The sequence below is a fragment of the Typopeltis vanoorti genome, chromosome 25, assembly GCF_054136105.1.
Source record: "Typopeltis vanoorti isolate ZY-2024b chromosome 25, IOZ_Tvanoo_1.0, whole genome shotgun sequence".
In the NCBI taxonomy this organism is placed as follows: domain Eukaryota; kingdom Metazoa; phylum Arthropoda; class Arachnida; order Uropygi; family Thelyphonidae; genus Typopeltis; species Typopeltis vanoorti.
The window spans coordinates 62,939,716-63,041,794 of NC_143573.1; the positions used below are offsets into that span (position 1 = coordinate 62,939,716).

Genomic DNA, 102,079 nt, shown 5'->3' on the forward strand with positions numbered 1-102,079 from the left:
AAAGCCACACGAAACTTCTACATACTACAATAGCCTGAAAAGAGCTCTAAGGACATACTATGAACAAGAAACACGCACCCAAAATACTATGTGTGTGTGTGTGTGTGTGTGTGTGTGTGTGTGTGTGTGTGTGTGTGTGTGTGTGTGTGTGTGTGTGTGTGTGTGTGTGTGCGCGCGCGTGTGTGCGTGCGTGCGTGCGTGCGTGCGTGTGTGTGTGTGTGTGTGTGTGTGTGTGTGTGTGTGTGTGTGTGTGTGTGTGTGTGTGTGTGTGTGTGTGTGTGTGTGTGTGTGTGTGTGTGTGTGTGTGTGTGTGTGTGTGTGTGTGTGTGTGTGTGTGTGTGTGTGTGTGTGCGCGCGCGTGCGTGCGTGCGTGAGCGTGCGTGCGTGCGTGCGTGCGTGCGTGTGTGTGTATGCGTGCGTGTGTGTGCGCGTGTGTGTGTGTGTGCGCGCGCGCGTGTGTGTGTGTGTGTGTGTGCGTGCCTGTGTGCGCGCGAATTTCTCAATCATAGATTTCGTAGCTTCCCAACACAGCAAAAAAAAACCAATAAATAATAACCAACTGGTGTCATCCTCAGATAAGCTTACATATAAGCTTCGAGGACGAAAGCAGAGAAATTACTTCTCATCCAAGATGTATCATATGTAACCAAATGCATGTAATGTATGTATTATATGTAAACAAATGTACGTGATGTAAGTATGATATGTAATAAAATGTATGTAATAACTGTAACAAATGTATGAAATGTAATAATAAAAATAATAACAAGAAGAAATGTAAATCATGAATTTACACTGTATGTTTGTAAGAATTAGAAAATATAATATTTTGTTGCATATGTGTAAATACTGTTGTATAATTACACCTTTTCAAACTTGAAAAAAAAAATAGTAAACTACAACATGTAATATTATACAACTTATGTAACTCTGAACAATATAATTATTATTATTATTACTGTGATTGTTATTAAAAAATAATAATAATATACCGAATAGATGATCGTTGTACATATGTAAATACTTGAAAGAAAAAAAATATTAAAAACATTTTCAAAATAAATGAATAAATAAAAACTCGATCAATGCAGTACTTGTTACATTGGACTTTTATATGTCATGGAGAGACATTCGTACAGCAGTAGACTGAAAAACAGGGGAGAATGCTGGTCTTGAAATTCACGCTTGCCCTTGATATCATTCAGGGAGTGAGAGGTGTGATTGAAGTCTGATTAGCGGAATAATGAATTACTAACCATTTAAAACTATATATTTAGAAATTTATGTATATTTAATCATACAAATACAACATTTATTTTACAAATGATATGCTATCTTTTTCAATTTAGCTACTTGAATACAAATTCTACCCTACGGTTCTTCTTTATGAACTGGTCAATAACATCGTCATAAAAAGTTGGTTGTAACTTAATTTTCCCAAGCAACACGCACACTTGTAAAGGCTGGCTGAATTTCACTGGCTAGAATTACTTTGACTGCATATGGCCTGTGTTTAAGCAACAGAGTGAAACAGCGTGAAATGGCTATGCGCGCGCATGAAATCACAGTGCTGCTGCGAAGACATGAAAGTTCCTACAACCGAGCCAGCCAAGGTAGCTTTGACTAGACGAGCAAGCATCGGCGTTCGATATACAACGCAAAGTTCATTTATTGCCGCGCAAGCTTAAGACGTCTTCTGTCTACAAAAATAAAAGCCTAAATGGAATGCTTACAAATGCGTGAATTTATTAACAAATAAATATTACTTCTTTCTCAATTAATGAGCTTGCACAGTAAGCATGGAGAATTCGCCCCTGCTGAAAAAGCTGTTGTTAATGATGATAAGAGTAAGCATAAATTATCTTTATTCTGCTCGTTTAAGTGTTGACTGAGACGAGACAGAAGTCGATTATCGAAAATCGAATAAACCACTACTGTACTTTAAAAGGACAGAGGACAGCGGTTTAAAACTTTCGTATTATGCAGCACAGCAAACTACTTCTACATTGTATTTTAACAGTAGCAATCTACCATATTATTTCAACTTTCTGTAAAAGAAAAAAAAAGATCGGATTTTTAGAATTTATATGTTAATTTCTGAAAATAAATGTTGTTATTCTTCTAGAGCTCATTAAATTGAAACTTAATTACCTTCAATTTTTCTGAAATGTTCATTTTATATCACCTTTAGTAATCACTATCAGGAAAGCTCTGGTTTATGCTCGAATACAAATTGAATTCAATGGCGATAAAAGGTAATTTCTACATATATAAATTAATATATGTACAAGAATATCTCTACCGTGTATGAATTATTGTAATCATCACATCGGATTGTTATTTATTCAATGCTCTTTCATCAAGGACTGTAGTTGAAATTTTTAATTCTTATGGAGATTTTGTAAGCTGTAAAGCGTTACGCAAGTGAGACGTTTGTGCGTGATCGATACAAAGTGTTGTATATTAGCATTTACCGCTACCGTATTCTCCATTTCAAACGGCACCTCAGTTGCGCAGTAGAATGAACGATGCATCATGTGGCCTGGATCCGAATCCTGTCTGGAATACCAGCAACCTTAATAAAAGCATTTCAAGTGAATATATGAGTTATCATATTCACTTGAAAGTTAGATGTCGTCAAGCGACTGTAGTAGGATTTTATCTCGTGAAACAGATACATATATGTAAACCAGCTGAAAAACACAAAATTAACAGACAATGATATCACTTACATAAACCTGTTAAATTCTCAGATTGTTCATCCGTCTGTTTGCATGTGTACCGTTTTAACACTTGGTAGAGGTTGATAAATTTGTATTTCGGATCTGTACTAACATTCGTCAGATTATCAACTTTAGTTTCAATCTAACTGTGTAGCTCAGCGGGAGTGACGCTTTATTATTTATATATATATTTTTTAATTTATTTATTTTAATTTAATTTTTTTTTTATTAGATTTGATATCTTGTTGTCATTATTCCTCTCATTGTGGCGAATGGGCCTACGTTAACAGCACCTTTGTCTGGGATTATGCTTTTTGTTCAGATAGTGGGTTATCATTTTTGTTTACCACTAACTACGGGGGTTCCATTATCGGTATAAGTTTTATTTTTCCTTCTTCAATTAGGCCGAGTTTCCTCCATTGCTGTGTTGTTATGCTTTTGGTTTGTGTAGTGTTTATGATAATTTCCTTTAAATAATTGTTAATCTTTGCTAGTATGTCTGGTCTGGTGTCTCTTCCGTGTATTTTGTCACATCTGTGGGACCATATTACATACATTGTTATTATTATGATTATTATTAGAGAACATTAGAGAACATGAAATTGCCGGCAAAGGTTGGTCGATTGGTAGAGCCTCTGCTACTAATGGCTCAGTTAAGTAAGTTTGAGCGCGGTTAGTAGTCGGAAGGAGACAATCGTTCGATGCTGTTGGCACACTCTCCCTCGATGAGTCTTTGGACTCCCTGGAGGTGTCAAATAATAATAATAATAATTAGTTCTGTTTTTTTTTTTTTCATTTTTTGGTCTTCCAACCAAAATAATGTGTTTTCAGAGAATGGTTATGTAGGAATTTCTGTATGGTGTTCCATACTGTGGACGTTTTTCTACAGAACATCATAATATGATATATTGTTTCTGGGTCGGGACAGAAATGACACTTCGCTGGGCCTTGTAATGGGATTTTTTTTTGCTACACACCACATTTTTGTGGGGAGACAGGCATGATGTACTTTATAGAAGAATGTTTTGTATTTTGGTGACGCTTGCGTCCTTTGCGCTTGGTCGTATTGGAGTCAGACTTAAGTTCAAGTCTAGTCGCCGACTGGAGGAACTTTTTCTAAGCCTTTCTTCGACCGATTCCCGAGTTAGTCGATCTCTGGCATAAGTAAGCGGGTTTTTCCTCCTGGAAACTTGTTTTTTTTTTTATCCCGTAAATTCAAGAAAATCGACTGTAGCATCCACATTATTTCAGACAGTAACATATCTTCTTAGGGTTAGGTACCAAGAGATGGCAGCACTTGTTTGCCAGCCTCTTCATCGGTGGCTGCTATAATTATTGATAGACATGGGCCAGCTATCTCTAATTGGCTACTGGTGGAGATTGAACTACCCACTCAGTCTCCAAAAGCTAGATAGGTTATAAAGGTCTCGCCTACTCCCTATAAGGGAATAAAAGGCGTTACTGATTTATTTAAAATAAAATAAAAAATAAAAAAGCTTATTTTTTTATTGTATCTAACAATTTATAGAGAGGGAAATGAGCAAAACAATTTGAAAAAAAAAAGGAACTGCGGAAATAAAATGCGTTCGCGGATTTATTTATTTTTTATAGTTGTTATGAAAATATCGAATCACTTCCATACGTATTTATAATACCAATTAAAGTGTAAAGTATTATAAGCGAAATACTCAAGTATATTATATTAATAAAATGAGTGGAGCCAAAATTTTAATAAGTGTTTCTTAGTCACTTTTTCTTTAGAAGAAGCCTAGTTGGTAATGGGTTCATTTTTTTTTACGCCAACCATCTTAATTCTCCACTCTGTTTACATAATTTAAATCACAGTTAATATGTAGCGCTGCCTTAAAGAGAAACAACATTGTATGAAATGTTTTCTTGGTACACACTAGATCCCCTGATACTAGTTGAACACCGCCTGAATGCAACAGCCTATCTTAACATTGTCGCTGGTCACGTTCACCCATTCATGGTTACAGTTTACCTCATTCACAAACGGTAATTCCAGCAAGACAATGTACCATGCCACAAAGCGCATAGAGGCAAACGTTTTAGACCATTGACCCATTAATGGAATCCTTGATCCTTCATCGACCTCCCACCATGTTAAATAAATGAATAAATGTTATCGATAATAAATTTCTCAATTAAAAATGCTAATTCCTTTAATAGGCATAATAATAATAAAATGATAAAAATAATAATTCACATAATAGGCACACAGGCATTATTTCATGGTAAATGATGGTATAAATCAAAATGTTAAATACTCTTGTGAATACTATATATACAGGGTAGTTCAAAATTCCACCTACAAACTTTGAGGGGAGGTAGAGAACATCAAAATCAACCATATTCACATAGGAAAGCATGACCGGAAGGTACTAACAGGGACACAAAGATACAGAAATAACACAAGGCAGATAGTAGTGTAAAAAACTTTATTATGTGTAACTGAACAGTTCAGTAGTAGTTGGATACATAATATGGTAAACGAGGTGCATGTCTGCCATCTCAGTGTTCGTAAAACGACGCATGTTCTTCGTACGACGTCGAAAGCTTGAATGAGGATGCCCCAATTGTTCACCTGGAGGGCTGGCGAACAGCGATACCTTTCGTGTGGCGTTTCCGGTTATGCTTTCCTATGTGAATACATAATATGGATATGGTTGATTTTGATGTTCTCTACGGTTTGTATGTGGAATTTTGAACCACCCTATATATATATATATATATATATATATATATATATATATATATATATATATATATATATATATATATATCCTGTTCCCTCAGCCATACGGCTGGTGGGGGTAGCTATATGCTACCATACTAGGGAGATGATTATGAGCAAGGTGGTTTCCCATTGCCTTTCTTGCCGTACTATATCCTATGACTGTAGCCTGTGTGTTCACGGTCCGGTTTGCCTGTTTGTGGATTCAAAAACCCGAGTCACCGGTTGCAAAAGCCCACCACCTCCGTATGGGACCGGTTAACTCACCTTTAGTCGAAAAAGACCAGATAAAGGTTCCTCATGTCACTGACGAGAATCAACCCAGGTCTTATATATATATATATATATATATATATATATATATATATATATATATATATATATATATATATATATATATATATATATATATATATATATATATATATATATATATATATATCACCGATTTACCACTCTACAGCGCTGATATATATATATATATATTTTTTAGAGTAAATTTTAAATGACTTTAAACCCAGATAAAATATTAAATCTAATGATAATGATACAACTAGTTTCAGCTTTTACAGCCTTCATCAGGTATCCACTAAAGGTAGAACAATAATAAAAATTGAAGATACAAAAAACTGAGAATTACAGGCAAAAAATGCAACACATAATTGAAACAAAAACGTTGTATTAAGATAAAAAGCCAAACGGCTATTTTTTTCTGGCCAAGTTAATTAAATTAAAGGGATAAAAATCCCTTATTATTTTACAGCCAGTATGCGAAACCCTGAGATCGAAAACTACGATCTAAGCCGAAGAACTATCTGCGAATCCAAGCGTAAGTGTACTACCAGGTGTTCAACGCTTGGATTCGCCGATAGTTATTCCGCATGAAACTCTTAGATCGTAGTTTTCGATCTCAGAGTTTCGCATACTGGCTGTAAAATAATAAGGGATTTTTATCCCCTTAATTTAAAAACGTTGTATTTTTCAAGTCGTTCTATCTAACGTGCTATTGTTTGTTGCAGGTTCTCGTGAAACGCCAGTATTGAACAACTGCAGTATGACTATAAGGAATGTTATAACTCATATTGCTGTTCAAATGCTCAGAATTAAGGAGGATTTCCCTGGACTCCACGATTTTCCTTTCAAACTCCTCACTGCAGCGAAAAATGTTTTCAGCAATTTGAGCTATAACATCCCTGATAGTCATACTGCAGTTGTTCAATACTGGCGTTCACGAGAACCTGCAAGCACGCATGCAACAAACAATAGCACGTTAGATAGAACAACTTGAAAAGTACAACGTTTTTGTTTCAATTATGTGTTGCATTTTTTGCCTGTGATTCTCAGTCTTTTGTATCTTTAATTTTTATTACTGTGGTCTACCTTTAGCGGATACCTGAAGAAGGCTGTAAAAGGCTGATATATATATATCAGCAAACCATTTGCTATCAGCAAAACTACCAAACTTTTCCATTTTTTAATACCAGAACGCTGAACGAAAAGCTCAAAGGTAAATTATTTTCAAAGAATGATTCACATCATGTGTACACAGTCACATGCACGATGTAGTACAAACGCCTTTTTGTTATTATGCTGATAAAGAGATAATGCTATCCTTAAAATTCTTACGAAAGACGGCCAAAAGGGAATGCTTAGATGCTAATAGACGTTTTATCTATTGATTAAAAAAAAAGGAGTGAGAATAATGTTCGCAATGAGAAATCGAGTACGCCCTCCACTCGAATTCAGAGTTGAAAAATAATATTATCAGTTATTTGAAGATACTGTCAAGATAAGAAATTTTCTACGAATGAGATAAGATTATTCACGCATATATAACTTGCGTTTTTAAAAAGGAAAGATCTGATTGTGAATCGTCAAGAATATATATTTAGCAAAATATCATCTCCATATGACAATTCAAATTGGTCATCTTATATTTCGGTTATCGCACTTCACAGAGTTAAAGATAGAGTGAAAAAAAGTTTTCCGATTTCCCTCATAGCATAAATGGGAAATTTAAAAGGAAGTTTTAACTACAAGGAACCTGTAGCAAACGAAGGGTTCCCCTTCCCGAACTCGAGTGTTTTCTCGAAAAGCATTATTAAAAATTGGAGAGAGATAAACCAGATATAAAACACACAGTTTAGATAAATAATAGACTAGCCTCATTATTTGCTTCGGCAAAATCTAAATAACATTCAAATTTGAATGCGAGCTCGAGAAGTATATGCTTCAATAATCATCAGAAAGGAAAAATATCAGCCACAGTACTTCTCAATATCTGACCTATTTTAGTTATTTTGTCTCTATACTACCTTGTGTGCTTTATCATTAAATTCAGATCCAGTAATATTTTTTGTAAAATAAGTAGCTTTTTCGTGAATACATTTACGGTACATTTCTACAACTTGGGTATTTGTTGGTTACCCATCATCATCATCTTCATCACGTACCATAGGCTCACTGCCCGTTGGTGTCCGATGCCTCCACTATTTTCTTCCACCTTTCTTTGTCCAGTGTAGTGTCGCAGTTTCTGTACTCCCATTCCACACCAGTCCTTTATATCATCTATCCATTCTCTGTATGGCCTACCTCTTCTATTTAAACCATCCAAAATACCAAACATAAATGCCTTTATCTTCCGGTCCTCACTCATTCTGCAGATGTGTCCAAATAATTGCAGCTTCCGTTTTATAATCTTCTGCATTAGATTCTCTTTTGGTTGTACCTTCGATAGAGCTCTTCATTTGTGATTTTCTGTACCCATCCTATTCTTAGAATCTTTCTGTAGCAATTTCAAATTCTTTCAAATGCCAAAATTCTTTTTCTTGATTCCTTATTTATTATCCACGTTTCAGATCCATACAGTACACCGCTGAAGATGCATGTTTCCAGTACTCTTAGTTTTGTTTGCAGGCTGATCACTTTACTTTTCCAGATGTTATCCATGGCCTTTAGATTTGTTCTTCCTTTTGCAATCCTGATCTTTATTTCTTTTTTACAGTTCAAATCATACGTCGTTTTACTTCCCAAATATGTATATTGTTCTACATTTTCTATATCAGTTCCATCCACTTGTATCTTTTGTTTCATGTTCTTCTCACCAAATACCAGTCTTTGTTTTTTCCAAGTTCATAACAAGTCCAAATTTCTTCCCTTCTTCATTTAACAGTTTCAGTGTTTTTTGTAGTTCTCTTTTGTCTTCTTCAATAATAACAATGTCAGATTGTTATTATTGAAATCTCAGATTGTTAATTCTCATTCCATGTACAGATATTCCTTTTGCATCTTCCTTCAGTTTGTCCAGTGCTCTTTGTAAATGTGCGATGAAAATGCTTGGTGATATTGGGTCCCCCTGTCTAGTACCTCTGCTTGTTCTAAACCATTTTCACAAATCACCACCTATTCTAACTGCTGCAACTGCATTCTGATAAAATCTTTCAATATAGCTGTTAGTTTTTTATCAATTCCATAGTATTCCAGAACTGCTAATGTCACTTTCTGGTCAGTACTGTCAAATGCTTTCTGAAAATCAACAAAGCAAGTATATATGTTTTTGTTTTTTCTCCTAGCTTTCTCTGCTATTAACCACATTGTCAAAATCTGTGGAATTGTAGTTCTATTCTTCCTAAATCCTGCTTGCTCGTCTGCTTCCAATTGTTATTATTATTATTATTCGTGACACCTCCAAGGAGTCCGAAGAAGACTCATCGTGGGAGAGCAACCACTCATCGTGGGTGTTCCTCCCGCGATGTCTCCACCTGTACTACCAATCAACTACATTGGCGCCATCTATCGTCCACCACCACCACAATAAGTATTTTTGTCTGTAAATTGCGTGCGTTCTGAAGGGCTGATTTGTCTGTATGCGGGATGAAAAACCTAAGTTTCCGGGAGAAAAAAATCCCTGCTACCTATGTAGGAGATGGACTAACTCACCTTCAATTGAAAGAGTCCATATAAAGATTCCTCCTGTCACAACGTGAATCGAACTTAGGCCTTTTCCAATCGAAGGGCGCAATGTATCGTCGTTCTTCTAACTTATATTTTACCAAGTTATATTTCACCAAAGCATCTAAGTACATTCAAAATAAATATATGTACAGCTATTTACAATATATATACACATGTACATAGAATGCTTATTCTATTGGGAATTTTGATTTACATTTTTTTCATATCTTAGGAATATATGTATATTTTTACCATTTATTCTTTCGTGTTTTTTTAACATCATAATCTGCTCAGTGTCTGCTTCTTCCTAAAGTCCTTTTAACATGAGCTGAGCAGTGATTTTTTTTCTTTTAATATAACATATCTTTTGTGTTCATTCAATTCTATATTATGAATTTAGGTTAAACGGTCACATATCTATTTTCATAAATCATATTTCCTTCTATTATATGATATTCATATATGTTTGTTGTATATTTCCACTTACATGTGGGATTCAATCTACGTTATTATCTCTTGTTAGGAGACTCTTTTCCTTAAGCCTATGTAAGGATTGTTTTAACATATACAGGTTCGGATTTTACATTGTGAATTAATCTGACAACTGAAATTCTATTTCCATATACCATATTTATATTTATATATGTATATACATATAAACACATATACATACATATATTCTTCCAATTGCGCTACGGTTGTTCTCAATCTTTCTGTCAATATCATCGTCATCACTTTACCAAGGTGACTTGTCAAGGCAATTGTTCTATAATTTTTACATTTTAGTTACCCAACAGATTGTTTATCCTTCTTGGAGATTACTGAAGCCTATTCTCAGTTCTTATAATCAAAAACTAGCATTATTGACAGGTAACTTTTTTTATCAAGTGCTGCCATCTCCTGGTCTCTAACTTTAACACAATATTTTTAATGTCTGAAGTAGTATGGGTTCTACGATCGATTTTCTTGAATTTATCGGGCGAAAAACCCGCGTTCCCGGAAGACCGTCAGTGGCCAGATCGGCTTGAAAGCCAGTTCTCGTCTGATCAGTGAAGTTAATCAAACCTTTAAAGAGCAATAGTACTTCTTGGACTCCCCGGAGGTGTCACGTAATAATAATAATTCCAATTTAGCACAATACTAATTCCCAATACACGCAATTTACAGACAAAAAATACAGTTGGCTGTTGTGATGTGCGGTGCATGGCGTTGATAGTAGTTGTGTATAGTAGGAGGGACGGTTGGATGTGTGTAGCAAAGTGACCTCCCGCAAAGTCCTTGGACTCGTCACTAATAATAATAATATTAATAACATTATACAGTACTAATGTACCATAATCAACCAACATCTCCTGTATGGGCCCAAACATAAGAAAAATAAAAATAAACACCTTAAAAATTATATAGGGATAGGCATACTGGATTTCTGTTAGAAAAGATATGCAGCACTTTATTCTTGAAGTACAGCATGTTTTTTTTTTTTTTTATTCCTTTAAAAAAAAAATAAGTTAATGTACAAATTCAAACTTCTGTGTAAAATCAATAATAGAAAAAAGAAGAGGGTACTGTCCATAAACACATATAACATTTGATTTGGGGAAAAATTCGCTAAGTAAATACTTTTATTTGACATCTAAGGACAAATATGAACTAGCATTCTAAGATTAAACTGTACACTCAGTCTCAAAAAAAATTATATATGGCTACAATGGTCTTGCCTCCTGCAAGGGAATAAAAGACGTTAGCAGATTTAAAGGGTTCTAAGAGCCAGGGACGTTGTAATGGAACTAATACATTGCCTAGGAACAGCAAGTTTGAAGGGGGTGACAAAAACTAGCAAAACTATCTCAAAAATGAAAACACATCATTTTTTTTTTTTTTTTTTTGGTTTTTAAGCTTATTGAATTGTACATATCTTCATGAATTTAGAGGCATCAAAATATTGCTCCCCTATGGAAGGAATATACCTCAACAATGGTCTTGCTAAGAGCTATTACATGCATGCATGAAAATACTGAAATACAGAAAATAACCTCCATAGCTAAATGAAGTGTTTTCCTCTCCCAGAAACAACTGGGAGAGGAAATTCTGCATGCTTGCTTGTTTTGCAACCTGCAAAACAAGCAAGCATGCAGAATTTGCTAACAATAAACAATGCAGATAAGATTAGCCATTCATTGTAAGTGGTAATCTGGTTTTTAAGATACTAAGTTACTTGGCTGTGACATGACATCGAGTCTAACATGAAAGGAAGTCAGGTGGGACATTGAATGTTTGTTTGTAAATGCATTTCACTTGTTGATTTTGCTATGAGACTTAATGCAGCAAAGCTTTTCTTCTAGCATTCTACTTAAGTTGATCTTTTCTGTGTGTTATTAGGACAGCCAGACTCTTTTCACGTAGTTTTAATTCCAGTGCTATGTAAGAGATTTTCTCCCTTTCGTAAGTGATCAACCAACTCAAATTTTTTTTTTCATGCTAACATTTTTGCTAATTTGTTCTTTTCCTCCATTACTAATAATTTAGTACCACCATATTTGAAGTCTGTAAATAACCTTTTTAATGTCTTTTTTATTCCCCAAAGGGGGTTCTGACCAACTTTCAAAAATCAGCACACAGCAGGTGTCTCCTCTCATGGCCAATTCTTTGTATTTCCCTTAAAACCAACTGCATTTGTTTCACATATTTTTTATTCCCCAAAGGGGGTTCTGACCAACTTTCAAAAATCAGCACACAGCAGGTGTCTCCTCTCATGGCCAATTCTTTGTATTTCCCTTAAAACCAACTGCATTTGTTTCACATACATATAGAACTAATTATCTCAGCGGTCCTAGCATACACTTAAGCACCCACAACCTTTTCAAGTATTCATGGACTTCACAACCGTAACTTGAGGATAAGGTACCTCCTATGCTTCCCTATGTAGATTCGTGTGTTAACGGGTCCAGTTTGCCTGTTCTGGGAGAGTTTCCAGGTGAAAAAAACCTCCTACTTCTATATGAGACCACTAACTCACCTTTTGTCGAAAGAGACCAGATAAAGGTTCTTCACATCACTGACTGGAATCGAACCTAGGTCTTTCCGACCAAAGAGCATCTATACTGATCAAGCTATGGTGGCTCGTAGAACTAATTATACAAAACAAAATAAAAATCTCGTCTTTTCAGTACTCAAAGGGAGTAAATACCTCCTGCAGTCCCAGTTAGCAACAGTTTCAACCCTATAATATTGATAGAGTCCTCCATTTCTATTTTGAATATATACTGTATACAGTATATGAAAAGAAGCTTGCTCCATACATCACATGCATAATTGATCACTTAGTTATTTATAGCAGCGCTTCCCAAACTGTGGGCCGTGGCCCCCTTGGGGGCAGTAAGTTTTGTTGAGGGGGGGGGATGTGAAATAATGAAAACAAATTTAAAATGTTTTAAGACTAAGTAGATTTTTTCGAAATCTTAAAAGAAACGTATTTCATTTTTATTATTTCTTTTTTGTTATTTTTTATATTTTAATGGAAAAAATCACACATTGATGTTGATTCACAAATTTTGCTTCCTGCATATTTCGGCACTTAATGAATATTAGTAAATATATTCATATAAGTTTCATTTCAAAGGTATTGATAAGAAGCACAAGAAAGCTTACAAATGCAAAATCCTGAATATAAAATTGTATTGAATATAAATACAATAAATATAATAATATGTGTATGTCTGTATTACGATTTTTTTGTCGATGGGGCCATGAAATATTTTAATTTTTCCAAAGGGGGTCTTTACATCCATAAGTTTGGGAAGCACTGATTTATAGTACATGATATACCTCTGATACTGTCATTACTCTGATCTGAAACATGATTTAGTATAATGCAATAATAAGATCCTTGTCTTATTCCAAATTTAGTTTGGAATAGTTGTGCTACTATAAACATGATTTAGTATAATGCATAACAAGGAAGATAACAAGCATCCTTGTCTTATTCCAGATTTAGTTTGGAATACTTGTGCTACCATATATCTGGTACTACTTGGATTTCTTATCTTATATAATAATAATAATAATAATTTTAGCATTTAAAATGGCAAGTTGTGTGATATCCAGCATTACCAAAATGTTATTTAACATCCAAAAGTATTTATTGGCAGTTTTATGGATTATTTGAGCATTTTATCCTTGTCTAACAGCAAGAAGACCCCAAAATCAGTTTGCATTTGCAGTTTTATTGATTTGAACACTAAACCCATTATACGACCATGAATGAGTTCAAGGCAAGGTATGATAGATACTGTGTGAATGTTGAATAATTGTTCCTGACATGATGTTAGGGCCTCCGTCGATGAGTCTGTCGACTCCTTGGAGTTTCCCGGAACAATAATAATATATTTATGTTACCATAACATTATTTGATTATTTGTAATGGTTAAAAGAAAAAAAAAATTGAATCAGTTTAAAAGAAAATTTTACATTTGACTGAGCAAACAAAAACAAGAAGAGATTTTTCTCATGGAAACCCACACTTTTAATGCCCGCAATGCAAAAAAAAATCAACACAGAACACTATTTCAAACAATATTATACCAGTTAAGGTTTAGGAACACAAGATGGTTGTAGTTATTAGCAATACACTTTGCTTACATCAAAATCATTGATCAGTATGAAATAGCTATCAGTTATGACTAAGAGGTGGAGGTGGGATGCCTACTGATTTCTAATAATTACCTATGACTCCAAAGAGCTCTGCCATTCATTTCTTTGCCTTTTGAATGCAGTTTTGTCACAATGTTTTAGTTATTATGACACTACACTGGCAAAAGAAGGAGCATAAATTTGATTTGGATTGTCAACTCCACAAAATATTTTTGGACTTTTTGTCAGCTAGTATTGGAGTGATTCAATATTTTCACCTTATCTAAGATTTTTAATTTCCCTTCATAGGATAAAGAGCTTATAGTTTGAATGCTTGTTAATGGTTTCTAGGTCACTGTGCAAGCTCTAACATTGCCCATGCTATGACAGAGAAACAGCAGTGAAATCTTTAGTGAAGTTCATATTTATTAAATGATTTCCATCCATTTCACTAAAATATCTCTTCTCTTGGAACTACTCTTTTTTTTTTTTTTTATAGGAATTACAAAATTTCTCTTATCAGAATTATTTTTTGTTTAGAATCATTATTTTTTAAACATATGCAAGATCTATTTGGCCTCACTCAAACCACACTAGTTTTATTTGTATGCACCTTCAGTTAAAAGATTCAATTCTTGAAATAATAATTTTGCAAAAAATGTACTGAGATATATATAAAAGGACCAATACCACTCCAATTTTCCAATCTGCTTTTTTGATAGTTTTACTATTTTCCTTGTTTCCAGTCACTAGAGACTCTTTGAACACTAAATAGAGCATAATCATAATATGTGATGTCAGTTTTCAAAATATGAAGTGATGCCATAACTTTTGCCCTCAGACTATTATTTTCAATTCACTCGCTGCTTTTTTCCTATTTGTATTCTATCACTATGCCTCCACGATTCTACTTGATTTTCAGTTGATACCAGAATTTTAGCATTTCTTCTTATAATACTGGATAACAAGTTACTATACTGTTTGACTTCAACAGAAAGTCTCTTCAAACTACTGCCAATAAAAGTCAATTGTGTGTATAGCTTCTGGCAATGCTTTTATTTCTTTCATTTCACTTTCTTCTTGAGAGGGATTGCTTGTATTTTAATTTCTGTCTTTTCTCCATTTATAAATCATTTCCAAATGAATTGATCATATATATATTTCCCCTCCAAACATATCCTAAAACATGTTCTATAGCATTATTAAGGACCTTTTTTTTTTCTTTTTTCCATCAAGCTTTATGTCATCATTTCTCATATTCTCTTATTTATCCAAATTATCATTTGTCATTCATGAGCAGCCAGAATAGATATTGTGTTAGGTTCTATTCTAGTTGACAACTAGAACTTTTTCTCAGATGATTCTGAGTAAGTTGTCCTTTTGGGTACTCATCCCCTTGGCTTCCCCTTCCTCCGAAAACTCTGGTTTTTAACTACTGAAATTCAGAAAACTAGACAAAAGAACTGACACTACTTCAGAACAATACATTAGGATTAGGAATACAGCATAGTGGCAGTTGCCTGCCATACTATCATCACTCATAACTTGGTAATGATGAACTTAAATTACTGGTGACAACTAAGGGTAGTGATTAGCTCCTGACTGCTTTTCAAAAGAACCTGAACCTTCTTCTCATATCCCCTTGGATGATAAAATGTTATTGCTTAAACTGCCCATGGACTTTTCTGTTTTTTAATTTATTAAATATGAAATTTCTCTCTTAACTGTTGTACTGTCTTAATTTTTTGAATACAAAAATGCCATTATTAGACAGAAATCTGGTGCAATGTCAGCACTTTTATTTTAGACATTTTCATTTCAGAAAAAAACACGTTTTAGGATATGAATTTTAACATTTTCCTGCAGTTTCTTCTAATGACAACATGATCTGATTTCATTATCTGGTTACTTTATGTATTCTTTCATGGATGTTAGTACTACTTATTATCACATAATTCTTACATTTTTTATTCAGTAATACACAATTACTGGTGGTTGGCACCCTATCAATCAGTCAATGTAGTCTGCATAAAGAATATACTTAAAAAATCCCATGCTTGTAGATGAACAGTGAGCAGTGTCAATTTTTCCAAGTTACAGGGTTAATACTCAAAGTTTATATGAGGAGAACCCTACTTAGCTACTTGAATGTTCAGAAACTCAATAACTAAGTTGGTCGATTGCAAGTTGATTTAAAAATTAGCACTTACAGTATTTGCATACATTAAAAATATTAAGAAATTTAAAATGAATATTATTTTAAATTTTTTTTAAATTTAAAATAAATTTTTAAATTTATTTATTTTATTTCATTCCATACATGAGAGGTTGAGCAACCTACAGTTCATTAGTGGATGGATGGATTTGGATGTTCTCAAGAGTAAGACTGCAGCAATTTATTTATTTTTGATGGGATATAAGACAGAATGGTTTTAAAACTAACCAGCTTGTTTGTCAGACCCCATTGAATAATTTACAGATCAGGATTTAGAGTAGTAGAGGTTGGTGTTCTGGAAGTTGTGGTGATTTGTGAAGCAGCAGCAGTCTTAATGGAAATAAAAACTTACTGATGCGAGTTATATAAAAATAAAACGTACAGCAAATACAACCAAACACAATGAATACGGAGTATATCGTATTCATTGCACCTGTATAGATTTGCCCTATATAGATGAAACAGGACAAATGATTCCTATCCGAAAAAAGGAACATAAACGGCACATTAAATTCAATAACTATGGTAAATCTGGCCTTTCTGATCATACCCTGAATACTCCACATAGAATTGACTGGAAAGACACCTGTTGTTTACATCACACCAAAATGTGGTAATAAATTTAAAGAGACATGTGAAATTCTTATCAACCACCCTAATCTTAACAATAATGATAGCCTAGAAATCACAAGATTTTTTATATTTTATGAAAAAACCATACTTGTTATATTTTGCACAAAACATTTGATTTTACACTGTCATGAACATGTTGCCTGTAAACAAGTATTACTGCTTTTCTAAATTGTGATGTGCTTAACAATTTTACTACTAACAAAATGCACTCATATCACTAAAAATTAGACTTAGGAAATCATTTTCAATCCACTACCAAATTATTATTATATTACGTGACACCACCAAGGAGTCCAAAGCTTCATCAAGGGAGGGCACCTACTCTACAACTCTCCATTTCTAACACTTAATCCACCAACTACAGCAAACTGCCACTACCATCATCCCCTTACACCAACGGCACTACTGTCGACCACCACAACTAGTATTTTTTGTCTGCAAATTGCGTGTGTTCTCAAGGCAGATTTGTCTGTCTTCAGGATGAAAAACCCAAGTTTCTGGGAAGGAAAAACCCTGCTCTTTCATATGAGATCGGCAAACTCACTTTCAAGTTAAAAAAAAATTGATATAAAGATTACTCTCATCATGATGAGAATCGAACTTAGGCCTTTTCCAATCGAAGGGTGCAACGTACTCTAATTCTTCCAACTGTGCTATGGAGGAGGACTAAACATAAAAGGCAGACCAACATAAAACAACTGAATGATTTATCAGCAACTGCAATGACTTGCAAATTCTAAAATCAGATTTTAGAGCGATCATATATAAAACAATGGTCTATTAGATGTAAACATTCTCTTAACATTTGTCTACTGTCATGTAGAATATCAAGTATGTGATTCAAATGCAGCATTAATTTAGAACTTTAAGCAAAGTTCCCTCCCTAACCTGATGCAATATTTTCCCACTCAATTTATTGAGTGGGAAAATATTGCATATTATGAAAATATTGCATAATCACTCAATAAATTGCTCAATTTATTTTTTTTAAATCATGATACTTACAACTTAGTGTCACAACAAAATTTTTGTAGCTCACGTAAATGGATTGCTTATTGGGAAGATTCCTACCATGATTACAAACTGTTTTTATTGCAAAGTTAGATTTTTCTAACTCCATAAAACACACTGAGCAAGTTTGGTAACAGTAAAACTTACCATAATTTGCTTAACTGCCAGAGCATTTCACTGTGGAAGTATGCCTAAAAAAAGCTTTTACACTGCCACTGTCAAAACTGGCATAACCACTTGAATCCCCCTCTCTCTCTCTCCCCAAGATACCTTACAGCACACTATACTTGATTAAAATAGCAAGTTTATACATACATTCTATACATGAACAGTGAGTCATTTACAGTATCATAACTTATAAGCTGATGAACTGCAGCCAAGGAGAATTGAAGTTGAACTGCAAGATAGTGAAGAGAGCACATTTGAGGCTATTTGGTGTGAGATTGAGAAAAGCAGAACAAAATACACAGTTGGGTGCTGCTATAGACCAGATGATGGAATAGATGGTGGAGATAGTATGAATAGACAAATAGATGCAATGAGCGGAAAGCGGTTAATTATTATGGGGGATTTCACCTATGGTAACATTGATTGGAAGGAGGAAAGGACACATGGGAGGAAGGAATTGGATTTTATACAGTTATTAAGGGATAACTATCTGCAACAGCATGTAATGGAAAATACTAGGAGTTCGAGAGTGCTAGACCTAATAATTGCATCTGAGAAATTGACTGTAATGAATATGACCACTTTACCACCAATTGGTAAGAGTGACCATAAGGTTTTGACCTGGGAGGTGGCTAAATGTGTGGAATTTTCAATTAAGAAAGGGTACATGTGGAAGTACCGGGCTGGTGAGTATGAAAAGCTCAGGAGATTGCTTGGTTCAGTGCCATGGCATGTAAAACTGCAAGGGCTGGAGGTTGATAGTGCATGGGAAGTGGTAAAGGAGTGTTTGAAGGAGATAATGGCTGACTATAAACCTAGATTCCGGATAGTAAATCAAGTAAGGGTTAAATGGATGAATAACAGCATTAAGCTTGAGCTGCAAAAAAAGAAACAACTGTGGATGGAATTTAAGGAGAAAGGCAACCTGCAGGCACATGAGCAGCATAAAGCACAGGCCAGAAGGGTAACGAGTGTGGTAAGGAAAGTAAAAGCTGATTATGAAAGGAAATTAGCCATGCAAGCTAAAGAGAATCCCAAACAGTTTTTTCGATATGATGCAAGTAAAAGAAAAATGTATACGGTAGAATGATTTTAAGGAATCCCAATGGTAGGAAGGTAACTGAATTGGTTGATATAGTGCTGAGTACTGAGCGAGTACTTTGCAAGAGTATATCATTCAGGTGGTGATATTGCAGGAATGATAGATCCAACATGTTATATGGGAATTGAGGCGAATAGTATATTACAAAATCTTAATGTAAATATATCTGTGGGTTTGGATGGTATACCAGCTCGGGTCTTACGTGAAGCGGCAAAAGAATTGTCATTGCCCTTGACTATTTTGTTTAATTTGAGTCTCGGGTCTGGGTCAGTCCTGAGGGGATGGAAAGAGGTGAAAATAGTACCACTGCATAAGGGAGGTTCCAAGACTGCTGTTGCAAATCATCAACTGATCAGCATATCAGAAGTCATTGTCAAGGTTTTGGAGAAAGTAGTCAAAAGAAGAATACAGGAATGGATAGATGATAACGGGATACTGTATGGAGGACAGCATGGTTTTGTGAAGGGTAGATCATGCCTCACTAACTTGCTCACGTTTTATAACACAGTGATGGCTGAGCTGGATAAGGGTAATGGGTTTACAGTCATACTGCTGGATCTTGCTAAGGCCTTTGACAGAATACCACATGGAATTCTAATCAGCAAACTGCAGCATATGGGGATGGATATAGGGTTGGTAAGATGGATAGGAGGGTGGTTGACAGAGAGATATCAGATAGTTTATTCAGGAGTAGAGTCCAAAAGACAGCCTGTGACTAGTGGTGTGCTGCAGGGTTCTGTTCTTGGACTATTTAATTTGTTCATTAATGATATCGGAAAGGATCTGAGAGGAACTATTCATTTGTTTGCTGATGATGCAAAGTTGGGTAGAGCAATAGCGAATGCACATGATGTCAAATTGCAAGATAATTTGGATAGATTGGGGGGACTGGGCTAAAGAGAATGGATATCAATTTAATGGGGCAAAGTGTAAGGTTATGCATTTTGAGGTGAAAAGATTAGCAGCAGTATACCACATTGGTGGAACTGTACTCCAGGAGATTGACGAAGCCAAGGATTTGGAGGGTGTTGGTGGATAGGGAGTTGAAGTTTAGGGGGGGGGGGCACATTCCAAAAGTGGCTAAATCAGCTCATCAAATCACTAGGTTACTGAAGAATACTTTGACGAGCAGAGACAAGCAAGTTATTATTCCTCTGTATCGAGCCTTGATAAGACCCCATCTTGACTACTGTGCCCAGATCTGGGCACCAGGGTCTCTTCTTGATGGGGAGGAGATGGAGAGGATCCAGCAGCGAGTGACCAAGATGATAGCAGGTCTATGGAATGAACCTTATGAGAATAGGTTGAAGATTTGTGGGTTGCAGACATTGGTTGAAAGGCGGAAGAGGGGTGATATGATTGAGACATTCAAATTACTGAAGGGTTTCTATAAGATTAATTCAGAGGATTTTTAAGAACGGGTCTGGTGGTGGGAGTCATCTCTAGGAAACTGGGCAAGAGTGTGGTTAGCAAAGGTGTTAGAACTAGGTTTTTTGCATGGAGAGTGGTGAATGAGTGGAATAAGTTGCCAGAGTCTGTTGTGAGTGCCATGACTGTGAGTGGGTTCAAGGCAAGGTATGACAGATACTGTGAGGAAGCTGAATAGTTGTTGACATGATGTTTAGGGCCTCCCTCGATGAGTCTAAGGACTCCTTGGAGTTGCCTGTAGTAATAATAATAATAAACTAAACAAATTTTGTTATCAGAAAGGAAGTATCAAAAGAATTATAAATCTATAAGGCTCTTAAAGGTTAACATTTTATTTACAGTATTCTATCTACACTTTGTACAGAATATTTAACATACATAAATATGAACTACAGTGTGTCCTCAGCAAAGAAAACAATTCCACTGCCTTTATTGCATTAGTAAAGGTCAGGTTGACAAATGCGGGATTCCTTCTCTTCATTTTTTGCATGTTTCTTCAGTAAATCCATTATTTCATTTTGAAACTCTGGTGGCGTTTCTTTAATCCCTAATAAATAGATATTAAATGTAAAATAAAATTAATATAATTTTTATGGTATTTTTAATATCCATAAAATCAAACACAGTGAACCACAATTTATACACTGAAATCTTGGATTATTTTTGATAGATCTGGTACTTATTTTGTATGGTCACAAAAAAATTTTCAAAAAATAAATAAATAATTCTCTTTATAAAAAAATTCTTTAATTTAGCATTTCGCAACTTAATCTTTGTGTTTCAGCAGATAAATACCCCTGTGACAATGTTTCTAAGTCTCCTGGTGTTATTTACCAGAAAAATGAATCTATCCAGAAACCTACATTGCTTCAAAAGAAGTCAACAGACAGGAACAAATAGCCATGTTGCCCACCTTAATAAGATTTAAGAGGACCTCCTTTTGCTGTGATGACGGTAGGAATTTTGGACTATTCTTCCTGTAGGCATGTAATGCGGTCCTATTGAATATCCCACAGATATTCAATAGGGTTGAAATCAGGGCTCTGTGGAGGCCAGTCTAGTGTGGTGACGTTCATATCCACAAACCATACAGTTACAGCAGCAGCCTTATAACATGGTACATTATCTTGCTGAAAAAACAATGGTTAGTTCCATAGAAACGCCACAAAATAGAAAGCATTGCATTGTTTGGAATGTTCAGATACCTCTCAGAGTTCAATGTTCGTGGAACTACAAACCGAGGTCCAAGGCCAAACCAAGAAAATCAGGACCGTACCATCACACTGCCACCTCCGAATTTTGTAGTTGGGGTTATGCGCTCTGGTAAGAGACATTCACTGGGGATCTGCCACACTACACTTGTCGTGAGGTGTTAGAGAATGTGGCATGATTTGTCACTTCATAACAGCTTTTCAAGCTTCAAAATCCCACTGTGCATGCTCTTTGCACCACTGAAGAAAATGTTGCATGTTGATTCAGATAATGTGGGACTTGCATATTGTGGTTCTAGCATGGAATCCCATGTTGTGAGCCTTGGTTCTGAATGTTTGAAAATCATTCATGATGCCCAGAACTCCGCATTCAACGTCGACTGACGAATAGTGGTTTTTATATATTATCCTTTGTAGCACTCTATGGTGATGTTTGGTGAGTGTGGATTCGTCCACTGCAGGTAGCACTTGCAGTTGACTCCCTGATCTCAGTATGGTATCACTGACTGTTGACCTGGGATGGACTAATTTGTCAACAATTTGCCAAACAGATGGATTTGCAATATGGCATCCTATCACTAATACCTCTTTCAAACTCTGTCAATTTCCTTCTCTCAGCCATTTCACCTGGCATCCTAATCTGATGTTAACAAGTCAGGTGCACTGACTTGAGAGCATCATGTTTTTCCAATTTATATTGGTTACATACATGTGACTTGTTATATGGCACAATGCACCTTTGCCATGGGGGCATCCGTTGACTGCTTTCCAAGCAGTGTATATACTGGGTATAAGACTATTAACTTGCTTGCTGAAGACCTGAAATGTTATGAAAACAACCATGATTTGTCTCTAGAGAAGGTGTGCTAGAATCTATTAGCCTACTTGCACAATATACACATATAAATTTCCAATCCCTCTTTTTTTGGTGGGAAGGGGGATTGTCAGCAAAAAATAATACTGCATTTAATGAAAACAATTTTGGTCTTAATGTGTTTTTTTTTGTGACATTAATTACTAACGAAATTCCCCTAGTTTATGTCTAAGTTTACTGGCTCGCTTTAACAACATAAAATTATTAAATTATTAATATGACATTATCCACTTAAATATGCTATAAGCCTTTACAAATTTTTAGACAAATTAAACAATGGGCCGTAACAAATTTGGTATGAAATCAGCTATAAAAAAACTAAAAATATGACAAGAAAGAAATACTATCAATATTCTCAGTGAATGCATACTGCTAACAATTTTTAGTAACAAAAATAAATTAAATATGGAAACAGACAACACAACAAGTAAGGCTGATATAGTAAGAAGCCAGGTTTTTTTTTTGTGACTCCCATCAGCAAAAGATTGTAAAGCTATGATACATTAGTATAGTGGCAAAGGATTTTTTATTTTTATTAATTTCTATTTCTTATTAATTTTTATAATTATTTTGCAATTTTTTATTCATTTTTAACCTGATCCTGAAACCCTGCTATGACTAAAGATAAAACATGGAGCTTTTTTTACAAGTCACTTCAGGCCTCCAATAAGTGGGATCACACTGGATGATGAAATTCATCTACCATCTAAAGACAACATCCATGCCCATGTTCAGATTGAGACACTTGTAGCTTGCTAGCAAGAAAGCAAATTTGCTAACCCTTTGGTCAACTAATCTGCCAAGACAATATTCAAACCATAATGTTTAGAGAACTGGCCTAGAAATAAAACAGTTAATTTGAAGACTACAACTATGTGAACTTTCAGAAAAAATTAAATGACTGAATAGATGGCATCAACAGTAAATTCATTAAAAATGAAAATATTAGAAAACATTTTAACATTATTAATATTCCAGAATGTGTAAGGCAAAACTAATCTTAGGCTAACCAATACCTAAGATTGTATGGCCAAGTAAATAAACAGAATGTGAAGATCTAATTAGACTAGCAAAAATAGAGATTGTTGTTCACATTTGTTTGGAGGTATCTTTTCAGCATTAAGCTTATAAACTATTTTTGCTTTGCTATTGAGATAGATTTACACTAATTTATTGAAAGTTTATTTTTCACTTGGTTATAGTATAATAAATTTAGTTTAATCCTTTATCCAAGTGTGAGCAAACAAAGTTTGCGCCTGAAAGTATCTTCAGGACTGGAGTAAGGTGGTACAACACCGGGCAACTCGTTGCAAAGGTGGAGCAAGCTTACGTCACTCCTATCTCAGTATCTCCCATAACGCAAAACACATCTCCTTGTGGATATGTATATAATGTTATGCATTAAGGGAAGGGCCACTACCCAGACTAGTTTCGACCTTTATTGAGGTCTCTTCAGTGGGAGCCAGGCTTGCTCACACTTGGATAAAGGATTAAACTAAATTTATTATAGTCTAACTAAGTGAAAAATAAACTTTCAACATCTTTCTCTAAATCCAGAGTAATTTAATAAAAAAAAAGGTGGCACACCTTTTGGCAACTCCTATAGGTAGAAATGACCTTGCTATTGCTTCTGCCTGGTATCTCCACATCTGGGCCTGGCTCCCACTGAAGAGACCTCAATAAAGGTCAAAACTAGTCTGGGTAGTGGCCCTTCCCTTAATGCATAACATTATATACATATCCGCAAGGAGATGTGTTTTGCATTATGGGAGATACTGAGATAGGAGTGATGTGAGCTTGCTCCACCTTTGCAATGAGTTGTCCAGTGTTGTACCACCTTACCCCAGTCCTGAAGATACTTTCAGGTGCAAACTTTGTTTGCTCACACTTGGATAAAGGATTAAACTAAACTTATTATGCTAATTTTAATTTCTAAAGCACTGTCCAAGGATATAGGTGGACTCTTGTAGATACAGCAGTTCACCTATATATCCTCAGAAAGAATTTTCCCTAACCTGTTTTTTACCTCAAATTCTTAGCAACACCATACTCCTGCATTATCATATTCACTTACATAAATTACAGATACCAAGAAATTATATACTTGGTTTAATCCTTTATCCAAGTGTAAGCAAAAAAGAGTTACAACTTCACATCACTTGCCTTAATATCCCATAATGCAAAAGCATGTATTCTTATGGGTATGTATAATGCCATGCATTATGAGAAGGATCACTATCCAAACCGGTTTCGACCTTTATTGAGGTCTCATCAATGGGAGCCAGACCCAGAGGTGATACCAAGGTTGAAGTAATGCAGAAGTGCGACACCTTTTGGCAACTCGTATATGAAAATATGACTTCTGCATTACTTCCCTTGGCATCATCTCGGGGTCCGGCTTCCAATGATGAGACCTCAATAAAGGTCGAAACCAGTCTGGGTAGTGATGTGAAGTCATAAGCCTCTATATACGAGTTGCCCTAGTTCAGAAAATAGTTCAGGTTCAAACTTGTTTGCTTACACTTGGATAAAGGATTAAACCAAGTATATAATTTCTTCGTATCTTTAATTTATAGTATAACCAAGTTGGAAAACTTCCAACATATTCACTTACATTTTTTTTTTATAATAGCAATTTCACACAAGAAAGGTTATCAAAAATATTATATTTGATGTTTAGAGTACATGAAGACTGAACGAATTTGGAGCTAATGAATTAATCCACGTACTCTGCTCTGAACATCAAATATGATATTTTATCAAGTCACTTCAAGCCTGTAAAGCCTGTAATAAGCATGATAGTTGTATCACTTTGGGATGGAAATCATCTCTCATTCAGCTAGCTGGCAAAAATTGTAACTGTGGGATAAAAACAAGCTGAGTAGCTGTTATTGAAATCGATGAGGGAAAAAAAAAATGAAAAAAAAAATCTGTGTAAAGAGATAAGAATTTTTGTCTTGTAAGAACAGATTAAATTGAAAAGTTGGTAAGAGAAAACATCCCCAAACAGATATTTATTTATTTATTTACAAATATACTTTTACTTCAAAATTGATCTCATTTTTTTCACCTCAGAGTCCCTTACTCAAGAAATGTTACTGAAAACCTAATATATATCATGGGCTGGATAAGCCAGGAACTCAATCCTGATGACTATGCCATATTGGACATCATAACCAGGTGATAAAAATTCAAGATGTGCATCTATGTAAAATTTATTATGATTTGTCATAATAAATTTTAATATGATTTGCTGCATACACACAAGCACTTCAGGTTTGTGCTATAATATCTGCTTGGTGACTAAGTCTTTTAATTTGTAACTTATAGTTATTAGTTTCAATTTTACTGTAGTATGAATGTCTAAAGACAAAACTGTTTTTTTTTTTTTAATATACATTGGTATAAGCCACAAAAAGGCAGTAAACTTGTCATACATTAGTACTGGGAGATGGCAAAGGGTCATATAATTCAGAAATCATGTCCTAAAACAATGAAATTCTTCATCATTGAATCCTCACACACACACACACACACACACACACACACACACACACACACACACACACACACACACACACACACACACACAGTTGACCCTTGAACAACGTGGGTCCACTTATACACAGATTTTTTTCAATAAATATACTGGAAAAATTTTTGGAGATTTGTGACAATTTGAAAAACTCACAGACAAACTGCATAGCCTAGAAATATCGCTATGAATTCATGATATATATGTAGATACTAGTCTATTTTAACATTTACTATCATAAAACATACACAGATCTGTTATAAAAAGTTGAGATTTATTAAAACTTATGCACACAAACACTTACAGACTGTACATGGCACCATTCGCAGTCAAGAAAAATGTAAACAAATGTAAAAATGCAGTATTAAATCACCACTACATAAAATTAACTGTTATTATTTAATTTAAGGTATATTACATCCCATACTGTTTCATAGACAAATAAGAAAACTCAAAGAGTTTCATGCCGAATATAGAAACTATATAAAATTCAGCGAGTCCAAGCATAAGCAAATACCTGGATAGTCCATATGGTAGTGCAACATGGGACAACTCATAGTAAGGGTGGAGCAAGCTCCGATCACTGTTCTTGGTATTTACTCATAATGTGAAACCCAGCTCCTAGGAGCTGTATTACTGTTCTACAGTATGAGAGAAGGTCATCACTCAGACCGGTTTCAACCTTTATTGAGGTCTCATCAGTGAGTAGGTAGACCTAGATAATACCAAGTTGTAGCGAACAGAACTTGCATACCATACTATAAGAATTGCCAAGAAGGTGTCCTAATAAATTACTAATTATATGAAGAGCCAAAGGCTTCAATTCGGCGATGTGAAATTATCTAAGATTAAATAATTTCACATCGCCGAATTGAAGCCTTTGGCTCTTCATATAATTAGTAATTAACTGTTATTAATTAATTAGTTAAATTTATTTAATTAATAGAGCCAGAGATTTGGGTGTGTTAGTTGATAGGAAGTTGAAGTTTAGGGGGGGGGGCACATAGCAAAAGTGGCTAAACCAGCTCACCAGATCACTTGATTACTGAAGAATACTTTGATGAGCAGAGATAAGCAAGTTATTATTCCTCTTTATCGAGACTTAATAAGACCCCATCTTGACTACTGTGCCCAGATCTGGGCCCCTGGATTTCTTCTTGATGGGGAGGAGATAGAGGATACAGAGGCAGGTGACCAAGATGATAGCTGGTCTATGGAATGAACCTTACGAGAACAGGTTGAAGATCTGTGGGTTACAGAAATTGGTTGATAGGCAGAAAAGGGATGATATGATTGAGACATTCAAATTACTGAAGTTTTTATAAGATTAATTCAGAGGAAATTTTTCAGAACAGGTCTGGTGATGGGAGAACTAGGGGCCATCCATGGAAACTGAGCAAGAGCATAGTTAGCAAGGGTGTTAGAACTAGGTTTTTTACTTGGAGAGTGGTGAATGAGTGGAATAAGCTGCCAGAGTTTGTTGTGGGTGCCATGACTGTGAATGAGTTGAAAGCAAAGTATGATAGATACTATGCAAATGCCGAATAGTTGTTCTTGATATGATGTTTAGGGCCTCCCTCAATGAGTCTGATTCCTTGGAGTTGCCCATAATAATAATAATAATAATAATAAAAGTTTATAAGACACATGAAAAAGAAATGTTTTAATACATACAGAGCAGGAAAAAACAGAACAAGGGATAACCTCTGAAAACTGAGTAAGAATATGGTTATTAAGGTGTAAGGACTAGATTTTATGTTTAAGTAGTGAATGCATTGTCAGTGAATGAATTGAAAGAAAAATATTATAATAGCCAGTATGTGTGAGTTAGCCATGAAGTACCTGAATGCTAATTAAACTGCATATGCAAGTTATTTTGCAAACAGGCTAACTGAAAATTAAGGAAATTTTTGAGAAGTCACAGTGCTAGTCATACGTACCCTTTGCAATCCAAGGAACGAATTTTTACATGCTGCACTTTTTTATATTGAAGGTGTATTTTTTTTCTCCTCTTGTATCCGTGAAATTCTTTTGAATTCAAGTTCAAAAAGATCTCAAGGAATGTTTCATGGAAAACTTTAGTACTTTCACAAATGCTTACAGACACTAGCAAGTTTCAGCTATTTTTAGTATCAGTATTATTATTATTATTATTATTAAGGGCCTCCATGCAGTCACAAATACGCAGTCTATTATACCACTCCTTAAACTCATTCATCATTTGTGCTCTCAACTACCCTATCAGGCAATGCATTCCATGGTTCAACCACCCTTCATGCAAAAAGGCAACTCTCACCACTTGCTAACCACTTCCATTCGCAACTTCCAGAGATGGTCGCTTGTTCTTGCTCCTTCCTCTTGTTCCACCATATGAAGGATCTCCTGAGTGTCAACCCTCTCAACCGTTTAAATGTCTCAATCATATTGCCTCTTTGTCTTCCATTCACCAAACTGTGCAGTCTGCATACTTTCAAGTCTATCCTCATAACTAACAATCTACAGTCCTGATATTATTTTTATTATCTTCTTTTGTAGCCTCTCCAAGTTTAATTTATTCCTTTCGAATCCTGGTGACCAGATCCAATCTAGTCAGATCATAGCTACATACAATGGGATAACACTCTGTTATCTCTGCTCATCAGTGTCATTCTCCATACTGCAGCATTCCTCTGGTCACCTTCACCACCTTTGCAATATGTCCGTAAACTTCAAATTTCTATCAATCATCACCTACAGATTTCTTGCCTCCTCCTCTAGTACAGATAACATGACAAATCACATTATTCTTGTCTGCCCAATATGGTATATTGTCTCTCATTAATTTCTTCAAAATCTTAACGACAGAAGAAATACTAACTGGTCTATAGGTTGACAATTCCATTCTACCACTCACTACCTGTATGCAATGGCACTATCTTACCCTACTTCCACTCCTTGGGCACCTTTCCCATAGTCATGCCCTCAATGAAAATTCATGTCAATGGAGCTGTCAGTTCCTTAGCACATTTCTCATAAACACATTGTGAGAGCCCATAGTCCCAAGGTCTTATTCACATCCAGAGTACTTACTATTCGAAACGTGTTCTCTTCATGCAGTTCTAAACCTTGAACCCTCCCCTCTATAAAAATATAAAAAATCTACTTTTCCAGAATGAAATATCCAATAAAGTGATCATCAAATAACTTCCCTGCATCAGTCCCTTTACTGCCATTTTTGTCTAAGAATGTCATTCTTCCACAACCACATTTCTCCTCTTACTGACCACGTAAAGCAAAAATTCCTTAGGATTTTCCCATGTTTGCAGGGTTAATCCTACCTTGCATTCCAGTTTTGTCTTCCTTACTATACTAGTAGCTTTCCTGTGAGTTATAATCTTCAGGCAAATGCTCTCTGCCCATTTCCTTATACTTTATCCCATAATCTTTTTTTTCATCTGCAGTTCCCTTGTTTGATTTCATTAGGCATCCACTTTACACTAAATAGGGTTCTTTTTTTCACTTGAAGTATATAACTTGCCATTGCCGCTAACAAATATCTTTCATTAGTTCCCATGCACTGTACCTGTCCCTTCCAATTCTTCCATCCATGGAACTGCCCCAAGTCAATTTCTAAGATTATTATCATCACTTACCTTATAATTTCACATAAAATGCCTTTCACCTTGATACTTCTGCATGTCTATTCATCCTCCAAGTCATGACCACATGGTCACTCTCTCTCTCCAACTATGGGCAGGTACAACATCTCAGTTACAATCAGATCCTCTGATACTAGGACCAAATCCAAAATTCTTGAACCTTGGGAACAACATACTGTACTCTTGAACACATCGTAGAACAATATTCTATGATACGTTGCCTAAGAAATCTGTTCCTTAAGAATTCCAGAAATTCCACTCCATTCCATTTCACTGCCATGCTCTTTCCTCTTCCCAATTTTACTGTTGTAGTTATAATCTCCTATAATGATCATTCATTTTGCACTTGCCAAACTAACTGCCTAAACCACTCCTGCTCTTCATCCTCTTTGTTTCTGATACCCTGGCTCATAGCAAATCCCATTAAATATCTTGTCCTTAAATAGTGACATTTCTCTTTAATTTCTTACTCTGAAAGGACTCAAGTCATCATTTATCATAAGTAATACTCCATCATCACATTTGTCCTACCTATCCTGCCAAAATACTATAGCCTTCTACTCTTATTCATGTTAGGACATCATCTTCTGTTAACCATGTTTAACTAATCCCAATAATCTTTGGACAGGCTGAAGCTATCAATGCCATCAATTCAATTCATTTATTCCTGATAAGCCTGTCATTTGTATAAAGAAACATCAATGTGCTGTCAGTATTTCTATACCTATCATTATTCCCTCCAGACTCCATTTCATTTTGCAATATACCAAGCATTCTCTCATCTTCCATGCAACTATTCTCACAAGAAGTCATCCTTGCCACCATCCTCCCTAGCAACTCCAGTTTTTTGTACTAACATTCACTTTCCAAGAGAACAACAGTCTCTCCAAATGCCTACATCCTTCCTTGTTCAAATGTAATCCATCTCTTGCATACAGTTCTCTTCTATCTTCAAATGCACTCCAAGCACCCACATATTCCAAGATTCTCTTTCACAAATTACTACTATCATGTCATTCAATACTGCTGCTCTCCTCAACTCTGAATTATCATACCTCAGTGACATACTATCTTCTCTCTCATGTTTTTCTGCTGTACAATCTCAAATATTAACCTCGGATCTCTTGCTACCTGATTTATGCTACACTTCCAGTCATACGTGTCTGCCATCACTACCATCTCATCCACATTTTCACTTCACTGATCATAGTCACACTCTCTAGTTCCTCCAGGCAAGCACTCCTCTAGTATTCTATGAATCAATGAATCTCCATACATAACACCTCTCAATATATCCTTATTCTTTGTTCCCTGCATTCCTCTCTCTTTCCTCTGACAATCTTCCTCCTTGCTGTCTTGTATATACCTGCCTTTTTCTTATATCCATCTCTGTCCCCCCCCCCACTATCTTGCCTTCTCTCATTTCCCACCTTTCTCTAGTCCTCTCATTCTTTCTCCTTTGATCATTCTCATAACTTTCTCACTCCTAATCTTCTTCATCTTACATTAACTGATGTATGGTTAGCCTTCCATTCTCCTAATTTCTTCTTTTATACTTCTCAACTCAGAAGGTATGAAAATGCTATTTTCATACCTTCCACTTCTTTCATTGCTCTCTCTCTCTCGCTATGCATTCTACTCTTGCTCAAAATTCAGCTGCACAATCAACACCATCCTACAAATCTGCTACGCTTCTTAATGTTATATCAATCTCCACCTCAAGCTCATCTTTCTCACCCTCGATCATGCTACGCAATCTGTCAGTCATCTTTCACTCGTTTCTGACACATTACAACCATCACTGCTGAAATCAGTTACACTAATATCTGTATCACTGAGTGCTTCCCATTTCCCACATTTCATGCAACCATACCGTATTTACTCAAATATAACTCGCCCTTGCATATATCTCACACCCTTATTTCTACTTTACGAAAAAAAGGAATTAAAAAGTTTTGCATCTACCTCACACACGAAAATAGTTTAAAACTTTAAGAAATAGATAGTGAATGTTGTTATGGCAGTTTCAGATATTTTGGAATTCAGTTGAAGAGAATCAGCATTTTAACTCAACAATCATCGGAAGTAGCGATAGTAATAGCAAAAGAAAGTAGCAATACTGAATAGTAGATTCTTGGTAAGTCATACCCATTTTCAGTTGTTGTTGTTGTTGTTTTTTTAAGTCATGGTGATCTTATGATTCGGAAATGATAATAGAACAAGCAATAATGAAACTGTTTGTTCGACTGTAATTATGCATTGTCGCTAAAGATTCAAATGTATCACGTGATGAAGGTAAGATCGCATAAATGACTTTCGTAATTAAAATTTAAATGCATTCATTTTATAAATAATGTGAGCAATTACAAAGTATAATGAATACTAAGAATTTAATTATAAATGTCAATTATGTTTTTTTCTGAAACACAATTTTTTTTAATTTTTATTATATTTTTACATTTATTGTGTTTTTCATCAATTTACTTATTTTTACTTGATCTGGAACTCCTCCTCCTCTAGAGATCAAATGTAACTTTTTTCAATTCACTTCAGGCCTACAATAAGTAATGAAATTTATCTACCAGCTAAAGACAACTGCATACATCCATGTCCATGGTGAAATTGAAACTTACATCCTGTTGGTTGGAGACTGGATACGCTAACCACTTGGCCAGTCAGGCCAGGGACAGATAACTGTAACAGATACCTTTGACATCAAACTGTTTTGCCTAATTTGGAGACTAAAAATAGTTAAATTTAAACTAAAACTGAAATGCCAGCAAAATATTAGTTGAGATCCCAGATACAAAATTTATCTAGCCGGTCTGGATTTGGTAGATATATAAAAATAGAACATTGTACAAAAAAAAAAAAAAAAAAATAATAATAATAAATAACAATAAAGTACTTATGCACAAATGCAAACTGCAATTGAAAAAGAATTCTGCAAATACATTTTTTTTATTCTTAATTTTTTTATGACAATCCACCATAAAACTTAAAGCACAGAGTACTATGAGTAATGTCAGAAATGGAGACCAAACATGATTCAAGTCATGTCAGTCTTTCAGATATGCTTTGAGGCCAGTATATTACATTTACTAATTATGTTTGTGCCACTGGGATTCAAACCCACCTCTAGTTTGGAATATGGGGACCCTATCCACTCAGCCATGCTCCAATCAGCAGATGAGACTAACTGTTATTGATACAAAAAATATCTTTTTACCTCTGGCTTAAACAGATTAATCCTGAATATCTTTCTGGCTGAATGGTTTTGCCATGCATCATATTCCTAGCAAAGGGGAATGCTTTGAATAATACCATCTGTGCTGTTTCGCCTCCTCTCCATTTAAAGCTTGACTAATTTTCCTTATTTTACCAAATGCATTCTGCTTTTCTTCCATCAGCTTCTAACTTTTTTACTTCTTTGTTGTTGTTTACTTCACAAGTTATATCCAATCTCGTATTATTAATGATGAGTGACTTTTTTAAAAATAATGATGCTATATATATATATATATTTTTTTTAACCTCTGGCTTAAACAGATTAATCCTGAATATCTTTCTGGCTGAATGGTTTTGTCATGCATATTCCTAGCAAAGAACTCATCAAATTCTGCTTGTCAGCAGAGGCACTTCATTAATCCTTTTTCAGAGTAAATGAGCAAGTCAAGTTGGTATACTTGAGATGAAAGTTGCAAGATTGCTTTTCTCTTATCCATATGAATGGTTACTTTCAGGTAACAAGAAAACTAGTATCTTGTATATGTATATGTATCAAAATATATGTATTTTGATAGAAAGCACATACAGTAGGCCTACTTAATTATGTTAAGACACGATTCAACATCAACAAACACTTAACACCTTGAATAGGTTTACTCAAAAAATCAACAGAAAGTGCCATGTGGAATAAACTGGTGTGAAACCTTCATTCAAAATTTACAGACTACAGCTGCTGTTGATAAATATAAATTTTTATATGGATGTCTGACTTTTATCTTTTGAATTTTAAGATGTGCATATACCTTCTTTCATAAGATCAAGAGAGCATGTTAAAGTAGAAAATTTTCAGAAATTACAACCAAATAAACATTTATTTTCAGAACTCTTGTAATTGGACTATACTAGTACAACTAACTGTCTACATCAACAGTGAAGAATATAGTGACTCAATAAAACAGCATGCATAAATAATGACAAATGGCAAAATTAAACAGTAATTAAACATATGGCCAAATGGTAGTGTTCGCAGTGAATATGTTAAAAACTCTACACCTGTTTACTGTAACTTATCGATTAAGTTCTTAATCTATAATAAATTTAGTTTAATCCTTTATCCAAGTGTGATAAAGTGTGATTGCGCCTGAAAGTATCTTCAGGACTGGGGTAAGGTGGTACAACACCAGGGCAACTGGTTGCAAAGGTGGAGCAAGCTACCAACACTCCTATCTCAGTATCTCCTATAATGCAAAACATATCTCCTTGCAGATATGTCTAATGTTATGCATTAAGGGAAGGGCCACTACCCAGACTAGTTTCGACCTTTATTGAGGTCTCTTCAGTGGGAGCCAGGCCCAAGTGGAGATACGAGGCAGAAGCATTAGCAGGTCATCTCTACCTATAGGAGTTGCCAATTGGTGTGCCACCCTTTTTTAATAAATTACTCTGGATTTAGAGAAAGATGTTGAAAGTTTATTTTTCACTTGGTTAGAGTATAATAAATTTAGTTTAATCCTTTATCCAAGTGTGAGCAAACAAAGTTTGCACCTGAAAGTATCTTCAGGACTGGGGTAAGGTGGTACAACACCAACTAAATTTATTATACTCTAACCAAGTGAAAAATAAACTTTCAACATCTTTCTCTAAATCCAGAGTAATTTATTAAAAAAGGGTGGCACACCAATTGGCAACTCCTATAGGTAGAGATGACCTGCTAATGCTTCTGCCTTGTATCTCCACTTGGGCCTGGCTCCCACTGAAGAGACCTCAATAAAGGTCAAAACTAGTCTGGGTAGTGGCCCTTCCCTTAATGCATAACATTAGACATATCTGCAAGGAGATGTGTTTTGCATTATAGGAGATACTGAGATAGGAGTGTTGGTATCTTGCTCCACCTTTGCAACAAGTTGTCCTGGTGTTGTACCACCTTACCCCAGTCCAGAAGATACTTTCAGGCGCAAACTTTGTTTGCTCACACTTGGATAAAGGATTAAACTAAATTTATTATACTCTAACCAAGTGAAAAATAAACTTTCAATAAGTTCTTAATCCACTGAAAGTTATTAATTTTGGTCATTCACATAAAACACTTATATAATTTATGCTTCACCTAAGTTAAGGATATGTTTCGGTGCAACTGCCAAAATATGTAGTGGTAGGAATGGTGGTGTTCAGTAAATTTTGGATGTTTCATAGATGGAAACAACCCTTAGTTGCTTTAAAATTTTCAATGTTAGTTAACAATTCTGTATCCTTCGAAACAAAAAGGGAGAAATTATATCCAAAAAGGATGACAAAATACAAGAATGGGTGAAATATATACAGGGTGTTCGGGATAAATTTGACAGTTTCGTAAGGAAAAAGAAAATCTTCTTTGTATCTATTAAATTTAATGAATTGACAAAAAAACATTACAGGCAGGGTTAATTACAATACTATCAACAAGATTTACTCAAAATAACCACCATTAGCATCGATCACAGCTTCAATTCTGCTTCGGAACCTCGAACAAGCTGATGCTACAGTCTCCCTGGGAAGGGCCACAAAAACTGTTTTAATTTTATCCATTAACTGGGCTTTTGTATTACTGGAAGTGCGATTGGTGTCTTTTTCAACTGCGCCCCATACAAAATAATCCATGGGGTTAAGGTCTGGGGAGTTTGGAGGCCAAACGTTTGGACTGGTGAAGTCGTAGAAATTTTCAGACAACCATTTTTGACTTTTCCCAGAGGTGTAGCAAGGGGCCGAATCCTGCTGCCATACATACGGCCTACCATTGGCTACCCTTGTTATCCAGGGCTTGACTACAGTTAGCAACTCCACGAACAAAGCCCGAATTCCAATGCCAGGGTTCTTCAACACCTGTTCCTGCAGATTTGCGAGGAATTCTGCTGTACGAACGCAATCAGATCGTCTGCTAGGGATCTTTCTTCTTGCTACATCCTCGTAGTCACCATTGCAAGTCTCTAGTTCACGCCTGATTGTTTTTACTGTATTCAGGGAGCATTGGGCAGCAGTCGTAATATCCTTATTTTGATGGCGGGCACGAATCATCATGATACAAGTTATTCTCTTCCATGATTCAGGTGGGTTCCAGCTATCCATCCTTTCTGACATCTTGTATATGAATGAAGAAGGGTCCAAACTTTTAAATGAAGAGAAGTGTGTGGTTAATACATGTAACTTACGGAAAAATATAATTAATTATAAATATGTCAAATTTATCCCGAACACCCTGTAGAAGAACTCTTTACTGATAACAGACAGAACCCAGAAAATACTTATGAACATATGGAAGGTCCATGCATTCTAAGATCAGAGGTAATATGCGCACTAAACTCAGCTAAAAATGGTAAAGCCCTAGGACCAGATAGAATACCAGCAGAAATAGTAAAGTTATTAGAAGGTGACAACATTAACATATTAGTAAAGCTATTTCATAAGATCTACGATACAGGCATAATCCCTGAAGACTGGTTACAGTCGACCTTCATCATGCTACCTAAAAAAGTAAATGTGAAAACTTGTAATGACTATAGAATGATCAGCCTAATGAGTCACGTTCTCAAAATGTTTCTGAAAATAATTCAAAAAAGAATATACAGAAAATGTGAAGACACCATCAGTGATACCCAATTCGGCTTTAGAAACGGCTTGGGAACAAGAGAGGCCCTTTTCTGTTCTCAGATCTTATTTCAAAAATGTAGTGACCAAAACAAGGTAATATTCATTTGCTTCATCGACTTCGAGAAAGCATTTGACAAAGTCCAACATGCTAAAATGATTGTACTATTAAAAAGAATTGGATTAGATAGTAAAGACATCAGGATCATTGAAAACTTATACTGGAACCAAAAGGCATCTGTTCAAGTTGATGACATTATTACAGACTCCATTAACATCAAACGAGGAGTAAGGCAAGGATGTGTGCTGTCACCTCTTCTTTTTAACATCTACTCAGAAGCCATATTTCAAAAAGTCTTGGAAGGAAGAAAGGAAGGGATTAGTGTAAATGGTGAAATCATCAGTAACATCTGATATGCCGATGATACTCTTCTGGCTGACAATATTCAGGATCTTCAAAATCTTTTGGAACTAATAAATGAAGAGAGTGAAAAAATGGGATTAAAAATAAATATCACCAAAACTAAATTCATGGTCATAAGTAAGAAACCAATTCTTAATTTAGCACTTTCTTTAAATAGGGAACAAATAGAAAGAGTGGCAAAGTTTAAATATCTCGGATGCTGGTTAAATGAAGATTGCAATCCAGAAATGGAAATAAAAGTTAGAATTGAAATGGCAAGAAAAAAATTTTCTCTTGATGAAATCAACACTGTGTAATGTGTAACCGCAGTTTAAACTTAGAGCACGCATGGTTAAATGCTATGTATGGTCTGTACTGCTGTACGGTGCAGAAACTTGGACCTTAAAAACAACATCAATAAAAAGACTTGAAGCCTTTGAGATGTGGTTATACAGACGAATGTTAAAAATCCCATGGACAGCAAAAACGTCCAATCAGGAAGTACTGGAACAAATGGGGAAATCACGTGAACTTTTAGATACCATAAAAAGAAGGAAAACTGCATATCTTGGTCACCTACTTCGTAATGAAAAATATAAGATACTTCAACTGATTATAAAAGGGAAGATAAATGGAAGAAGAGGACAAGGAAGACGAAGAAAATCTTGGCTGGCAGATATCAGACAGTGGACTGGTATGAACTCTGAGAGACTGCTCAGAGTAGCTGAGAATCGCTCAAAATTTGCCAAGGTGGTCGCCGACCTCCGATAGGAGATGGCACTCAAAGAAGAAGTTAACAATTAATTATATCAGAGTAATAATCAAAATTTAAGATAGCAATGTAAGTAACAAGCTTCAAGTTATAAGCATCAAATATTACTCATACCTGTAGCCCAGTAATAAATATCCCAGTCATTGGAAGGTAGATTTATTAGTCTGTCATAGAGATTCAGCTGATTTTCATTAAAAGTTTGCAAATATTTATTTGCAAAAGTGCTGGAAAAAAAAGATTTATCATGGTTTTGATTAAACAACAAACAGTATAAAATTAGATATTCAAAGTTATAATAATCTAAACTGAGACACCCTTATATTTAATATAAGGGATTCTCAGTTTAATTTAATAGTTTTAAAAAAAAGTATAGAAAGAACTTTTTTTAAGGGGGGGAAAGCAAAAATTTACTTTATGACACATTAGCCTCATGTTTAAAATGTACTTATGAATAAAAAAAAAAAAATTATTTTTCATTTCTCTGATCAGTGGAAATCGCTTTTTTTTAAATATCCAATTTTTAATTTTATGTCTGTATAAGTAACAAAATTTATAAACTGTTGTGCAATTAGATCAGCAGGAGTGTATGAGTTTATTTTTGTTTCCCTCCCTTCTCCTGTGATATCATTAAAAACTCTAAATTACAGTTAAGCATAACTATCATTTCATCATAACAATTCAGAGCATGTAGATGATATTCAACCAGAAATGTTCAAGTATGGAAGTATAAAAGACTTACAGTGGCTGCACTGCATAGTTCAGGAGGCCTGGACAGAGGGACGAATTCCAGATGATTGGAGTAGAGCTCTCACAGTACCCATATATAAAAAAGGGAAATAAAACTGAATGCGAGAATTACAGAGGTATTTCCCTACTGAGTGTTCCAGGTAAGATTTATACAAGTATACCTGAGAAACATCTGAGAAGGATTGTGGAAGGAAAGCTTGGTGAAGAACAAACTGGATTCAAGCCAAACAGAGACTGGTATCAGATTTTCACTTTCCGACAAACAGTTGAGAAATCGTAGGAATATAACAAAGATCTGTATTTAAGTTTTGTAGATCTGGAAAAGGCATATGACAAGGTGCCAAGAGAAAAGCTATTCAAAATGCTACAATTCATTTACATCATACAGTTGTATTGCCAATGAAGCATTATATCAAGCAATACTTAGTCTTTATTTGAGTTGTAAGTCAGCAGTTAGAATGGAAGGAAGTACAGGAAGATGGTTTTATGTTAAATGTGGTGTCAGACAAGGATGCACATTATCCTCTCTGTTACTTATTATCTATATTAATCACATTATGAAGGAAAGTGGTATTAAACCTGATATAAAAATTGGAGATGTTAATCTCAGCTCTTTACTTTATACAGATGATGTTATACTTCTAAATAAATCCAATACAAGTCTGCAAGATTCCCTGATTATATTGAACAACTGTCGTAATAGATTTGGTATGAAGGTCAGCAATAACAAGACAAAGCTATAATGAAAATAGGCAGAAGCATTGAAAATGTCAACTGCATTGTGAATGGGGAACCTGTGGAACAAGTAAAACATTTCAGCTACTTGGGCAAGTAGCTGAAATTTTTAGTGAAGATGGTAAATTAAATATGGAATAGACAACAGAATCAATAAAGCTGGTATGGTAGGAAGTCAAGCGAATAAATTTATATGGAATAAGAGAGAAATTAGTCAAAACACTAAATTAGCTGTATATACAAGACAGTGTTCAAACCAATTTTAACTTATGGATCTGAGAGCTGGGTTAGAAATAAAAGATTAGAAAACACAGATATGAGAGTCCAGAGAAAGATTAAGGGCATGAACAGATGGTATCAATAGCAATATTAGGAAAGAATTTGACATTGTTAGCATCCAGGAATGTGTCAGCAGAGCTACTCTCAGGTGGTATGGTCACTTAAACAGAATGAGAGAAAGAGAGAGAGGAAAGATTAGCAAAACAAGTGTTCTCTGCCAGGTTGGCAGGAAAAAGATCCAGAGAAAGACCAAGATATAGGTAGATTAATAGAGTAAAAAGTGCCTTAGAAGATAGAAATATAAGATCTGATAATGTTGGAGTCTTGACAGGTAATAGATTGATTTGGATGAAAATTGCTGATAGGAAGTTAGTAATGAAGTAAGTTTTTCGCGTAGTACCATCATATTCTGTAAATCCCTTGAGGGTACATATCAGGAATTTGATGATATGTACCCTCAAGGGATTTAAATTCAGAGCAATCGGTTTCTAAAAATGCATATAGTGTCTGTTCAGCTCTCCTATGAGTCATTATGCCAATGCTTATTTTAAAAAAATATCACCTGAAGAACTATATTTCTGTATGGTTTTTTTTTTTTTTATTATTTTTTTTTAAGAGTTTCCGTGATCTAATATTTGCTTTGGAATTTTTTTAAGGCTTTGTGAAATCTCAAATCCCATCACTAATTCATACCGAAAGTTATACAATTCAATATATATTCACTATTAACTTTTTTTAAAAAATTTATTTCTGATGAGAGTCACATAACCTATAGCAAATCAATTCCATGTGTAGACAGGTACTAAGAGAGAATTTTTTTTGAAGAGCTTGATACTGTCTTTGGGAATTACTTCATGGGGATAGCTGTTCTAGAAAACAGAAGTAGATAGAATGAAAGACAAATTGGAGTATAGTAGGCTTAAGGGAAGTAGCAGTAGAACTGAAGAATATGGATATTGAGTGGCTGCTACTCGCATTACTGAATGTTTTAGCAAAAATTGGGTCAGGAGAATGACAGATGTCAGTTCTATTGCCCAGCAACCATAGATATGTCTGTAGAAAAGACAATCCAGAAACAGACTGTGTGCAAGAGAATGTGTAAGGGAGTGATGGTCAACTGTCTCTTTTGTCAGCATCATGCATTTTAAGAGGGGGGGGGGGAGAATTGGTGCACCATCCCTCTAATATATTCAATGTAAATATTTCTACTAGTTGCTTTCAAAACAATGAGCAAAGATAATCTATAAAGAGGATGCCAAGTTTTTTGGCTGATGATACCACAGAAGCAGCACAGGTGATGATTAGGTTGTTATCACCTGCTATACTTCTAATTTTTTAGGAAATTACAATGTAAACTATATTATTAATTATAAAAACTTTAATTAATAACTACCTGTATTTCAGCAATGTTACATTGCCATCTTCACAGATCACAAAATAATGATATGTGCATGCAGGCACTAACACTAAGCAAATGAGGTTAAGCAAGGCAACTAAAGTCAGTCCTAGAGTCCTAAAGGTGTCCCCTAGCAGGCTAAATTGGGTTGTTTTGGCCGTTGGGCTGATGATCTTAGAATGTAAGCCTCCCAAATTTGGGGCAATCTGATGCATCCAAATCTGTTGAGATTTCAGAAGTTTTTCAGAGCTGAGGCTGATTCAAGGAATAATCTTTCATTTCGGCAATAAAAACATTATTTAAATTAAGGGGATATTAAATCCCACATAGTTTTAATATCGAATAAGAAACTCAAAGATTGGAATCAGAGAGTTTCTTGCCGAATATAGTAAACTATAAAGTATCGGCGACCACTGGCGTGAGCAAATGCAAGTGACCCTAGCATGTAGTGCAATACCGGAAGACTCGCAGCAAAGTCGGTAAATTCTGATCGCTATTCTTAGGTATTTTCCATAATGTAAAAACACATTTCCTAGGATGTGTATGCTGTTATTACATTATGGTAGGAGGTCACTACCCAGACCGGTTTCAGCCTTTTTTGAGGCTTCATCAGTGAGTAGCTAGACCTAATACCAAAGTGTATAGCGAAAAGAACTCATATACTCTGCGATACGAGTTTCCAAACAGGTGCAACCATCAAGTTACTTAAGTATAAAGAAATTTTGGAAACTCGTATCGCAGAGTATATAAGTTCTTTTCGCTATACACTTTGGTATTAGGTCTAGCTACTCACTGATGAAGCCTCAAAAAAGGCTGAAACCGGTCTGGGTAGTGACCTCCTACCATAATGTAATAACAGCATACATTTCCTAGGAAATGTGTTTTTACATTATGGAAAATACCTAAGAATAGCGATCAGAATTTATCGACTTTGCTGCGAGTCTTCCGGTATTGCACTACGTGCTAGGGTCACTTGCATTTGCTCACGCCAGTGGTCGCCGATACTTTATAGTTTACTATATTCGGCAAGAAACTCTCTGATTCCAATCTTTGAGTTTCTTATTCGGTTTTAAAACTATGTGGGATTTAATATCCCCTTAATTTAAATAATCTTTCATATTTGTATTTGCTGCAATGTAATAAAGTGGCCTTCTTCCAGTGTATTCTGTGGTGAGTGTCCAATGCATGGTTAGCAAGTCCTGAGTCGCTGTATTGGTGGAACTGGATGTAGTCCTTGTGTTCGGATATCCTGATATTGGCCTTCCTGCCTGCTTGGTCATAGTAGGACAGTTTGCAACTGCAAGGGTATACTCTAGGGGAAGTGGCTGGTCTTTGGTGAAGTGGATAAGAGATGCCAATTTCTTGTGTGGTTTATAACTAGTTGTGATATGTTTGCATTTCTAGTGAATATTTTCTATTATCATTTTCTTACAGTTTGTCTTGTTTAACAGTCTTTGAGAGTAATTATTCGAGACCTCTAGAAGATCCTTATCATCTTTGATTCCTTTTATAGCACTCTCCCCTCCCTTTCTAAACTTTTTCAATAGCCTCCAGAACATTTTGCCACCTTCCTGATATTTATATTTTGTATTCTTACTGAAGTCATCTCATGCCTTGTGTTTAGCTACTTTTACACACGGTTTAGTGCTCTTACATTTTTCTGTGTATTCTTTAAGGGTATCTACTGACTTTTCTAGGAATTTTTGGTGTGCTTTTTTCTTTTCTAGTGCTGCTGCTTTAACTTCTCGTGTCCACCATGATGATTTTTTTTTTTTTACTTTTCCATCTTTGCAGAAACTTTTCCCTATACCTGCCTAGCGGATTCAATGAATGATTTTTTCTGAATTTGCCAGTGAGAATTCAAGGTCTGGTTCTTATTATTGAATTGTTTCATTTTTTCTTGAATAATGTTGTCTAGTATAGGTAAGTCTACAATCTAAAATTTACCTGCAAAGCTGCTCAATTTTAATTCTTTTAAAAACTTTCTTAAAAATTATTCTTTTCAATATGATATTCATTTTTATCCTACTTAAAACTAAGTGCTGAGACCTTCCAATTTCAATTTCGTTATCCTCTGTGTACTCTTGTATTCTGAATCAGCATGAAGATATCATTATCAACAATAATATGGTCAACGAGGGTTTTTTTTTCCTTCTCCACATGAACTTGTACACATCTTTATGGTAGAACATGTTCTTACTAATGTAGTAAAGTATCCCATATTCTGAAAAATTCCAGAAGATACTTACCATTGTTATTTGCCTTGACCTTTTTTCCATATTTTACCAAAATGTTTCTATATGCCTGGTGGGATTTATTTCCTACTCTACTGTTTAGATCTCCAGCAAGGACCACCTTTTTCATTTTCTTTGTCAGTTCTAATGACTCAAAAAATTCCTCCACTTCTTCCTTAGGAGAACCTTCTGTGGGAACAAGCTCATTGTCCATTTCACCATTTTGAAGTTTGCCCACATAACTTTACTTGAAATTGCCTTCTAATCAAGAGGGTTATCTTCATGTTTAGTGTTGAATGTTATTTAGACTCCTTCCCAGTGGTTAAATTCAGCTGGGACCCTCTGGGGCCTGGCTTCGGAACTTTTTTTATGCACTGGGCATGGATCCGGAACATTTTTCTGTTTTGTGACTTTCTCCCATTATGGTAATTAAGCCTAATGCAAAACAGACAGCAATGGCAGGTTATTAAGACGTGCATATGATTGGTGTGGTATTAACAAAAGATCGTGTGATGGAAAGATAAAAGCAAGCCGACAATTGAGTTGAAATGCTAACTCTCTTCAACCGAATTCCAATAACATGTGAAACTGCCATAACAATATTCACTATATATATATATATATATATATATATATTTCTTTCTTTATATATATATTTATTTGCTGCTTTGCTGCGAGCGAACTCACACACATTTAATTAATAACAACAGTTTTTAGTTAGATACTGTGTTTGCCAGTGCAACATATGGTTTTGTTTGAGTCTATATGCATACTTTCTGTATGAGGGGACATGTGATTCATTCATTAGTGTCATTTTTATCCCAGTTGTCTCTAATTTCACTATTTGTTGAGAAATATATTACACAGAGTGCTTGTACTTTATTCACTGACATAATAAAAGTACTTGTTTTTCTTGCCTCTGCAGTATAGTGGCTATTGGGTAGGGCGTGTTGTTTACCATGGGAGCAAGTTACTAACGCCCCGATGTGAACATGTTTAAGCATTTTTTCATGTGCAAGGTATATGCAAAACCTTTTAATTTCTTTTTTCGAAAAATAAAATTAGGGGTGCGAGTTATATGTGAGGGCGAGTTATATTCGAGTAAAAGTTATATTTCAACTAGGGATAAGTAGATTGGTACCTTCCTTAAACAGAAAAATAGCTTGGATGACAGTGATAATACAAAACGAGTTTGTAATGACAATCTGTAATGTGTAGTTTCTGAAGAAAAGAGGTCTGTAACAAATCCACAGAAACACAGAATTCCCATCAGTTGCAATGTGATAATATTAATACGCTGAACAAAAGGAAAGATTTGCTGACTTGCTGGACACTCAACCAGTGGATCACATTCAAAGGTAAATACAATTGGTTATTATGTAGGAACATTTTTCTGTTTTGTGACTTTTCTTCCTTTACGGTAATTATGCCTACATTATTGTGTTATTATTCAACAAATGTTTACAGTTTTGAATGTGTATATAAAGTCAATATCAACAGTCATCTGATTACATATGCATGATGAAAGGGACGGGGAGGTTTGGAGCTTCCCCAGATAGCATCCAAAGGTAAATACAACTGGTTATTTTGTATAGGGCCACGGAACTTATTCATTTAGAATTTAACCACTGCTCTTTCCCTCCCTTGATCATTATTGCCTGAACATAACATCCTACATGTATTTGGTATGACCTCACCTGTTTTAGTTCTCTTTGTCTCAGTAACATAAATAATGTCCACATGGTACTTTTCCAGTTCTTCTGCAAGTTCAATTTCCTTTTCACTGACAGTGGTTTTGTTCATGTTTTAGATATTGAGTTAGAGTTTATTCCAGCAGCTTACTTTTCACTGTTTGTCTGGATTTCCTGATGAAAAAAGTGGGAGCCTTGTTTATCAGGGCAATGTCCTAGATGGCATGAAATCTTATGTTTATTTCTGGTTTAAACCAACAGAGAGTACAATTTGATCACTAAGTCCCAAATTTCCAACCCATTCTCATTTATTCAGTACCAAGTGAATATCTACTAGCAAAATGCACCACATGAAGGAGAGAATTTGATATTAGGTCAGAAGAACAAGTTGGTTCTCTGCATTCCTTCAAGGTGATATAGAAATCTCCTCCCAGTTATGTGACTTGATCTTGCTTAATCCCCCCCCCCCAATGAATCTTTGAAAACTGTTGATATGCCTGTATAATAAATCAGCAATAGCCTGGGAGCTGATAGCCTTATAAACTAACATTTACACATTTTTTTTGGTGGTTTAACAAAATCATGCTTAAGGTGGCACGCATGCTTTAAAGCAGATGATGACTCTAAAACAGAATCTTTTGTCCTGATTTATTATTGTGACACCTCCAAGGAGTCCAAAAACTCATTGAGGGAGGGCACCTGCTCTACAGTTCTCTGTCTCCACAACGCAAAACGAACTGCAACTACCATCATCATCTACACATGCCATCTACTGCCCACCACCACTAGCATTTTCACAGACAATCACAAGCATCCATGCCCACAGCAGGATTCGAACCTGCAGCCTTTTGGCTGGAGAACAGATACACTCTAACTACTCGGCCAACCAAGTCGGCTATCTTGTTATCTGCTACTGTGTAGGATGGTATTCCTCATCTGGTCTGCTTGACAGGACGTGAATTACAGCTTGTGAGATTTTTGTTTATTTGTTCAGAAAAATGCTAAAAAGTCTTTCAAAATGGTTCAAAAACAGAATATGAATGAAGGGATTTTTTTTGTTCAGAAAAATGTTAACAAGTCTCTCAAAGTGGCCCATAAACAGAATAACCTGCATACAGATAAAGCTTATGTGAATCCTACCCATGAAGGATTGTTAACCTGTCATACAATGAGTACCGTTGGTGGGCTTAAAGTTCTAACCCTTATCTATAATCTGGAAACTCTGCTTTAGACACCAATTTTCAACCCATTTCCAGCCTACAGTAAGCGAGGTGGTGGTGTTACTCATGGTGGTCTTACTCATGCAAGATTCTTTTGAATTCCATGTAAAATAACTAAGGCTATAAGGCTCAGTGTATTATTTCTTTTAGCTGCATGTGTTATGATCAGTTTACTTGTTCTGCAGATAAACCCAAGCTTCTTGGAAGAAAAACCCTGCCATCTCTGTATGAAACCAGCTAATTTGCTTTCATTTGAATTTCATTAAAAAAAATCTTTATAAAGATTTTCTTAGAAATCTACCCACAAAGGTGGCACAGGAATGCTGCATCTCAATAGATAAATATTTTATTTCTACTCAACATAATACAAAGAACTCTATTCCTAAATGAAAGAGGTAACAGATATATTCCTTAATGTTCTCAAAGATAAGTGTAAACAAAAAAAAAAGGAAATCATTGCTGGATAGCAAATACAAAAATGAAAAGAAAAACATAAAAATGTGAACAAGCAACAACTAAAACAAAAAATAACTAATATTAAAGAAATGTACCCCTAATACTTACCTAAGGATGAGATCATTCTCCAGCATACCTCTCTTTCTACTTTGATATAACAGTCTTGCTCTCTTAGTCACAACTGTTTCTTTTGGTTTTAAAGGATAGAAAGGAATAGGAGGTTCACTGCTATAGCTGCTAATAACAATTTTAGAAACCCACAAATTCCTACTTACAGCTGACAGAAAAACCTAATTAAAAGCAAATTAAATAAATTATATATTTAAATATTCAGATACAGAGAGAATATCATGAACTAAAACACTTTTATTGAAGATAGATAAGAAAATTGGCAAATGGAATATCAGTTGTTGATTTTTGTTGGACTTATGTGTAAAAGTGCTCCAATTATATTACTTAAAGGTTAGCAGTGACTAATGTCTCAGAGACCCAAGCTTCTTCTTATCAAGTATTAGGCATCTGTCTGTTCCAGCTTCACTGGCATTTCCATCTTTCAACTAGTCTCTCTCTTTTCCCCTTTGGTCTATATTTATTCACTTCTTTTGGTAGCTGATATCTTCCATTCTATATAAATGTCCCTTCCATTTTTGTCTATATTCCTTGATCTCTTCATTTAAATTATAGATACCTGGCTCTCTTTCAATAATATTCATTCTTTATGTGATCTAATTTCAGGCAACCTTTAATTCTTCTTAAAAATCTCATTTCTGTTCAATTTTACTTTCTTTTTAAAGTCCATATTTCTGAATCAAAGAACCAAGCTTCGGTTCCTCTTTCCAGTAATGCACTAAGTAGAAAGAAGACTCAAATGGACAGAGAAAATATCCATTAGGAATGGTTAACGTCGTCTTCTTATCAAAATCAGATATTTGCATACTCCAGCTTCACTGGTCTCCTTGAGCCAGTCTTCCTCTCTCCTTTTAGTCTATATTGATCCACTTCTTCCAGTAGCTAACATCTTTTGAACTTAATAAATGCTCTTTCCATTTTTCTCTATTCCTTGATCTTTTGATTTAAGTTGTAACTAACTTTTTCTAATATTTTCATTTTTATATGGTCTAATTTTGTGCATCCCTTAATTGTTCTTAAAAATCTCATTTCTGCTGTTTGTATTTTAGTTTGGTCCATACAGTCCATATTTTTGAACTGTAGAGAGTGGCCATTACTTTATAAAATTTAAGTTGAGTTTATTATTGTTTTTTTTAATTCAGTGTCCTTAAATTTTTTAATTTAATACATTTATTTCATAGATTTTCTGAAATTTATTATTTTTTCATCTTTATCTTTGTCTTTTAAATATGTTATTATATAACCCAAATAATTAAACTGTGTCACCTATTCTATTATTTTATCTGCTATGACTACTTTGAATATTTAAGTTGTATTATTGAGTTATTTAATTCATAAACTGATTTTTGAAGGCCATCTTTACTGCCTTGTAATATAATCTGATCGTCACCATACAGCATTATATTGATAATGATTCCTCTGATTAATTGGATACCTTGTTAGAAATTGAATAGAGCAGAAGACAACCTACATCCCTGTCTTAGACCTTGATGAATTTCAATCTCTTCTGTTAATTTATTACCTCATTCATTATTTTTGTGTCTTTATTTAAACTTTAAATAGCATGTACTAAATATAATGGATATTATATTTGTGATTGTCTGTGGAAACAGTGATGGTGTAATTGCGGTTAGTTGTAGTTGGTGGATTGAGTGGTGGAGACAGAGCTGTAGAATAGATGCCCTCCCTCGATGAGTCTTTCAACTCCCTGGAGTTGAAATCATTATTATTATGTCACATGATAATAATAATAATATTCTTCTTGTTTCATTACCATGCAGTCGCAAATATAGCGTTTAACATTCTACCCTCTGCTTATTCAGAATACAGATTGTTCTTAAGTCTTATTTCTCACTGTAACTTACAAAAAGGAAATCTATAGCGGATAAACTTGGGAGTCTTGTCAAAAAAATGCAGAAGTCACATTCTTCAATGCTAGAGTCCAATACAGTAATTTATCTATGGGAGACGTGTATCACTCTATCATTCTAGAACCAGCAATATCACTTGTCTGTCAAGAACAAAATTAAGCGACTAAATATGCCTCAACATTTATTTTCTGAGTGAAAAAAAATACACAATATTTATCTGTTAACATATATGTCACAGATATCAGAGATACCTTGGATGTAATTCGAATCTTTAGGGATACCTGTGCCATAATAATTATTAATGGAACATGTATAGACCACAGTAATAACAGTAAAAAAAAGACAGTTAAAGTTAACTGTTTGTTCTACACTGAGAATGTACTGTTACTTTCAGTCTGAAATATTTGTACCTTTATTTATTTAATTAAAGTTATTATTGGATGTAATTGCTTTTCAAAGATTTCACAGGGATTGTTTATGCAGAGATACCATGATTCTGGCTGTTACATAGCTACAGCTATCCCAGAGGAATGAGGGGAAGAAAAAAAATTACCTAGAATATTAAGCTAACTGATTATTATTCAATGACTCATCTAGGAGGTCCCATTGCAATGCACACAGCTCATCATTCACAACTCTGCATGCCGAAATCCTACTTCTCACTCCCTTGGTCATACCCTCTGTATATAGCTTCCAGGCATGACCTCTTGTTCTCCCCTGATCTCCCACCATTTTATGAATAACCTGTTCAACCTGGGTCCTATAACAACCCCTTACCAAGTTGTACATCTCTATCATATCACTCCCCTTCCTCCTATCCACTAGATGCAGTGTACGGATAAACTGCATCTTCTCAACCCCTTTCCTCATATTCAACATTTTGGAGGTCAGAAACTATCTTAGTCAATTGCCTCTGGATCCTTTCCAACATCTCTTCATCCTTCTAAAAACCAGGTGACCAAATCTGTGCACAGTAGTCCATATGTGGCCTAATCAAGGCCTTAAACAATGGAACAAGAATCTTACTTCTACAAGTCAGTGTCCTCTGCATCATTCCCAGAATTCGTTGTGTTATCCTCACAATTTTGGCAATGTGTCCTCTAATTTTAGATCGTTATCCACCATCACCCCCAAGATCTCTTATTGAAATCTGATATATTGATTGATATGCTAATATTGAAATATTAATATCTGATGAAACTATTAAACCAGTTATAGCAGTCTACTCCTACTGCTGAGAGACATCAAGTAGTTTATAACAATACTCTGCAATGAGCATGGCTTGAAAAATGTGCTCATATGTCTATGACAAACAAGAATTTTCAACTTTTTTTCAAATTTCTTGATTTGTCACTGATTCTAATTAATGCTAGAGTGGCATTATTTGTACATTTCAAAATGTCACAGAACGACCTATTCAGCATTAATACCATACTTTTCTTTTATATTTTCATCTTAACTAATGTGCCTACTGGGAATGTTGGTCATTACAAATGGCTGTTATGTCAATTATCACTGATTTTGTTATAATGGAACATGACCAATAAGAGGAAAAGATAGATGTGTATGCAAAGTAACCATCAAATCACAACATAGTAATAATTACCAAAAACAGATGCATAACAGACAGCAGTAATTGGTTTATTTTATGACTAATTTTATATGCCCATTGATGAAATGTGCAAAATTTGAACTATTAATAGTGGATATGAAAACACAGAAAGTTGAAAAGAAAACAGAGTTGAAGTTTAGACAGCACATTGCTAAAGTAGCCAGGGTACCTCACAGGATTACTTGGTTATTGAAGAAAACACTAGCAGAGATAAGGGAGTTATCATTCCTCTTTATAAAGCCTTAATGCGACCACATCTGAATGGGGGTTGTTTGAAAAGTTTGGTAAATTTTTAATAGACGGCAACACAATTCATTCATTCATACCATGCTATGTGCCATGTCGGCACGTATCATCTTTTCCATGACCCCTAGCAAAATTTTAGCCACGTGCGACACATAGTTCTTGTTTGACAAACATTTAAAATGACCGTGTTTGCATTTTTCATAAAAATGGAGAAAAACAAGTATCGTGCAATGATAAAACACTTTTATTTGAAGAAGTAGACAGCTGTGCAGATCAAAGCCGAGTTAGATGGGGACTCTGCACCAGCATTAAAGACTATTTATTTTTGGATAAATGAGCTTAAACATGGTCGTAAGTCCATGGAAGATGAAGCATTCTCTGGACGCCTGACTGAGGTCACTACAAAGGAAATGATTGACAAAATCCATGGTATCGTTATGGAAGACCACCGAGTGAAAGTGCGTGAGATTGTAGGCATCTCAACTGAATAGGTGTATAACATCCTGCTCAAAAAATTGCACATGAAAAAGCTGTGTGCGTGATGGTGCTGCGATTATTGACTGTCGATCAAAAACGCATACAAAAAGATATTTCAATGCAGTGTTCGGTGATCTTTAATTGCAATTTTCAGGATTTTTTGCATCGATTTGTGACTATAAATGAAACTTGGATCCACTACACACCTGAGTCCAAGCAGCAGTCAAAACAGTGGACAATGCTCGGTGAACGAGCACCAAAAAAAAGCGAAGCCCATTTTGTCAGCTGGGAAGGTGATGGCCACTGTTTTTTTGGATTCCCAAGGAATTATCATGATAGACTATTTGGAAAAGGGTAAGACTATAACAGGAGTCTATTATGCGTCATTGTTGGACCATTTAAAAGAAGAACTGAAGAAAAAACGGCCAAGATTGGCACACAAAAAGCATAAAATTTGAACTATTAATAGCAGATATGAAAACCCAGATAGTTGAAAAGAAAACAGTACTAGACAGAGAGTTCAAATTTAGAGGGAATATTGCTAAAGTACCAAGGGTAGCTCACAGGATTACTTGGTTATTGAAGAAAACAGTGGCTTAGATGCTGTTAATTATTCATAATAATGCACCATCCCACATGTTGGTTGTTGCAATGGCAAAATTGCATGAACTGAGGTTCGAATTGGCTCCACATCCACCATATTCTCCAGACTTGGCCTCATGTGACTTCTTCTTGTTCTCAAACTTTGTTTCTGTCTCCTGCACTATTTAAAGTAGCATTTCAATGATTCAATATAAAACATGATCCATGTGATTTATATGAAATCTAAATTTTAAAACAAATTATCACATCTCTAAAATTACACATTCACTAAGAGGTTATGAATACCAATGAACACAATCTTTACACTATCTTTCATAAAACTATTTTAATAAGCATTACATGAAACTGGTGAAAAAGGAAAACCTTTGGCTATATGTATAGAAAGGTTTAGGTGCTGTTAATTATTCATAATAATGCTTTATGGTATAAAGAACACTTAAGAGAGGTAATGATGATATAAAGGAGTTCAGACCTTTTTTTTCCTCTCTCTCTCTCTAACTACTATCTTTTCTTTCTCCTAATACTATTAAGTTCCCTTATACCCTTATAATACTCTAGATCTATGATAAACAGCTTTTTCACCTCAATAAAGGTCAAAACTAGATATTATTATTATTAAGAGAGACCTCTAGGGAATCAGGAACTCATCAAGGGAGTCCATACTATTCTCACCAGCTGTCATACCTGTTCTTGAATTCATTCACACTACTTGCACACACAACACCAAATGCAATCCATTCCAATCATGCACCACTCTATGAGAGAAAAATCCAGCCCTTCTTGAAAGCATTCATTCTCAGATTCCAAGAATGTCCTTGCATCATTTCCCCACCCTCCATTAAATGAAAAATTCCATCTACTAAAATTCTGTATAACTCTTTCAGAAGTTTGTAAGTCTCAATCATATCACCACCTCTTTCTCCTGTTTGCTAGTGTCTGCAGTATACAAATTCTGTCTTCATAATCAGAATTCAACAATCCTGATATTATTTTTGACAATCTCTCTCTCTCTCCTCTGTATCAGAATCAGGAGACCAGATCTGCATGCAATAGTCCAAGTGAGGTCTTATCAAGGTGGTGTAAAGAGGCAAAATGACTTCCTTATCATTACATGTCAAAATTCATTTCAACATTGCAATTATTCTCTGAACTGTATTTACAATCTTTGCAATATGACCAGTGAACTTCAAATTCCTATCTACTAAAACGCCAAAATCCCTGGTCTGATCAGTTTCTTTTAGCATAATCCCACCAATATAATATGACACTGGATATCTAATCACACCAAAGTGCATGACCCCACATTTATTAACACTGAACTGACAGCCATTTTCACATGACCACAATTCCAGCCTATTCAAATCATTCGGTAAGTACTGCTTATCAGCAGTACTTCTAATTACCCTTATCTTTGCATCATCAACAAATAGCTGTATGTTGCATCTCAAATCCTTCCCAATGTTATTAATGTATAGACTGAATAACACTGAATCAAGGGCTGATCTTTGAGATACACCACTGGTTACCCATAATCTTGCAGATTCACCCCCCCCCATATACGACTTTTTGATATCTGTCAGCCAGCCATCCTCTTATCCATGCCAATAGTTTATAATCCAATCCCATGTTATCCAATTTATGCAACAGTCATCCCTACTGTATTCTGTCAAAAGCCTCAGCAAAATCCAAAAGTATCATGGTGTATCATGGTTTATTGTCTTGTCTAACTTAGTGTTATCACTAAGTTAGACAAGACAATAAAGGCCAATTATTGAATGTGAGCAAGTTGTTAAAACATGACCTTCCCTTAGTAAACCCATTTCTGGATATTGGCCTTTCCCATATTTTTGCATTATGCTATATTAAGGCAACTGATGTGAAATCAAGAGTGTCTACAAACAAGTAGATTAGTTGTGAAGTTACTTAGTTATGCTTATACTTGAGTACAGGATGAAAACAAAAATACAATTTCTTACAAGTGTAATATACATTATAATCAAACAAACACTTTTCACAAATAATGCCATATACTGTTCAACAGCATCTCAAGAATTCTGCAGAGGAAAAATGATATCAATGAATTAGTGATCATCCATTAAGGATGATATCACAAAAACAAATTGGAGTTACTTTATGATTAATTTTCTGTTTAATTGAAATTCTATTAAGATAATAAAAATAATATTTAGTAAATCTTTGCATCATGAAAAGGCAATTACCTTCAGGCAATTAATGGGTTATGATGGGACTGCATGAGACAGAAAAAAAAACGCTGTAAAGTGGCCTCTTCATGGAAATGATGAAGCTCTTTAAATAAGACATTCATTCTACAAAATATGTATCAGTACTTATAAAGGATGAAAGCAACTTGAGGGATGGATATGACACTGGTTAAGTGAATAAGAGTATGGCTGCTGGACAGATATCAAAAAGTGGTATGTATGTGAAGGGGCAGAATCAAGGAAAAAAGTGGTGAAATCAAGGTGACTAGTGGTGTGCCATAAGGTTCAGTGCTGGGACCACTGCAGTTTAGTTTGTACATAATTGATACTGGAAATAACCTGAAAAGAAATATTCAGTTGCTGATGATGCAAAATTAGGTAGTGTAATAGTTAATAAAGGTGAAGTAGAGAGTATGCAGGAAGATTTAAATAAGTTGTCAGTGCGGGCAAAAGATAATGATCTTTTGCCCATAATGATAAAAGATATTCAGTATAATGTAGAGAAATGTAAAGTTATGCAATTTGGATTAAACAGATTACAAACTATGTATCACACCAATGGCACTGTACTCTAGGAAATAGATGAAGCTAGGCATTTGGGGGGTAGACAGAGAGTTGAAGTTTAGAGGACATATCACTAAGGTAGCTAATAAGATTACTTGGCTATTGAAGAACACACTAACAAGTAGAGATAAAAAAGTTATTTCACTTTATAAGGTTTTGATACGCTCACATCTGGATTACTGTGTTCAGGTCTGGTCTCCTGGGATTGTGGAAGTGGTGGAGAGGATTCAGAGTTAAGCAACCAAGATGGTGAGTGGTCTGTGGAATGTTCCCCATGAGGATAGATTGAGGGTATGTGGACTACAGAAATTGGTTGATAGGCAAAAAAAAAGGGGGGATTTGATAGAAACCTTTAAATTACTTAAAGGGTTTTATGGGATTGATATTTCAGCACTTGGCTAGAGGGGCCAGAACAAGGAATAATACCTGGAAGTTGAATAAAGGTGTGGTTAGTAGGGTGTGAGGAGTAGATTTTTTGCTTGGAGAGTTGTGAATGAATGGAATAGGTTGCCAGAGTCAGTTGTGAGTGCTTTGTTAATGGGATCAAGCAGAGGTATGATAGATTGTGTGGATAGTCTAGGTTTCCTGCAATGAGTCTTCAGACACTAAGGAGGTGCCCATATAATAATAAACTTAATAATAATTTAAACTGGTCAACTAGACCTACAAGTGACTGCATGGATTTTGTGATTATGCTATTCATAAAACTTGATTTCACATTAATATTAAATTGCTTAATGAGAAGACATATAATAAATAAAAATGTATGATGCTTTAATAACTAAAAATTGTGAGTTAATCTACAGTAAATCTGGACTGGAAAAGACTGATTAGACTAGGAATTTGTTGATAAAAGTGGACAGAGAGTTGAAGCTCAGAGGACATATTGCAAAAGTGGACAAAATAGCTCACCTGGATGTTAAGAAATACACTGATGAGCAGGGATACGGAATTTATTATCCCTCTTTATAAGGCTCTGATCTGACCCATGTTGAGACTGCTGTGCACAGATTTAGTTGCCTGGGTTTCTTAGAAATGAGAAAATGGTGAAGAGGATTAGTAACAAGTGACCAAACTGATAAGAGGCTTCATATAAGGCCAAACTGATGGTTTTAGCTATAGACAGAAAAGAAGGCATATGTTAGAAACCTTTAAATAACTAAAGAATTTTATAAAGCAGATGCTAAAGAAATCATTGAGTACATGACTGGACAGGAGAGAACAAAAGGTCACCACAAGTTTTGTAACGATCTGCTCAGCAAGGATAAGCAAGTGAAAGGAATAAAGAAATCCATAAGTTTACTAGGGAAGAGCCCAGTAGAAATGAAAAATCTATAATTGATTATGCCATCATAAGCAGATCATACTGGAAGTATAAAAAAAACACAAGAGTTTATAGAGGTCCTGAAATAGGCAGTGACCACTACTTATTAGTATTGGAAATGGTCCATAAAATAAAAGTTGAAAAATGTAGAAAACGTAGCAAGGGAATAAATGTTAAGATAAAGAACTACAAACTAAAGAAGGAAGAAACAGCCATTGAGTATAAAAGTAAAATAGAAGAGAAGATGAAAGAAGTAGAAAAAGAGATATATGAAGACCAAGATGTAGATAGCCTATGGTACAGGTTCAAAACACTTCTTCTAGAAACAAGCAAAGAAATTTGCGGTGTAACATTAAATAATAAACAGAAGAAATATAAAACACCCTGGTGGACTGAAGAACTAAAAGAAGAAATTAAAAAGAAAAAGCATGTGGAAGAGATATATAACATCAAAGCTGTAGGTTGATAGAGAACTTGTATAAAAATGCTGTCTGCTGCATTATTGTAATATCTTCTTTTATTCTTTATTACTAATTAGCAGTGTGCACTTTTCTCTCGTAACCTTCCTTACTTATTCTACTGCGTACTATGTTTATCCACCTTCCGTGTTTACTAGTCATATGCCTATTAACACTGGAAAATTTATTTGTAAGCCTGCGCCATCCAATATATCAATATTCGGCATAAGACTCAATAAAATGTCCGGTAGATCTCTCTCTCTCTCTCTCTTACTAGCGTAAATTCCTTAAACAAAGTTTACATAAACAGTCGTGGTTCTTAAGTAATTAAACTGCGCTTTTAATGCCTTAGTTGTTTCCCGCTTGCAAGTCCGATTATTTTTAGAAACAGAGCATTGTAAAATAAAGGATCAGGCAGCACTCTTTTAACAAATAATTAAAACACATTTATTTACATTAATATGAAATATACATGAATCAAACGACAGGGAGATTGCTTTCTCTACCCATCTATAAAAATCTTTAGCATAAAATTAGAACCCTTTTATTTCAACACTAAATAATCTCTTTATTGACTCTCTGCTTACAAATTCAACTTATTAAACTTCTAGTTTACTCACAAAGGGGTTAGCTAACTCTGCTAAGTTATTTTTACAAATTTAATATCAACTTCTAACATGCCAATTGACTCTATTATGAACACTTCTTATTAATATTAAACTAATTCTTAACAGTCCATATATAACCTATCTCCTAGATTATAAGAGAAAATGTACAAAAGGGATGGAACTTACAGAGGCTCTGTTGCACATTCAATCACGAGTCTTGCACTAAAGTTTTTATGGCATTTCTTTCATCTGGAGTTTTAGGCTTCTTTCAGGAGTGTCTTGCTTCAGCGGTATCACGTCAGGATATTGGCAGGCTTTTGGACTGCAATCTGCGGTACTCGAATAGCACATGCAAGAGGTTTCAGCATGTGGGCAAATTCTCCTCTGGATCCTACTTTGGGAACTTCTACTTCTAACTGCCGACTTCCGATGACTGTAACTGCTGCTGGCTGGTTCTCTTCGGTAACAGCGCTTCGCCTTTGCTCTCTCGACACTTGGATCTTGGCTCTCCTCTGTTGGCAACTGGACTTGGACTCTCCTGCTTAGTAACTGGGGTCTTGCCTCTCCTCTTTTCTCTGCTGCCACTGCTCTGGTTCTGACTGCCTCTCCTCTGCCAACGACTGGAAGCCCCTTATGCTCAGCTCAGTTTATTTTGCGATCTCAGGTCCTTGCACTAAGGGTAGTAAACCCTGAAGAATTCGGCATGACTCTTTCATCTTCTTTTAAGTTCAACCCGCTCTTTGTTCTCCTCTGAGCACTCCCTTTTTTTTTTTTATCTTGCCGGTCAGCAGAAACTTGTCTGAACTTAGCAGCACTCTTAGATGCTAACTTTAAAGGTGTTATGCACAGAGCACGCAAACAACTTTCTCATACATATAACTGTAAACAACTTTCTTGTGCTCTCATATAGAGCTATTATACAAAGTTCCGGTGGCAAAAGCATTGCCTTTGTTTTTGATGTTAATACAGTCATTTCCCATAGGGTTAACTACATTAATATTTAGCAAAATATACATAGAAACAAACAAGTAACTAACAGTTCTCATGAGAATTGTTATTTACAGTTCTCATGAGACTTGACCTATGTAAAAAATCAATGTAAAGCGCTTTGGTATTTTTAAGCTACATTGAATTTTCACGTGGACCCTGCATAGGAAGCGGGAATAACGCGTAGTGAAAAAAAGAAAAGATCGAATTTTACAAACTATACAACAACCAAAGAAATAAAGTTAAAACCTTAGTGAAAGAAGAGAAAAGAAAATGCTGGGAAGACTTTGGACATACTTTTAAAGGCAACCAAAGACTCTTCTATAATGTTTTATAAAGAATGAGGTGAGAGAAAGAATGCTCCATAAAATTTATCAAAAATAAGGATAGAAAGTTACTCACAAATTCCGAAGACATCATGGAAAGGTGGAAACAGTACTTCCAAGAATTACTGGAAGATGCAGGACATGGAAAAAAATAGAACCCTAAGAACAAGACATGGAAAAAAATAGAACCCTAAGAGCAAGACATGCAAGTAAAATAGAAGATCAAAGTAAGGAAATTCATGCAAATGAACTGTTAGCAGCAATAAATAAAAGAAAACCAGGCAAATCAGCAGGCCATGACCAAATAACACCAGAAATGGTAAAGAATTTAGGAATGAAAGTCATAAAATTTCTTTTACACCTATTCAATGTCATATGGAAAAAGAAAATTATTCCCAAAGACTGGGAAGCAGCAATAATAATCCCTATATTTAAGAAAGGAGATAACCATAAATGTGAAAACCATAGAGGGATTTCTCTTTTAAGCGTTCCAGGAAAATTGTATGCCCATATTTTAGAAGAGAGGCTTAGGAACAAAATAGAGGATACACTGGACAAAATGCAATATGGCTTTCCAAAAAAAATAGAAGCACACAGGATCTTATCTTCAGTCTTAGACAAATATCAGAGAAAACATTGGAATATGGAAAAGAACTAAATGCATGTTTTATAAATTTCAAAAAGGCCTTTGACTGAGTTCCCAAACACTTAATATTGTAAACATTAAAGAAAATACAAGATACAAGATAACTTAATAGCAGCCATACAAAGTCTCTACAAAAGTAATAGAAATTATGTAAGAACCTGTAATAATAGATCAAAAGAATTTGAAACAAATGTAGGAGTGAGGCAAGGCTGTATCTTCAGCTCTCTTCTTTTCATTATAGTAATGGATGAAATTTTAAAGGCATGCCAAACAAAAAAAAAGTTCCGAAAACATTAACCAGAAACTGAAAGAAACCAGGATTTCACACATGGCTTTTGCAGATGATGTAGTGATTCTAGAAAATACAGCTCAAGATTTGCAGTACAACATCAACATTTGGTATGAAGAAACAAAGAAAAGGAATATGACCATAAATATAAATAAAACTAAAACAATGATCATACCCAAAAACCAACCAAAACACATAATAAAAATAGAGAACCATCATCTGGAACAAGTTCACTCCTTTGAATACTTGGGATCATATATATAAGAAGATGGTAGACTAGACACAGAAATTAACAACAGGATAATGGGGGAACAAAGTTATTCTATGCAATGAAAGGCCCCCTCCTAGACAAGAAAGAAGTTACCCAGAATACCAAAATGGCAGTGTACCATTCAGTGTTTGTACCAATATTAACATACAGTTGCGAGTCCTGGCGTTTAATAACAGGAAATAAAAATAAACTACAAACAATTGAAATGAAATATCTTAGGAAGGTGGCACAAAAAAACTAGACTAGACTGAATAAGAAATCAAACTATAAAAGGCAGCCTTCAAGTTGCACCTCTGAACCAATTCATAACACAAGCCCAAATGAGGTGGTATGGGCACCTTAATCGAATGGAAGAACAGCAAAAACCATATATGAAAGCTAGAAAATAGGAAAAAGAAACATAGGCAGGTCCAGGAAAGGTTAGCAAAAGGAAATTAAAGAAATATTAGAAAAGAAGGGAATTAACCAGAAAGAAGCAAAAGAACAAGCCTTGGACAGGACGGCTTGTTCTTTTGCTTCTTGTTGGCAAATTCTCGATGCTTACAAGCACAAGAGATCATAGAAGAAGAGTGAAAGGAGTAGATTTTATGCCTGAAGAGAAATAGATGAGCGGAATGGATTAACAAAAGCAGTAGAGAGTGCTTTGTTGGTAAATGAGTTTAAGGAAAGGAATGATAAGCTTTATATCAATAATGTTTAGTATGGGCTTCCTACAACAAGATTTTGGATTTAGAACAGAGATTCCTTCATTCCTGTGTAATAATAATAATCATAAGAATAGTAGAACTAAAGTAGAGTAATGAGACCACCAAACTGATTACTGGGAACCTGAAGTGGTTTAAAAAAGTTCCATTTGATCTCTACGAAAGCTTCAGGATTTTAGCCCACTACAGTTTTAAACCCAGTGCATATTTAAAAAAAAAAAAAAGGTGCCAGTACTCATTCTTTGCTAGCAGGAAGAACTGAAAATTAAAAGAATATGAAAAGAAAACTAAAAATTATTTAGTGATATTTGTACTTGTGACTGGACCAAAAGGAATAATTGAGTTGCTGAGTGATCATTCAACTGGAGAAATGATTGGCATGTGGTACATAAGAATGGAGTATGAAAGAAAGAGGGAACGGGAAAAGTATAAAAGTGTGAGAAACTGGGAGAAAAGAGATAATATTGTATGGAGATTTGATGATAAGAGCTATACTTAATGAACAAGTGACGAAAGCATGTTTTCCAGGTGCGAAGATAAAGGATGTTAGTGACACTGTAAGTATGCAGAAGAATGAAGTGAATGAGTTTTAGCTGGCACAATGATTTGAAAGGTGAGAACTATGCAATGAGAGAAGATATGAAAAGTTGTTGGTGGAAGCAAAAATGAAAAGTAAGATTGTGCATCTGCTGCCTCGATATGATATAGGAGAGAACTGAGAAGTGCCATGAGTCAATGAGAAGATTGTGCAGAAGGAATGGTGTGTAATTTATTGATGTATAAGAGTGAATTTGATGGACAAAAGGCATTTAAAGGTGCTCGACAGACTACGTTTGATTGATTTGGAGTTAGACGTTTGGAGAAAGTGTTGTTTAGTGAGAGCATGTATTGCAAAACAAGGGAAACTAGAGATATTAGGAAGGATGAAATCAAGAATGTGTCTGGCCACTTCTGTGCTATATGAGCATGTGTACAATAATGATTATGCAATGGCGAATGTATTTCACAGGTCTCCAATTTGAATAGGTTGGTAATGACATTACATAAGGGTAACTATGGGTACAAAGAGATGTTGAAAGACATGTACACGAATGCAAGAAACATCAGGGATAAGGGTGAGGAATTTTTGGCATTGGTAAGCTCAACTTGGCCAAAAATTACAAGCATCACTGAGACCTAGTTGACTGAAAATGATATAATTACAGGGATAAAATGTAAAGAGTACTGTATTTTCAGGAAGGATAGAAGAAACAGGATAGGAAGTGGGGTATGGCTGATGATAGCTGCAGAATTACAACCAACAAAATTAGAAGTAAAAGAGGATTTTAGGTCTGAGGGAGATGAGTCATTTGAGGCTGTCTAGTGTGTGAGATAGAGGCAAACAGGAAAAAATACATTGTTGGATGCTGCTATAGACTGGAGGGGGGGGGGGGGGTTCCCACAAGAAGATGCTATGTATTGGCGGAATAGCACAATAAGCATAGGCCGAACAATTATTATGTGGGATTTTAACTATGGGAACATCAGTTGGAGAGAAGAAAGGGAGCATGGCAAGATGGAAATGGGATTTATACAGTTGCTAAGGGATAATTACATGAAACAGCATGTTACAGAAAGGACAGGGGAGATGTATCCTTAACCAAGGTAGACACTCTACTTCCAATTGGGAAGAGTGACCATACTGTCTTGTTCTGGGAAGTTGCCAGACGTGAAAGTCTCTGTCAAGAGGGAGTTTATGTTCAACTATCAGGCTGGTGATTACAAGAGACTTAAGAGACATCTTGGAACAGTGCCATGGCTTGAGAGTGCAAGCCACTGTTCTATGAGAGAGAATTGGCCAAACCAGCTAAAGTAAACCCAAAAGAGATTTTTTGTTATGTAGCAATGAAGAGAAAAAAAATTACTATGGTAGAATGACTTTAAACATTGCTCATAGTGGGAAGGTAACCGAACCAAAAGAAATAGATGAATCGCTGAGTGATCATTTTGCAAAGGTGTATCATCCAGGTGGTGATTTGCAGTTGTTGATGTTACAGAGATGAATATCAACAAAATACTTCAGGTGCAAACATTTTTTGCTTACACTTGGATAAAGGATTAAACCAAGTATATAATTTCTTGGTATCTTTGATTAATAGTATAACCAAGTGCAAAAACTTCCAACAAGTTTTTGTAATCCAAAGTAATTTAATAATAAGGTGTGACACCTTTTGGCAACTCATATATGAAAATATGACTTCTGCATTACTTCAACCTTAGCATCACCTAATGGAAGGATTCTGCTTTTGATGTGAATGGATGTATTATTTTAGACTGAGCCTGATTAGTTTGTTTACAAGGTTTTTCACGAAATGCACATTGCACTGGTGCAGAATACAGTTTGTTTCCTACTGTCTCCCCCTCTGCATGAAACATGCAAGAGGTCTAATGGCCGGCAGGCCCCACCTGCAATGAGGACCAGTGGTGGATTTATGGTTTTATTTAGGAAGGTAGAATTTCAATCTGTGGCTAAGTGAATTCGTGACACTCCTTTTCCCTACTGTAGGACAGCTAGTAGGATAGACAGATGACCAGATTTATGGACAATGCTAATATCCCATACCACACCTTCACTTTACCCAGCGAAAAGAACCTGAAAGTGGTTCTACATGGGATAGCTGAAGGTATCACTCCTGAAGATGTGAGCACTGATCTCTCTCTCTAGACAGGGCCTGTCCACAGTAAAAGTGAGCAGGATGTTCAGAGCAGATAAAAGACCAATGCCTTTGGTGCTGGTGGAAATAAGCAACACACAGAAACAAATCTACGATCTAACTGTAGTATGCGGATTCAAAATAACTACTGAGCCACTTAGAAAGAGGGCATCAGCTGGACAGTGTCATAGGTGCCAAAGGTTCGGGCACGCCCAAAAATTATGTAAGGCAGCCTACAGGTGCTTGAAGTGCGGCGGGGGACACCAGACCAGCACCTGCTCCAAGCCACGCACTACTCCTGCCTGCTGCGCAAACTGCAGAGGACCTCACTCCGCCAACTACAAGGGATGACTTTTCAATCCAAAAAATCAAGGGTCAGCAAAAGCCAATCTTCCTCCTCCTCGTAATGACACTATAAGCAACCTAGTGGGCCGTCCCCCAGTTCGAAACACCTCACCTTCAACCACACAGGAAGGAACACGACCCACAACCACTATCAAAACATATGCTGAGGCTGCAAGCATTAAGTTACCCACATCTCTCGAGCCAGAGGATTCCAACCTAACATCAGTTCTAACTGCCTCGCTTGCCACCATGCTGCAGGAATTCAGTAAGACAAGCCCTTCACCATCTTCCAGAAAGAGATTCCTCCAAGGCACTCAAACCATTATAACAGCCATATATATATATATATATATATATTAATGGGTTAACATATATATTAAGAGTTACATACCAGCAATGCTGGCAGTCTCAAGATTTATGCTGCTTATATATATATATATATATATATATATATATATATATATATACCCCCGAGCATTCCTCTGTTAACAACTGATCTGGACAAAATGATTCCATAATAATAGCAGGAGACCTCAATTCAAAACACACAGCTTGGCACAGCTCTTCAATTAATGGCAGAGGCTACACACTATTCAACTACCCAATGCTGAACTCTGCAGTGGTGACAGGTCTCACTGAGCCCACTCACTTCAGCCCATCAGGTAGCTCAGATGTGCTAGACATCGTCATTTCCAAAAATATAAAATACCAATATAAATTGGAAACAGTTAACGAATTATCTTCTGACCACAGTCCCATAGTGCTTAATCTAGGTTCATCAGATCAATTCTCTTCTCCACACACACATTCATACCTTGGAATAGGTTAGCCAAGGTTCTTCCACATTATATTGGTCCAGTGCCCAATATCAGTAAAAAGGAACAGATTGACACAGCAGTAAATAACTTAACCATACAAATTCAGAAAGCAATAGAATCAGTCAGACAATCCACTGTCTTCCACCCAACCAACCGTATCCCAGAAAAAATCATGGAGCTAATCAGAGCAAAAAATAGTGCCAGAAAGAGATACCACAATACCAGAGCCCCACAAGACAAAACAGTATTGAACAACCTAAACAGACAGGTCCAGGACTCTCCAAAAACAGAAACGACCAATGGGAATCCAAATTGGCTAACATCAAGACTGAAGATCACTCCGTCTGCACCAAAAAGCAACTCATACCCCTAGAAGTTCACAAAGATGAAGAGAAAGCTGAAGCACTGATAGATAACCTTGAATCTCAATGCAATCCATCTTATGCAAACCTTAATATTAACGTTATGTACAAAATTCACCAGCATGTTAGATCAACACTATGGCAGCATACTGTTAATTCTGATCACATCACTCCGACTACTCTGGTTAAAGTAATAAATATCAGTTAAAGTAATAAATATCGTCACACACCTAAATAATAAAAAAGCTCCAGGACCTGATGGCATAACTAACCGAATAGTAAAACTACTCCCAAGAAAGGCCATAGTTCACCTCGTCAATATTACCAATGCAATTTTCAGATGCCAGTATTTTCCCACTGCATGGAAAACAGCCGCCATCGTGCCACTGAAGAAGCCAGGAAAAAACCCTCACCTTCCTGAAAGCCATAGACTAATAAGCCTGTTGTCCAGCCTCAGAAAGGTAACAGAGAAAGTGATCTTCACAAGACTCCAAGCAGAAACGGATAGGTTAGGAGTTTTGCCTGACGAGCAGTTTGGCTTCTGCAAGGCCCATAGTACAGCTCAACAAATCCACAGGCTAGTAGAAATCATCACAAAAGGTTTCAATTGGAAAATCAGTACTGCTGCCATCTTCATTGATGCAGAGAAGGCATTTGACAAAGTGTGGCATCAAGGCCTTCTCTACAAACTCATAAAGTTCGGCTTTCCAATCAAGTTGATACGAATACTCCACTCATACCTGAAAGACAGATATATGCAGGTCAGGGTCAGAGAATCGATTTCGTCCAGACGTAGGGTCTTCACAGGAGTACCCCAGGGCTCTCTTCTGGCCCCTCTCCTGTTCTCAATCTACATAGCAGATATCCCTCTAAACACGAGAACAACATTCGCTGCATTATATGCAGATGATACTGCATTAATGGCAAGATCTCTGAGCCCAAAACTGGCAACTAGAAGATTGCAAACCAGTATACATATATTAGAGAGATGGTTGGCGGAATGGAGGATCCAAGTTAACCCACAGAAGAGTTCAGCCATACTGTTTACAAGGAAGAAAATCCACAATATGGAGGACATTCATCTTTTGGGAGTTAAGATTCCGTGGCAGAGCGAAGTCAAATATCTCGGAGTGATCCTGGATAGAAAACTTCTATTCAGCAATCATATAAGACACATTACCTCAAAGACATCCAAGGTCATAGCCCAACTCTACCCTATAATCAATAGACAAAGCAAATTGGATACACAAACAAAATTAACAATTTACAAGATGGTGGTTCAGCCGGTCATCACTTATGCGTCCCACACATGGAACCACACCACAAATACAAATATTCTAAAACTACACAAATTGCAGAATAAGTGCCTGAGAATGATTCTGGATGCCCCTTGGTTTATCAGAAACACCCAGATCCAGAGAGAAGTCAACATTCCTTACATCTTCCCTTCTAGATCTAGCAGTGAAGTTCTTTACCAAGAATAGCAACCACCCAAACCCGTTGATCAAGGAAGCTTCGGAATATAATGAAGCAGAAAGCTACAAATATGAGCAGAAAGCTACAAATATAAAAGGCCAAAATATATCTTAAGTACAGCTGAACACAGCTAATTTCACTGCCCTCACTGGGCGAGCATGTGGCTCATAAACACTCCATTCAAAGTTTTCATTTCAGACAAAGGAGAATACGAAAAGCAATTTTGCTTCACCCATCTAGCCAGAAATGTTATTCGTCCTTAGTATCACCTCTGGGTCTGCCTCCCACCAAAGAGACCTCAATAAAGGTTGAAACCGATCTGGGAAGTAACCCTTCCCATAATGCATAGCATTATATGTGTCCACAAGGAGATAGGCTTTGCATTATGGGATAGTAAGGCAAGTGATGTGAAGTCTTTGCTTCTTTATACAAGTTGCCCCAGTCCTGAAAATACTTCAGGCACAAACTTTGTTTGCTCACTCTTGGATAAAACCAAATATATAATTTCTTGATATCTTTAATTTATATATATTTATGAATTTTTCATTTTATTCATGTTATTTCTTTGACTGTATAAATTTTTTACAATTTCTTCTTAATATAATTTTTTTATTACTTATGAATGTGCCATTACTTATCCTGATATATTTTGTTTTGTTCTGCTTCAACTTGTATTTTTTTTTTCTTGTATTGTTATTTTTCCTCTAACTATTGTGTGATCACTTCCTATGTCTATTTGATTGATGACTGGCACATCTTTAAACATTCTTACATGAGATGATAAAATATAATCTATTTCACCTTTCTGTTTATCCATTTGGACCAATCTATTTTTGGTTTGGTCTTTTCTTGCAATGCTCATGGCATTCAACCTGGTTCCTCATCAAAAAGTTTGATACCATATTACCACATTTTCTCTTTCATTTTGTTCTCCTATTCAATTTTTCCATAAACACTTTTCAATTTCTTTTTCTTTTTTTTTCCATCATGCATTAAAATCTCTGAACACTATTGTGTAGGCTGTAGGATCCTGCTGTACAGTATATGATACTACTTTTAAAGAATTCAACTTCATAACTGCTGGTAGGTTCATATATCTGTATTATTTTAATAATTTTCTGTTCTGATGTTTGTACTATGATATATGCTATCTGATCTGATATTCCTGTATATTTAGTAACCTTTGCAATGCTTTTGTTTATAAGGAAACCTACTCCTCTCTGCTTGACATCTAGTCCTTTCCAATAATGAACATATTATTAATTTAATGAGAATTATTATTGTAATATTACTGAGAATTATGCTTGAGCTGTTTTCAATCTTCTAGGGCTAATATCAAGTTACAGTATATTTGCTTATGCATGGTGGTCTCCTTTGTCCACAGCAAAGTTGGTCTCCCAGGCCACTAATGAAATTCATTTTTCTAATTCATAAGAGAAATCTGCTTCACCCAATATTCTGCCACTGATGACTTTTTTTTTTCTAAGCTCTCTTATTCATTGTTAAATACCACTCAAATCACTTACTTATTAGTTATGCCAATATTAAAAGTTATAATAAAAGCAGTAGTTTTAGAGTATTTTCCACTTATGTGCTTTTACTACTACTTGTCCTATAGATCACATTATATCTAGGTACATTTACTGCTCTTCCTGTAGACTTATTATTATTATGTGACACCTCCAGGGCGTCCAAAGACTCATCGAGGAAGAGTATGCCAACAGCATCAAAGAATTGAACCCCTTCCAACTACTAACCACGCTCAACCTTGCTTAACTTTTGGTGAGCCATTAGTAGCAGAGGCGCTATGATGTTCATTACTATTATTTAAATTAAGTATTCAAACACATGGTATGTAAAATTACTACTTACAGACCATGTGTTTTGCACTGATATGTTTACTGTCGGTTTAGGAATGTTTCATATGATATTCATGTAGAGCAAGTGACCTCCCTCGATGAGTCTATGGACTCCCTGGAGGTGTCACGCAATAATAAATAATAATAATATATTTCCTCTCTATTCAAAAGCAGAGGGAAATATTATATAAGAATCTTAATATGTCTTGCTAAAGAAACTTTTCATCTCCAATGTAACGAGCTGAGAGACTGAACGTAATCACCAAATAGCCTAATACTTCCCTCCAGCTATTGTTTGATATAAGGAATATAAAATGTAAATTATAATCCAAAGATATATATTATATGAAGATTATTTAATAACGTATCACAATATAGCATCCTCTTGATTAAAGCATACACATTTTACAGCAACGAAACGTTTTTTTGAAAGAAATACTGCATTTAATTCCGCCAATATTTGTTATGCTGACATAACATATTCTTAATTGCTCTCTTTCAAAATAAATAGAATACTAACTTTGATATTTTTATATCGAAGCATGTTCAAGAACATAAACACATTGACCAAAAACCTAGTGGTAAAACTTGACTTTCTTGCAGGGCTGCCACTCACATTTTTCGAAATTCCCCAGATTAGACCTCACAAATTCCCCAGATTAGGGAAATATTCCCCAGGTAGTAATAACTAGGGCTCGGATTTTTAGGTCGTAAAAAAGTGCAAAATATGCGTCCAAGTATACACTAAAAACATTTAAGACATCCGAAATATGCTCTTAAATATGCAAAAAAACTCAAACTATGCCTTTATTAATTTATAATTCTGCATGGTTTAATTAAAACATTACACATAAATTAAAAGCATAATATAAAATACAAAAAAATTGACATTTAAATAGTTACCTACTAACTAACCAGAAAAATGACTTAAAAATTGGCTCATTTTTTTTATTAATTCTCTCTTTCCCTTTTCCTATAACAAAGTATACTTTCATTAAAAAAAAATTATAAGTTTATATTATACGAAGAATACATGCTTAACTTACTTTAATTGACATATCCTCCCTCTTCTTCTTCGCCAATATCTTCTGGTAATTGATCACATTCCCTTTGCTACTTTGCGGTATTAAGTCGATTTTTATATCTATTATGAACTGTGTAACTTTCCAATTCCTTGATTAATGTTTTCGGTGGCTTCCAAGAAATACACGTTGCATTTTGTCTCGCTAAGCACTGCTTTGCTAGGATTCTGTCTCTCACAGTTTATGTTTTTAATGAATTAGCTAATTTTGTTTTTATACAATTCACTTGGGAGAAAAATTCACTCAACACATGCAGATGAATGAGGCAGAATAGTAAGATTTGTCATAAAATATGACAGTAAACCATATTTATTATTATTCATGCCATCGTTTATGTCAGTCAATGAATGCCAATATCTTTAGGAATTGGTAGATCTGATGCTACGAGACGATAACTTCATCATCTATTTGATTTAACCTAATATCATCAACAAGTGAGGGGAATTGAGAAACAAGAGGAATAATGGTAGATGGTGACTGGCTAGGGTCACTAGCAACTTTTGGGTCCATGATTCGTAATTTTGCAACAATGCTGTCTTCTTCGAAGACGAATCTTTTCTTTATTTGCGAACTAAGTTCCACAAGAGCCTTTAAACAATCATTTTTAAATCTCAACAAAATCGAGTTATCTTCGAGAGGATTTCTAATTAAGTGCGCCATTTTCTACCACAGAAGTAAATATCATTGACATTTTTATAGTTGTTTTGGTTTCTTGGATCAATTTCTGATAATTTAGCTGTTCTTAAAATCTCATCTTTAATGAAGCAACTAAGTAATTTGAGATATACTTTTTCAAGAATACACTGAAGGAAAAAAAAAAGCATTGGTCTGGTTCCAAGGTCAGTAAGTGCATCATAAATTTTCTTGGCTTTGTCAATTTTATCTGTCCTTGATTCATTTTGAAAGTATAGAACTAATGCATCATACTGTTCTAAAATAGTTGATACCACTTTTTCCCTCGACAGCCACCTGGTTTGAGCAAGTTTGGGAATTTTATGTATAGCTATATCAGTAGCTTCTTGAATGAGTACAAAATCTTTTTGCCGCTTAGCATTGCGAGAGAAAAGTATCAGGTTAAATCCTTTAGAAAAGCTTCTAAGTATGAGGATAAAACACCGACTGCATGTCTAGCGCATAGAGCAAATGAATGACAAACGCAACATATCACAAAAACAGATGGGACGTCATCTTTCAACAGTTTCTGAAATCCACCGTTAACGCCCATGATGGAGGAACAGATATAACTACCAAATCCAATGATATTGCTAAGAGAAATACCATGATCCAGCAGAAGAGTTTTGACAGCATTGTAAAGACTTTTAGCACTTCCGTTCTCTACACATACTATGTCTAGTAATGCATCAGCTATAACTTTTTTATCTGTATCAAAATACCGTACAACAACAACAACAGCCAAGAGTTGAGTGACGAAGATATCTGTACTCTCATCTATTATAATTGAAAATTTTTGATTCTTGCATATCTCGGTAAGTTGAGGCTTTTCATGGAATGATATTCCATCCTGAATAACATAAGAAAGTTTTTTTTTTTTCATTGCCAACTTTCCTGCAATTTGGCTATCCGGAAATGCGCGTTTACACATCTTTACAAAATGATCAACATGAGAAAATGGGACGTTATGCTCAGAAAAGAAGCTAGCAATTATTAACTCACTCCTGGCTAATTGTTTATCCTCTGTTGACGCTTCCTTATTAAGAAATTGAGTAATAACAGCTGTCGACTTAGCAGACTGATAATTACTGTTATGTTTGGCTGAATCTTTATGCTTTATTAGCACAGACTTGTTTGCGTTTTTAAATGTAATATTACAACACTTACAGTAACTGGTATTTTTGCTGTTCACGTTTTGCTGCTGCCAATCTTTTAATTCAGGATATTTTAACCAATCTTCTTTAAATGCTTGGGAATACCACTTCTGTTTTTTCTTTGATGGCTCCATATGGTTGGATTGGAAGTACCATAGATATGAAAATAAGTAAAAATATTGATAATTTAAACAATTTGTCAAACACTGTACAAGCACAAGGATCTCTACGATAACACTGCAAGAGGTTGCGCTATATGTATGTAACGATGTAAAACCTGTGTGAAAAGAAAGGGAAAACGAAACCAGAATAGAGCAAAAACGGTTTATTTATCAGATTTATCAAAAAAAAAAAAAATCGTGACTATAATAGTAAAATATGACAAAAATATTAAAATTCAAACTTTTGTTAAATTTCCCCAGATTTTGGGAGTTTTTTATTAAAAATTCCTAGATCCCTAGGTAGCGGCTAAATTCCCTAGATCTTGGGGAAAATCCCAAGGAGTGGCAGCCCTGCTTTCTTGACGCCTCTGTCCCCTACACCCAAAATATTAAAATATAAACTATATTTAATTTATTCTTTCTTTTATTATATTATAATAAAATATTATAATAAAAAATTATATTATAAAAAAAATAAAATAATAAAATTTATAATATTATATTAAATAATATTTAATTTAACTAATATCTTGTGGAACAGTATGATGCCATTAATAAATTCTACGATGAACAGATATTGTTTTACTTTTGGAAAGAATAATGGATGTCATAAAGGATGATATAAGGGAAATTTTAATTCAGGGTACAAAAATAAATAATTTACAATTGGCCGATGACTAAGTCATTATTAAAGAAGCTGAAGAGGAGCTAGACAGAACAGTGCTGAAGTTAGAGGGAGAGAAAGAAAAAAAGACACGGGTTGATAATGAAAGTTGAAAAAACTAAAAATAATAATATTATTGTACCAAAGAGTATGAAAAAGCAAATAAAAGTCCAGGGACACGAACTGTAAGGGATTAGAAACTTCGCTTACTTGGGTGCCACACGACATAAGATTTAGACTGTAAAAAAGAGATAACATCTCATATAACAAAAGCGAAAGTAAATCTAGATGCAATGGACAAGATATGAAAAAAAAGAAAAAAATCAGTGAGCCTCCTTAAAGCTGAAATTGCTGAAACATGCGTATTCACAAGCGCTCTTCATGAATGTGGGACATGGGTAATGGTCAAAGACTCTGCGAGACGAATATCGGCTTACGAACTGGATTAGTGTGAAAGGTAACAAATGAAGAATTGTACAGCAAAGTAAAGTGCAAATAGAATTTAATACAGAAAATAATTCCAAGGAAACTAAAGTTTTTTGAACAGATCTGCAGAATGGAGAACAGTAGAAAGATCGAAACCTTGATGCTTGGTACAATGGAAGGTATAGATAAAAGATGACGGCGCCAAAAGGAGAGTGGTTAGATAATGTGAGGAAGTGGCGCGAAAAGAGTACACTACATCCATAATTATTATTATGGATATGCAGGATTTTAGTCACTTGGAATGGACGGACAGAAATGGCAACGAATGGTGAAACAAACATCAGACACCAATCGACATCGGACCCATGGGCACACGATGATTCAGTTTTTATATTTTCTTAGTCACATATGAGGAACAGAGCTTTCGTTTACGAAATTAATACAATTCCATAAAAATGCATTAATATATTATCAAAAAATCATAATATTTCAACTTTATTTGGTTGACCGGCCACCTCAGACTTATACCACATAACAGTCAACAACTGATGACCTAAACTAATCCGCATAAACGTTCAACGAAGGCACATCTAACATCGAAATATACAGTATATCAAATCAGGATACTTTTTGAACAGATTTCGTACACATATACTGACAGTTTATCCATAAGCCGCCAAGATGAAGCCTTATCCAGTGAAGATGGTAAGTTTCTGTATTTATGGGTATTTTTATCACCACACAGTGGGCTGTTTTTGGTATATTAAAACATGATTTGTCTTCATCATCTTAGCTGCAGACAGAGGAAAATAATGATGTTATGAAGTCCGTTTTTTATTTTGTTTATGTTATGACAGTAACATGTTTATGCATGTGAGGGAGAAGAGAAAGAAAGATAGAGAGAAATTGAGAAAGAGAGATAGAGCAGAAATTGGTCCCACTGGCACTGGAGGGATCAAAAATTCCAAGTACACTGAGCTAGCTTTGCAATTGGAGCACCATCCCCCAAATTTACATAATCGGCACGATAACATAACACGTGATATCAACGTCACATGAGGCTACTATAAATGGACACACCTATCCTCTGCACGTAATCAGTAAACGTTTGCCAATAATGGGGAAACGTGGCGATGTAAGCCAATTTGACCGCGGGCAGATAATTGGAACACGGAGGACAGCTGCCAGGATTAGATTAACCATTAACAGACATCCAGTAGAAGACCTCACATTGGTCAGCCACACGTGGTTGATCCTAGAAATGTGGAGGGTGGCACGACTGGTATCTCAGCAACGATGTGCAATAGACACACAGCTCACCCACCAGAACAACAGAAGGCCAGTTCAATCCATTTCCACATGCGCTATGAGCCATACCTTGCTTCGCCTGAGGTTCCACAGCCGGAGACAAACAAGGGTACCCATGATGACGGCCAAACATCGCAAACAATACCTCACATGGGCCATGAAATGTCGGCAATGTACCCTCGACAGATGGAAGAAAGTTATCTGGAGTGATGAGTCCCGTTTCTTGTTGTACCATGCTAATAGCAGGGTTCGCATTTGACATAAACAGCATAAAGCCATTTCCCCTGGTTGCATGGTTGGATTTCAACAGGCTAGAGGAAGTGGTGTTATGATCTGAGGAGCTTTTACCTGGCAGGTCCTAGGTCGGTTGGTTATCATCCCACAAACATTGAATGTTGAACGCTACAGGAACCTGTTAGCCAACCATCTCCATCCAGTTTTGGCTATTCTTTTATGGGCACTGATCAGATGTTTACAGTTTCATCTTTCTGTTCGCGTAATCTGCATTTGCAATTAATACTGATGTTCTTACTTTCGCTTTAATTTGCATTAGTTTGTAATGATTATCTTGAGCGGTTAGAATAAATCCTTCTGATTCCTTTTTTAATATACCCATATTTTAGCCATTGCCATATCTTGGTCGCGTCAATTTTTCCTCTCAGTGTCTCAGAAACTGATTATGCAAGGGTTTATTTTATTTCGAATTTATTTCCTATCGCTTTTAGAAGTCCTCGTGAAATGAAGCATTTATTTCATTTCAAAGGAAGGCTCGAAGCACCTCTTCTTTTTGGTAGATACATCCGGTTAGCATCACTTCGATTAAGTAATGCATGACAAGGTCCAATTTGTCCAGGTCTTCTTTTTTTTCCCAGTCTATTATGCAAGCTCTGTATCATATCATTGGTATATCCCAGGAGTTCATTGCTCGAATTGTGTTCAATCCATTAAGTTTTGTTCTCAGAATGTTCCTGACTCTTCCGGGGCTGATGCTCATTGTTTAACTTTCCAATGGAGTATATTAGTGGCTTCTGATATTCCTACTGAAATGAGTGAAATTGTTTTTTTACATTTCTTCTGATCAGAACTGAAATTCTGGGGGTGAATAATTTTTCCTGACTTGGAAATACTAACCGGGTTCAATAATGAGTCTACTTGCAATGCTGATTTTCTTTTCAATATAACTTGAAGTCATTTAAAATTAAATTTATTTAAAATTAGTGGTTGTTTGATAAGATCAAGAAAAGTAACGTTTTGTTTGGACTAATCTAAAAATAACTGATTGACCCATAAAGCACTGCTCAAACTTCTCTTACTTTGAACACTGTTGGTTGTTAGAATTTCAAGGAGGATGGAGGAAACTCATGAGAAGGACCAAATATAAGTGAATAATATATAATGTTTATGAAATTAAATTTCGACTAAATTTAATTAGTCGAAATTATTTACTCTTAAATCTGAATACGAATTCAGATTTAAGAGCACCAGTACAGATGCTATGATTGAGTTTGTAGAAGTTGGTAAATCTAATCTCGCAAAATCAGAAACTTCAGTCATGACGAATCGAAAGTTTGTCACGGGATAGCGACCAAAACTCGTAATTAGACCACTTTCTGTAAATTTATATAAGTGTAGTGAACAATGACAATAGGAGTGGAATTTTTGTAGGGTGATTGCATTCAGTACATGCACCTGGAAGGACATTACCTGAAAGTGTGTGAATGAATTTATGATGAATATATGACAGTATGATCATAACCTGGCTGCATAATTCACAGGAAAGGAAAGAATCTATGATAATACCATTGCACAAGGACTGTGCAAAGATGTGTTTAACTATCGACCTATTAGTATCTCTGAGGTGATGAGGAAGATTTTGAAAACGTTGGTAAAAGATCCCATGCAGAAATAGATTGACGGATAAAATAATAAATAAATAAATAATCATCATAATAATAATCGGCTAACTCCTTTTATTCCCATATACGGAGTAGGCGAGGCAATTTTAGCCTTGTCTAACTTTTGGAGGCCGATTGGACAGTTCAGTCTTAGAATTTGCTGAGTGGTTAGTGTATTTACTCTCCAGCCAAAAACCTGTGAGTTCGAATCCCGCCGTGGGCATGTATGTTTGTGATTGTCTGTGAAAATACCAGTGGTGGTGATGGTAGTGGGTGGTAGATGGCGTTCGTGTAGATGATGGTAGTTGTGGTTCATTGTAGTTAGTGGATTGAATGGTGAAAACGGAGTTGTAGAGGAGGTTCCCTCCTTCGATGAATCTCTTGGATTCCCTGGATGTGTCATGTAATAATAATAAGAATAATAATAATTATTTGTCCTTGCAATATGTTAACTAAATAAATAGCCTGTGTAGCTCAGTGGATGTATTGTTTGCATACCACAGCACTTGACCGCACGAAGGAAGACTTGCTTTCGAATCTAGTCGGCGACTAGATGAAATTTTTCTAAGCCTTTTTTCGACAGGTTCCGGAGTTAGTCGATCTCTGGCATGGGCAAGCGGGATTTTTCTCCCGGAAACTCGAGATTTTCGTCCTGTAAACTCAAGAAAATCGACCGTAGAACTTACATTATTTCAGACATTAAATATATTGTGTTAGGGTTACGGACCACGAGTTGGCGGAACATTCTGAGCAGTCTCTCTCTTCACTGTGTGCCGCTTAATTAGTGATAGCCTGGGGCCATCTATCTCTGATTGGGTCGCAGTGGAGATTGAACTGCTCACTCAGTCTCCAAAAGTTAGATAGGGCTACTCCCTTTACGGGAATAAAAAGGAGTTAGCTGATTTGTTTATATATATATATATATATATATATACCTGAACATTTTTTTTTTCAAAATCAATAAATGTGACTCTCTTCTTTTTTCTATTATTAATTTTACATGAAAACTTGGATTTGTACATTTACTTCCTTAAAAAATGGGGGAAGGGAGAATGCTGTGCTTCCAGAATAATGTACTGTATATATTTTATATCAGAAATCCAGAATACATATACCTAAATAATGTTAAGTATTTTATTATTATTATTTTTAAACTCGAGCTGTTATCTTTGGTATTTTCGCGACTTTTGTCTATGATTATTTGCTTGTATTGGATTTATGACCTAAGCAATTGACGCTATGCGGCCGATGTCGATTTGGCTGCTTTGTGGAATGAAAATTGGAGTTTTCAGAAGGAACGGCTCTACTAGCTCTGTATGAAACCAATGTTACCTTACATTGAAAAACCCTGATCAATAATTTAAATAAAGAAAGAAACCGCAAAGGTCATTTAGTTTCCAAAGAGACTAGGCGAGGCTATTTATCTCTATCTAACTTTTGCCCACTGAGGGGAAACATTTAGAAAAACATTCTCTGATTGGAATCCTTGGCAGCTTTCCCAGTCCCATAGCTTTTCTATGCATCTGCTGATAAAGATTCAAAGAACTTTATCAAAGGGTCCAGCCCATCGATGCCACCGAATCGAAAAAAGTTTTTCTTCTACGAACACTGGCAAGATATCTCATTAATCTTCAGGCGATATGAGGTGAGAGGATATCATTAATTTTAAGCACCACTTAAGGGGCTAGGGATAACAATATGATGAAAACAAGTGCCGCCATCTTGTTATGCCCAACATAATATGTTATTGTCTGAAATTTAAGCAATTAAGGATAACAATATTATGGCAACAAGTGGTGTCATCTTGTTATTCTTAGCGCAATATTTTATTGTCTGAACTAAAGTAGGTTCTACAGCCAATTTTCTTGAATTTACTGGGAAAAAAACAGAGAAGAATCTGCTTTCCAGTGCCAGAGATCGAGTAACTAGGAACCAGTGGACGAAGGTCTTAGAAAAAAGTTCCTGTGGTTCTATGACTAAAATTGAACTTAGGTCTTTCTTTGCCAGACCTAGTACTGTGGATGTAAATGCTACCTCCTCTGAGTCAGCTAAGTAGGCCTTAAAAACATTGTTCAATGATAAAGTGAACCTTGTTCAATGGAAAAAAAAACATTGTTCAATGATTTGCTTCCATTGTTCAGTGGAGGGCAAAAGAATTCCTTTGCGAAAGGAAGGATCTAAGTCTGTAGTAGCAAATTCTAGGTCATTTAGATATCAAGAGTGGTGGTAAAAGTACTGAGAAAAGTTGGTGAAATATTTAATTCAGGAATGGATAGATAAGAATATAATACTCCATGATGGGAGCATAGTTTTGTGAAGGGCTGGTCATGCCTTAGTAATCTACTAACTTTTTTATAATAAAGTGATAGCTGAATTGGATAAACGAAATGGCTACATTATGATTCTGCTGGATTTTACAAAAGCGTTTGACAGGATACTACATGGAACTCTGCTATGCAAACTGCATAAATGGGCGTGAATATGAAACTGGTGATATTGATAAGCAGAACATTGCTCCCTTCGATTGGAAAAGACCTTGGTTCGATTCTCGTCGTAACGAGGGAATCGTTATATGTGCTTTTTTCAATTGAAGGTGAGTTAGTCAATCTCATACGAAGGTAGCAGGATTTTTCTTCCGGAAACTCGGGTTTTTCATCTCGTGTATATACAAATTGGCCTTCAGAACACATGCAATTTACAGACAAAAATTTTTTTTTTGTCTGTAAATAAAAAAATAAGTATTCACAGAGAGAGTGCGTGTATTTAGCCAAGTAGAGTGCCCTCCAACGATGAGTCCTTGTACTCCCTGGAGGTGTCAGGTAATAATAATAATAATAATAATAATAATAATAATAATAATAATAATAATAATAATAATAATAATAATAATAATAAAATGGTAGATAATGTACAAATACCAAAAAGTAGTATATGGAGGAAAAGAATCCGGAAAGAAAGAAAGAATGACTAGTGGTGTGTGTGCCATGGCGCTCTGTGCTTGGATCACTGCTGCTTTATTTGTACATAAATGATAAGGGAAATAATTTGAAGGGAGATATTCAGTTGTTTGCTAATGATACAGAGTTGGTTACATAGTCAAAGTTATTTAGAAAATTTGCAGGATGATTTAAATAGGCTGACAGTATGAGCAAAAATAATCGATGTCAGTATAATGTGGAAAAGTATAAAGTTATGCATTCTGGGATACAAAGATTATAAGCTGTGTACCACATTGAGGGAACTGTATTTCAGGAAATTGATGGAGTTAAGTAAAGAATTACGTGGTTATTGAAGAATACCCCTAACAATTCACAAGAGCGCTATCATTCCACTTTATAAAGCCTTGATTCGACTACAACTGGATTACTGTGCTCAGATAAGTGGTGGGAAGGATCCAGAGGTGAGTGACCAAGATGGTGAGTGGTCTGTGGAACATTCTTTATGAGGATAGGTTGTAGACATGTGAACTGCAGAAATTGGTTGATAGGCGAAAAAGAAAAGTTATAATAAAAACATTTAAGTTAAAAAAAATTTATAGGATTGATCTTTCAGCACTTGGCTAGTAGAACGTAACAAGAGGTTTTTCCTGGAAGTTGGATAAGAGTATAGTTAGTAAGTGAGGTCTAGATTTTTCACTTGGAGAGTGGTGAATAAATGTAATGGGTTGTCTGTCAGTTGTGAGTGCTTTGTCTGTTAATGGTTTCAAGGAAAGATGCAGAAGATATTGTGTTGATAGTTTGCGAGACCCCCCCCCTCCCACGATGAGTCTTCGTACTTCATGGAGGTGTCTATGCCACAACAACGACAACAACAACAATAATAATAAAATGCAATTTAGTGCTTTTTATAAGAAGTATCAATATATATATATATATATATATATATATATATATATAAATTTAACTGACTAGAACCCGAGAAAGTATAACAAAAACCTTTAATACATCACAACTAGTTTCATCGGTGCTCCGACTTCTTCAGGTGAGAAATAAAAACATAAGATATAAAATAACACGGTAAAAAATGAACTTTACAGCTTAATAAAAAGCAGAATAGTAACAGTCATATTTGAATAGGTGACCGCGTGTTACCGTTGGCATGAGTAGAATGTGTGCGACAGCTAATTTTTGAGCGCCAGTACTGGATTACTGCGCTATGGGAATCAGGTAAATTGTAGCTAAGATTATTGTTTAAATGTGAAGGGTCCAGAACTATTTCTTTTCATTCGATAATTCTTCTTTCGAATTCATCCTTGCAAATATATAAATTAGTAGTGCGTTCCCAATCAACTTGATGTGGCTGTTCTTCAAGGTTAGAGTTTGCTGAGAAAAGGACATGACTGGAAAGGGCGCTCGCTCATGCTGTACTGTAGGAGATGTCACGTCTATGTTCCTCAAGACGAAGTGAAACAGATTTGTCTGTCTGGCCAAAATAAGGTCGACCACAGTTGCACAAAACTTTATAAACACCAGGAAAATGCAGATCGTTGTGTTTTGGTTTTGGTCGACTCAGAAAAGAACGAAGTTTTGGCAGCGTATATAAAGTTTATAAAGTTTTGTGCAACTGTGGTCGACCTTATTTTGGCCAGACAGAAAAATCTGTTTCACTTCGTCTTGAGGAACATAAACGTGACATCTCCTACAGTAGAGCACGAGCGAGCGCCCTTTCCAGTCATGTCCTTTTCTCAGCAAACTCTAACCTTGAAGAACAGCCACATCAAGTTGATTGGGAACGCACTACTAATTTATATATTTGCAAGGATGAATTCGAAAGAAGAATTATCGAATCAAAAGAAATAGTTCTGGACCCTTCACATTTAAACAATAATCTTAGCTACAATTTACCTGATTCCCATAGCGCAGTAATCCAGTACTGGCGCTCAAAAATTAGCTGTCGCACACATTCTACTCATGCCAACGGTAGCACGCGGTCACCTATTCAAATATGACTGTTACTATTCTGCTTTTTATTAAGCTGTAAAGTTCATTTTTTACCGTGTTATTTTATATCTTATGTTTTTATTTCTCACCTGATGAAGTCGGAGCACCGATGAAACTAGTTGTGATGTATTAAAGGTTTTTGTTATACTTTCTCGGGTTCTAGTCAGTTAAGTTTATTTTTATAAATGTATACATCCCGAATAAATCCTAATTTCAACTATATATATATATATATATATATATATATATATAATTAGTTAACTAACAATTAATATACTTGGATGATTTTTGAAAGATAAAGTAGCGTTTATTAACGTTTAATGCAGTGATGCTTAATACAGGAGTCTCAGTTGTAATTCCAAGTTGTGGCTTCTGCGCATTCTCCAAAATACTATACTTTCAAGAAGGAAATTCTTTGTTTATTGTTAAGCAATACCAATTAAATTGAAGCATTTAGTACAGTATTATGATGTGTTATAATAAATATATTAAATTATAAAAATACAATATTAAATAATTAACACTGTCAACTGTTATATTTTGCATTTCCAAAACTGATTAAAGCGCCATTCAAAAGTTTATTAGGGATGACCAAGTTATATATTTCATTTTCAGTAAAAGTAGTAATTTATCTCAACTCTTATTCAACGACATGCGGTCAGTGACTGTGAATAACTTTTACATTTCTTCAATTTTGTGTTAATTTTGTTTCTGACAGATGGCAGGCTTTCCTATCCTCGGATTATGAACCCTCGCATATGTACTACAGGCATTTTGTGGTATTTATTATTATGATGATATCTTTATATCTAAAAAAACAAATAGTTCCATATACTTTACTTTACTTTTGTATATAAATCTGTACACGTTGACATCACTGTAATAACTGTACCGCCAGCATTTCTATCTCAATTTGCTCATTACATTTATTTTTTCTTCTTATTCTAATGGATTCTCATAATGCGTGATCTTGCATTTCATGTCTTTAGAACTGTAGAGGCCTGAATTTGCTTATTTTATCAGATATCCAAATTTGCACAGTAGTGTTCGTATAGCAAGATTATTATGTACTTTTAGTCGAGTCTGTCTTTTATTTTTTTCCCCTCAAAACTTTGGACTACTATTTTTCAAAACTTTCAAAGACTACTAATTGGACTAGTATTTTTCAAAACTTCGGACTACTGTTTTTTTTATTTTGTTGCACTCTGCAGTTACTCATACTAATCCCACTGTTACACCCGATTGTGGTTGTCTCGCTGTTGTAACAAACCTTGTTTGTGTGCTCTGAAGATGCTGGATATAATACCAGCGAAATATTAGCTTTTAAGTTAATAAATAGTTCTTTTCTTAACAATCTGTGTTTGCATCAATACCGTTAAAATAAAATCTGGAAGCACTTTTAGAGTCAAAAGTGTCTAAAATGTAAAAATATAAATGTAAAAAAAAAAAAAAAAAAAAATTGACAACAATATTCTAAGAAAATATCAACTAGAATAGATAAAAATGTGAAGGAACTACCAAAACAGAATATAAACATCGAAGAACATTGGTGAAAATTATAGGAAATAATATTAAATTCGGCAGAAAAAACAATAGGTTACACAGAAAAAGAAAGTAAAAAGGATTGGATCTCAAATGAAGTAAAAATTAAGCGATCAAAGGAATAGCATGAAACTAAAACAGAACTATAACAGAAATGAATATAATATATTAACCAGAGAAATTAGAAAACTAGTTAAAAGAGACAAGAATAACCGGTTAGAATAAAAATGCAAAATGGCAGAAAAGTTATCAAAAGAAAATAACCTTCATGGATTATATAAACAAATAGATCAATTTAATAAGACACGGACAAAAAAAATCATAATGATCAAAAACAAAGAGGGATAACTAATTGAAAGTAAAACAAAAAGAATGGCCAGATGGGAAGAATGCTTCAAAGATTTATATAATAAAAACTGCTCCCAAGATATTGCGATTCCAACCAATGAAATGGAATAAGAAACAAATATCTTTACCAAAGAAATAATAGCACACAGCATAGAAAAACTGAAAACTAGGAAAGCACCTGGCATTGATCAAATACATTCTTAAAATAATTCTTAAAAGCAGCAAAGGAACAACTTTTGGAACCATTAAAAACATTATTTGAAAGGATCTACAAAAACGAAGCAGTGATTTGGTCCAATCAGTCATAACTCCTATATACAAAAAAGAGATAAAAACAGAATGCAATAATTACAGAGGCATTAGCCTTCTCAGTATTCCAAGTAAGGTTTTTACTAAAGTACTCCAAAAACAAATTAAGCCATATATAGAACTAGCATTAGGAGAAGAACAAGCAGGTTTCAGACCAGGGCGAAGCACAATTGATCAACTATTCAACTTAAGACAGCTAATAGAAAATACACTAGAGTACAACCAAAATACTCCTCTATGGAAGTGAATGCTGGAATCTCAAAAAGGCTGAAGAGAAAAAAATATTAGTTACTGAAATGGGTTGGCTAAGAAGATTACTTGGAGTATCTCTGCTGGATCTACCAAGAAACGAAAACATAAGGAAACGACTAAAACAAGAAATAACAATAATAGACAAAATCCAAGAAAGAAGACTGCGATGGTTTGGCCATATGACCAGAATGGGAACAGAAAGACCACCATCTAAAGCCCTGAATACAACGATGGAAGGTAAAAGATCCAAAGGACGACCCAGCATTAGATGGATAGACAAAATAAAAGAGCACCTGAAAACCAAATCACAACAAGCGACACCAAACTGGACAGAATTGTTCGGACTCTCCCGGGACAGACAGAAGTGGAAAAAGTTCATTCGACCTCACCATCATCCACATAGATGATGGAAGAGAGAAGAAGAAGAAGAAGAAGAAGAAGAAGAACGAACACATAAGCCTTTCCACACTAGATTAGTTTAAGCACAAAAATTTATTAAATCTATTATTTTTAGGTATTTTGAAATTTTCATATGTAACCGTTTTTGCGCAGTTATTTTCGATTTTTACATTGTAATTATCATTCCAAAATCTTCGGTTTTTTTTTTTTTTCAAGATTTCGCATAGCTTTCTGAAGACTCTTCAGAATCTTTATTTATCATCTGGTCATCAAAAAAAAAAAAAAAGGAGTTTACTTAAATATAAAGAGCCAATAGGCTTCATTTCGGCGATATAAACATTATTCAAATTTAGGGGATATTAAATCCCACATTGTTTTAAAACCGAATAAGAAACTCAAAGATTGGAATCAGAGAGTTTCATGCCGAATATAGTAAACTATAAAAGTTTCGGCGATTATTAGCGTGAGCTAATGCAAGTAGTCCTAGTACGTAGTACAATCTCGGGCAACTCGTTGCAAAGGTGGGGAAATTTAGGTAGCTTAATGGTTGCACCTGTTTGACAACTCGTATAGCAGAGTATATAAGTTCTTTTCGCTATACCTTTTGGTATCTATTTGTAATAACCACCATAATGTAATAACAGCATACATTTCCTAGGAAGTGTGTTTTTGCATTATGGAAAATACCAAGAATAGCGATTAGAACTTTCCCACCTTTGCAACGAGTTGCCCGAGATTATTATTATTATTATTATTATTTTAACGGTGTCTCCATGGAGTCAAAAGACTCATCGCGGGAGACCCGACATTGACACACTAACCATTATTTACACAATATCTGTCATACCTCTCCTTAAATTCATTCACAGTTAAAGCATTCACAACCAGTTCTGGCAAAGCATTCCACCCATTCACAACCCTCCAAGTAAAAAATCTAGTCCTAACACCCTTGTTAACCACACTCTTACACAATCTCAGGGATGGCCCCTCGTTCTCTCACATCCTGCATTGGTCTTAAGAATATCATCAGTATCAATCCTGTAAAATCCCTTTAACAATTTAAATACCTCTATCATATCTTCTCTCCTACGTCTATCAGCTAGTTTTTGGAGCCCACAGATCATCAATCTATCCTCATAGGGAACATCCCACAGACCTGCAACAATCTTTGTAACCCGCCTCTGAATCCTCTCTACCACTTCCGTCTCACCAAGAAATCCTGGCGACCAGATCTGTGCACAATAGTCCAAATGCGGCCTTATTAATGCCTTATAGAGTGGAATAATAACTTCCCTATCCCTGCTTGTTAGTGTGTTCCTCAACAACCATGTAATTTGATGTGATGTTTTGGCAATCTTAGCAATATGCCCTTTAAACTTAAGTTCTCTGTCCACAATAACTCCCAAGTCTCTTGTCTCATCAACTTCCTGCAGTTCAGTTCCGTTAATATAGTAAACAGCATGCGATGTCATCCTCCCGAAGTGCATCACCTTACACTTAGCCACGTTGAACTGACAGCCATTTACCTCAGTCCATAGCGTCAGCCTATTTAAGTCATCCTGTAAAATATCCACATCATTTGAATTGATTATCGCTCTTCCCAATTTTGCATCATCAGCAAACAAGTGGATATTTCCATTCAAGGTATTTCCAATATCATTGATGTACAAATTAAACAATAGAGGACCAAGAACTGAGCCCTGAGGTACACCACTAGTCACTTGCCTTTTCCTGGACTCAGCTCCTCCGTAAACCACTCTTTGATATCTGTCCGCCAGCCATCCTTTAATCCAAATCACCATCTTCGGATCCAAACCCATTTGCTCTAATTTATGTAACAGAGTTCCATGTGGAATCCTGTCAAAAGCCTTTGCAAAGTCAAGCAGTATCACTGAGTAAGGATTTCCTTTATCCAACTCCACTGTTACTTTATTATAGAACGTAAGCAAATTACTTAGGCAAGACCTACCTTTCACAAAACCATGTTGCCCCTTATAAAGTATCATATTGCTGTCCACCCAGTCCTGAATTCTAATTTTAACTAATTTCTCCAAAATCTTAACCACCACTCCAGATATATTGATTGGTCTATAATTTGCAACATCAGTCTTAGAGCCTCCCTTGTGCAATGGAACTATTTTCCCCTCTTTCCACTCTATTGGCACTTTACCAGAACTGAGGCTTAAATTAAACATCCTGGTTAGAGGAGTTGCTAATTCTCTTGCACATTCTCGTAACACATGGGCCGATATGCCATCTAACCCAATGGCAGTGTTAGCATTAAGGTTCTTTAATATATTAAGCACCTCAATTTCATCTATCTCTATACTCTCATCAGTCAATGGCACATCTGACACTGCACTATCACTACGAAGATGGTACACTTTTGCGAAATGATCACTAAGCAACTCAACTATTTGATTAGCTTCAGTAATTTCCTTACCATCAACACTTTTTAAAGTAATCTTTCCATGGATATTCTTCCTTTTACTAGCCACATAGCGAAAGAACTCTTTAGGGTTTCTTTTGGATTCATCAGCTAGCTTCCTCTCATAATTAGCTTTGGCTTTCCTTACCATACAGGTTACTCTCTTTGCCTGTACCTTATATTGCTCATTGGAACGTTCATCACCTTTTTCTTTATATGTCTTCCACAACCTTTTCTTTATCTGCAACTCTTGTTTAATAGTATTAGTCATCCATTTTATTCCTACTTGATTTCTCCTTCTGACTCTGGGAATACAGTCTGATACAGCTTTCTTCAAATACTCCTTGAGAATCTCCCACGCACCATCAACATCTCTCCCCTTGAATTTCTCATGCCATAATACAGCTGAAAGCTGACTTCTCAGCTTGCCATAATCACCAGCCTTGTAATTCCACATATACCCATTCTTAATAGAATATTCAGTACGTCTTTCAATCTCCCAGGTCAAGACCACATGATCGCTTTCCCCAAGTGGAGACATTGTAACTAAATTACTTATTGATATGTTCTCCGATGTTATGACCAGATCTAACACTCTAGAATCTCTTGTCCCTTCCATCACATGCTGTCTCAGGTAATTATCTCTTAACAATTGTATAAACTCCATTTCCTTTGTTCCTTGTGACCATTCCTTCCCCCAATCTATGTCCCCAAAGTTAAAATCCCCCATAATAATTACTTGACCTTTACTCATCGTGCAAATTTGCCAATACATGCTATCTATATTCTCCCTTATTCCCCTTGGATTATAGCAACAACCAATTACATATTTCACCTTGTTAATCTCTATCTCACACCAAACAGCCTCTAATGAACTACCCTCTACATACCTGTCACAGTGAGGTACTTCTATCTTTTTTGGTTTTAATGTTTCGTCTATCATTAATAAAACCCCTCCCCCCATTCTGTCATCTCTGTCCTGCCTGAAAATACTGTACCCCTTACATTCAATCCCAATAACTATATCATTCTTGGTTAACCAAGTTTCGCTAATTCCTATAATTTTTGGCCATGTTGTACTAAGTAATGACAAAAATTCTTCACACTTATTCCTAATACTTCGAGCATTGGTATACATAAACTGCAATACACCCTTCCTCCCATAATATCCCTGTGTGCGAATTACCCCACTCTGTCTACTGTTAACATTCTGCGAACAATTAATCCCAGTTTCACAACGATTAATGACCTTAGTACTATTTACAGCTAACTCTATCACCTGCCTCCCTAGCAAATCCCATTTCCCTGTTTATGACCCTTTACTCTGTCCTTTATCAATAAATGTTCTAAATGCCAAGCTCCTAATCCATTTAAGTGCAAACCATCTCTCTTAAAATACTCCTTCCTTTTATCAAACTCATCCCAGACATTCATAAAATGAATATTCAGTTTCATTTCTTTGCAAAACCTTTTACACAATCTGGACACCATTTCATTTACTATAATTGCTCTTCTGTTCATTTCATCACAATCAAATCGTGGTAGCACACTCATGATCTTTCCACTCTCACTCTTTGCATTCATTGCAATCATTAAATTCTTCAAATCCCGTCTTACAGAAAATCTTTCGCTACGTAGATCATTCGTCCCTATAACTGCAATAATCTCACTCACTCTATCTTTCTGCAATTTCACAGCCCTAGTTATATCCTTAATCTTTGACCCTGGATAACACGCTTTAATTACTCTACCATCCTTCACACCCTTAATTATAGAATTCCCATACAGCACAACATCTTTTTTGCTTCTTCTTAACTTGACATCGTTTACTCCCGCTGATGCTTGTTTTTGTTCCTGAACCTCTCTCACATTCTTTAGTATATCACTCAGCAATATGTGTGTATCTATTTCTGCACTATTTATTCCATGCACATATTCACTTCTGTCATTCTCATACTTTGTCATTCTTAATCCCCCCATACTTCCTATTCCATAAAAAATATTAGAACATATTGGAATTCTAAAAGATAGATTATACAATTTGGTCTTATCAAAATTATAAAATATATTAAAGTCATTTAAAAATGTCCGTTCATTTGTTTGTTTCAGGAGAACTAGCACAACACAGTCTACTCCACATGCTTCTATCCGATACATTGGGATATGGCTGTATAAAACATGTATGTTCCCTATGTGACTGATGGTAGCTAACTGCGAAGTCTTGATGATCACTTAAACTTGGGATATTAGTCAAACCAGATGTATCATCATATATTACATTAAAACTTCTGCGATCATACGAGTCACTTAATACAGGCAAAACATTTGATATATTAGAAGATGTGGAATGGACTGCACAGTCTTTCGTTTCTACTTTGACATCAGATTCAAGAGGGGATACTATAGAAACACAAGATGTTAAGTAATCTGGATTGACATCACCAGCAACCACAGAAGAAATGGCTGACTCAGATGACATACCCAAGTTTGTGACTGGCAGGTGAGAATCAACCATAGCATCAGAAACCGACAACACACTGCCATGCACACATTCACCTGAATTGATGAAAGGACCATCATCACCGCTAAAAACCGTGATTGCAGCATCAGAAACCGACAACACACCGTTATGCACACATTCACCTGAATTGATGAAAGGACTGATGTCATCACTACCCAAGTTTGTGACTGTTAGGTGAGAATCAACTGTAGCATCAGACACTGAACAAGACAATACACCCGTATGCACACTTTCACCTGACAGTTGACCCTCAGCAACCAAGTGAACAATGATCGGTTTCCCTGCTTCGTGACGATCATAATCTAAAGCGCTCTGCTGTATGCCTTCCACAGAATCCTTGTACTTATTAGCAACTTCCAAAAAATCTTTCATTTTTAGGATCTCTGCAGATTTTAACAATGATGGAATCATATCCCATGAAATATTAATTTCACCATGGTACATATATTGGATCATCAACCTTAAGTCGTTGAACTTCATGTCATTTAATGTCACAACAGGATGACTACTTGGATTCTCTAAAAATAAGCTGTATAGAAGAGTGCTGCTTGCAGATAGTACTATTTTGTGAGCCTTAAGGGTCATTCCTTCACACAATAATGTTACATCCACCAAACTTTCACTAGCAAGTAATTTATTAAAAACAGATAATATATTAGGTGTGTGATTGTGCCCTTTCAAACAAATTGTCTGTGATCTTGTTATCATATTGAGTTCTGAACTAAGTTTAAAATAAAATACTCATATTAAACAACATTAAATAATACCTAACAAATTACATACAACAAAGGCTTAACAACAAGAACGCGATCACTATAACATATCATTCTCAAAATGTTTCATCAAACACGTCATTACATGAATAACCAAATATATCTAACACAAGGATTTACATACGTAGCTACAAAGAAGATTTAACTGTCACAATAGCGAGATTAGGCTTAGCTGCAACGATGCCTAATTAATTATACACTTATAATCAATAGACTTCATTTAACATCCAGTATATATGCTCAGAGAATGGCAGTATTAGGCTTAACAACAAAAACGCGATCACTATAACATATCATTCTCAAAATGTTTCATCAAACACGTCATTATATGATATACCAAAAATATCTAACACAAAGCTACAAAGAAGATTTAGCTGTCACAATAGCGAGATTAGGCTTAGCTGCAACGATGCCTAATCATACAATCTGATACCAAATACCAAAATATAAAAACTATCGCGAGACCGCAATCACTAATTAACAACACAATCATCAGCTACTTGATTACCTTCACTTTCCGCTTATATCAAAAATATGAATCAACACTCCGAATTATTCATAACAACTATTTAAATCACTGATCACATATATAAACACTTAGCAACCGCCATTACGCATGCGGCGATTGTACTACTTACTAGGACTACTTGCATTAGCTCACGCTAGTAATCGCCGATACTTTTATAGTTTACTATATTCGGCATGAAACTCTCTGATTCCAATCTTTGAGTTTCTTATTCGGTTTTAAAACGATGTGGGATTTAATATCCCCTAAATTTGAAAAAAAAGGAGTATTTTTAAATTCACATTAGAGGAAAGTTTAATATCGTGATTTTTTTTTTCTATTTCATTTAAGTATACATTAACTAGAGTTGAAGATTACAACTTCCCTGTTTCTTCTATCTTAACCCTTTTCATAAGATGTATCAATCGCACATATATTTAATTATCTAGTTATATGTGCATATTGGAGCTTTTAGAACTCTATTTAGTTTTTCTTATAATATGTTAAGTAATGCGTTTTTACTCTAAAGAAATTTTTTTTTTGTTATTGTTGTTCAAATCAATAAATGGAATATGTGTTTCTAAGTTGTACTCTCTTTTTTTTTTTCCTATTATTAATTTTAGACAGCAAGTTGAATCTATACATGAATTTTAAGGAAGTCCTCGGAATATTTTGTATGGTTTTTTTTTTGTTTATTTTTTTCGATTTAATATTGTGTTATGTATTTTCCAATATGAATTCATAATGTTTATATCCCTGTAACTTTAAGTGTCTTCTTTATTACCTTTAATACTTATCTGGGGGACAGTAAACTCGAGTTTCCGGGTGGGAAAACTCTACCTCCGTATGAGAAGGGCTAACTCATCTTTCAGCGAAAGAGACCAGATAAAGGTTCTTCACGTCATTGATGGGAATCGAACTCAGTTCTTTCTGACCAAAGGGCTTCGTCTATATAGACTGAGCCTCCCTAGCTCAGTCTGTATAGACGTAAATTATACTAGCCTATATAGACTAGTATAATATAGTCTGTAAATTAGTCTAGACTGTGTAGTCTGTAAATTATACTAGACTATAAAGTATATTCTTGTTTAATCTTGGCTTTACTCAAGCACAATTAAACAAGTTTGCACGTGTAGTATCTCCACGACTTGGCTCTTTATGTCTAAAGGCAACTTCACATGAAATGGTTAAATCCCATGATGAATGGCGTACCCTTTCGGAAGTGGAGATATTGTTATGCGTTATAGGAAGGGATCCTACTCCAGTTTTAATCTTTATAAATGTACAGAGAGTTCCCAAACATTGTCTAAAAAAAAAGATCACTCTAAACTCACCATTTAAGAACTTAGAATCACTCCAGAATACTCATCAAAGTGTGCCAAACTTTGGTTCTAGTTGGATGGCAAAAACGTACCAACTGTCAAGCCGTGGAGTTAGTGAACAAGAACCGCTCTACTTCAAGAACGAACATCGTCTGGAAGACGTTGATTAAAATCACCTCAGTTGGAGCTAAGCCTTAGTATCCATTGGAATACGTGATCAAAAATACATCAGTGGGAGCTAGGACTAAGGAAATAATGAAAGTTAAATCGATGTAGGTCACATTTTCCACATGTAACTAGCAAAATGGTATGTAACCATAATATAAATGAAATAAATCTGATAACGCCTCGTATTCCCAAAGAGAGTAGACGAGGCAGTTTGGTACTTACTAACATTTTTAAGAATGGTAATCAGCTAGTCTATACCATTAGCTATCATTGACTGCCAACCCAAGGCCAGCAACGAATTCATACGCATCGGGGATGGAGGATATGATAACTATCGCTATCTTGTGGTCTCTAATCCTAACCCTATACCTTATTGCCTGAAATAATAAGTTTCATGGTTGATTTTCTAGAGTTACGGGGTTAAAAAACCACAGTTTCCAGAAGAAAACCCCTACTTGCCTGTGCCAAAAATCGATTAACTGGAGCTAGACTGAAAAACAAAGCATGGAAAAGGCTCCTCTAGTCGGCAAGGGAAGTCGAACTTATAACGGACTTTCTTCTGGTAGTCTAATAATTTGGAAGGTCGAACTTATAACGGATTTAAACTGCTATACTGCCAGAAGTAATTCTGACAGTGTAGCAGTTTGGAAGTCAATGCCATTTTCAGAGAATTACACAAGAACCTAGACATATCATCTACTAGTAAAATACTCTAGATTAAAGACAGTTGTAGAAAGCTTTTTACCTCTTTGTTAAAAAGTAAATTATACTAAAGAAATCATATTATTGTTTTAATGTCTTCCAATGATGAGACCTCAGTGAAGGTCGAAATGAATCTGGGTAGCGACCCTTCCGACAGTACTGTTAAATTACAAAGGGACGGATATGCAATTCTGATCAGTAATTGTAACAAAACTGGTAGTTAGACTGTTTCCGTTCTAGCTTCCGATGGCGTCTTATTTTGTAGAACTTTCGCATTTTGATAACTTCGCGGATAACTTTCTTTCTCCCTCACGCAAGGCCAAACGCATAGGAGACACGATGGCTAGTGCTCATACAGTCTCCGACCTTCAGAGTAGTCAAGTGGTCATATCTAGAGGCCACCAAGCGGTTAGATTACGTGCTCATTAATAGCCGGCACAGGTATGATTAAAAAAAATAAACTATATGAATGAAAAACGGTAAATGAAATTTAAATAGAAAAAAAAATTGAAACTCAAAATTATTAAAATGTGTCTTCTTTTTTAAGCAGTTTCGGCCCTCGTCCTCTGAGGAGTTCCTTTCCCCCACTTTTTACCAGCGAGCAACTTAATGAAATTGTGTGTGGGTGCGTGGGTGGGTGGGTGGGTTCTCGCGAGTGCGTGGTAGAGAAAGAGAGCAATATAGATAGAACAAAGGTTGAATGCTTTATTATTATTATTATTATTATTATTATTATTATTATTATTATTATTATTATTATTCTCGTCCACTCATTCTCCCATTTTAAATGAATTGTAATCTGAAATGGAAGATGCGCCTGTAAAGCGGAGGCGAAAGTCTCTATGGAAAAAAAGAGACATACGAACATGTATATTCTAAATAGTTGTGTCCGCCCAAGTAGATGATAGATGAGTGGATAGTGTGTCTACTCTGCTTATTAGTATAAGAAGGTGTGAGTTTGATATTGCTGCACGCACATTTCTGAAAATTTTAGTTCTAGACGATCTGCGTATTGTGAGAGAGCACCGGGTGTCTTATTAAAATCAATCTTTAACTGAATTGACAAAGCTACCATGGTTGATTTCCAGAGTTTCTGGATTAAAAAGAAAAAAAAAACAGTTGTAAACCTTTCATTTCCGCGAAAATGAAAAACAAGCAGTTCAAACTCCTGCAATTGTTTATTGCATGCTGTAATATTTACTTGAAATATGCTTCATTTCTGGAATTAAGGAGAAATCTTGCATGTAATTTAAGAGAAATCTTTAGCCAACCTATATAAGTGCTACTAAATAATTATTATCAATTTAACATGTTCCTTAAGTATATTAGGGTAGATAATTTTCATCACACTTTCTTACTGGAGGCATTACCTAAAACCTACAAATAGTGAGAATATGTTATACGTTTCCAACTTCTTTTGGATGTCATAATAAAACAAACAAAAATGCTCCAAATACGTCACACAGTTAGGGATTATAGAAATCTTCGAGCTCGACCATACTACCAGTACCAGATTTTGTAAACTATTGATGATTTAAACCAAAAAATGTTTTGAGGCTGTTCTATTTTAAGAACTTTTCAGGACGAAGGCACATTTGGAAATGTGTCCGCTGTATCCGTTATTATTTAACGATACATTTGGAATAGCATATTATTATTATTATTATTATTATTATTATTATTATTATTATTATTATTATTATTACATAACATCTCCATGAAGTCAAAATATTCATTGTGAGAAGACACCCTACACCAACACTCCCACCATCTACACACTCCATAATTCATCATCCACACTTCTCCATCTACCGCTCACTAACTGTATTTTTATCCGTTACCTGCGTTTGTTTCCTACGCCGATTTCCCTGTATACGAAATGAAAAACATGAGTTTCGGGAAGGGGAAACGCTACGATCTCAACATGGGATCGGCTAAGTCACTTTCAAATGAAAACGTCCATATAAAGATTCCTTATAGAGATCTTAGGTCTTTATCAATCGAAGGGTACTTCATTGTCTGGTCGTTCTTCCAACCGCTCTACTGGTAAACTTAAAAAGAAAAGAGGGTTAGCAAAGAACATAATATATTAGAAACAATTCTTCTAAAATAGAGTGCCCATCTATCCCGTTTTTACAAAAATTGGAAAATTATCAAAATGTTGAGATTTTTGTCTTTTCTCTCCGACACTTTTCCAACACTTTCATGATAAAAACATTCCTTTTGAGAATAGGAAACCAAACCAATTATTGAATTTATTATGACACTGCCTGGTTTCATTTCTTCACTAAAAAAAAAAAATAATAATAATTTATAAAAACTTATTTTATAGGAATGAAGTGCGATAGTTTTTAGGAGTCCGTGTGTAAAGAAAAAATATTTAAAAAGATATATACTTCTGGGAAGTACATACGAGACAAGAACACCCAGATACTGTATCAAATTTCTAAGAAACGGAAATCCCTTGCGACAAGGAATAATTTTTTTTTACACACAGACTCGTAAAAACCATCGCAGTTTCATTTCTTTAATTTACTTTAAATTTTACTTCTTATTACAATAAAATTAACGTGAATTTGATTTTTTTGTTTTATTTACTATTTTATCATTAATTACTTATTAGTACTTAATAGAACCAGTGTAGCTCAGTAGAAGTGGCGTTTGCACTCGACAGCGCTTGACCGCAAAGTCGTTCGAATCTAGTCGCCGACTAGAGGAACTTTTTCTAAGCCTTTTCTCGACCGGTTCCAGAGTTAGTCGATCTCTGGCACAGGCTAGCGGATATTTCCTCCCGGAAACTCGGGTTTTTCGTCCCATAAACCCAAGAAAATCGGCCGTCGAACCCACACTATTTTCAGACGTTAAAAATATTGTGTTAGAGTTAGGGACCACCAGGTGGTGGCGCTTACTAGCCGCCTTCTTCACTGCGTGCCGATTAATTAGTGATAGCCTTGGGCCAGCTATCTCTGATTGGCTACCAGTGGAGATTGAACTGCCCGCTCAGTCTCCAAAAAGTTAGAGAGGGCTAAAAAACGACCTCGCCATACTCCCTATATGGGAACAAATCAGGCGTTAGCTGATTTTTTTTATTAGTGCTTAATTGCTGCTACAAACATTAACATTTTGCTTTATATTAACATGTTAATTCCCCATAATGTAAAGCACATCTCACTAGAAGATGTATACTGCAATGCATTATGGGTGGGGTCACTATAACTATTCCGTATTACTATAACCTTGGTATTTAGGGTCTAGCTACTCACTGAGGAGACCTCAAAAAAGGTTGAAACCGGTCTGGGTAGTGACCCCACCCATAATGCATTGCAGTATACATCTTCTAGTGAGATGTGCTTTACATTATGGGAAAATACTAAGAATAGTGATCAGAGCTTTACACACCTTTACAATGAGTTGCCCTGGTGTTGTATCATCTTTAGACTTGAACTTTGTTTAAGGCATAAACTTAATTGTTTTTGCATACTTGGGATTAGGAGTTAAAATAACCAAGTTTATAAAATAACTTGGTTATCCTAATATACAATATCCCCAAGTTAAAAAATTTATTACATATATATATATATATATATATATTTCAAATACTCAATATTGTTCCAATGTGCATTAATGATTTCTGTAATCAAAATAGTGAATTTTAGGTCTGAAAATAACTTTTCCATTTTTAAAGGAAATAATAATGAATGTTCTCTCCCCCTACCGACAGTTGATATCCTATTTCTTTTATTCTAAATTAGGGCACCTTGGTTTAAACCACACCTGTGCATGATTCTTCATTAACAAAAATCACTTAACTTACATAGTATTACATCATTTTATACCTAATTATCGATTCTGCATTTCGATGGGGAAAATATCATAAATAACATAACTACACTCAAAAACATTTCTAAAATGCTATGTTCAATGCTATTAAACTCAAATTTTTAAACAAGATTATGTCATATTTCTTAGTTAATTTTTTATTGACTGAGTTTAAAGAAATGACGTTGATCATTCGTATTTTAGCCATTATACTAAGTAAAATTCGCAAACCTGAATACGTGTATTCACTTATCAAGGCTTTGGTTCCCGAACTCAAGAAAAACGACAGCAGAATTCATGTTATTTTCAGACAAAATTATACAATGTTAGGGTTAGGGAGTACAAAAGTATAGTAATTATCTACTGTATTCTCTTCCCTCGATACCATTTAAAATCACTGACAGTCTTCAGCCAGCTATCAATGATTGGCTATCAGTAAATAGACTTGCCTACTACATTTGGGAAATAAAAAGGCGTTAGCTAATTAAATTAAAATTAACTCATTATAAGAGACCATTCATGAAGTGGGATCATACACACTGCCAATACTGATTTATAATTTAGCAAAAATTCTAGACGTGTAAAATATCTATTCTGTAATTTGAAATAATTCTCATGTTCAGTGAGTAATGGTTCCTTTTTTTTTAAATGCTGCTTTTTTATAATATTGCTACTATGAAATAAAGTGGAAATTCAGCAAAAACACAGATGTTTTATAATTACATAATTTTATTCTTTGACGTATTGCCGTTAAATATTTGAATTGTTGTTAAAAACCTGAACGTCTGTTCAGTAGGAAGCATAAGTACTCATTACATGTAATTTTTAATTTTAATTTTAATTTTATTATTTATTTATTTATTTATTTTATTTTATTTTTTGCTCCACATATACGCTTGCCCACGGTCTCTTGGCGAGTTGCCAGCTGGTGAGCAGCTGCAGACCGGGAATAAATATAATATTTATTATTATTATTATTATTATTATTATTATTATTATTATTATTATTATTATTATTAAGAGAGACCTCATCGAGGTGACCCACATACTACATGCACCAGCTATCATACTTTTTCTTGAATTCATTCATACTGCTTACACTCACAACATCCAATGGCAATCCATTCCAATCACGCACCACCCTATGAGAGAAAAATCTAGCCCTCATTCCCTTCTTAGTGGCATTCATTCTTGGCTTCCAAGGATTCCCTCTTGTCCTTTCCTAACCCTCCATAAATTAAAAAATTCCACTAATTGTATTTCACAATCCTGATATCATTTTTAACATCTCTCCAGCAAATCAGAATCATAACGGAACCAGGAGACCACCTGGACACAATAGTCCAATTGTGGTCTTATCAAGGCTTGTAAGGAGGCAAAATGACATCCTTATGTTTACATAAGGATGTCATTTCGTTTCAACATTGCAATTATCTTTTGAGTTGTATTCGCAATCTTTCTACATGGTCCTGAACTTCCTATTTACTAATACTCCAAGATCCCAAACCTCATCAGTTTCTTCAAGCATAATTCCACCAATATAATGCGACATTAGATATCTAATCACGCCGAACTGCATGACTACATTTTCTGACATTGAACTGACATCCATTTTCTCATGCCCACAATTCCAGCCTATTCCAATTATTCTGCAAGAACCGCATATCAGCAGCATTCCTGATTACCCTACCTATCTTTGCATCATCAGGGACTCAAATCCTTCCTAATATCATTAATGTATAGATTGAATAACAGTGGAACAATCACTGATCATTGTGGTACACCACTGGTTCCCTTAAATCTTGCAGACTCACATCCCCGAATACCACGTTTTAATATCTGTCAGTCAGCCATCCTCTTATCCACGCTAATATTCAATAATCCAAACCCATATTCTCCAATTTATGCAACAGTCTCCCATGCTGTATTCTGTCAAAATCCTTAGCAAAATCCGAAAGTATCATGGTGTATCTATACCCCTTGTCTAGTTCAATGGTAACATTGTTAAAGGATATGAGCAAGTTGCTAAAACATGACCCTCCCTTAGTAAACCCATGTTGCTCATTGCACAGTAGAGATTCACTGTCAACCCAATTCTGAATGCGAGCACTAACCAATTTTTCCAAAATCTTCACCATGACTCCAGAGATACTAATTGGTCGATAGTTGGATACATTGGTCTTTGCACCACTCTGATGCAATGGAATTACCATACATTCTTTCCATTCCTGGGAATCTTCCATGTTCTGAGACTCATTAAACAGCAAGTGTCAGTTCAGCTGAACACACTTTTAGCACACGTGCTGATATGCCATCAGTCTCTATTGCTGAATTTTTATTCAGTTTCTGCATTATCTTTAATATCTTGTCCTCACACACCTGAGTTTCTTCATCCAGTGAAGATATAGCACTGAACTCAATGTCACGTACTACATACTACATGCACCAGCTATCATACTTTTTCTTGAATTCATTCACACTGCTTACACTCACAACATCCAATGGCAATCCATTCCAATCACGCACCACCCTATGAGAGAAAAATCTAGCCCTCATTCCCTTCTTAGTGGCATTCATTCTTCAATTAATGAGTGCCCATTTTGTTAAAAGCTATCAACCAAGTTGATAGCTTTTAACAAAATGGGCACTCATTAATTGAAGAACCTCTTCTGCATCTGTAGCCCTCATGCCATCTGCATTTAGAAAAGTTATTCTTTCATGGTAATTCTTTCTTTTACTTGCAGCATATCGATAGAATTCTTGTGGGTTGTCTTTAGCACGTAGAACCAGTTTCTTTTCATACTCTGACTTTGCTTTCAGTACAACAGTTGTAACCAGTGGCACACTGAGGATTTAATCTTGGATGGACAGAGCACTCAAGGATTAATCTTGGGAGGGGGTTGAGTAGACGATTTGAGAATACACACTACGCATTGCATACGAGCTATGACTGAGCATCTGCAGTGATCGCCAATACATGATACTGGTGATCTCCTCTGGTCCGGCTCGGGCAAACGAAGTAGCGCCCGAACACTACTTCATTCGCTTTGCGTTCACAGCTGCCAGGATTCCCGAGTGCTATAGGGTATTCCCATCTTATGTGATCGCTAATTCATAAGTAGCATAGAAATAGAAGACACAACATAAATTTTAAAAAAAATAATAATTTTAATTAGGAAAATATTTTCGGAAATTTTTCCAAGTTTTTTTTTCCTTTTTCTTCCAGGGCCCATCTCTGGATGTGCCAGTGGTTGTGACTATTCTAGCCTGCTGCTGTAACGTTCATAACGGGCATCATCTTTATGCAAATAGTATTCCTTCTACATTGTCCTTTTCTTACGAATCACTTGCTTAATAAGATTACACATCCATTTGACTCCTACCCTATTTATTTTTCTACCTCTCGGGACACACTCTGATATCGCATCATTTAAATATTTTTTAAATGCTTCCAATGCACTGTCGATATTCTTCTCATCCATCAACCGATCCCATTCTACTGGATTTAGTATACTCCTTACGTAGTCATAATTTCCTGCTTTGTAGTTCAGCATATAAACCTTTTTTGAATGGAACACTCATAAACTTAGTTTCTTCCCAAGTACGTACCGCATGATCACTGTTACCAATCGAAGGCAGAATAGTTACGTGTTTAACTGAAACGCCCTTTGACACTATAATCAAATCTAACACTCAATACATTTTCATTCTTCTCATGAGATTCTACTGCTACCCAATCAATATCTGGATAATTAGACTCCCATTATAATTACTCTTTTAGCACTCATCTTGTCTATTTGGTGATACATTTCTTTATCATTAGCAACGGATCCATCAAGTCCGTAACAACACCCCACTATGTAATTGATCTTGTTAGATTCCATCTCACACCAGATGGCTTCAAACTCGCTGCCACGTGAAATACTGTTAGTAATAGTAGTAGTACAATCATAGGTCTCAAATCTAACTGGATTCAAGTCATCTGATATCATTAACAGCACGTGGCCTCCTCTCCTATCCTCTCTATCCTTCCTAAAAATAGTGTATCATTTACACTCGATGCCAATTAGTATGTTTGATTCTAATAACCAGGTCTCACTAATGTTTACAATCTGAGGTCCCAACATACTGACCAAGGCAACAAACTCTACCCCTTTGTTTCTGATACTTCTAGCATTCGTGTACAGACATAAGCTACCTGCATGTTCTTTTGTATACTCTTGCCTGTTGTCTGCATGACATAGTTGGACAACTTGCAGATTTCTGTTCTTCTAGTGCCTTATATATGCTGACATTTTTGCACATATTTGATGGGTTTGAACTGGACGAAGACAAAGTTGAAATCGTTCTCTCATAATCATTTCCGTAATTAGACCTATTCCTGTCATTAACACAGTTACATAACATTGTCGCTCTTACACACATATTCTCATCATTCCTCCCTGTATAATTTAGTTTCCCTGATTTTCCTTATTTAATAAAAAAAAAAAAAAACTTCTCCAACGACGGCACAGCAAAATTAATAATTTCGTTGAACTCCTATTGATTAATTCCGACATAGAATTTAAAAAAATGGAGGAAGGGTTTCTTGGGCGAGTAAAATGTTTGAGTGGTGAGTAAGGTTTTGCCTAATTTGTCGATCCTTGGGTTCATTAATTTTACATATTTGATTCATTATTATATCTGAGATGAAATATCTGTGCATATTTGTATTTAGAATTTTCTGAAATTTTCGTGTAGCATGAAGTAGCAGGGGCAGCCCATTATCATAAAAGTGTTGATATTTTCACTGTATGTATTTATAATATTCAGCGCATTTAATTAATTTACAGCACACATCGCTGTTGACTTAAATCTAAACTTCTTTTACAAGGAAAATAGTGGCAAGAATGGGTTAAATAATAAAAAATCACTTTTGAACAAAGTAGTTTGTAAGTACAAACGTGAAGTGATAATGAATGAATGGTAATGTTACTTCCACGCTTTCTCTTAAAAGAGTTGCTTTGTTGCTTAGTTCGTTATAGCCGTGTTTGCTATAGTGAAAGTCGATTGTATCTAAAACACACACACACAGCCGACTTGATATCTTCTAACAAATCATTCCTATAGGTCTTACAAGTTTATTATACTGCGAATCAACTATATAAGAATGTAAACTATTAATAAATTATTAATAGTTATAGATAAATTATAGATAAATTATAATTTCATAAGTGACGAAATAACTAAACAACAGTTAAACTGACAACGAGCACGTGCTATCACCGTTTTCCAAGGGTTTTTTCATATCCGCGCGACATGTTGTGGTCAATTACAAAACTCAAGGCATTTCGAAACTGCATTCGTTTCACAATAATTATAAATATTATTCGTATTTTTAGGTAATCTTTTTTTTTTTTTGAAATTCCAATTTGATATACAGTAACACCCCTGCCGGACGTGACCACGACCCAAACAGAGAACATGTTCAGGGCGAAAATAATAATAATGACAATATTCAAGTTACTTTATTTAAAATAAAACTTCTGCATGCTTTTCTCTCTCTCTCTCTCTCTCTCTCTCTCTCTCTCTCTCTCTCTCTCTCTCTCTCTCTCTCTCTCGTCCATTTGGTAAATGTGACACGGCGTCTTTTCGTTCACATATAACGGTCTGTAAATAATAACTCCTTATCATCATATTGTATTGCCAATGTATAACAAAGATAAAAGAGAGAAAGAGAACAAATATCTGGTTCGAATCATATCCAGGTAATAAAATTAGTAAAACAAAATTATTATTTTATTATTATTATCTCGGGAAACTCCAAGGAGTCGACGGACTCATCGAGGGAGCCCCTAACATCATGTCAAGAGCAACTATTCGACATTCACACAGTATGTATCATACCTCACCTTGAACTCATTCATGTTCATAGCACCCACAACAGACTCTGGCAGCTTATTCCACTCATTCACCATTCTCCAAGTAAAAAACCTAGTTCCAACACCATTGCTAACCACACTCTTGCCCAGCTTCCAAGTATGGCACCTAGTCCTCCCACCACCAATCCTATTCTCAAAAATATCTTCGAGATTAATCCTATAGAAACCCTTCAGTAATTTGAATGTCTCAATCATATTATCCCTTTTCCACTTATCAACCAATTTTTGCAACCCACAAATCTTTAACCTGTTCTCATAAGGTTCATTCCATAGACCTACTATGATCTTGGTCACTCGTCTCTGGATCAGCTCCACTTCCTCTCCATCAAGAAGAAACCTAAGTAACCAAATCTGGGCAGAGTAATCGAGATGGGGCCTTATCGAGGCTTGATATAGAGGAACAATAACTTGTTTGCCCCAGCTTGTTAAAGTATTTTTCAGCAACCAAGTGATTTGATGAGCTGATTTGGCCACTTTTGCAATGTTCCCCCTAAACTTCAACTCCCCATTCACCAACACTTCCAAATCCCTGGCCTCATCAATCTCCTGGAGCATGGTTCCACCAATGTGATATACTGCTGCTAATCTTTTCACTCCAAAATGCATAACCTTACACTTTGCCACATTAAATCGACATCCATTTTCCCTAGCCCAGTCCTCCAAACTCTCCAAATCATCCTGCAAAATTTTGACATCCTGCAAATTGCTCTACCCAACTTTGCATCATCAGCAAACAAGTGAACACTTCCTCTCAGATCCTTTCCTATACCGTTAATGAACAAATTGAAAAGTAGTGGTCCAAGAACAGAGCCCTGTGGCACACCACTAGTCACAAGTCGTCTTTTGGACTCCACTCTTGAATAAACCAATCTCTGGTATCTCTCCATCAACCACCCTCCTATCCATCTCACCAACCCTATATCCATCCCCATCTGCTCCAGTTTACTGATTAGAGTAACATGTGTATCCTGTCAAAGGCCTTGGCAAGGTCCAGTAGAATCACTGTAAACCCATTACCCTTATCCATTTCAGCCGTCACTGTGTTATAAAACGTGAGCAAGTTACTGAGGCATGATCTGCCCTTCACCAAACCATGTTGTCCCCCAAACAGTATCCCATGCTGTTTATCTGGTCTTCGCTTCATCTATCCAGTCCTGTATTCTTCTCTTGACTAATTTCTCCAAGACCTTGACAACGATTCCTGATATGCTAATCGGTCG

General features: G+C 35.4%; 1 protein-coding gene across 1 annotated transcript; it reads right to left on the reverse strand.

Annotated features, from left to right (window-relative positions):
• Positions 1-20,926: 20,926 nt before the first annotated feature.
• LOC150092792 (succinate dehydrogenase assembly factor 2, mitochondrial-like) lies at positions 20,927-68,150 on the reverse strand. Its single transcript, XM_090414573.1, has 4 exons — positions 68,069-68,150; positions 46,767-46,948; positions 38,015-38,124; positions 20,927-21,165 (listed from the first exon to the last, which is right to left on the reverse strand). Exons 1-4 carry the CDS (start codon positions 68,102-68,104, stop codon positions 21,056-21,058), a joined length of 438 nt encoding a protein of 145 aa, XP_090270699.1. The 5' UTR covers positions 68,105-68,150; the 3' UTR covers positions 20,927-21,055.
• Positions 68,151-102,079: the final 33,929 nt, after the last annotated feature.

Coding starts and splice junctions, on each gene's coding strand:
- LOC150092792 (XM_090414573.1), bottom strand. CDS start 68,104: ATGTTCTTGAACATGCTTCGATATAAAAATATCAAA. Junction 46,949..68,068: donor TTCGATATAAAAATATCAAA/GTTAGTATTCTA, acceptor GCTTTTAATTAG/GTTTTTCTGTCAGCTGTAAG. Junction 21,166..38,014: donor TATTTATTACTGGGCTACAG/GTATGAGTAATA, acceptor TCTATTTATTAG/GGATTAAAGAAACGCCACCA.